The sequence below is a fragment of the Peromyscus leucopus genome, chromosome 15 (genome assembly GCF_004664715.2).
Source record: "Peromyscus leucopus breed LL Stock chromosome 15, UCI_PerLeu_2.1, whole genome shotgun sequence".
NCBI lineage: Eukaryota > Metazoa > Chordata > Mammalia > Rodentia > Cricetidae > Peromyscus > Peromyscus leucopus.
The window spans coordinates 6,290,344-6,432,762 of NC_051076.1; the positions used below are offsets into that span (position 1 = coordinate 6,290,344).

The 142,419-nt window shown below is 47.3% G+C and overlaps 4 protein-coding genes across 8 annotated transcripts; 2 read left to right on the forward strand and 2 right to left on the reverse strand.

Annotated features, from left to right (window-relative positions):
- The first annotated feature begins 15,779 nt into the window (after positions 1-15,779).
- Rcor3 (REST corepressor 3) lies at positions 15,780-56,977 on the forward strand. 5 transcript variants are annotated; one of them, XM_028882843.2, is made up of 12 exons: positions 15,781-16,096; positions 16,348-16,404; positions 24,489-24,566; positions 27,172-27,224; positions 28,819-28,980; positions 30,736-30,860; positions 31,498-31,576; positions 35,696-35,914; positions 39,696-39,773; positions 47,188-47,245; positions 53,874-54,115; positions 54,612-56,977. In XM_028882843.2, exons 1-12 carry the CDS (start codon positions 15,931-15,933, stop codon positions 54,954-54,956), a joined length of 1,662 nt encoding a protein of 553 aa, XP_028738676.1. In that variant the 5' UTR covers positions 15,781-15,930; the 3' UTR covers positions 54,957-56,977. The 5 variants fall into 5 exon arrangements, with proteins under 5 accessions (XP_028738680.1, XP_028738676.1, XP_028738679.1 ...); XM_028882846.2 differs by lacking the exon at positions 53,874-54,115 and having other exon boundaries at positions 54,612-54,946; XM_028882847.2 differs by lacking the exons at positions 47,188-47,245; positions 54,612-56,977 and having other exon boundaries at positions 15,780-16,096; positions 53,874-54,360.
- A 7,249-nt stretch (positions 56,978-64,226) lies between these two features.
- Positions 64,227-106,701, forward strand: Traf5 (TNF receptor associated factor 5). The gene is made up of 11 exons (XM_028882848.2): positions 64,227-64,559; positions 83,750-83,968; positions 85,656-85,713; positions 90,652-90,753; positions 94,034-94,198; positions 95,158-95,235; positions 95,513-95,587; positions 98,244-98,336; positions 101,951-102,091; positions 104,326-104,494; positions 105,911-106,701. The coding sequence occupies exons 2-11, from the start codon at positions 83,751-83,753 to the stop codon at positions 106,486-106,488; spliced, it is 1,677 nt and encodes a 558-aa protein (XP_028738681.1). The 5' UTR covers positions 64,227-64,559; position 83,750; the 3' UTR covers positions 106,489-106,701.
- On the reverse strand, positions 70,482-72,282 carry LOC114702420 (keratin-associated protein 4-3-like). The gene is made up of 2 exons (XM_028882856.2): positions 72,244-72,282; positions 70,482-71,834 (listed from the first exon to the last, which is right to left on the reverse strand). Exons 1-2 carry the CDS (start codon positions 72,280-72,282, stop codon positions 70,749-70,751), a joined length of 1,125 nt encoding a protein of 374 aa, XP_028738689.1. The 3' UTR covers positions 70,482-70,748.
- Positions 106,702-121,820: 15,119 nt separating the features above from the next.
- Rd3 (retinal degeneration 3, GUCY2D regulator) lies at positions 121,821-125,422 on the reverse strand. Its single transcript, XM_028882801.2, has 2 exons — positions 124,868-125,422; positions 121,821-123,264 (listed from the first exon to the last, which is right to left on the reverse strand). Exons 1-2 carry the CDS (start codon positions 125,161-125,163, stop codon positions 122,973-122,975), a joined length of 588 nt encoding a protein of 195 aa, XP_028738634.1. The 5' UTR covers positions 125,164-125,422; the 3' UTR covers positions 121,821-122,972.
- Positions 125,423-142,419: the final 16,997 nt, after the last annotated feature.

Sequence of the window (142,419 nt, forward strand, 5' to 3'; positions counted from 1 at the left end):
TGCACCATCATGTTCACCCCTGGCTGGGTTACAGACATGCACCATCATGCTCACCCCAGGCTGGGTTACAGACATGCACCATCATGCTCACCCCTGGCTGGGTTACAGATGCACCATCATGCTCACCCCAGGCTGGGTTACAGACATGCACCATCATGCTCACCCCAGGCTGGGTTACAGATGCACCATCATGCTCACCCCTGGCTGGGTTACAGATGCACCATCATGCTCACCCTTGGCTGGGTTACACACTTGCACCATCATGCTCTACTCTTCACTTGGGTGCTGGAAATCTGAACTCAAGTCCTCATGCTTTTGAGGCAAGCACTTCATCAACTGAGCCTTCTTCCCAGCCTCATTAAATTTCTCATCTTTATGTTTAATAACAACCGTTGACATCTGAGTGCTTACCATGCACATACTTCTGTCACTAGAGGCTTTATAGCAAACCCATACTGTCGTTATCCTTTGTATTATGGGTTTGGGTTATTGCTTCCTGTCACCAATAAAGTATTTTTAGAGCTCTGTAGATGTAACCAACCGTCTTATAAATAAGAAACACAGAACCAATGTAAAAGAGAAAGCCGAGAGGTCAGAACTCAGAGCTAAAATCTTACCCTTCCTCCTGCACGCTCCTAGCTTCCCGAAAGAGAGCTACTTCCTGTGTGTAAGTCTTTTCATAGTCTTTCTGTTCTGCCTTCTCATTGGTTGTAAACCCAAACACGTGACTGCCTCATCACTGCCTGTATGTACAGCCCTCTAGGTCTTAAAGGCATATGTCTCCAATGCTGGCTGTATCCCTGAACACACAGAGATCTATGGGATTAAAGGCGTGAGCCACCACTGCCATGCTCTTTCTATGGCTCTAATAGCTCTGACCCCCGGGCAACTTTATGTATTAACATACAATTAAAATCACATTTCAGTACAAATAGAATACCACCATAGAGCTCTCTAGTATAGTTTCATGAGTAGTAAAGTTTCTGGAACATGTTATTTCTACGATTATTTTCATAAACCAACTTAATGTTACTTTGTTTCCTTTTCAGGGCTCCACACATCTCATTTTATCCCCAACTCCTCAGATTGTTTCATAATCTAGATCCCAAGGTTCCCTAAACACTGACTCTTAAATGAATGCACATTTGTTTTTTGTTTGTTTGGTTTTGGTTTTTTGATATGGTGCCTGTCCTGGATCTTGCCCTGTAGACCAGGCTAGCCTCAAATTCACAGAGATCTGCCTGGCTCTGCCTCTTGAATGCTGGGATTAAAGGCCTGTGCCACTGCCACCTGGCTGCACATTTGTTTTTATAAGCAGAGCACTTCCCCCCATTTCCTTCTATTTTCATTGTTTTATTTCTTTGTTTTGAGACATTGTCTCATTATGTAAATCAGACTGGCCAAGAACTGACAAAGAACTACCTACCTGTGCCTCCCAAATGCTGAGATTAAAGGTATACATCACCATACTCAGCCCCCATTTATTTTAGATTTATTTATGTGTCTGCCATTCACGTGTGGGTGCCTATGGATACCAGAAGAAGGCATCCAATCCCCTTGGAGCTGGAGTTATAAGCAGCTGGTTATCTGCACAATATGGGTCCTGGGAATAGATCCTGGGTCCTCTGGAAGAGCAGCAAGCACTCTTAACTGCTGAACCATCTCTCTAGCCCCCAAATACATGTTTTAAAGTCTTCAACAGAAAAAAAAAAGACATGTAATTCTCAAAACTGAGGAAGAGAATAAGTAAAGTTACAGTGTATCAGGAGTAAGCTAAGATGTAAACTCTGAACTTTAACTGTCTAGTAATTTTAGCCAAATACATTGTTACAAAACAGGAAGAATGCCAGGCGGTGTTGGCCCATGCCTTTAATCCCAGCACTCGGGAGGCAAAGGCAGGTGATCTCTGTGAGGCCAGCCTGATCTATAGAGTTTGTTCCAGGACAGGTTCCAAAGCTACACAGAGAATCAAAAAAAAAAAAAAAAAACAAGAAACAAAAAAAGAAAGCAAGAAAAAAGAAAAAGAAAGGAAGAAGTGTAGCAAAGTCACAAACCATGTTTAGAAGGCTGTGTAAACATTCAAATGTAACTATCTCAGACAAATGTATTGTTTTTAAATATATGGAAATTTCACAATTTCTACACAAATAATTTGAGAATTTAAAAACTATTCTTGGGCCAGTGTTGTGGGATATTTGCACACTGTGTGAAGATATATTGCTGTGATTGGTTTAATAAAGAGCAGACTAGCCAATAGCTAGGCAGGAGGTATAGGTGAAACTTCTAGGCAGAAAGAGGAAGTAGAAGATAATCAAGGAGCAGGGAGACGCCAATGAGACATGGAGGAAGTTGGACATACAGAATGAAAGAAAGATAAAAAGCCACAAGGTAAAATGCAGATTAATAAAAGCAGGTATTTAAGTTATAAGAGCTAGTGAGACAAGCCTAAGCAAAGGCTGAGTTTTCATAATCGATAAGTCTCTGTGTCATTATTTGTGAGCTGGTGGTGGTGTGCCCATGTTGCAAGATCCCCAAGCAAGACAACCACAGAGCCAATATCCAATGCAAGTACAAAGGGGTTTATTGATAACAAGCAAGCCTGGGATTGGTCTGCATCCAACACACTGGCTATGCAGGTGAAGGAGGATGGCTCTGAGCTCTCAGAGTGAAGGGTTTTTAAAGGGAAAAACCACAAGCTAGGGGGTACAAGCCTTTGTATTTCAGGGTCATACTTCAGTTAACAGGAACATTTAGCCAAAAGAAGAACTACAGAAGACAAAATACATTTGGAGACTGTCCCAGTACTATTGGAGACTTTGATGGATTAAGCCTTTGTTTTAGCTTCATAACCATTTTTTGGCCAGCAGCCTACCCACCCTGCGGGATGGAGGGTGTCACCTTGACCAAAGTCTTAGCTGGGTGTCTGTGTCTCTAGAACTTGGTTCAGCTTTTATCTTGGTATTGCTAGAAATGAAGTTTTCTTTAAAATGGAGTTTGTCTTGCTCTCTCAGTGGCCCAAAGGAAAGTCCAGCTACAGGTCAGTTAGATAGCTCAGCAGGTATGCTGGTTTGAATAGGTATGGCTCCCATAGACTCATGTGTTTGAATGCTTGGCCCATAGGAAGCAGCATTATTAGGAGGTGTGGCCTTATTGGAGGAAGTGTGTCACTGTGGAGGTGGGCTTTGAGGTCTCATATATGCTCAAGCCATGCTCAGCACAGTTTCTCCTTCTGCTGCCTGTGGATCAAGATGTACAACTCTCAGCTCCTTCTCCAGCACCATGTCGGACTGCATGCCACCATTTCCCCCATAATGACACTGGACAAAACCTCTGAAACTGTAAGTCAGCCCCAATTAAATGGTTTCCTTTATAAGAGTTGCCTTGGTCATGGTGTCTCTTCAAAGAGACCCAATAAAAACCCAAACTAAGACCGCAGGTAAATCCTGGCAACCTGAGTTCGATCCCTGGAGCCAGTGTAAAGGTGAAGGGAGAAAACCTGTTCCGCAAAGTTGTGCCTGACCTCCACATACATGCTATGGTACACTCCTACTTCCCTGTAAACAGAGGCTTTTCTTTGTCCTGCCCCATCCCACAGCTGCTTCCAAATAATCACTCAGAGACTTGTATTAATTATAAATGCTTGGCCGGTAGTTCAGGCTTATTACCAACTAGCTCTTACATTTAAATTAACCCATTTCTAATAATCTATTTATTGCCATGTGATCTGTGGCCTACTGATTCTCTGGCATCTTGTTCCTTGGGCAGCTGGCTGGCTTCTCTCTACTCCACCCTTCCTCATCTCCATCTTCAGTTTGAATGTACCACCTAAACTTATTCTGCCATGTTATTGGCCAAAACAGCTTTATTTCTCAACCTATGAGAGCAACACATATTCACAGTGTACAGAAAGAACATCCCACAGCACTTCCCCCATAACACACAAATATTGAATAAAAATGATCTCTAACTGTAATATTCACTCATCAAACAAAAACTAGGAATAAACTATGCATTAGACATTGCAGATAAAGGTGTTTGCTAGTTAGTCTGATGACCTGAATTCAATTGGTGGGACCTACATGTTGGAAGGAGAGAACCAACTCCTGAAAGTTGTCCTTTCATGGATCCCCTACCCAAACACACATACACAATATATAAATACACATACACAATATATATATATATATATAAGTGTAATAGTTTTTAAAGGAATTCATTTTCTTCAGGTGCAAATGTCCACAGCTGAGACACAATATATTGAGCAATAAAGTTTGAATTCAAGAAGTTTACACAACTTTAGAGACAATAAAATGAGCCAGCTAAAATTAAATAGCAAAACATTTATGCTCAGAGGTGTCAGGAAAGGCCTGGTGGATCTAAGTGAGGAAAGGTGCTGGCTATAAGACAGGTAAGACCCAATGGATTTCATTCACATCTAGGAACTAGGTGTGGTTGCTGCTAAGGAAGCTAATTTTAGGATGGGTTAGTATAAATATACAAAGAAAAGGGATTCAACGTATTTTCAATAGATTTTTATACCAACTAGATCTTGGAGTTTGTTTGTAGTTTAAGATATATTAGAATATATTCATAGGACAATTAAAAAAAAAGGTGTGGGATGTGAAACACTCCCAGTGAAGATTTGTCAAAGGCAATGTTTAGTCTGTAAAGGCAGTGTAAGTAGGAAGTGATTGTTTTCAAGTACTGAGCTAGTATAACAGATTGTCGGCGTCTTTCAGGACTCATTCCCTCCTTTGTCGTGGTGGTCTGATCCTGTTTGTTGGTTTTCTATTTTCTTTTCAATTATATATGCATGTTGGGGGTAATATATGCAGATGAAGTTCAACAGGGTATTAGATCCACTGAAGCTGGAGTTACAGGAGTGTCCTATGTTGTAGAATATTATAAGACATTATATTTGTTTGTGCTGTGAAATATTTAATAATGCAAAGACATGTTACAATTGTTTGATTAAATAAAATTAACCTTTGGTCAAGAGGCTGAGTCAGCAACTAACTGACAGGAAGTGGTAGGGAGGAACCATGTGTGGCTAGGGTTCTTAAGTGAGAGCAGGGCAAGGTGCTGCATTTTGGGGAGACACAGGCTAGGAGAAAAGGTTAGCTACTTGCTACTCAGTCTCTTTGAGCAAGCAGAATTTCACCTCAGCCTTCAAATCCTGAGTTCTATAGAAGGGTGGAGATCTAGATGAAGTTTTCCTTAGTGGCCTTGAGAGAGCCGGTGCCTGAGGGAACAGAATTCCTGCAGGCTGCGGCCCTTGCAGCCTAACAGCTGCTGGTGGCCGAGGAGTTGCAGTTGCTAATTAGGACAGCAGTTGCTTATGACGCAACCATTGCAATTGATGAAAAACACCCCTGTGCTGCCTCCTCTGGCATCGAAACATCAGCCTCAATGAAAGGCTTCCCTCAGAGGCCTTTTCTTACCTCTTTTTAGCACTTGGGCTGGTAACAAGAAGAAGGTAGCAGCAAAAAAAGTGGAGCAATGGCGACAGCAGCCGGTGGAGCGGCAGAGGCAGCCAGGGAGGAGCAGGCAGCTGCTAAGTAAGGTGGTTATGGTGGCCAGCTGCTTGACAGCTGGATGGGAGCTCATAAAGAGCCAGAAAGAGAAACCAGGTCTGCTGCCATGAGCTGAAGGATCAAGACTCCTGCAGAGCTATTTAATGGTCCTGTTACCTGGGGCTGCAGGAGAGCTATAACACCCACTAGCCTGCAGAAGCTTGCTGTTGTTAAATGCCAAAGGAGACAAAAGGTACCAAAGACCAGCACCTGAGCTCTTTTGGCCTAGGCACAATACGCCGGAGTAAAAGGACCTCAGCTGACCAGCTGGTTAGCACAGTGCACAGAACACACCCCAGGAACTGACCAGGGGTTAGCACAGTGTACAGAACACACCTCAGGAACTGACCAGGGGTTAGCACAGTGCACAGAACACACCTCAGGAACTGACCAGGGGTTAGCACAGTGCACAGAACACACCCCAGGAACTGACCAGCTGGTTAGCACAGTGCACAGAACACACCCTAGGAACTGACCAGGGGTTAGCACAGTGCACAGAACACACCCCAGGAACTGACCAGCTGGTTAGCACAGTGCACAGAACACACCCCAGGGACTGACCAGGGGTTAGCAGTGCACAGAACACACCCCAGGAACTGACCAGGGGTTAGCACAGTACACGGAACACACCCCAGGAACTGACCAGGGGTTAGCACAGTGCACAGAACACACCCCAGGAACTGACCAGGGGTTAGCACAGTGCACAGAACACACCCCAGGAACTGACCAGGGGTTAGCACAGTGCACAGAACACACTCCAGGAACTGACCAGGGGTTAGCACAGTGCACAGAACACACCTCAGGAACTGACCAGGGGTTAGCACAGTGCACAGAACACACCCCAGGAACTGACCAGGGGTTAGCACAGTACACAGAACACACCCCAGGAACTGACCAGGGGTTAGCACAGTGCACGGAACACACCCCAGGAACTGACCAGGGGTTAGCACAGTGCACAGAACACACCCCAGGAACTGACCAGCTGGTTAGCACAGTGCACAGAACACACTCCAGGAACTGACCAGGGGTTAGCACAGTACACGGAACACACCCCAGGAACTGACCAGGGGTTAGCACAGTGCACAGAACACACCCCAGGAACTGACCAGGGGTTAACACAGTGCACTGAACACACCCCAGGAACTGACCAGGGGTTAGCTGGAGGATGCCTGGGTCACCCTGACAAGCCATTTGCAGCTGTCACTCTGGAACTTTCCCATGAAGGCACTGCTATCCCGGTTTCTTCTTTAGGTGACTTAAGTTTGAATAACAACAAAAGACTTAGCCATCTTAAAAGGTGGCCTGCGCTGGGACAGGTATCCATCTGTATAACTGTGTAAATGGGGACAGACTTGCCTGAGAAATACTGTTCCAAGAAAAGGAGTCACAAGACTGGTGACTGGGAAGAAAAGGTGTGGCCTTGTTGGAGGAAGTGTGTCACCGTGTGGGTGGGCTTTGAGGTCTCTTCTGCTCAAGCTTCCCTCAATGTGTCTGTCAGTCAACTTCCTGCTGCCTTCTGGTCAAGATGTAGCCTACAGGCTGCCATGCTCCCCATCATCATGACAATGGACTGAACCTAAGAAACTGTAAAGCCAGCCCCAATGAAATGTTTTATAGGTGTTGCTGTGGTCATGGTGTCTTTTCACAGCAATAAAAACCGTAACTAATCTGGGTGGTGGTGGCACATGCCTTTAATCCCAGCACTTGGGAGGCAGAGGCTGGCAGATCTCTGAGTTCGAGGCCAGCCCGGCTAAAGTGAGTTCCAGGAAAGAAACAAAGCTACACAGAGAAACCCTGTCTCAAAAAAAAAAAAAAAAACAAAAACAAAAACAAAAAAAAACAAAAACAAAAAAACTGTAACTAAGACAAAGACCTTTGTCGGTTTCTTTTAGCTATTAAGATTGTATGGGTGAGCTGGCATGATGGTACTTACTAACAACTGGGAGACAGAGGCAGGCAGATCAAGAGCCCAGGGCCATATCTGGATATACAGTGAGTTCAAAGCCAGTCGTGGGTAATAAAAAATCCTATCTCAAAAAACAAGCAAACTAAAAAAAAAAAAAAAAAAAAAAGCAAGCTAAAGGTTATTTGCTTGCCACCATCTTGTAAGTAAACAAATAAATAAATGGAGGGGCAAGGCAGATTGAACCCAACATGAGCTGGCTCAGCCTTAGGCCATACTTCACAACACTGTTTGACTGTTTCATAATTAAACTTATACCAAGATAAACACTTCTGAATAAGGCAAGAGAATTAATAAGTTCTTTGGCAAAATTTGAAACAGAAAGGAAATCATTTGAAAACTGGGTAAAATGAATACACAGGACTTCTTCTATTCTTTCTATAAACCTCCAGGAGCTGGCGGTGCGAGGTGCAGCCCATGATCGCTGTGGTGCTGTGTTAGTTTGTAAAATAAGCACGCAGACACCACTCTCCTCTTCCACTCTACTTTTGAAGTTCTGTTATGGTTCTTTTAAATTGGTTGTTATTTTATTTACACTCTAACAATTTGTTTTATCTGTTAGTTGACTCTTTAAACATGTATTCCCTAAACAGTAACATATACCCATGGTAAAGAGTCCAGCCATAAAGAGTACACAAGAAAGACCCCCTTTCATCCCAGACCCTGGCACATCCTCCTGAGGTAACCAGTTCTTACGTACTCTTGAAATATTCTGAGCATATGTGGTTAGCTATACATACATGTTTAGTGATACTTTATGAAGGACACACACATGTAGGAATGCTATATTACTATTTGCACACTGACCTTGTGCGTGCACCCTCATGTGACAGCAGGTGGAGGCCACAAGACAACCTCAGGCATTATGTGTTTTTATTATTTTAAATTATGTGTTTATATTTGCGAAGGCAGTGGCCAAAAGTGTCTGGAGCTGGAGTCACACGTGGTTTTGAGCTCTCTGATTTGAGTGCTGGTGACTGAATTCTGGTGCTCTGGAAGAGCATTACATGCTCTTAGCCCCTGACCCACGTCTCGAAACCACTACAGATTTTTTGAGACAGGGTCTCTCACTTGTCTGCAGTTCCAGTCCACCAGGCTGGCTGACCGCTCTTTATGTGGGTTGTGGGGCTGATCTAAGGTCAATAGAACTATTTACTGGCCGAGCTATCATCCTAGCCCTGCACACTGATTTTCCACTTAAAATATTTTCAAGATTTGTCTACATTTGATATAAGCAGGTATGCTTCACTGTTTTTGAAAAGATCTTACATTCCATATGTGTGTTGTTTTTAAAAAGCTAAAAGCCTTGCAGACAGGCATGGTGGTGCATGCCTTTAATCTCAGGACTCAGGAGGAAAGGTAGCTGGATCTGTGTTCAAGGCCAACTTAGCTTGGTCTACATAGTGAGTTCTAAGGCGGTCAGGGATACAAAGAGAAATCCTGTCTCATAAATAAAATTAAAAGCTAAAAGCCAGCAGCATCACTAATAAAAATAATTATATAAAGTTCTTGTGATAGGTGTGCAAATGTCCAAATGTGCACAAGTATGCATGTATATGTATGTGGAAGCTAGAGGTTGCTCTATTTTTGTTTTGTTTTGTTGTGAGACAGGGCCTCTCTATGTAGCCCCACCTGTCCTGGAACTTTCTATTGGACCAGGCTGTCCTGGAACTCACAGAGCTGTCTCTGCCTCCCGAGTGCTGGTTAAAGGCGCACCACCACACTCACCTGTTATGAGACAGTGTCTGTCTCAGCTGCTGTTAGGTTTAGAAAGCGATGTGTTTACTCTGGCTCCCAGTTCAGGATTATAGCCCGTCACTGGGGGGAAGTCAGTGGGTGCCACGGGTAGCAGTTAGTCACACTTCACATCACCTTTTCAACTTGAGGGGACCCAGAATCACCTAGGAAACAAATCTCTTGGAACGAGCTTGTGTGGGATTATGTACAGATTAACTAGGATAGAAAGGCCTACCCTAAATGATGGCATCATTCCAAAGACCGGGATCTCAAACTCAAAAGGCGTAATGGAGCTGAGCATCAGCATTCATCTCTGTCTGCTTCCTGACTGTAGATGCATGTGACCAGCCAGCTCACGCTCCTGCCACGGTGATGATGTCCCTGCTGTGGTGGACTACAGCCCTCGAACTGCGAGCCAAAACAGACCCTCACCCTTCAGCTGCTTTAGTCAGGAATTTTATCATAGCTAGGAAAAAAATAACACCTCAACTTTTACACACACACACACACACACACACACACACACACACACACACACACACGGGGTGGGGGCGGGGCCTCAAACTGTTTCAAAAGTGTAGTCATTTATTTTCTGGAGCTTTTTGTTTCCACGAAAACGTTTCTGGAGTAGACTCGCTTTTACTGCATTTCTTCCTATTTCCTTCTCGGTCCACTGCAGTGGAACTGCCTTATCCAGACAACTCGTGACCTCTTTTCTGTGCAAGCACTTGAGGCCTATCTCCTGGACTTCTGGTCATTACGGGTCTCTTCAGACCTCTCTGTACGGTTTGAATAAATGATGTCCAACCATCTTCAGATTCCCCTATGTCCTCAGGCCTTTGGGGATTCCTTTGCCTTTCGATCTTTCAATGTTGGTGCTCTTGGTTTTTGCTTTCTACTTGCCCTTCCTGGGATCTGTTAAGTCTTGCTGTGATTTAAATGTGCTTCTTTGAGATCCATTATGCTGGAAACCCAGTGCAATAAGTAGTATTGAGAGGGCTGGCCCCTCAATGAGGTGATTAAGTCATAGGCTCTGCTTTTATTGGCAGAATTAGTGTTCCTATGAAGCAGAAAGCCCTCACTGGACATCACACATACTAGCACCTTGATCTTGAACTGTTTCCTAACTGTAAAAAACAGTTTATACTGTTTGCAAATTACCCAGGCTAACTGTTATAGTAGTGCAAATAGAGTAAGATTGATCTCAAGACTGATTAGCTACAATCAACCCCTAAGAAATCCCTCTCCTGCTCTGATCTCAATTACACATCCAGCTGCATGCTGGCTATCTCATTAAGCACCCAATACACCCCAAAATAAACTCACCTTGTCTCTCCTGAAATTGTTTACCATCTCAGTGGCTGACACAGTCACCCACAAACCCAGCACCAGCTTACCTTCATTCCATTTTACCCCAGCTCAAGTTCCCAGACTGTTCTCATTCCACCTACTGAGTGTGTCTGTCTGGCCTTCCTCTTGTCTTGCTTCTATTGCTACAACTCCAGCCTCATTTATTGACCACTTTAATAGTCAGATCTGTCAAATTCCCATTTTCCCTCTAAAATACTGATTGGATCCAATGGCTCTTCTGCTGAGACCTTTCTGATGGTTCTTTATCTGTAGGGTAATTTGCCTAACCCTCTGTCTATTATTGTAAGAGGCTTAATGTGGCTCAGGATTGTCTGCTCTGAGTTCTCTTCCATTCCAGGAATACCCAACTATTTTTAGTTCTCTGGTATAGTATCTGAACTCAGGTTCGCTCTTTCCTATATTATTTTCTGTACCTAGAATGTTTTCTTTACAAATTATGTTGACATACTTTGGGTACTGTCTTTTATAACAAGGTCCACAATCAAATTGATTTTTTTTTTTTTTTGTTAAATGCACTTATGTGGGCCGTGTGTGTGCCTGGTGCCCTCAGAATCAGAAGAGGGTGTTGGCCCCCCTGGAACTGGAGTTATGGATGGTGGTGAGCCACCATGCAGGGTGAACCATCTCTCCAGCCCTTTAAGTGAGGAAGTAACAAGCATTTTTTTTTAACACATGGGTATTCAGTTGCCCCAGAACTATTTATTACAACCATCATTTTTTCCTACTTGTCACTGGTTTACTCTCTGTCCTCATCCCAGTTCTGTGGCCCAAGTTACACTTTAGGTGCCACCATCTTGCTTTCTAAGACATGGTCCCTAGAACTCGCCAATTAGGCTAGGCTGGCCAGCTAAGGAGTCCCAGAAATTCACCTGTCTGCACCTTGCCCAAGACACCACAACAGGCTGGGTTTCTTCACATGAGTTCTGAGGACTGAATTCAGGTCCTGTTTGCATGACAATGACTTTATTAACTGGGATTCCTTCCAAGGCCTATACTTTTTTTTTTTTCGAGGACAGGACTTCTCTGTGTAGTTTTGGTGCCTGTCCTGGGTCTTGCAATGTAGACCAGGCTGGTCTCAAGCTCACAGAGATCCACCTGGCTCTGCCTCCAGAGTGCTGGGATTAAAGGCAAGGGCCGCCACTGCCTGGCCCCAAGGCCTATACTTTTTAAAATTATTAATAGCTGATAGGATAAATCTTCCAGCTTTACTGTCTTCTAGATCTGTGGTTCTCAACCTTTTTATGTAGTTCCTCATGCTGTGGTGACCAGAACATTTTTGTTGCTACTATATAACTGTAATTTTGCTTTGGTTATGAATCGTAAATATCTGTTTCCTGATGGTCTTAGGAGACTCCCATGAAAGTGTTGTTCGACCCGCCAAAGAAGTTTTGACCCACAAGTTGAGAACCACTATTCTAGATTGTCTTGGCTGTCTTTAACCTTTACATTATTCCATTTAAATTTTAGAATGAGTTAGCCAATTTACACACATATACACACAACCTGCTGGGATTCATTAAGATGAGATTAGACACATAGATCCCTATGGGGGATCTGATCACTGTAAGCATTCAGTTGGTATTCTTTCTCAATAGCATTATTTTCAGCAGAGTTCTTGGGTGTCTTTCCCAAGACTCATTCCTAGATGTAACATGACAAGTCATCCCAAAAGCTAGTGGATCTTAATCCCTTGGCCTTCTAAATGTTGTATTATTTGAAATGAAGGTCTGTCTATGTCCTGGCTTCTTCTGAAACCAACATAAGCACCATGCAAGTTAACCTGCTGCAGGATGTCTTTCTGTATGCTGTGAATATGTTGCTCTGATTGGTTGATAAATAAAGCTGCACTGGCCTATGGCAAGGCAGCTTAGAGGCAGGCGAGAAATCCAAGAAAGAGGAGAGGAGGAGACGCCAGCGCCACCAAAGGAGCAGCAAGATGCCAGCAGACTGGTAATGCCACAGCCACGTAGCAACTTATAGATTAATAGAAATAGGTTAAGTTATAAGAGCTAGCTAGTGGGCTAGAGAGATGGCTCAGCAGTTAAGAGCACTGGCTGCAATTCCAGAGGACCCAGGTACAATTCCCAGCACCCACATGGCCACTCACAACTGTCCAGTTCCAGGGGGATCTGATACCTTTATACCAATGCACATAAAATGAATTTAAATAAATCATTTTTAAAAATGGAGAGAAAATTTGTGCAACATTAAAACAGAAGAGCTAGCCAGCAAGAAGCCTGCCATAGGCAATACAATTGGTAATTAATCTAAGCCTCTGAGTGATTATTTTATAAGTGTCTGCAGGACCACAGGGGCTGGGGGAATGGAGAAACTTACAGCTAAATTAGCCAATCCTCAACCTTTACCTTATCTTTGTGACTCTGAGAAAATGTTAAAATAGGAAGAAAAAAAAAAAAACTTAAATACTGCCAACAAACCAGTACCTTCCACCCATCTCGCTGGATATCACTAACTCTCAAAGCTCTCTTCTCCACCCGGGGGCTCACTTTCCTAATCACTTAGAAGAGGCATTCTCAGGTGAGACAGTCAATTGGCTTGATCAGTTTGGGAGGCAACTAGGCAGTGGGACCAAGCCCTGTGCTCATTGCATGAGTTGGCTGTTTGAAACCTGGAGCTTATGCAGGGACACTTGGCTCAGTCTGGGAGGAAGGGACTGGACCTGCCTGGACTGAGTCTACCAGGTTGATCGCAGTCCTCGGGGGAGGACTTGCCCTGAAGGAGGTGGGAATGGGGGGTAGGCTGGGGGTAAAGGGAGGGGGTGGGAGGGGGGAGAATAGGGGAACCCATGGCTGATATGTAAAACTGAATGGTATTGTAAAATAAAATAAAATTAAATTAAATTTTAAAAAAAAAGAGGCATTCTCCAGGTTTTTCTCCCTAGGGCTCTCTCTTCTGTAATGTCCTTATTAGCTGTTGAGAAACCATTTTAAGGTCCATTATTATCATCCTTCGGAGTCAGACAAGCTTAAGATTTCCTTTTCTTGAGTAGCAAAACAGGAATTTGCTTTCCATGCGCACGCACGCACGCATACATACATACATACACACACACACACACACACACACACACACACACCCCCCTTCACCCCAAGTTCTTTCCCCAAAGGTGAATGTAGCCACCTTTGCTCTGTCCTTTTCTATATTCCAATAGAACCATTTTACTTCAAATTGAAATGAAATTGTCACAAAGGTCCTTGATTCTTCAAATGTTTTGATTCTTAGTCTATATGCAGATTTCTTTCCACAGAAAATGCATGGACAGTGTTGCAGAGTCGGGGTGTCAGAAAGCTTGCCTATTAAGAGGCCTCGGGTGTTTCCTCTACATCGGGTCTGGCTTGTGTTCCAGGAGCAAAGGAGCTGATGCTACAGGAGTGAGATGTGTCACATTCATTAGAAGCCAGAACATAAAAACCAAAATGTCAATGTACAATTCGCAGTGAAAAATGTAGCTGTCCAAGGCAATTGCTATTCATTTGTCCATGATGTTTCTCCTTGCAGAAAATAAAAATCATGGAATTAAAATATTCTTCAGGAAAGTATTTGTTTAAAAAGTGGTTAATTGTGATTTAAATAAGTAATGGACACATAAGGCTTCCAAAGAGAAATTCAACTATTTCCATTACCAGAACCAGTTTCTGCACCTGGGCAAAATTCTCCCTCCTTTAGACATGTAGCCTGCCTAATATTTGTATCCCAGAGTTCTCTTAGCTGAATTCTTCAGTAGATACATTATTTCTCGGTTACGGAATTCTCAAGAACAGTTTTTGACCTTCAAAAACTATTTTACTGTTGTTCCCAAATTCTGCAGGACACACACCTACAGACAGAAAGGCTGACACAAATAACCCTCCAAGGCCAGGCAGCATGTCATAAAACAGATATCCTTAAATCTGGTGAAGAAATGCAGTTCAGCAGAGTCTACCCAGCGAATCTTCTTCCAACTGAATGGCAGCTGGCCTCACCTGTCTGCAACAGGACTCTACTCTCAAGAACCGCTCCAGGCCACTACTTCAGGCCAGCGTCGACCCAGAAAGCACTCACTGGGGAGGGCAGGGTTCGGTCCTCATTTTATTTCTCCACTCACGGCATTCACTTCTTAAACAGCAAAAGAGAAAAAGCAAAGTGGAAAGTCTGTCCCCTCAGTCCCTCTTGACCTCATTACAGAGATGAGCTGCCTTGCCAGGTCGTTAGGGCCAGGTCTCCTCGCATCAGGTGGGACCCGGGTTCCGGGGTCGCCGTGCAAGGGCCACTAGGAGACCAGAGGGAGTGAACGCGGCCCGCCACCAACCCGAGGCCGCCATCTCCTCCTCACCCGAGTAGCCGCCAACCTGAGGCCATCGTCGGCCGCTCGTCCGGGAGCAGCCGCCACCCCCGGCGGTTCGTCCCGGGAGCAGCCGCCACCCCCGGCGGTTCGTCCCGGGAGCAGCCGCCACCCCCGACCGCTGGTTCGGGAGCAGCCGCCACCCCCGACCGCTGGTTCGGGGAGCAGCCGCCACCCCCGACCGCTGGTTCGGGGAGCAGCCGCCACCCCCGACCGCTCGCTTGGGAGCAGCCGCCACCCCCCCCACCCCCCGACCGCTCGTCCAGGGAGCAGCCGCCACCCCCGGCGGTTCGTCCGGGGAGCAGCCGCCACCCCGGCCGCTCGCCCCGGGAGCAGCCGCCACCCCCGGCCGCTCGTCCCGGGAGCAGCCGCCACCCCCAGCGGTTCGTCCGGGAGCAGCCGCCACCCCGACCGCTCGCTTGGGAGCAGCCGCCACCCCCGGCCGCTCGTCACCCGGGCAGTGCCCGTCTGGGGCGGCGGACGCCACCCAGGCCGCGCCGGCCTCAGCTGGCCAACGTCCTTCCGCTCGGACAGGGCACAGAGTAGGGCTCGCTGCCCTCCGTGCGTCCTAGCCGCGAGGCCAGAGCCCCGGCGTCGCCTCTCGGCCGCGAGCGGTCGTGCGCTCGCGGAACCGGCCGGGGACGCGCAGGGTCTCGGGTCTCCAGCCGGAACCTCCCAAGGGCGGGGAGATCGGGGCCGCCCCCGCGAGGAGCGCGCGGCCGCGAGGGGCGCTCGGCCGGCCGGGTGGCGCGGGGCGGCGGCGGCGGGGGAGGGGACAGAGGCGGGGCCGGGGCGGGTTGTTGTGGGGCGACTGCGCTACGGCCCGACCGGGGCGGTGATGGCGGCTCCATATTAACACCTCCTCCTCCTCCTCCTCCGCGCTCCCGCCCGCGCCCGTCAGCCGTCTCCCCCTTCCCTGACGCCACCTCTCCCCCTCCTCTACCATGCCCGGCATGATGGAGAAAGGGCCCGAATTACTGGGGAAGAACCGATCGGCCAACGGCGGCGCCAAGAGCCCGGCGGGCGGCGGCGGCGGCGGCTCCTCGGCCAACGGCGGGCTGCACTTCTCGGAGCCCGAGAGCGGCTGCAGCAGCGACGACGAGCACGGGGGTACCTCGCCGCGCTCCCCGCCCCGCCCGCCCGCCCGCCCGGCCCCCTCCCCGCGCCCTCCTCCCCTCGGAGCCGAGCCGCGGCCGCCGGAACTCCCGGTGCCGCCGCAGCCCCGCGACCCGCGCCTCCCCGCCCCCACCCGGCCGCGGCCTCGCCCGCGCTCCCGCGGCTTGAGAGCCTCCGCCTCGCCTTTCCCCGCGCCTCTCCGAATTTATTATCATTTTACCATATTTCTTGGCATTGCTTTGCAGATGTTGGGATGAGAGTCGGAGCTGAATACCAAGCTCGGATCCCTGAATTCGATCCAGGTAGATATATTTGCTCACAGGAAAACCCCGTCTCTCTCCCTCCTTTTCCCCATGCTTGCTCTGGGGTGGCCGGCATCGGAATGGGGCAGTTACGGATGCGGGTGTGGGGAGCACCAAGAGAGGGCTGGGCCGGGCAGGGCAGGGCAGGGCAGGGCATGGCGGGGCATCGCGGGCTGGGAAGCAGAAAGGCTCGCTGGGCTGTGACACAGGGCGTGAGGGTGGATGTGTGCATGGCAAGGTGAACATGGTTCCCTCCCGCGGCACTTGCACGCTGCTGGCATCTCACCGAGGTCGCGGGTCCAAGGCCCGGGGCGCGGGGGCTGCAGAGCCGAGGGCTGCAGAAGAGGGCTGCGTACGGGGTGTGTGTGCACGAACCTACCCCAGGTCAGATGCCACACCGACCCACCCGGGGAACCAGGGGCTCAGCCGCGCTCCGGAGGCCCATGCTCCGCAGCCCCGGGCTGCTGTCATCCGCCCCGGCCAAGGGCGAGCCCTGCGACCCCCCGGGCACGCGGGATCCTTGCTTTTCTTTCCTTCGCGGCGGTGTGGACCTGGGCGGGGAAACGCCCGCGCCCGACACCGCCCCTCTGCTCTCCCTCCCCCCCAGCGCCGACCCGGCCCGGGGGAGCCAGACCGCAGGATAGCGGCCGCGGCTGCCAAGGAGACATTTTCTCCGGAGCAGCCGGGTTCCAGCGCCCTCCGCCAGCGCAGCTTGCGGGCTCCCTCTCTACTTTTCTCCAAACAGGCTCCCCGGCGGTCACGGGATGTGAGGCTGCTCGGGGATTGGGCGAGAGTTCCGCATATGGAGGCGCCCTTGCCGGAGCCTCTGGGCCTGGAGTGCTCGGCTGCTCTAACCCAGCCAGATTCGCCGCCCCGCCGGCTCTGCCCCGCCTGGACCGCCCTCTCACTTTTCCTGCAGTCAGTTTTTGTCCAGAGAGCATTCTAGCAGCGTTGCGAGAGTCAGCCGTTTGAGTTGAAGTTAGCCATGCACAGGGCTTACTTGTAATTTCACAGGGAAAACAGTCGTTGTCTGTCTAGTTGTAAGGGTATTCTAGAGAGCTTAGGTCCTTCTCCCCATTAGGACAATGCAATATGTGATATTCACCAGCTAGGCAGCAGCCCCTCTCGGGAGGGAGAAGGATGAAGTAACGAGTTAAAAGCATGACTAGGAAGCTTCCTTCAGCTGGTGATTGACTTCAGAGTGCTCACCAGATTTGGGTTAGCTTCAAAGGGACACAGCTGTTGGAATGTTTTGTTGGAAGACTATCAGTGCCCTCAGTGGTGGGCTTCTGATAGTATTATATATTTTTGTGAAAAGTTATTCTTTTTGTTGGCATAGCTAGCTAGTGAGTGGGTCCCTTCACATTACGAAGATGCTCTGGGGCTTAGATGTTGGAAAGAACACACCTTCGGCTAAGCACAGACCGAATTTAATTCTCAACTCTTGTTTTTGTTCTCTGAGCAAGTCACTGGCCTTCTCTGGGCTTCAGTTTTCCTAGCTGTAAAAAGCGATTGCATGGAGTTCTTGCCAGGATTAAATGACTAGGCATATGGCAGTTACTCAGTGAAGATTAGATTTCATAATTAGGAAGAACGGTTTGGAGCTTTTACTTTTTTTTTTTTTTTAATATTGGTGAAGTCATTTCCAGATGGCACTAAGCAGCTGAATTATGTCATAAACACACCTATCTTTCTGTCCAGTTAGGTCGATTTCAGTCAATGTGTGTTTCCCTGGTTGTGTGCGGTGATGAGGGGCTTGCTTGTGTGTATGTTAGCACCAAAGAATTTGTCATTTTAAATGTAAATTGTGCAACAGATTTTAAACTGGGAGGAATAGTTCATCTGTTTAGGTGGTCTTACATGCCACTATTTGGATTTACTAACTGATCATTTACTTGTTCCACCTACATAGAGCATTTGTGAAAGGTGACAAAATGTTTCTAGATTAGAATATCCGATGTATTTACTCTGACTTGTAATTGGCATTCCTAATAGAATAAGGATACACCTCATATTACTTAAATTCAGTGCAGTCCACGGATGCAGTTAAAAGCACGTACTTTGTGTGAATCACTAAGATGCTTTTCTCAAAGATACCTCTCTTGCCGGGCGTTGGTGGTGCACGCCTTTAATCCCAGCACTCGGGAGGCAGAGCCAGGTGGATCTCTGTGAGTTCGAGGCCAGCCTGGGCTACCAAGTGAGCTCCAGGAAAGGTGCAAAGCTACACAGAGAAACCCTGTCTCGAAAAACAAAAATAAAAAACAAAAAAACAAACAAACAAAAAAATGCCTCTCACTGCTGTTTTCCTGTAAGTGCCATACTATTTTGCAAAGGTTTTATTTCGTGTTTGCTTAGTATAATTAGGTGAAAATTTAAGCATTTCTGTGGAAAAGATAATAGAAGAAAAAAATTATTAGTTAATGATAGAAATTGAGAAATAGTAAGCTCTCTTTTTCTCCTTCATTACCCCCTTTTGTTTGCTTGTCTTTTGTTTTTTCAAGACAGGGTCTTTCTACATAACCCTGGCTGTCCTGGAACTCAGGGTTAGAGCCAGGGGCCTTGAACTCAGAGATCCACCTGCCTCTGCCTCTCCAGTACTGGGATTAAAGGTGTGCATCCCACCCCTTCCCCCATAAACCACTATTTCTATGGAAATTATTCACTATAGCCACAGATATAAGTCCCTTGGAAGAAAAATTCCTTAGGTGCTGGGACTGTTCTGATGCAAATGTAGGAAAGTGAGTGTGTTAGAAGAGATGATAATGGTGGTGTAGAAATCGCACCGTAGATATAGAGACGAATTACTGTTAGGTGTCAGAAACCTGGACAGAGCCAGAGCTGCCAAGCAGAGTGGAGGTTTGGTTGGAGTTCCCGAAGCTGGGCCGTTAGGGGCAGTTTACCTTAAGTGGTCATGCTGATGTCTTCATGATTTACTAACTAGACTCCTGATTGTTATCTTCCGGTTGTAAATCAGTTTATGGGTTGAGGCAGTTTACCTTAAGTGGTCATGCTGATGTCTTCATGATTTACTAACTAGACTCCTGATTGTTATCTTCCAGTTGTAAATCAATCGTTAACTAGTTCTGAAGGTTATCAGTTGTAAATCAGTTGTTTTACTAGTTCTTATATGCTGTGCTGCCCCTGGGGAGTAGCTTTGCCTGGTGACCATATGCCTTATAGTCTGGGGGGTACAGTTAGTTACCTGAGATGAACTACCCGACTTCTCCAGGCTTGTTTTCTTGTTCATGAAAGGGAGATTGTTAAGTACATCACCAGATTAAGTGAAAATATGTATGAAGCAGTAATATGCTGACCCATAAAAGAAGTTTGAAGAGACAAAGAGTAACATATTTTAAAGTTGACATCTCATATTTGTTGCTGAGTTAAATAACTGATGAAGTATGTAATCTTTGGTGTATTAAAATATTAGTACTTTGAAACAATTATACTCTTTATTTTTAAATTCATCTATTTATAAACATTAATGTGATAGTATCCATTTTATAAAATACATGGATTTTTTTTTGTCTTTGAAGTCATTTTTGTGCATCTTCCCCACAGAATCTCCCATAATATATTTGCGTACTTAAAAGCGTATTACTGGGGACTGGAGAGATAGCTCAGTTGATAAGAGCTGTGCTGGCAAGGAGACTTGAATCTGAATCGCCAGCATCTACATAGAAGCCAGAACTAACTGCACATGCCTGTAACCCCAGCCTTGGGAACTGGAGACAGGCAGATAGATCCAGGGAGCGCCCTGGCCAGCCAGTCTAACCATAATGGCAAGCTTTGAGTTCAGTGAGAGATTCTGTCTCTTGGCGATGAGGCAGAAGGGGGTAGAGGGAGAAAGACATGGATATCCTGTTGATGTCTTCCTCTGGCTTTCACAGGGGCTCAGGTACACTGAGACAGACACACAAGTGCTTGATTGATTGCCTGTCCAACTTTCCATAGCATACATCCTAGTGAACATAAAGTTCCAAGTGTTAAGTCTCTTCTGGCTCAAATTAGTGCATATTAGTTTTAATTGATTTAAAACTGCAGTGTTGTGGTTTCCTCAGTAAAGGAGAGCTTTAATAAGAAGCTTGGAACCCTGGGAGTTTTACATTTTTAGGAAATGTTCTCTCTGTAAGATAAGAAACATGTTTGTTTAACGTGAGAGGACATTTACTGCTAGAATGTCAGCTCGATACAGTCCTCCTTGCATGCAGGGTCACGGTTTCCTGGGTTGCACTGAGTGGAGCTGTGAAAGTTCATGACACTCCTCAGATTGCTTCAGAGTGTAAACTTAGGTGCTCTTTATCTGGGTTTGACCATTTAGTGTCTTTCAAACTACAGTTGATGATAGGAGGCAAAACCTCAGATATGGGGAGACCACAGTGTAGCTTAGATTTCAGGTGAATTTGCAGGCAGATTATGTTGAGAAAGAACAGGAAACTTACAAGTCTGAAAGTTGAATTCCTTAAAACTTGTGGTGCTGTTAAGATAGTGCAGTAGACAAAGTGTGTACCCCACAAAGCGTGAGGACCTCAGCTCAGGTTCTTGGCACCACAGAAAGGCCAGGGATGGTGGTGCATACCAACTTCTGGGAAGGTGAAACAATTCTTAGAACTCATTGACTAGCCAGCCTGGCTGGAGCAGTGAGTTCTAGGTTTAGTGAGAAATCTTGTCTAAAAAAAAAAAAAAAAAAAAAAAAATGAGTATAGTCAGGTGTGGTAGTGAATGCCTTTGATTCTAGCAGAGGCAGGGGATTGCTGGTGAGTTTGAGGTCAACCTGGTCTACAGAGTGGTAGTAAGTTCCAGAACACCTAGGGCTACATAGACAGACCCTGTCTTAGGAAACATAAAAATACAGGAGCCTGACAGAAGACACTCTCTGTTGACCTCTGACCACTACATGATTTGTGTATACACGCACACAGACACATGCATGTGCACACACACATACCACAAAATTTTTTCATGTTTCTATGTCATGAGGAAAGTCTTTAATCCTCCCCCATTTGAAGATATACACCCAGAATATAATATAGAACCTTGTTTATAAACAGTTTTTAAGTGTTGAGAGTATCTTAGTCTCACAATCTAAATTCTCAGCTTAGTATATTTGTTCACCAAAGTCCTTTAATTTCTCGAAGGTAGTCTTGGAAAGTTAGATTGTTGTTTTTGCATTTTGCACTTGGCTAGAAATCCTACCTTATTCCTTACACTTTGTATCTTAGTAGTAGTTGATTGTCCCATATGTGTACATTACCAAACTTACCAATTTTATCTTTGAGCAGCTCTGAAGTAGATACTTATACTCTGGGTTTTTGTTTTGTTTTGTTTTTCGAGACAGGGTTTTTCTGTGAAGTTTTGGTTCCTGTCATGGATCTCACTCTGTAGACCAGGCTGGCCTGGAACTCACAGAGATCCGCCTGGCTCTGCCTCCTGAGTGCTGGGATTAAAGGTGTGCGCCTCTGCCACCCAACTATTTCCTGTTATTATAGATGGGGGAAACTGAGGCACGAGAAGATATCTCCAAGGTGGCACACTTGCTGTGACTGGAAGTCTGAAATCTGTAATCTATACTCTTTCCTGTAAAGGTCTTTATTTCTTGGGCCTAGTTGATAGGTGGTATATAATTGAAAAAGGTGGGGTCCATAACTGGGGAAAGAACACTGAAATGCTGACTTGGGCATTCTTGGTTGTCAGGCCACTTACATAAACACCTTTATCATCCCACATTAGAAGAACAGTTAGTGTCCTCAAGGAGGATACTGGTTTCTGTCATATTAGACCCTTAATTGCAATATGGAAAATTTGGGGGAGAATCATAACTGGTATTTTTTTGTTTTTTTCGAGACAGGGTTTCTCTGTGTAGCTTTGCGCCTTTCCTGGATCTTGCTCTGTAGACCAGGCTGGCCTCGAACTCACAAAGATCCGCCTGGCTCTGCCTCCCGAGTGCTGGGATTAAAGGTGTGCACCACCACCACCACCACCACCACCACCACCCGGCATAACTGGTATGTTAAGTGGAGAAAAAACAATATTCGTTTAAGAGGAGCTATTTAATGAGACACATCACTTTCTGTAATTCAAGAATGAGTTCCATGGGCTGGAGCTATGGCTCAGTGGAGATGGATGCTGGCCACCAAGCATGGGTTCTGTCTCTGCCACACATGGTCCATGGCATGAATACAGTCATAGTACACATGCTAATGTGAAAAAGTGTTTTTAAAGAAGGGGTTCAAGAAAATACATTTATTTATCATGGAGTGCTATTAAGACTTGAGACTTAATAGAAGCTTTTATATGCTGTGTCATGTTCTATTAGGAAAGATTTTTTAATGGTCTTATTGTCACAACTTCACACAATGTGTAAAAAGAATCTGTTCCGTGGTAAAGAATTGAAGTTAGGCTATTCACTGGAAACATTTGATTTTCTAAGGTAAAGGCTTGGACGGCATTTGTTTCCTTTCCATTGAGTTACTTGACTTTTGCATTTATAAGCTTTTGTTGTTTTGTTTTTTTGTTTTGTTTTAACCTGTCAGGCCCATGACTCAGAATTAAAACTCTTAATGCTGAAAGTGTTTTGGTTTTGGTGTGTTTGGTTTTCTTTTTAACCTTATTGTTTGGCCTTTTGTTCGCTTGCTTGGTTGGTTGGAAGATTTTTTTACAGAAGCCTACTTCAAACTCCAGATCTTCCCACCTAATCCCCCACCCGGTTGTGTCTCACACCCTGCTGGTACTGGAGTGGATTTGTTTTGAGATAACCCAAACTGGCCTTGAACTCCCAATCTTCTGCCTCTGCCTCTCAAACAGTGGGATTACAGATATGCACCAGTTTTTAAAGAATGGCTCCAAAGTTTGTTTTCATTGACTAGGCATCTTAATAAGCTTCTGACGCAGATTTTTTTGTGAAGATTTTAAGTTCCTCTTTTTGTCACTTTTTTCTTAAAGACACAACATCATAGAAAGGTTTTGCTTTTAACTATATTTGTGTAGTTGAGCTTTTTCTAATACTTAGATAACCCGTTCACCATCCTTAATTTTTCAGCTCATAGGTTTAAAATTATATTTTATTAGTATGATTTTTTTCGACTAAAAATTCTTAACAAACATTTAGTAGTAGTGTATGATAATTATCCAAAAGTGAAGTAAATAACATGACTGATAACTAACTTCTGTGTGTAGAAAATATAGTAAGGAATGTCTCTATTCCAAATACCTTATAATAATCACAGTTTAACCTCAGAATTCTATTATTACTTTATGTGGTTAATTTGAAATTCTGACTGTTAGTGGTAAATAGATATCTGCCTTATGAAAAGCTGTGATCTTAAAACATGGCAGCCGTGCTTAATGTGTTCATAGTTTTAACTAACCTAGGGACTGGGTAGAAGCCAGAAAAAGACTCCTGTTTAATTAAAAGTCTCTACAGGCATGAAGTAGCCCTGGTTAGCTGTGTAGGTTCCATTCATCCGATTCATTTCAACCTACAGAAATAAGACTTGATGTTTTGGACTTTATAGATTATACCATGAGAAATAATACATAGGAAAGGACAGTGTACTTCTAGACTTACCCAGATCATGTGAAGAAGAAATTGTAACTTTCATGCCTTTGACTTGGAGCACATGTCTTTATAAATATGAAGTGTAATAAAATTAAGTTTGAAAAGGTAAGCTGGCAGACTTGGGAATAAGATAAAATACAAGCCATGAAAGGAGGCGCTAGTGTTTTTAAGTCAGAGCAGCGGTGGCCGTCTAGACACAAGCAGAACACTGTTGAGGCAGGTGTTCTGGGGGGAAGGGCAGGTTTTGAGTGAATATCCCTACTTCGCATACAGAAGCCAGATGAGTTAGCCACCTCTCTCAGGTGACCAGGTGTGGTTGCTCCAGGAAGTCTTCACAGTGGGAGCAGAGCTATACAACAGCTTCCTTCCTTCTAAAACTAAGTGATTTCCTGTCCCGTGTAAGTCTTTCCTTTCTGTCTTTGTCCTTCATTGCAGGTATGATTCTAAAACAAATAAAATTTTGCTTGTGTTTACTTGGAATATAAGGAAAAAACTATCATATTCAAAATAATTAATTTTTCCTCAGGTGCTACCAAGTACACAGATAAAGACAATGGAGGGATGCTTGTGTGGTCGCCTTACCACAGTGTCCCAGATGCCAAATGTAAGTTTTTTTCTGAGATTGAGTGTTAAGATGCGTAGGGAAGCAGCCTGTTCAAAATATAATTTGCCTTTGTTTTTTTAGTCTTTTAGGTTCTCTTAAGAACTGAATTGCCTTTGTTTTCTTTTCTTTTTTCTTTTTTTTAATGGAAACCTCCATGATATTAGAATGCTTTTCCTTTTGAAAGATAGTAAATTTGATCATTTCAGTTTGTGTCAGGCCCATGAAGAATGCAAAAACCTAGGCTCTGATGGCTTTGCTGCTTAAATCCTCAAGCAGGGGAGGGAGTTACTATGTAGCCCACTGCCCAGGCTTCTCCTGTCTATGGAGCAGTAAAGACATGCCTTCAGACTTCAGAGAGCCCACTTTTACCATTTTAAAGAGGGAAGGTGAGGACTGACTTCAGCAGCCATCAGGTCATCTTGTGCTCTCCATTTCTGGACTGAGACCTTCTGGATCCTTGACCATGCACTTCTTGAATCATGTGTGGCTTTAGACTTCAGTGTGATGTAGCGGACCTGAATCCTTTGCGGCACATCAGATATAGGAAACATACAGGTAACAACACTAAGATCCCCACCCCTCCATTCAGATATCAAATTTATGAAATAACAACAGCAGCTACACTAAGCAGCCATTCTAGCAGACATAAAATACGCTTGTGTTTAAAAGTATTTCCTAGCATCATTTGAACATATGTCTCGTTGTGATTTACTTAGTCTTGAGAGAAATGGCCATGTCCTATCTATCCTGTGCATAGAGTCTAATCATGCTAATCGATGCAATTAAGAGAAAAAAAATGGAAAGTGAGTATGTGTCTGCATACTTAGTAATCTCCCTAACTTAAAAGCTTTAGAATACTAGGTCAAGCTTCGCCCACTGTTAAGCTAGGGATCCTGTACCCTGGAGGCTTTCAATAAAAAACATGTATAGAGAACTTGAAAGTAGTTTGCTCATCATCACATGCAGAGGTTTTCATTCATAAAACGGGCATCAGGGTGTCATGGATTTCGCTATTTGGTACGATAGTGCATTTGTAACAGTGAAAAATGAAATTCAGAAAGGTGACATGACCATTAGGGTGGTGTCCATAGGGATGTCCAGAGCAAGTCTAAGGCAGTGATCAACCCTGGGTATATTGTGTGATAGAATCTCTTAAAAAGTATTGGTGTCTGACTAGCCCACATCTTCGGAGGCAAAGCCTGAACAAACTTTTAAAGCTCTGTCATGGTTCTAATGCCCAGCCAGGCCTGAGACCACTTCTGGACAGGTGACATAACTTGCTATAGAAAGGACTGTAAAATGCTTTTGTTATATTTATCCAGCATCTATCTAGGTCTGTAGTGTACTTAAGTTAATTCTAAGCAAAATATAATACTTGGATTTTCTGTATTAGATTATACTTGGGGGAGGGTATAATATGGAATCCATTTAAAAATAACTATTCTAGCATATTTATAATAGCATATTAATATATTAAATTGTAATGTTCAATAATAATAGCAGATCCTTAGAAGTACTTAGGAAGTACCAAGTACTCCTGAGCATCTTCTGAGTGTTAACTCATTCAATCTTGAGAGACTGTATTGTTTTATCCTGAATTTAGAGCAGGAAACTAAGATACAAACGTTCAAATTACCCCACCAAAGTTAAAAGTACTAGAAATGAATAGAAAAGCAAGTTCAGGTAGACAGTAGCTATTGCAGGGTCAGAATTCTTAAGATTTCTGCCTCTTAGAAACATGTTTAAAGAACTAATTACATAGCCAGGCGGTGGTGGCGCACGCCTTTAATCCCAGCACTCGGGAGGCAGAGGCAGGCGGATCTCTATGAGTTTGAGGCCAGCCTGGACTACCAAGTGAGCTCCAGGAAAGGCACAAAGCTACACAGAGAAACCCTGTCTCGAAAAACCAAAAAAAAAAAAAGAACTAATTACATGTACATATGTGTAAAAAATAATTTTAAAAGGTAAAGGAGTGACCATGGACACCACATAAAAGAGAATCTTGAACGTAACAGATTCCTTGATAATGAGGCCTTGAGATAGCAAGCACATTACTATTAAAATTGCTCATCTGAATTACTCCATCCACTGAATTACATGTGGCAGATGAGTGAAAACAGAATCCCCGAGCGCTTGGAAAGAAGCAGAAAAGCCAAGAGGAGCATTTAAGGATATCTGTGCACATCGGCACACCGTTCTGTGTAGCTTGTAGGATTAACTGTCAATGAGTCGTCCACATCTATAAATATGAGAAAGGGTCTTACATAGCCAAGTATCTCAAGGAGTATCTTAGGATTTTACAGTGTAATTACTTCCACACGGGTGATTGTCACATACAAAAATAATTATAGTAATGTCACTTAATTTAGTAATAATTATATCATATATAGCCATAGGGTTATCAGGTTAAATGAAATTTTAAACCAGGTGAGGGGCCACTGATTCTGTGTGTAAGTCTCCTTTAGTAACATTTCATGGATGCTAGCTTTGGCTTTTTTTTTTTTTTAACTCAGAATAATAAATTATTTTGCCATGTTTAAAAAAAAAACTAGATCTGAGAAACTGAAGTTTATGAGAGTAATGACGTAGCATTGTTCCATTACAGTGGATGAATACATCGCCATTGCAAAAGAGAGGCATGGTTACAATGTGGAACAGGTATGTAGAGAAGTGTGTGTGTGTATGTTTATGTGTGCACATGTGCGTGTTGGGGCCTGCACCCATGTGTAAGCCTGTGGAGGCCGGAGGTCAGCGTCAGGCTGCCTTCTTGATCACATCCACTTTTTCGACCAGGTCTCGTTCCATTCCTCAAGTTGGCAGTTCACGCTGCCTCAGCTGGGACTGCAGGTGTATGGCCCCAGCCCCTGCTTTGAAGTAGAGACCCACCCTTGGCCAGAACCATCCATGGGCTTTGTTTTTAGAGAGAAAGGTCAAGTCTGTGTGAGTGGATTGCTGGGTGCTCACATCACAGCGCTACATTAAAAATAAAGGTTTTGAAATTGACATGCTTACCTATAGAGCTAAACATAAATTGACCTTTTGAAGCTTTTGTGAAGCTTTTGGTGGACTATTTTATGGTTTTAGTTTTTTTGTTTGTTTGTTTGGAGAGTGGTTTTTGTTTGATTTTGAGACAGTGTCTTGTATAACCTTGACTGGCCTGGAATTTGCAGTGATCCTCCTGCCTCTGACTCCCCAGTGCTGAGATTGTAGCCATGCCTATTGCCCATCTTGTTTGGATTACCTTTGTTTGTTTGTTTGTTTGTTTGTTTGTTTGTTTGTTTGAGGCGGGGTCTCAATGTATTCCCGGCTGTCCTAGAGCTCAGTATATAGACCAGCCTGCCTCAAACTCAGAGTTCTCCTGTCTCTGACTCCCCAGTGTTGAGATTAGGGGCCTGCCTTCTTTGTTAATCTTTAAGAAAGTTAATCTTCCAAAATATGAGTATATATATATATATATTGGTTTATTTTCATGTTTATGTTACAATTCCATTATTAAAATATAGAAACTTACTTTTAAACTCAACACTAAAATTCTGTCTCTTTTTTAACAGAGTGAAAGCTTATTCATTAAATAATACTTAATACCTTAGAGTAAAATAGAGCCTTGCTACTAAAATAGAGGGAAGAATAATGCATTTTTAGAAATGACTTGCCAGTGAAGTCATTGAAGTTATTTAGATAACTTCTAATAATTGTATGTATATATTATGGTGACAGCAAAGTAAATATGCAACTATTTTATTAAATATGTGATAAAATAATTAAACTGGAGTAGTTGCAGTGAAAGTACCCTTAATCTTAGAACTGTTTAATGTACAACATAATTATAAAAGGTTAAAGCTTGATATCCATCTGCTAACTGAATATTTCTGGTTCCTGTGTTATAATTGATAATTTTATTCAGTTAATGATCGCAGTCACTTCCTGGGTAGCTTTCTTTTAGACTATTTTCCCCACATATTGACAAATGACATATTGATAAAACGTGAGCAAAAGTCTTGTAGTGCGCTTTAGAGTCATTCCACTTTAAGTCACTCTTTTCTTACTTCTACAACACGTATGACACATAGAAACACTTGTTCTGAGGCCCAACTTAAAATAAATAAACAGGTTGCTACCCTGTTAGAGGCCCCAAACTAAATTTATCTTAAGTTGAAATCCTAGGCTCAAAATTTTAATCTGATTTATGTGTAACTCTTAAGAGTGGTGGAAGAAAGTCTTTTAAAATAAAGGGGATGGTTTCTCTTCCAAGGCACTTGGCATGTTGTTCTGGCACAAACATAACATTGAGAAGTCCCTTGCGGATCTCCCGAATTTCACTCCCTTTCCGGATGAGTGGACAGTGGAAGACAAAGTCCTATTTGAACAAGCCTTTAGTTTTCACGGGAAGAGCTTCCACAGGATTCAACAAATGGTATGGTGATTTTGGTCTTACTTGAATTATCATTATGGTAATTATCTTTTGATACTATTGAACACTGCCCACCTATTAAATATAAAATGTTTTCTATTTTAATATTAAAAGGTATTTGAAATAGGTATATTTGCATACAATATTCCCTACAATCATCCGTGCATAGCAGGTGTGTGCTTTTTCATTAGTAAATTGGTTTTTATCTGGTCTCAAGTGAGTAATAGCTACTAAGTTTGGTGGTGGACTATTTTATGGTTTTAATAAAATGGGGAAATATGGGGAAATAATAATTTAACTTTATTTTTTAATGTTTCAGTTTTTAACTTCAGGATTTTCTTTCATTTTGTATGTGAAAATCCATATTTTTAATCTAATTTTTGAGAGACTGCGTGAGCACTGTAACTACATCACTTCTCCTCTAGACTCTTCCATGTTCCCCACCTCCCTTTCAAGTTTATGACCACTTTAATCACTGTTGTTACATACATGTGTGTATATATTCCCACATACATGTACATACAACCCACTGAAGCCATTTAGTGTTACTCATATGTCTGTGTGTCCAGGGCTGACCACTTGGAATTAGACAGACTAATTAAAAGGCGGTACCTGGACAATACTGAAGTAACACAGAAATTTAAAGACTGGCATAATTCCAACATGGAAGTCCATTTAAGTCTGTGTGTTATGTCAGCATTGTCTGGGAACTCTTGGAGGTTGTTGGTGCTATTTTGACTTTCGTTTTTTTCAAGGGAAAATATCTATATTGCTAATGGTATGGTCTGTGTTGCTAGCTCTTAAATTTTTAGTGTTGCATCAAAATAATGTACATCTGAGCAGTTGGCACTTTGTACATTTTAAGCAATGTTTCTGCACCTGCATGACTTCTGTAATTGAAGGGAACATTTTGGTAGGTAGTTCACATCCTACTTGCCCGTGTGATAGACCTGAACATATGATCGTCAGCCACTGTAATAGTCAAAGGCTGTTCAGTGGTTAAGATCTGTCTGCATTATTTACTAAGATCCAGATTTAAAACTAAAGTGATTTTAAAGTTCATTGTGAAGTACATGAAAGAGGCCAGACTCCAAAGGCCACACTGTATGAGTCTATGGTATGAAACGTATGTTGATTTCAGTCATATACCAAAGCTCTGAAGGAGAGAAAAGAGAGTTGAGTAACCCTAAGGAAACAAATGCTGTAAGGAAGCAATTGCTGAATGCCAGCATGGCTGTGCTGGGGACCTTGGGGGACATTCTCATTAAGTTAGTTTGTGACACCCCCCCCAACCCACACCCCCAGAAAAGACAGTAACATTGGCTCAGCAGTGTAATGGACACTGGTGTAATGGAGTTAGTTCTGTGACGATCACAGTGCTTTTTAGTTCTTGTCATTCATGACTCACAAGCTTATTCCTTAAATCTCTCCTGCTGCTCAGAAGTCTTTTTGGTTTTTTTCAAGACAGGGTTTCTCTGTGTAATAATAACCTTGGCTGTCCTGGAACTCGCTCAGTAGACCAGGTTGGCCTTGAACTCACAGAGATCCACCTGTCTCTGCCTACTGAGTGCTGGGATTAAAGATGTACACCAACACCGCCCAGCCACTCAGAAGTCTAGGTTCTTATCATTCATAAAGGTACCCATGACATAGTTTTTACTTATGCCTTGATTATCAAAGAATATGATATTGATATCCATTTGTTGATCAGAGTTTGTGAATTAAGCTTTCCAATAATAACGGGGATTTTTTTTTAAGCTTCCAGATAAGACAATTGCAAGTCTTGTAAAGTATTATTATTCTTGGAAAAAAACTCGTTCAAGGACAAGTTTGATGGATCGCCAGGCCCGTAAACTAGCCAATAGACACAATCAGGGTGACAGGTAGGTTGAATGCTTCCCTTGTTGGGGACTTGTCACTGGGTTGTGTATTTTTCATGAGACAGAAAGCTGCTACAGAACTGTTTGTCCTGAGGAAGAGTCACGTGGCCAGCACTGTCTGTGCTATTAGGAAGAATCACATGGTCAGGAGTCTTGATTGTCAACTTCTCTACTCTATGGCTTCTTTAGTGTTGACCATTCAGTGTGAATTAGAGACATCCTGTAGATGTAACTCAGTGGTAGAGCACTGGCATTTGTGAGGCCAGTCCTCCACACACAAATATATATTAAAGAATATGTTCTGTGCAAGAGGGCCTTTGTACGGTTACTGAAGTAACATTCCTGAGTAGTTAAGGTCCCCATTACTATGACTGCATTTTGTCTGTTTACACCAAGTACACAGAGCGGAAGTTACTAGCATTACATCAAACTGCATATGTTCTCTCCCCAAGTGGTACTTGTAAATTTCTTCCCCACTGAATCTCTTACTTTTTAGCTAACAGTGTTGCTTAAATGGTTCTGTAAGCCCCAAAGGATGAATGTTGCTTAGAAATCCAGGTTATAGCTGTTCTTCCCAGTGACAGTTGTTAGGAATGTGTAGTAAAGTTACTAGACGATCCACTAATCTTGTTTCTTTCAGTGATGATGATGTGGAAGAAACACATCCAATGGACGGGAATGACAGTGACTATGACCCAAAAAAAGAAGCCAAGAAAGAGGTGATGATCCTTAGAAGTCTTTGTGCTTATTACAGTAGCCTACTCATGAAGATTGACCTAACACTCTACATTAAGGATTTAGAAGTCCTTGTTCTTGTTACAGTAGTCTACTCATAAGATTGACCCTAACACTTTACATTAAAGATTTAGGAGTCCTTGTTCTTGTTACAGTAGCCTACTCATAAAGATAGACCTAACACTTTATATTAAGGGGGTAAAGAGGCCTAGAGCCAGGTGTGGTGGCGCACACCTTTAATCCCAGCACTTGGGAGGCAAAGGCAGGTAGATCTCTGTGCGTTTGGGGCCAGCGTAATCTACTTAGAGAGTTCCAGGCCATCGAGGACTACACAATGAGACCCTGTCTCAAAAATAAGATGAAAAGGGGGTTGGAGAGATGACTTGGTGGTTAAGAGCACTTATTGCCCTTTCAGGACTGGAATCTGGTTCTCAGCGCTCAGGTCCGTCCTGTAACTCCAGCTTCAGGAGATCTACCACCTCTGCCTCAGTGTGCATACACATAAACACACTCCTCCAGGAGATCCGCCACCTCTGGCCTCAGTGTGCATACACACAAACACACTCCTCCAGGAGATCCGCCTCCTCTGCCTCAGTGTGCATACACATAAACACACTTACATACAAATAATTAAAAATAAACCTTGGGGGAAATGAAGAAAGACTTTTCTGTAATGGTTTCAAAAGTGGCTTTCAAGTTTGGGAACTATATTAATTTTCAGAACCTCTACTAGCTGTGAAGTAGAAGTGTTGGGACATCTCCCTTAGTCACAGATGGAACGGCCCTGTCACAATCCTTAGTCCATAATCCATTAAAAAAAATTAAACTCACCTTTACATGGTAAAATTTGTTAGGTAAAATTTTAGGGTTTCTGGTTTTGTTACCCAATTTTTCTCAGAACTGTTTTTTCCATGTTATAGCAAATTAGAAGGTAGTGGCAGGTATATGGAGAGCAGTGAACACTGAATGCTGGCTCAGTGAGAGGTGAAGAACCCCTAGGACAGTGCTCAGCTGCCTCAGTGTGCTGATGATAAGGAGACTTACAGTCATTAAGAAAAGGCTAAATTGATACACATGCCATTGGATGAGGTAAGGAATTCCGATTTGTAAAGTGTTCCAAGTGTTGCCAGGTGAAGGCTGGTGAGGTGAGGCAGCTTTGGAGTCAGCAGTGAGCACTGGCGTGAAGGTGGCCGCCCCCTTTCCTCACAGCAGTCACTGTCAGAAGTTAGTCCTTCCCTTCCCTTCCCTTGAGTTTCTCCATGGACATTTTAAAATCCTAAATGACCTCAGCTTGATGCTTTCTAACTTCCCTAACTTTTAGATTTTAATAATTTCCGAACGCCAGCTGCTTTCAGCTCCCTCAATTTCTTCATCACTCCTGTCCACTTTACTCTTGCTTCCTTGAACGTAGACAGATTTAATCACGTGTGTGTATGGGTGGCTGTGTGTGAATGTGTGCATTGTGAGTACAGGTACTTGTGGAAGCCGAAAGAGGTGTTGGAGCTGGACCTGGAGTGTCAGGCGGTTGTGAGCCACCTGTTGTTGGTGCTGGAAACAGCAGGGTGTGCTTTTAACCACTGAGCGTCTCTTCAGCCCCAGGATTCACTTTTGAAATTGAGTTCTTCCTGTATTTTTTTAACTCCTCTTTACACTCTGCTTACTATAGCCTTAGAACCAAAGTGCTTATTCAGGTGTGTGTGTGTGTGTCTGTCTGTCTGTCTGTCTGTCTGTCTGTGTAGTCTGTCTGTCTGTGTGTCTGTGTGTGTAGTCTGTCTGTCTGTGTGTCTGTGTAGTCTGTCTGTCTGTGTGTCTGTGTGTGTAGTCTGTCTGTCTGTCTGTCTGTGTAGCCTTCTTAAAACCAAAGTGCTTATTCAGGTGTGTATGTGTGTGTCTGTCTGTCTCTGTCTGTGTAGCCTTCTTAGAACCAAAGTGCTTATTCAGGTGTGTGTGTGTGTGTGTGTGTGTGTGTGTGTGTGTGTGTGTCTGTCTGTCTGTGTGTCTGTCTCAAGTGCACTCATCCATACTTCCAGGTGTGGAGGCCATAGTTTCCATCTTCCTTCCTTCCTCCTCCTCCTCCTATTCCTCCTCCCCCTTTTCCTTCCTCTCTTCTTCTTTTAGAGGCAAGGTCTCTCACTGAGCTTGCTGTTCTAACTAGACAAGCTGGCCAATGGGCTGCCAGGATTCCTGTCTCTCTGCACCCCAGTGCTGGGGTTATGGGCATATGCTGCTGTGCCAAGCTTTCATGTGGGAACTGGGTTCCCAACCCATGCCCTCGAGGACAGCAGACTGTCCTTGCCGAGCCCACTCCCCAAGCCTGTCTTTGCCTTTCTGGCCTCTTTGCTTTGTGGCCTGTTTTAGAGAAGTATATATTCTGTTATTTTACTGTCCTCTATTCCTGTATTTCTATTCTTGTGTCCTCAGGAGATTCTGTCTTCTATATTTAGGTCAGATTCTAGAGCTGGTATTCCCATTGACTTTCCAATCAGCAGACACTTGGACTCCAAACCCTGCTGTTTGTGATTTGTGTAAAAACCCACAGTTTTAGTCACATCTTGGTTTTGTTTGTTTGTTTGTTTTTAACTTATTCAAACTTAAATTTGGCGTTTTCTTTTTTTAATGTATATATTTATTGATTATCTGGGTCACTATTCTTTATTGATTCAGTCTTTTCTTTGGTTTTTCATGAGGAATATCTTTTAGAAGTTCATACACATCTCTAAGACCTGAGATTAGACTATGTTCTTCCAAACAACTTCTGCATTTGCTTCTAAGTGTGTGTAGGCATTGCCATCCTAAGCCTCTAAAATGTTTTATTTGGAACTTCTCAGGCTACAAAGATCATGTAAGTTTAGGGCCTAAACCTGTCTGAGGCAGGACTCTGGTTGGGGATTCTCAGGGGAGACTTTTCAAGGTTTCTTTTCTTCAGCCAAGACTGCACAGGCCCGACTGCTTCTACCCTCTCCTGTGGCAGAGCAAGTGGGGGTATTTCCTGCTTTGCACATTGATAGGTGCACTTTCTAGCATTCTGCCTTGTCTTCTGTGCCCTGCATGCCCCCCACTGAAGCCTGGAGCTCTCTCTGAATGCTTCTCTCATGTTCCAGGCCACTGAGGAATGGCCTTACTTCACGGCCAGCTTGGAAGACCTTTGATCCAAAGATTTTAGGAGACATCTCTCAGAACATCAGATTTGCCTTAATTGCTTTGAGTTTCAAGCAGTAAGGTGAATTACCCTTGACTACACAGTTCTCTGGATTCAACTCCACTTCCTAAAGAACGAAGTTCCTCAATGTATCAGTAAGATATGTGTCAGGTCTTAATGGATTCCTCTCAGAAGCACAGAGGGACAGTGGTGTTTCCAGTTTAGGACATTAAGTATTAATGCTACTTAATGGTTCAGTGTCATCATTACTGGAACAACTTTTTTAACTCTTCTGAGGTGTGACGTGATACCTGATACTTGGGTTTGGAGTTTTATTGTCTACAAGCCACATACACACATTTGACTGTGTCCTTATCACTCTTTTTACCGGCTTCCTAATATACACATGTAATTCCTAAATTGTCTTTTTGTGTTGTTCTTTTTGTAGATCTTTATATACCTAATTTGTAGTTTGGGGCAAGGTTGTTGCTCTGTTCTTCATTGCATAAGCAAATGGGAAGGATTTACAGTGTAATTTATTTTTTCTGTGTAGTCCTCAGGATGTAGAAACTAAAACATTTTATTGAATTAATCAAAAATCTATTTGTCCGGGTGTCACCTGCACCCCAGTGTGTGTGTCATCTGGACTTGTAAATAACACCCCAGTGTGTGTGTGTCATCTGGACTTGTAAATAACACCCCAGTGTGTGTGTGTCATCTGGACTTGTAAATAACACCCCAGTGTGTGTGTGTCATCTGGACTTGTAAATAACACCCCAGTGTGTGTGTGCTATCTGGACTTGTAAATAACACCCCAGTGTGTGTGTGCTATCTGGACTTGTAAATAATAGAACTTGGTGGGAGGATTTTGCAGTGCAGAAGGTTTTGCTCTTTGTAGTAGACTGTTTACTCTGTGTACATCTATGAAAACCAAAGGCCTCACTCTTCTGCCTGTGTCCCCTAGGGTAGCACTGAACAGCCTATCCAAACCAGCAAGGTCGGCCTCGGGAGGAGAGAGTACCAGAGCTTGCAGCATCGCCATCACTCACAGCGAGCCAAGTGCCGCCCCCCCAAGGGCATGTACCTAACCCAGGAGGACGTGGTGGCTGTGTCCTGTAGTCCCAACGCAGCCAACACCATCCTGAGGCAACTGGACATGGAGCTGATCTCTCTAAAGCGTCAGGTATCGTATAAAAGTGGTGTCTTTTATGACTTTGTTCATCTGCTTTTGTTTAGATCGAACGCTGTAGTTTGCAGGTGTTCTTTTCTAGAAGTTACGTTTTTTGGTTTTTTGGGGGTGGTATTTGTTTTGGGATGCAGACTTGACCCCGAAGCCTCAACTATGGTACTGTACTACTGAGCTTGGTATAGCTTAGGAAATTTGGATGCAAATCCCAGCATAGCTACCTATCAGCATTGATTCTAACAAATTCTGTAGCTCCCAGGCCTTCAATTTTGCTGTAAAATAGGGAACAATACCCATCCTGTCTTTCAAGTTGTTGAAAGCTGTCTGCACTGATGTGTGGGTTGTTTGGTACACTGTGGCTCCTCGGGGAGGCATCACTGCTGCTGTCCTCACTGGGTGTTCTTGTAGTAACAGTGTTTTTAAAACGTCCACATGGCTTTTTAAAGATAAGACCCTAGTATGTAAACTTTGAGGATTACCCATAAGACCTTATAAAAATCAACTGATCGTTTCTATTAGTAAGGAAGAGTGTTACCATAATGAAGTGGCCACAATTATGAACAACCTCAGTCAGCTCATCTAACCAAACTACAGCTTGTCTTCCCTTAGGGGCTTTTTAACCTTCCTTCGGCATCTATGGCCTCTGGAAGCAAGTCAGCATACAGGGTTGGAAACAAGGTCACACACGATGAGAACTCAGAGCAGTGTCTGACACGGGACCTGTCCACTGGCTTTTAGGCATCTGGCCTTTCTTATCTTCTTAGCCTGTTTCTTGTTTGGTTTTGTATCAAAGACTCCCGTCTTCCAAACCATAGCACTTCTCCATGGGTGTCTTCTATGTCAGTGGTTCTCAGCCTTCCTAGTGCTGTGACCCTTTAATACAGTTCCTCATGTTGTGGTGGAAGACTAGTTAACCTCCCTCCAAAAGGGTCGCACCCCACAAGTTGAGAACCATTGTTCTAGCTACTTTGCCTATAATCTTTTGAGAATTTGTAGGAGGGAGGGAAGAGGCCCATTATCTTCATTTGCAATTCTACTTCTGTACTATGGCCTTTCCTCATCATTTATTTTAACATTTATCCATTCATTCATTTGTTTGTCTACTTATTTGTTTGTGTCTGTGCGTGTCCATATAGCACAGCACCCGTGTGGAAGTCAGAGGACAACCTGCCCGACTCAGTTGTCTCCTTACATCTTCATCAAACCCAGGTCATCAACCCTGGTGGCTCAAGCACTTGGCCACTGAGCCATCCTACCAGCCCCTTGTGGGCTGTTTTCGGTTTCTTTCCTTGGGTATTCGTGTGATATGTGACATATGTGAAGGCTTATATTAGTAGTGCCTCATCTTACACCATGCTTCCCTGGCATCTGTTTTTGTTGTTTTGTGTTTCCCATCTGTGAGCAGGACCACACACATTTACCTACTCAACTGACTGTCCTCCATGATTCCCTTAAGTTTCCACGGTCAGCTTGATGAAAGGGTCTCAATTTCGTTTCTGAGTTACTCTCATTTTTTATTTCTTGGTTTGTTGTTGTTTGTTTGGGGTTGGTTTTTGTTGTTTCTTGACAGTGTGGTTCTACATAGCTCTTGCTGTCATGGAATTTACTGTGTACACCAGGCTGACCTTGAACTCACAGAGATCTGCCTGCTTCTGCCTCCTGAGTGCTGGGATTAAAGGTCTGTGCCACCACCACCACTCCATCATTCCTGTTCTGAAGGAGAGGTTTCTTAATTTTGTAATTAATATTTCTTCCTTTTTTTTTTTCCCGGAGCTGAGGACCAAACCCAGGGTCTTGTACCACTGAGCTAAATCCCCAACCCCTGTAATTAGTATTTCTGACTTGAGCTGTGTTAATCTAAACTCTCATCTCAGCCTGTCTTCTGCATTGCTATTTGAAAGGTCTTTCTGAAAGGCAAGTGTGATCATGTGCTCTTGACTAAAATCTTCAGTTTCCTTCAGTCTTTAGGCGAATTGGAAATTCTTTGGCATACAACATGGTCCTTTGGTTCTTTGCCCGGGTCTTACATTTTTCTTTTTTTCCTAAATGCTATTTGCCTAGAATTCATTTTGTCTCCCCAACCTTAGCTGCCAGCTGAATGCTTTAAAACTTGGTTTAGGTTTTATCTCTTCTGAAACATTCCTCCCCACCACCCACCCAGTACACTTTATTTTCTTATCCTCTCTTCCTCTCCCTTTTCCTCTGTGTGTCTTTCTAACATGGCCAACTAATTTACTCTAAATCATCCCTTGATTTATTCCAGATACTCTGGCTGAAAAAAAGTGATGAATAACCTAATGATATTTGGCTGCCCATACTGGTGAAAAACAGACCAAGCAGGGGGTAGTTCTCACGTGTGTACTCTAAACCATAGAGCAGTACTTTGAAACGTGGTTTCCGTTTAGAGTGTACTTCTTACATGTATTACCCTGGAAGGTTTTTCACCTCCGCATGCCTTATGTTCTATCTTCTGTGAATGGGTCCAGGGGAAGCAGCCAGTTCTGCTCCAGCTCTTGTTCTGAAAACGTGAGTTTGTTCCAGGACTTTGATAGACTGGGAAACAGTTTGAGCGTAGAATGAATTTTGTGTTGGCCAAATATGGTTTTTGTCAGTAACCGACCACTGTCACACGCCTCCGTTGTGTGTATTGGGAACCGCACACCTGCCAGCTGGGGGAGAATTACAAGGAACTCAGAAGCTGCAGCCAGTTTGACATCCATCCCCATCTCCACACTCAGCCTGGATATCTTTATAAGGTCCAGTGCCATCTTGATTGTAGCAGTTATACATTTTTTAACCATTTAGAGTAATCAAATTCCCATTTTTGCTAGATTCCTGTCTTTTCATGTTTCTCATTGAAGGTTTTGAATGTTCAGTCCAATAAGTATCCTTTCCCCATAAGGTGTAGTTTTTTTTTTTTAATTGAATATTTTACATAATATAATAACTTTTAAGAACATGTTTGTTGTGTTATAGCAGAACTAATTGTATTGACCACACAGAATGGCTGTAAGAATTTAGCGATTTTTAATGTATCAAGAATGATGTTTTATACCTAGCAAATATTAAACATGATCATCATCATTATTACAGGAACATTTGCCATTTTGTCAGGACATTATAGTAATGAGAAGTGGTGATAGAGTTTAATCTTTGTGTGCCAGCTGCCTTTGGTTATAAAAGTATTAAATGACGTTTAAAGATGGATTTAGACTCTGAGTGCTTAAAGAACGACAGAACTAGCCGGGCAGTGGTTGCTCACACTTTTAATCCCAGCACTCAGGAGGCAGAGGCAGGAGGATCTTTGAGTTCAAGGCCAGCCTGGTCAATAGAGGGAGTTCCAGGCCAGCCAGGACTACACAGAAAAACCCTGCTTTGAAAAATAAAACAAACAAAAAGAACGACAGGACTTTTCATTTGAAGCATATCTGGATTTTTAAATAAAATTTTTATTTCTTAAAGAAAAAAAAGTATGTGATTTAATTTGAGAGTGGCTCAGTGGTAAACTGCTTGCCTACCAGGAGTGAAGCCCCAGCCAGTACTCAGCACTGCCCCCGCCCCTCCAAAAAAACCTGTTATTGTCTTGTTCAAGGTCTTACCAATCCATCAAGCATATGCTACTTGAATGGCAGCAGCAAGGCAAACTTTGGTGTGATAATTATGTCCTTCTCCTGAACTAAAACCTAAGATGGTTTTGATATATGTCCTGTTCACTATGGAATACTCATAAAAATGTACTGAGAACATGGTCTGACTCACATTTTGTTATTTTGTGAAGGTTCAGAATGCTAAGCAAGTAAACAGTGCCCTTAAGCAGAAAATGGAAGGTGGAATTGAAGAGTTCAAACCTCCTGAGGTATGATGCTGAAAATCCATGTGTGAGCACCTTGTTCTTTTGAGTTCTGGTCCTTTTTGAAGTTTTCACAATATGAACAATTTATTGTGCCTAATTTTTCATTTACATAGTTATCTTTTGAGTCTTGAGTGACTTGAGTCTTTTCATATTTAAGTTAATTCACTTCCTCCTGCCCTCAGCAAGTACTTTGAAAAACATTGATGAGCTGGAAGGTCTGTGGGAAGGCGGTACTTGTCTGGGGACAAGCAGTGTTTGTTCAGAGCACTTTCCCGCCATGTGACTTGGTAACAAGAATAAATCACAAGGGATTTTTCTTAAACAAAATCTTATTTTAAAACACTTGTTTTGGGCTCAAATTTCAATGAGGATTTTACTTTGTGTATTTATTTTTTTTACACTCTGCCTGAAAATATAAAATCTCATATATAAAGATTATATATATTACCCATTTTTTCAGCCTTATTTGTGATTTGTTTCTGTGTTCATGGTAATTATAGTAGAACTTGAATGCCCCCGAAATCCAAACAAGTCTTTTTACAAAATTTCCGGCTGTAAAATTTTTGATTTTTTTTTTTAAAGATTCCCAAGTTACAATTCATATTCTGAATTGGCCTTTCTATGTATATAATGACCAAATCATTGTATATGTTCCTGTGGGTCCTTTCCATGCTTTCTACATTTGACTGAAATATCTACAGATAAAATGGAGGGGGACAGTAGAGCAGTGCTCTGCACATCGAGGTTAGGTTATGGGAAGCAAAGAAAAACACAGAGATCAGGATCTCATTTCCAGCCCCATAAGTAAACTCAATACATTCCGGTGACATGAAATTAAGGGAGGAATAATACAAAATATTTTATTTTCCTTTATTATTGCAAGATGAAACTTTAACATTTGAATTAGTTATTTTAATGTTGTACTTAATCATACACTAAATACATATAAAGTAAAATTTCATATTCTAACAGATTCTTAATTTAAAAATTATATGAGTACAGCAGGTATTAAACACAGGGCAGGGTCCAGGTGTGGTGGTGCACACCTTTAATATCAGTGCTCAGGAGGCAGAGACCAGAGGGACAGCCAGCACTTCATAGAGAGAGCTTATCTCAAAAAAAAAAAAAACAAAAACAAAAAACCACCAAACTTGGCAGGTGGGGGAGGGTGTGGTAACGGCATGGCGCAGTGAGTAAGGGCACTTGCTGCCGATTCTGGCAACTTCAGTTTGATTCCCAGGGTCCACATGATGGAAACAACTGAGTCCTGGAAGTTGTCCTCTGACTTCTGTATATATACCATGGTACATGCATACTCCCCCACTAAATAAATAAGTGAATAAATGTTATATATAAAAAAACAAAACTATGAGACTACTACTAAGAACTTACATGCAAAAGTTTGAAAATTTAGAGGCTAGAGAGATGGCTCATTAGTTAAGAGAACTGACTGTTCTTCCAGAGGACCTGGGTTCAATTCCCAGCACCTACATGATGGCTCACAACTCTCTGTAACTCCAGTTCCAGGGAGTCTGAAGCTGTCTTCTGGTCTCCACAGGCATCAGGCATGTACATGGTATATAGACATACATGCAGGCAAAAACACCCACACAAATAAAATTTAAAAACAAAAAAAAAGTTAAGAATTTGAATAAAATAGAGAATTTCTAGATGTTCTACTAAAGTTCCCAAAAGGTATGGGGAAAGGCTAAATAACTTATAATCAACATTTTTCTCTCACAAGAAAACAGGCCCAGATAATTTACAGAAGAAGTAGAAATCTCAAGGAAAAGTGAATTCTTTTTCCATAGTATTGCAGGGTAGTTTCACTCACTACCATGGTATAAGACGGGGGAGTGCCGGAAGCAGCCTGTCTTGACTGTGTACTCCCTCTTTGGTCTCTACATGGGCAACTGAAGCAGGTACAGCTGCTGCATGTGAGGAGATGGCACCTCAGGGGTTGCTGACTTACTCAAGATCACCAAGTACTACAGAGTAGCATCTCCTGTAGCCAGGGTTAGACCCGATTGGTCAGTGTGCATGGTGCTGCCAGAAACTTGTAGAAAGTGTCATAGAATAGCAGAACCGTCAGCTACTGGGAGAGAAGTTATCAAACATTTATTATATCTTTTGATATAAGAACAATGAGCAAAATGAAATCATCAAAATCTTAGCCTCGTATATGGGTTCCCCGAAGTCTGGATGCATTTGGCTGATTTAATGATCTCATCTGACTTGAAGTACATAAAGCACCATCATCCAGAAAGCCTCCACAGTGTATTTGTTTGTCATAGTCTGTTGCTTTCGGGACCAGGCAACATGAATGGATATATTCTGAAATACCAGTTATATCACATCAAAGACACTGAAAGACAACCTTTCACTCTTGGATTAGACTTCACCCAATCAAAACTGTTAATAACCTTTGAGTAATTATGTCATTAAGTGCAGTGCTCATTGTTATTAAGGAGCTTTACTTATGAATTTGGCTTTAGATTTTTTATTTTATCTAGAATAAAAATCAATGAAGAAAGTACTTTCACTTCTACGGCTATTTATTACATACCTGTTTGTGTGAGGCAGTATTTAGGTGCCGTGGGAAATGTGGGAGGAGGGGAGAACACATAGAGATAGGGTAATCACCCCCCCTTGCATAAAAAAAATTTGTAATCCAGATATTATCTGATAAACTGATGGAAGTTAGACTTAGAAACATGCTGTAGGGAAGCAACTGGACATTACTCGTTCTGGCTGGACCATCAGGAAAGACCTGATGAGGACAGGGATAATGGGGTTTGTGCACATGTGCACAGTTCAGAGGCCTTCCAGGCAGAGAGAGGGTAACAGTGATGGAGGCTAGCTGGTGACCTGGTACTATGTCGAGAATCTTCTCTGTCTAGAAAGGCGATCGTAGATGCAGAGAAGAATGAACACATGGAATGGGAAATATAAACAAGGGTGTTTGTTATAGAGAGTGTTAGGCAGGGGCCAGGGTGTCAATGCTTTTGGGAGAGCTAGGAGAAGTATACCTTTAAATCAGGTACAGGGGAGAGCCCTGCAGATGGCAAAATGATGTCATTATAGGAAAATTGTTTTGGCAGTGTCCAGGCGAGGTAAACTAGAATAGGCAAGCATGCTTGCTGCTGAAGTGTCAAGCATGTGAGGTGTGAAGTAAGAAGTGAGTTTAGCCGTAGGAGAACAAGAGACACCTCCACTTCAAAGTTAGAGATGCATGGGTCTCCTTGAAAATCTGTGTTGGGTGGAGGAGGTGTGTTTGGCTATGACTGTGGCAGATAGGTGGCAGCAGTGACATCCGTGGGCCTGGGAAGGAAGAGCTGTAACCGAAAGGGATGGCACTGGGATTCCCATCCCGTGTGTTCGCTTCCGACCGTTATGGTGGGTGCTCAAGTTTCCAGCTTTGAGCAGGAAGTTTAACCTGGTAACTTTTTCCAGCTCTTCTGAGATAATATGACGTGCCAGTGACAAAATGGAGAAGCAGATAAGACAAGCTGATGTGACAGGGAGGGTCAGTGCAAGTGTCTGGTGTTTGGTTGGCCTGCCCTTTGTGACCTTCTACATTGTTACTGTTACTGTCTGATTTTGTATAGTTACTTTTAAAACAGGCATTTCAGACTAGGGGTTGCTACGACAGCTACAGAGTTTAGTTTTCGTCATGGGTCAAATTCTAGTTATCCTTTCTTTAAATTAAAGTTTCTGGGGTCAATAACGTAAAGACCTCCTGTATGTTTAAAATACACTGTCCTGTTTCCCTCAGTCTCCCCTGCTCCCGTCTCCATTCTATCAAACACTCAGTCCTAACCAGTTTCAGCATCTCCTTCCTGCAGTTTGCCACCAGAGCTACGGTTTAAAGGCTAACTGACTTGTCGTCGCTGAAGGCCAGACCCAACAACGTGAACTGGGTTCCCGGGCCCTTTCCTAAGCTGTTTTAGGTGGTTAGCCATCCTTTTCCTCCTCTTTCAGCCATTGAGATGGTGCATTCTCTTGTTAGTACTGTCTTCCCTCAACAGTAGTTTTCACACACGTGTATGCAGGCGTGGTCTAAGTTCTTATGCTCAGGATTCTTGTTTTTCTTTTTCTCCTGGAGATATATGATCTCATCCCTTCACAGTGTTAAAGTTACATTACAAATACATTAAAATGAATTTGTTCAGCCGGCTAAGGAAGGGAGGGACCAGCAGGCATGTGTGGTAGTAGCCACAGCAGTGCCGCCGCGGCAACACCGGCAGTTCCCCTGGACTGCGTCACGGGGCATGCGCCACGGGCATGCGCCACGGGCATGCGCCAGACCGCACAGTCACGACTGCAAACTGAGTGCCATTCCTTCAGTTCTTCTTCGTTTTCACACAGCCCGGTGTATCCCTTTGGAGAGCGAGCAATTCCTAGTGTATGATGCATGTCTTTATGCAACACTGGCCCAAATCAGTTTAGCAGTCATATTGGGGTTCAGCTAAAAACCTAGTGCTCTGTCCCAGTGCTGGTAGATGTGTTAGGACAGTGTGTGTCCTCGGCTGCCTTTGGGAGAACGTTCAGGAGCCGTTAGGAGGGGACACAGCATAAGTTTTTTTACAACTTGTAGCCTAGTGTAAGAACTTCACATTTAAGCAATGTGTGAATGACTCCCTTGTTATAAAATTTTCTCAAACCTTCAAAAATGGTTTGGATACATGAATATTGTGTTTTCATCCATGTGAAACCTGAATTCCACCTGAATATCCCAGTACCTCACATTCAGTGTGTCCCAGATGAAACTCATCTTGGCTTCACCTTTCCCCATCATCTCCCCGATGAGCACTTCCCGGCTGCACCGCCTTCTGCTGGCTCTCCAGCTTAAGAGTCTGGTTCTGGTAAAGTCATGCCCCACTGCACACCCTCTCCCTCCCCTCCCCCGCACAGCTGTGGCTTGGCTGTGGCTTGTCAGGCCTAGTGCAGCCCCCCAGCCCTGTTCTTGTTGCCTTCCTGTGGTGAGTGGCAGTAAATAAAGTTCTGCTTTAAACCCTGCAGAACTGCTGAGAGAACTTGGCCCTTCTTCCCGCACAGACCTCAGGACTCTGCACATGGACCATGCCTTTCCGACACTTCTGAAGTTTACATGAAAATGCATTTTTATAGTGTACATATTTCTGTTTCATTTTTGTTCCCTTTTCGTGATATTTTTCCCACAAGCTTCAGCAGATTTCAGTCACCAATCAGCCTTCACTGACTCAGGCACTATCTCTGTATCATCCTCAGCAATTTCTGAAGTAAGTGTCGCTGTTTGTGCAGGAGAGACCCAGTATCAAACCTGGACCAGAGAAGCTAGCCAACAAGGATGTGCTCACTCTCCCCATTAACTTCAGTTGCTGTCTGTCTGTCCTGACCATCACAGCACTGTGCATGTCCATTACCGTAGTTAATAAAATGCAAATACGGTACAAACCAAATGAAACTCTAGACTTTGCCCAGATGAAAACCTGATGATGTCTATGTAAGAGAACCGATTCTGTTGTCTACAAGACTGTTGACAGATGACTCCCTCAGAAGCAACAGTTAAAAAAATAATAACCAAGCACTTCTGAAAGAATGATTAGGTCAACAAAGAGTTAAAGAAAGGGCTTGAGAAAAACAGTGAAGCCTTCAAAGAACAAAGCCCCATGTGGTTTTCAAAACCAAAGGATAAGGTCCTTTGTAGTCCAAGAAGCAGTGTCAAAAATGAAGAGAAAGCATGGTGACCAAGTCATTAACTGCCTCAAAGGATGAACCAGGCCTCCAGAGGTCCCATCTGGAAAGGAACCTGCCACACAGGCCTGGAGCCCTGAGTTTCATCCCTGGAACTCACATAAAGGTAGAAGGAGAGAGCCAGCTCTCCAAGGTTGTTCTCAGACCTCCACCTAGCCGCTTGTGTGCACAGCACAGACATGCATCATACACACAACAGTAATAAATAAGAGCCTAATTTTATAACAGGATGAGCCAGTCTGTAATGCTTTTGTTTCTAGGTCAGATTAAGTTGCAGTAAGCCCTGTATTTTGTCACCATTCACTCTGAAATGTTTGGACCCATTTTAAATGGTTCCAGAACCAATCTTGAGGAGATGACAGTGAGTTCCTTTGGTTTTGACTTAACAGCTTCAGAGCACTCATACCAGCCAGCTTCTGCCCTTCCTCCATGCTGCTCTCTTTCTGTGAACCTGCTTGAGTTCCCGGGTTTGTTTTATTGATTCCTTTTCACTGAGGGAGGGTCCTGGCGTCCCTAGACCTCTTTGTGTGTTTCATTTTGAGATAGGTCTGTCCTATCTTGTCTAGGTATCCTTGTACACTGTAGCCATCCTGATCTGGAACTCAAGCTCCTCCTGCCTCAGCCTCCCGCGTCCCTGGAATTCCAGTCCTGTGACCCCAGGCCCAGCTGGCCAACTCTGTGTGTCTCAGAACCTGTGCTCCTCTGCCTCCATCGGTGTCCTCAAGCTTGTTATCTGGTTGCTGCCCGGGCTGTCTGCTGCCCCCTTTATCTCTCCTGAAATTCAGTCATTGCTGGTTTTTGGTTTTGTTCCTTCCTTGCTCTGTATCTTTTTCCTTTTGTCCTCTCAAATTTTGTTTCTGGCTTTGAAGTTGTTTCTTTCTTCGGAGTACTTGTTTATAAGGAGGTGTAAACCTCATCTCATTGGTGCCCACGGAGGTGAGAGCTGATGTGCCGTCTCAAAGGACGCGCGCTGCCCGCTCACTCGCCCTAAGCCCAGGCCCTGTGCCAGCGGACTTCACCCTGGCAGTCTCCCCGGTGGTCATCTGTGAGCTGCTGTACTGTTTCTCTCCTTCTAACTAAAGGTCCTTGACTTACTCACCAGCGGACTGAGCTCCTGAAATCTGGCTAGGTGGTGATTGCTGTGGGGTTTTTAACCGTGACTTTGAGAGCAACATTAGGAAGTCCTGGGATTTAAAAAAAATAAAAGGTCTTATCAATACATCATTTTCTGCTTCAGAAATTTAAAGGAATATTTTAGGGCTTGGGCTTATCCTCCATCCTTAGTCTGGTTTGTACAACTGTTACAGGAGAAAGCATAGGTTTTATTTCACATGAAGTGAAGAAACTTTAGAGCCATAGGCTCTCTCGAGATTAAACAGTCTCTTAAATGTTAAAAGCTGGCTAAACCAGTATCTGTGGTGTGTAATAGGAACACTGTAATAGGAAAAATGAATGAAATATCCGTGTTGTTCAGTCTCCCAAATGAGTGCATTTTTCCTTTGTTATCTTTCTGTGTGGATAAAAGGTAACTCAAGATGTATTTAATCCTTCTGAAAATGAAACCTCCAAGAGTCAGCATATTAGTCTCATGTCTATGATTTGGTGAAAAGTTTTTAAAAAGCAAGTTGGAAAAATGTCTGTCTTCATATCCTCATTAGGAAACTTCTTTTTAATTTTGTAGTCAAATCAGAAAATTAATGCCCGTTGGACCACAGAGGAGCAGCTTCTAGCAGTGCAAGGTATACTAAAGATAAGCAGTTATTGTTGTTTATTCTTGACTGTCCTGAAAGGTGACAAGAAAGGGCTGCGTCCACCACACCGTCCTGGCGACCAGGGGTCCTGTGCTGTGTTTCTGGTGTGGCATACTGAATCTGTTGATTGAGGGTGCTGAGGAGCACAACCAATCCCATGACGCTCTGCGGCTCAGCTTGAGGGTGTGCCGCTTCTCACTGTCACACTGATGACGCCTGTGAACATAAACTATAAGTTCTGACTTGTCTGATTGCTCTTTGTTCTCTACTTCATAAGTGCGAGGTTGTGAAAATGTCAACGATGTGCTTTCTGTGTCATCCCTTCAAAGAGAGGCCACGGAGTGCCTGTAAGGGGCTGTCCACCCTGGGAGGTGCGCTAGCGTACCGGCTGTGCGTGCGAACACTCAATGGCACGCACCCCTGGGCAAATGGGGAACATTGTAAACTTGGGTTTTCTTCTGTTTGAGCTGCTTAAGGGCAAATTGTATAGTTTTTGTGTCTAGCATGGATTTATTTCTCTTTATGATGAACTATCTGCAGAATTTGTTGTGTGAATTAAATGTGGTCTGCTTATTGTTTGGTGAGCCCTCATTGTGTTGAGTACTAAGAGCTTTCTACCGAGGTTAACTGCTGTGAGGGGGGCTTCTGTGAAGTGTGGGCACAGAGTTGATAATCTTTCCAAACACTCATCCTTCTTTGTGGAGAGGTGGCAGTATGTGCATTTAGAACTGGGGCTTAGAACTCTGCCAAGAGTTTGAGCAGGCCTTCTTTTTATTCATGCAAAGCCCATTCTCCTCCCCTGCAGTGTGGCCTGATGAGAACCGAACCCTGATTTCTAGTGTTTGGCTAGTATGTTAATTCTGTACCACAATAGAAATTATTCCAGCAAAGGATTTTCTGAAGAGGATCTCCAAGGGAAATTTGGGGTAATCATTCTCCACATAGCACTTGAGATTGATAGCTTTCAGGGGTAGAGTCCACCGAATCAGACAGCTTGGTTGGACTATACAGAGCTGCATCAAGGGAAGGGAGAGTAAGGCTCCTGTGTGTGGCCTGGGCTGTTTATGTGCACATAGCTCAGAAGTACCGAAACAAGAGAGTGCTGATGCCCAGAGCCCAGCAGTTCCTTCCTGCTGAGGCCTGTGCAGGGTTCTGTGATACACATTTAGAAAGTGACCTTCAAATAAGTTACTCTAACAGCAGTTTTCATGGAAATATGCTTGCTCTTAGGATGTTGAAGGTCTTTCTAAAACAATATGACAATATGTTAATACTTCATTTTTAGTTCTTTAGACTAAAATTATTTGGAATTTTTGTTTTCATTTTGTTTGAACTTTTTATTTCTATTGTTAGTTCATAAAATAAAACAATATTTATCTATTTGTGTCTAAAGTAGTTGTTCTAGAAAGGACTAAAAGGTCTGTTTTGTCCTATATGCCCACACATTTACGTAAATAACCTAGAAGTGTATCTTATAAACAGCGTACTGGAGCAGTGCCCTGAGTCTCACTGGTTGAGGTGTGCATCTAACTACAGTGTCGGTTTATCACGTAGACTTTGCTAGTAAGATGCTACTTAGCAAGAATTTTTTTCTTTAGTATTTATGATAAACTTTTACGTGGTAAATCCTTTAACAGCCGCTTCAGTATTGCAAAGCAATAATAAATTGTTTTGACATGTTTTAATTTGTGTGGCACTTTATATTCGGGATATTTAATACATGTATGTTGCTATGACACCTTATGTAAAATGCTTTGTCTTGCTCATAGTGGACTGTTATAGTGACCTAGAGAAAAGAGCAATGCCATTGTTGAGATCAGTAACTCAATCTGAGTAGGCGTCTTTGGTAACTCTTTTAAAACCGAAAAGCATAACAAGATCATTTTCATTCCTAGCTTTTTTGTTTATTTGTTTTTCGAGACAGGGTTTCTCTGTGTAGCTTTGCCCCTTTCCTGGAACTCACTTGGTAGCCCAGGCTGGCCTCAAACTCACAGAGATCCGCCTGGCTCTGCCTCCCGAGTGCTGGGATTAAAGGTGTGCGCCACCACCGCCCGCCTCATTCCTAGGTTTTAAATAGTATATCCCACCTTTCCTGTTGTTACCAACTGATTACTGACAGGTGAAGCATTTTCCCTTCCTTTCTCCCCTAGTGGAAAGTGGAACCAGGGATCAGTGGGCTCTGGCAGGACTCTGTGTCCTTTTGTATCTTCCTTGTGTGCATTCTAGCCCTGCTGTGATCTCAGTGGTGTTCTTTAGGAGTCCAAGGGGACATCAGTAGTGCGCCAGTAAGAAGCTCTCACCCCATTTCCCCCTGTGCATGGCCTTTTTCATGGGATGAAGCGACTATTGGCAATTGGCTCTTCTCAGAAAAACATGCATTTATGTGACTGCACAGGAGGAGTGTGGTGTGAATGTTCACCCTTGTTATTTCAGTCCACCTCGGGAGGATAATCATTTCCTAGTGCTTAAAAGATTCAGCTCTCTGATCTTTATGCTATTTCAGGAAAAACAAAATTTTATCAAGATACCAGCCTTAGTTTTTAGTTTTCCTTTTCCCTGCCGCGGCTTCCAAGTCGGGGACTGGAAGGAAGCACCGTGTCGAGGGCTGCGCCTGCGCAGAAGCCACTGTCTCCTCTGCAGCCCACAGTGGCGAACCTTCCAAGAGAAGTGAGGCTGCAGATCTAGAAACGGCCTTTTCAGATTTATCTCATAGTTAAACCCAAGACTGGAGTGGTTCATAAAGTAGAAGGCAGTCAGTCGGTTTGACCTTTGATTAAAAATGCAAAGATTAGTAAATCTAGTGTGTGAGTAATCAAAAGGAGATGGAGATAGGAAACTTACTTTTCTGTCTTAAAGACTCGCTTTTGATTTTGAGTAGCCTTTGCATTATAACAGAGGCCGTAAGAGTGGGCATCTTTGAGTCCGACAGCCTCTGGCATGCTTACTTCAGGTAACCATTCAAATTTCCCGTTGCTTTTGGAGTGGGATTAAATTGACAGCATGGAAGGTGTGAGTCCAGGACCCAGAGGGCAGCAGGAGACAATGGAAGGAGAAGCCATGATCTGGACTTCACTGTCCAAATGTATCTCTTGGTTATTGACAAGAGCCACATTCTCAGAGGTTCTAGATGCCATACTCTATTTCAAAAATAGACTTTTGATAAATTTGTATTCCCCAAGTATATTAAGTATATTAAATCTCTCTTCTAAGAAATTTTGATGTGAGAAGCAGGAGAAAGTAAGTGCCCTGAAGTTCTGCTGCCTTCAAGTCCCTCGGCGCTGTGGGTGCTCAGCGTTCTGTTGTCTCCAGACACCAGAAGCGGGTCACACCGTGCTGTCGTCCGGCTCTCAGAGTCCACGACTGTCACTGGAAATCACTGTCTACGTGCTCCTAGAGTGTGAGCGGACACGGCCCCCCAACTCAGAGTCTGCCTGTGTGTGTCACTTTACTAGAAAGAAAATTACCCTTAACAAAAGAGAAACAGGAAATGTTAAAAGGTTATGTGTAGTGGTGTATTTATATTGAGTAATGTAGAATAGTGATGGGGAAATGGGACCTTCATAAAATGTGATAGTGACAATTCCACTTTTTTCTGAACTCCCAGACAAAATTTTTAAAATTTTATCAAGGGTTGAAAGTAATTATTTGCAAGAACAAGGAGTTTAGAAAGTTGACTAGAAACAGTCTTTTCCTCTCAGGATTTACAGCTGTGGTTCTGAAGGGGTCTGCAGATGTTTGCCCCCTGACCTTAGCAGAGGGACTTGCCATTCAGATGTGCCTTAAACCATTTGATGGACTTAACGATTCTATTTAAGTCCCTTGCTGACCACATGAAGAGGGAGGGCCACTCGGTGGCTCTGGTGCCACGTCTTTAGTCTAGTTGTTCCTGGCCACTGCCTGCACCAGGTTGTCCTCTGGCTGGCTGATGGAGACCCTTCTGAAGAAGCAGTCCCAGGACACCAGCTGGCTGTCACCACGATATAGACCTTAAGAGTTTCATCTTCCAGATGGTGTGCTGAAGGCTGTTACTTTGTGTAGATTTTTAAAGGATTCCATCTTCAGATAAAACAAATTGTGGAGTCGTCAGGGAGCGCAAAGACGATGAAGCAGCCCTCCATTGGCCAGAGAAGTGCAAGGCACAAGGGCCGTGGTTCAATCCCTGGAACCAAGGTTAAAAAAAACAAACCAGGTGTGGGAGTGCGCACCTGCAGTCCCCGTGCCGGGAGGAGCGACTGGCCGATCCCGGGGATTCTGGCCTGCCAACCTAGCATGCTTGGTGAGCTCCAGGGCACAGGGAGACCCTGGCTCAGAAAACTAGGTGGATAGTACTTGAGGAACAACATTTAAACTAGTCCTCTGGTTTCCATATGATCGTGCGCACACGTGCGTGTGTACACACACACACACACACACACACACACACACACACACACACACCTACACACCAAGCCACCAGAGTTTGAGGAAGAACAAGAGAAGAAAGCCTTATGATAAAGAAAATCCCTTTTCCTGGGCACACTACACAGACTTAGTATTTCAGTAATACCTGTGCTGCTCTGCATTTTCTCTGGACTTTTCCACCTCGTGGTGAGAAACTCTGGAGTTTGTCAGAACATAGAAGCAGGCAGGACGGCTACAGTCTCAAGGCAACCACAAGGAGCTTCAGCTAGTTCAAAGCCTGCCCTGCAGGCCGAGGAGATTGGTATCTGGGTGCATTTGTCCTTGGGACACCAGTTGGGGTCATCCACACAACCAGAGGGTCTGCAGGGTAGTGAGAGCCTCGCTTGGGTTCACCATAAGCCTGCCTAGGTGAGCAGAGTCTTCAGAAGCACTGCGCTCTCATGGGAAGAGTTTTCAGCTTAGAGGCTGGAATTTGTTTGCACGTGTGACAGTGCTGATGCCACAATCAGGCTTGTTAACAAGAGAGAATTGAGGAGGAAGGAACAGTCAAAAGTAATCAAGTTCCGGGAGGAGTGCGTGTGTAAATTAAGTAGCCCTTGTGAAGATGAGTGCCGAGAGAGCATCCTGTCTGGCTGCTCATCAGTTCTCTTCTGTGTAGCTTTCTCAAGGTTGTGTGTAGATGGCACAGAGCCCTTTACAGCTGCTGCTTCCTGAAGAACACTGGGTGGGGGGACACTTGAGTGTTAACAGTAACTATTATGGGTAACCTGGGATTTCTGTTGCATACAAACCCTCAGTGTAACTAGGCCACTGTTAGAATTCATCTTGAACCATGAAAATCAGTTTGGGTTTAAAGAAAGTATACACTTGTTTATGTTGATTAAACATTGTAACTGATGTCTGTGTTGGCATGGGCTTTCCTTTAGAACAGAATGTGAGCATAGCTTATAAACCCTCTTCTGTTTACAGTGGGATGTAGTTAGTGGTGATGTCAGACTTCTCATCCAAAAAGCTCTGAAGTCATGAGACTGACTCCCCATCGGCCAAGCCCAGCTGGGTGAATTTATTTGGAGATATTTGTTCCCAAATTCTCAGTTCTAAATAAGAGTAGAATTTTCGAGCAGAGTCACTCCCCATTGTATTGGTATTTTGGGTATTTCATGTCAGTCAGCGTCAGTAAGAACATGGTATTTCTGGAGAGTTTGACAGGCTTTATCTTACGCTCTCATATTTGACTAAGTGGTGTTTATTACGCCTCCTTTTTGTCATCTTTCTCATCTCTTTCATGAATGATTATTTTCTGATATCAATACCCAAGTGTAAATAAAAAACTTTTGACTTGTATTTTGAGTCAGGTACATCTATTTCTAAATATGAATCCTTGTATCTCTTGGAATTCACCTCAACAGATTATCTCCCATTTTAAGATCTGAAGCACAATTGTTGATCTCAACCCATAAGCCAACTACTGCCTTTCCTTATTCCTAAGATGTTCTAGTAGCAGTGTGTGCCCTTCTTAAGCTCAAGGTGATGAGCACAGACCTGAGTCTCCCAGAAGAGAGTACTAGCAGTTCTCACACACAAGGTCTTAGAGCTATTGGATGGGCTAAAAGTGATGGAAGACCCTTTCCTTAGCCCATTGGATTGTGGTAATTCTGATTTTATAATTTAATTACTTCTATTTGTTAGTAACTTGGTGGGCTAGGCAAGCAGTCATGGTGAAGTTACTATTAAGCCCCAAATTAAATTGCTTTTCATTATGGGGGAACCATACGGCACACTTGGTCCATTGAGGGGATAAAGAGATGGCGCCTTCCCATCCAGTTTGTTCACCAACAGTGTTGCTCAAATTTAGGTGGCTGGCTACTAGGGAAATAAATGAATGTGGATTGAGGATGGAGCAAAGAACTCAGTGCTTTACAATAAATGGACTGTGTCAGAGTTCAAGAGAGGATGGGAGAAAATAACTGAGTATGTAAAAATGGTAAGTTTCTGATTGTTCAGTTGAGGCAAGTGGCCGGCTCCATGAAATGACGTAACTGACGGTTTTCATCTGTGACCTTGAGTAGTAGCTTAGCCTCTGTCTCAGAGCTGAGACGTGAGCAGAGTTATCAGGAAGGTTGGTGGTTGCTGGTATGTGCGTGTGCATGATGTGTAGTACACACAGCTCTCCTCACCGACCCTTCACAGGTGTGTTGTCTACTTTGCCTTCCAGGTGTCCGCAGATATGGTAAAGATTTTCAAGCTATTGCAGATGTAATTGGCAACAAGACTGTTGGCCAAGTGAAGAACTTCTTTGTAAACTACAGGCGTCGGTTTAACTTAGAGGAGGTATTGCAGGAGTGGGAAGCAGAACAAGGAATCCAGGCTTCTAATGGTGATGCCTCCGCTTTAGGGGAGGAGACAAAAAGTGCTTCTAATGTGCCGTCAGGAAAGAGCACTGACGAAGAAGAGGAGGTGTGTTTGTGTCTGGAGTCTGAGCTACTCTGAGCTGAGGAGTCACCTTGTGTGTGGTGTTCCGTGAGGGTGATCTGTGAGGACTAGTACATGAGCACGAGGCTGACAATACACTTCCTCAGTGACGCTTCTCTTGTGGCTGCTAAGTCACAATGACTTGCCGATTTCTGGTCCTAGCAGAGCGGAAAGTGTATTATTTCTACTGTTAAGCTGTTTACTAATAAAGATGTCCGTTTGGTAGCTTTGTCGGGTTTTTGTTTGTTTTGTTTTGGGTTTTTTGTTTTTTGGGTTTTTTTGGTGGGGAAGGAAGGGTTTATTTTTTGTTTTGTTAAAAATAAAAGAAAGAAGCTTGGGCTTCCAATAAACACTGGTGTTATGGTTTTGTTTTGTTTTTATTTGTTTTGGTTTTTTTTTTCCTGTTACAGCCCGAACTATAGTGTATCAAGTTTGTTAGGACTTAAACCTCATACATGTATTTTTGTTTCCTCACCTCTAGGCACAGACCCCACAGGCTCCTCGGACTCTGGGTCCATCACCTCCTGCCCCATCACCCACTCCAACACCAACAGCCCCCACTGCCACTCTGAACCAGCCTCCACCACTTCTTCGTCCCGCACTGCCTGCTGCCCCTGCTCTTCACCGGCAACCTCCTCCACTCCAGCAGCAGGCTCGGTTCATCCAGCCCCGGCCAACTCTCAACCAGCCTCCACCACCTCTCATTCGCCCTGCTAACTCTATGCCACCCCGCCTAAACCCAAGACCAGTGCTGACCACGGTTGGTGGTCAGCAGCCACCTTCACTCATTGGAATCCAGACAGATTCACAGTCCTCACTGCACTAAAAATCAAACTGGACAAAGTGGCCGTTCTTTTTCAGCCATCATTATCCCAGTGCTCATCTGCTCCAAAAGAGGAAAGCATCCTTCCTAGATACTGAGGCTGCAGACTAGTTCTGTGGCCGTGGACTAGAGTGAGTGGGAGCGACACCCAGGGAGCCTCCTTTCCAGTGTTCACCAGTGGGATCTCATGGGAGGAAAAGGATTCTATATACCAAGGGGGTTTTGTTTATTTTCACTCTATTTATTTTGTTGAGGTTTCTTATTTTCCTGCCTCTTCTTACTCAAAGCTGTTAGTACAAAAATATTGACTTAAGAATTGTAAAAACTCCTTAAGTTCCTTAAGGATTTTTAGCTTTTTGCTTTTTTCTTTAATTTAAATTTTTTAAAAAAACACTTTCCTATGTTAGGAGTGCAAGAATAAATAGCCTGCATTTCAGATTTTGATATGTTCATATTCATATTTAAGAAATTATAGCTTCATAACCCTTTTTTCAAAATATGTTGCTTTTTTTCTAAAGGAATTCTAATATATTCCTTTAAAAGAAAGCAATTAAATCAATTGCAAAGCAATTATATGAAACCACAAAGAATGTATTGAACCTGCTAATCCTTTAACATAGTTTGGGGTCCTAGCTCAAAGTCCTTGTTTAAAGGTCATTGACCCTGTTGTCTATCAGTAATAGAGGTTTGGAATCATTTACTTGCAGAAAAAGGACTTAAAATTTGGTGAGATATGTTTTTTAAGTTCTTTGAAAATGTTAATTTTGAAAAAAAAAATGTTTCTAAATGCTATTCGCTTCTAGCTAGTATCTGCCTGTGTTGGAAATTTAGGACAGAATATATTTTGTCAGTTATGTAGAGACGGTGGCTACAGCAGCATTTATTTACAGTCTATCTTCTGAACTTCAAGTTGCCCTCACACTCATTAGTAAGGTCTTCATTTAATACGAAGGGTGTTTTTCCTTTTTTTGATGAATCTCTACTGTGCATTTGTGCGATTCTTGCAGCCAGCCTGTGCTTGTGGTTTGATTTACGGTTAAATCATCAGCACCCTTCACAAGATGAACTTGAGAGTCTGTTGTGTTATTGCAATAATTGTGCCGTTAACTAAAGTACTGAGACCCAGGTTTTTGTTTTGAAGAAACAGACTGAAAGTCTTTTTATTCCAACATGAAATCATTAGCACCACAAAGAATACTTTACAATGGTAGCATTTCGACAGTGTGTCCTGATAGTTTTGATAGAATGATTTCAGATTGGAACCATGGCTTTGTTGCAGAGGGACAGATTGCTAGTGTGGCAGGCTGCCCACCTCAAAGGGGTCATGCATTCCCTAAGTGTTGAGAAAATAGTCCCTTTATGTAAAGGCTCCCCAGCCTTAAGGAGCCCTAGATTTAAAGTCATTGGTCAGTTTTAACTTTCAGGTTTCCCTTCATAAGGTCCCTCCATTCCGACATAACTGAAAGCAGCCTGCAGGAGAGGCCCCTTTTTCTCATTGGATCACCTTAATCGTTTATGCCCCATATAAAATGTAACTGATTTGAAAGTAATATTAAAGAGTTTATACTTACTTTTCCTTTAAAAGCCATGGAAGACGGTTATGTATCGTGAACTGTCTAGAGTGTTCTCTTTGAAGCTCTTGTCTTGTGTGTGTGTACATATTCCACCTGGACAGCTCTCATTGTCTTGTCTCCTGTCGGGAAACGTCAGTAAGTCCGTCAGCACCCTCTGCCCAGATGTTCAGTATCTTGTGATTCATTTGAAATCTGCTCTGTCGCAGACATGGGCCTCGGTGCTGTACTTGAGGGATGTGTTGCAGTTTTACTCACAAACACTAGAGCCCACGGCAGGAAAGCCGTAGACTCGTTCGTGATATGACACATGTATATAGTGAGATGTCTTTATTGTGTGCTTTGCATACTTTGTAAATAATTTGCACGTCATTATTTTCCTTTCTGTTGGAGCAGTGTTTGGCCTGGAAGAGAAATATGCTTGCCGCTTAAAGGATTAAAGATTTAAAGGTGTCCATGTCTTCTATTTTTATATGACCTTGTGTTGTGTGAGAATTTAGGACCTCTTCACTGTGAAATTCTAAATACAGGTTTTTATATATGTAAAAAGCAAAGCCTAGAAATCTCTTAATGACCATTTTCGTTCATTCTGAAGTTACCTTTTTTGAGAGATCTACACCAAAGTGTTTTTATAGCATAACTAAAAATAAATCACACTGTTGCTACATCTGTTAAAACTAATGAAAAAAGTATTTAATTCCAGTATGGAAATAATGGTAATATGGATAGAAACAAAGGTAAGTTATGGTCAAGAATAAACTTACAATTGAGTCAAACAGAACATACAAGAAAGTGAAAGAATGCAATGTCTTAATGTGGACCTCCTTTAGTCAGTAATAGATATAGGGGGTAAGCCAGGGATAACAGTTGTTATTTCTAAAAATATGAAGTACTTTGGCTAAAAGTACAAAGTTCAGTTATTAGGTAGGTATGTTATATTAACGTTCCCTCTTGCCCCTTAAATATTCTTAGTCCTGGATAACATGGGGACACCAGGACCCTCAAAAAGAAGGCAGCTTAGGACTCAAGAAGATCTTGCCTTCTCTGTGTGACTCCCCAAAATAAGTGACAGCCACACTCTGACTGCAGGAAATAGATGAGCAAGAAACCAAAATGTGTTGAATGTTTTAACTTAGCCCCTCACAGTCACCTAATTTGTAGGGTGGTGGCATCTGAGCCCAGAGGGAACCCAAGTCGAGCTTAGGAGCCTTGCTGTATGAGTTCAACAGTCTGTTCCATGGCCACTAGCCTGTGGGAGTACATAGGATATATAACCACGTTTTCATATAGATAAAGGGTTATTAGAGTGGTGGCTGTCTCCTGACAGAAAGGCCAAGGGTCCAGGACTTGAGTCACAACACAGCATGTCTCCACAGCCCTGACCTGGTGCTGGAGTCCAGGGGGTCTCCTAGAGAGCTGCTGGTCTTCCGTCTATATTGGAATCCTAAAGAAGTAGGTTCTGATACCACTGAAGGAACGCCTCAGCAGCAGGAGAGCTGAGCTTGCCAGCGAGAGTGGGGTCAAGCAGGAAAAAGCAAAGGAAAGCTTCACCCATGCCCATGTAGGTGGCTTGCCCTCAGAAGGCATGGACCATATTGAGATGGCTCTTCCCGATCAAGAAAATCTGTCACAGGTGTGGTTGACAATGAAGAGGAGCCATTACACATACAGTTCACCCTCACTTCATCTTTATCAGTCCCTTAGTGAAGGAACATGGCTCCCGGGGTTTTGTATTTGTGTTTTTTATTTATCACACAAAGTCCTGGGTGTCATGGCATCACCAGCCCCCTGTCTTTGGTTCCCTTCCCCTTTCCTCAGCATCTCTTACCCCTGAACACTTCATTAGAAAACAATGAAGGGAGATGGTCATTGCATTGAGGTTTTTGCAAGTTGTCATTAACAAATTAGAGGCTTACTGATAGGGGGCAGGTCTTCCTGATGTGACTTCTTGGGACTCTGGCAGGAGTTTGTGTGAGCATGCTTGTAAGCGTCTGCACTGGTGAAGGCAGTGCTGGCAGCAGCCAGATGAGGGCCGCTGGACACTTGTGAGCTGCTGTGTCGGGGCTGGGAACTGAACCCCGGTCCTCTGGAAGAGCAGCCATTGCTCTTCACCACTGAGCCATCTCTCCAGCTCCAAAGAGAGTATCTTACAAAACAAATCACATCAGTCTGGGGAGAAGATCTGCCTGCTGCCTGTCTTTTGTAGGCGTCAACCCACCGACAGGCAGAGCTGAGGGCGGTCATTTGATGGAATAGAAAGGATCATCTGCCACTGATCAGGAAGAAAACCCACAGATGTCTGTGCAGCACACTGGGTAAGCCAGCGAGTGTTTACGTGCGCCACACGCAGGCTTGCTTTCCACCGGGAAAGCTTTCCGATGGCTTGCTGCTGTCCACGCTTTCCAGGCTTTTCCACGCGCTGTAGCCCATAATGGATTTTAAAGTGCGATTGCAAGCCCAAGGAAAAGATGTTTTCTCCTTGTCTGGTCACATCTGTCACTAGGTGATTGAAAGTGTGTCTTTTGTCCTTAACTAACACCTCACCAGTCCTGCGGTGTAGGGTGAGGGAATAATGCATTTGACCAGCAGGTGGCAGCCTTCCTCTTCAGCCTGCCCTCAGCTGGCGCCCAGGCTGCAGTCACTCCAGTCAATTAAACCACCGGTTGTAGGCAACTGTAGAGTATCCAGAAGAATCAGATGTTTGCCCTTTCCTTCTGCAGAAAGAGTTTGTGGATAGTTATCAGCCCTTCTCTTTGTAGGTGAATCTAGTTTAAGGACTGCTAAATTAGTTTACTGTTAAATATGATATGGAAATTAATACTGAATATTTTTAAAATAATAAAACTGCTCAAATTTGCCTCTGTCTTAAGGCTGTTTTGCTTGAATTCCCACTCACGACTGCTTGAAGAGAGGGTACTGCAGCAGCTAGGAGGCCCAAACCTGACTTCCTAGGTTCATCTTCCACCTCTCTCGGGGTTCTGTGGTTTGAAGAAAATTGTTCAATTGATGACTTTTCCAGTCTGTAAAATTATGATAATTAAGTGGATGTGTAGTTTGAATAAGAATGGCCCCCATAGGCTCATATATTTGAATGCTTAGTCATCAGGGAGTGGCACTACTTGAGAAGGGTTAGGAGGTGTGGCCTTGTTGGAACAGGGGTGGGCTTGTTGGAGGAAGTGTGTCACTGGGGGTGGACTCAGGTTTCAAAAGCCCCAGCCAGGCCCTGTGGCTTGTTCTTCCTGCTGCCTGCAGATCCAGATGTAGAACTTGCTGTGGGATATCCTTCTGTACACAGTGAATAAGTGTTTTTCTCATTGGTTGATAATAAAGTTGTTTTGGCCAGTAGCCAGGCAGAATAAGGCTGGGTGGGAAGGCCAAACGGAGATACAGGGAGAAGAAGAGTGGGTCAAAGCAATCACCAACCAGACGCAGAGAAAGCAAGATGAGAATGCTGCACTGAGAAAAGGTACCAAGCCACGTGGTTAAACATAGATAAGAATTATGGGTTAATTTAAGTGTAAGAACTAGCTAGTAATAACCTAAGCTAACGCCAAGCATTTATAAGTAATATTAAGCCTCTGAGTGGTTATTTGGGAATTGGTGAATGGGACAGAATCATCCAATCACAAGAACTCTCAGTACCTCTCCAGCACCACGTCTGCCTGTGTGCCACCATGCTTCCCACCATGATGATAATGGACTGAACCTCTGAAACTGTAAACAAGTGCCAATTAAATCCTTCTTTTATTAGAGTTGCCGTGGTCACAGTGTCTCAACAGAACACTGACCAAGACTGTGGATTAACATGGAGCAAGTGCTGGACGCACTATACACACTTAGCCTCAGGAAATGTAGTTTTAAGCTGCACGTGCACATGTTTCTCCCCCCCCACCATTTTTTTGTTTCTTTTCTGACACAAGGGCTCTCTACATAATCCTGGATATCCTGAGACTTGCTGTGTTGCCAGGCTGGCCTTGAACTCACGGAGAACTTCCTGTTTCCTCACTGCAAAGATTAAAGGCACCTGGCTTTTTGTTTTGTTTTTTGTTTGTTTTGTTGAGACCATCTCTTGCAGATCAGGCTGGTTCACACTTGCTTTGTATCTGAGGCTGACTTGTATGGTAATATTTTATTTGTACTGAAATGTGATTTTATTTGTATGTTAATAAATAAAGTTGCCTGGGGGGTCAGAGATAATAGCAAGCCATAGCAGAAGCCAGGCAGTGGTGGCACACACCTTTAATCCAGATCACATGACAAACAGATCTCTGTGTGTTCAAGGATACAGCTAGCATGGAGACACACGCCTTTAATCTCAATACCAACCATAGAAGACCTGGAGGTCTATATAGACAGGCAGTTGGGTTTACAACCAATGAGAAGGCAGAACAGAAAGTCAATAAAAAGACAGGTGCACAAGAAGTAGGCCTCTTGCTGAGGGGAAGGACAGCAGTGGCAGAAAGGGAAAGAAGGCTCTTTTAAGTCTCAGCTCTCAGCTACTGCTCTGACCTCTTGGGCTCTTAACTCTGCATTTGGCTCTGTTTTGCTGTGGGATGGTCTGTATGTCAAATGTGTTGCTCTGATTGGTCAATAAATAAAACACTGATTGGCCAGTAGCCAGTCAGGAAGTATAGGCGGGACTAACAGAGAGGAGAATTGAGAGAAAAGGAAGGCAGAGGGAGTCACTGCCAGCCGCTGCCATGACAAGCAGCATGTAAAGATGCTGGTAAGTCACAAGCCACATGGCAAGGTATAGATTTATAGAAATGGATTAATTTAAGATGTAAGAACTAGATAGCTAGAAGCCTGAGCCATTAGGCCAAACAGTTTAAATAATATAAGCATCTGTGTGTTTATTTTATAAGTGGGCTGTCAGACTGCCGGGGCTTGGCAGGACCAGAGAGAAAACTCTCCAGCTACACTGTGTTTCTTAATTAATAAGACTGTTCATCTACAGACTTGAACTCCTGATTCTCTTCCCTCTGCCTCCTGAACACTGTGATTACAGGCTTAAACCACCACATCCAGCTTTATTTCTTGTCTATGTACATTTATGTTTTGTCCTTCCCATATACCTTCATGAATGTTTATGTTTGGTTTTGCTTTGTTTTGAAACAAGTGAAGGTGTCTCTACAGGTGTTAAGGCAGGTGATGGAGCCATCTGTGAGGAGAATGAAAACTTGGTTCAGATTGACTTCACCAATGTGGATCAAACCTCAGAGAATCTGATGCCGGGCAGTTTAAGGTAGGCATATTTAAACACAACAGAATTTGGATAATGGTTTGCATGCAACAATCATCCCATTCCAGGTATACAATAAAACTTAAGGTGAGACTACACAAAAACTCATTTACAAAGTACACGTGACTATAAGATGGGTTCTATAGCTAAAAGGCATAGAATCTGGTGTGGTCTCTGGCTGAGATAGCAGAGAAGCTAGTAGACTATAAAGTACCTGTGATACCTCCCCTAGGGATGTCTATCAACTGGGAAATAAAGGTGGGTGAGGTCTGCCTCTACAGATAGCAAAAAGATCACCAGTTCATTAACAATAGCTACACCTGCCTTCTGGGCAGAAAACAAGTCATTCCTCCTTTGAGGAGAGGCCCCTACATGTCTAACATCCCTGTTTGTTTTCCCTAGTGCTCTGGGCACAAGGACTTTTGTGCCCCCAACTGACAAGGTCTTGGTGTAGCCCAGGCTGCCCTTGAACTCAGCAATCCTGCCTTAGTCTTCCAAGCAGTGAAATTCCAGGCATGAGCGCCCCTGCCCAGCCACCATCAGAATTTTTAAGAAAGGCTACATGACCTTCTTCTGTCTGGGCTGCACCACAGGGTGTGTGTCTGATCTCTTAGTCATCCTGCCCATGACTCTGAGATCAACAACGGGAGCTTCTGACTACTACCATGTCAGCATTACCAACACTGGCTGCTCTTCCAGAGGGCCTGGGTTCAATCAGAACACCTACATGGCGGTTCACAGCTGTCTGTAACTCCACTTCACTCTCTGGTCTCCTTGAGCACCAGTAACACACAAGGTTACAGACATCCATGCAGGCAAAAAAAAATTTAAGTGTGTGCCCTCCCAAGCCCACCAAAAAGTCCTACTATGTATCTGTGGAGTCCGGTAGTCACCATTTGATAAAGATTTACTCTGTTCCAGCTTGGGATTTCATCATATCAAAGCCTTGGGTCTCATTTTTGGAACAGGTTACTTTATTCAGTTGGTTAAGAGAGACCAGGGAATCACAGCTGAGCGTATTGCCAGTAACCAAACATAGATGCATTGTTCATACCACACAAGGATCTTTCCAGTCTATACCATCTATGTTTCCTATGGTGTCTGTGGTGGTTTGAAGGAAAATAGTCACCAAAGGGAGTAGCACTGTTAAGAGGTGTGGCCTTGTTGGAGTGGGTGTGGTCTTGTTAGGGGAAGTGTGTCACCTTGGAGGCAGGCTTTGAGGTCTCATATATGCTCAAGCTACACTCAGTGATACAGTTCACTTCCTGCTGCCTTTGAATCAAGGTGTAAGCACTCTCATGTCCTTCTCCAGCACCATATCTGTCTGCATGCTGCCTTGCTTCCTGCCATGACAATAATGAACAGTAAGCCAGCTCCAGTTAAATGTTTTCCTTTATAAGAGTTGCTGTGGTCATGGCGTCTCTTCATAGCACTAGAACCCTAAGACAGGGTCTAAATATATAGATAGGGTTGTATATCACCTTGCAGTAATGTAAGGAGAGGCGGGAAGTAGGGCAAATAGATGTACTGTGTGGAGGGACAGAGGGGAGGACTTCAGCTCAGGACAGGAATGCAGCTCTTTCAGCTCTCACAAGAGTACGCTGATCCAGAGTGCCAAAGCGAGCCCACAAGCCATCTTCCCCAATGATGTTTAATCTTACTAACCAAAGGTTAGCATCTGGAGTTCCAGCTCCTGTTGGCTGCTCCACCAGACTCCACATCTGCTCCTTAAAGTTGCTGCCCAGCTCCAATGCACACCTGTGTCCACTCCAAAGTCCCTAGTACCCCCTTCTCTTCATGATGGGCAGTGGACACTCAGGACAGCTAAGTACTGCCACGGTTGTCTGACTTGGGATGCTAGCCCATTTCGTTCATACAGGCTGAAATTATTGTGAACGTGTGGAGAGAATGAATTGTAACAGTCCTGTGTTTGGGAGTTGGGAGGCCAGGATTCAAGTTCTAGCCTCGGGTCACCTCTAGATAGCTCTCGTAGTTCATTCAGGCACCAGGTGGCTCTGAAGACCAGTGGAGCTGTCTGGGGAGCTTTTGACAGATGAACTAACTCTAAGTACGACTCTGAGAGACAGCTAATGTTAGGCTAACAGCAAGATGAGGGCTGGCGGTGGATTTGTACTGCTCTGCAGGAAGCTCCGGGAAGAATGTTTTGAGACAGACCTCTGATCTTGAGCAAACGCGCGTCTGCTCCAGAACGGACAGGTTTGGGAGGCCGGCGAGAGGCTGATTGAAGAGCGAAATGCATACGGTTCAAAGGCACATGAGGTACTGATGGGCCTAGAGAGAGAAGGCTAGGCTTCTAGCCTGTGGGTGACTCTCAACCTCCGAGGGAATACTTCGCCCAGCTCGCGGGAGTTCCGGCCCGCCCCCAGGGCCTCACGCCCCGCCTCTTGAGCGTCATGACCACGCCCTCCGCCCCTCGCCCTGACCACGCCTCCATTCTCGGCCCCGCCCCTCCAGAAGCCCGCCGCTAGGGCTGGACGGCGTCTGCAGCTGCGGCGAAGCAGCCCTGTGCCTGCCGCCGTAGGGCGCCAGCCGTGCCCCTTGAGCCCCACTGGTGGCGAAGGCCGGGTGAGCGGACCGTCCCAGCTACTCTGAAACCGAAAGCGGCTCAGGACGGCAGGCCGAAGGCGACCTGGGACACCCGCGCTCGGTCCCGGCCCCTATGAAAGACTTTGCAAGCAGAATTCGTTAACGTGAGCTTAATGCCAGGGACGCGAACTTGCACCGGTGCTATAGTGCGTGCTTGTTTGGAGACAGCACCCGACTTTCCAGAAGGTGAGTTCTAGATTTCAACCCACCCGCGCCTAGAGGTGAGCACCCAGCAAGGTGGGCGGAGACAGTTTTCACACCATTAAGGGCTTGACTTCCCTGCCAGCCCGCTGTGGGGTCTGACAGTTCTGAGGACTCTTGTTGCAGGTCCCTCTGGGCCACCCTGGTTGGCTTCTTTCTTCCTCAGCCTCTCCACTCCGTCCTGCTGACTTTCCATATTTGGCTGTTTCAGATTTACTTTCTTGAGAACTCGGTATCGCTCCGCGGCAGGCCCTGGGCTGGTCGGAGTTCGGTTGTGGGCTAAGGTCGGTGAAATGCGGAGAGGCTCCCTTCTCCCCAACCCTCCCCAGCCTGTGAGAAAAGCATCCAGCCACCAGCTTAGTGTAGTAAATATTGGGCATAGGTGCAGTGTGAAAACTGGATTGGGGCCAAAGAGGATGGTTCCTTTTTCTAGGAATATATGCATTTTTAAAGTGTTGGGGAAGACTTAAAATGCGAAGAAATTGGTTAAAGCATTCTGAGAATAGAACTGTCTGATGTGCTTCGTATGGCCCAAAGCCAGGAGTGTTAACACGACTGAGGTTCTGAGTGAAAACCTGCCACCTTGGACAACTGAACATAAAAGGCAAAAAGGCGGCAGGAAAGATGAATGGAAGGTGATGGTCGGAAAAGCCTAGGTTCTGTTCATGTGGTGAGTTCAGGAAATGGGTCAGCCCCAGGTCCTGGACTGTAGTTTCCCTGGGTCTCTTGAAGGGCCAGCTTGTGGAAAGGGGCTGTGAGAGAGAAGGGTGACTTTCTCAGGGTCCCTGGCTGAGGCCTGTGGTGTGGGAGAAGCATGGCCAACGTCAGCAGAGAACCTGGATGTGGGTGGATGACATGGGGGCCTAGCCACTGGGAGTAGGAGTTTTCGTGTCCTGGGTGTCTTGGGGGTGACTTACAAGGTCGGGGAGCCGAGGCCTTTGAGTCAGTCCCGTTAGACTAGTGGGAGAAACACGCCTTACTGAGGGGGACCTTGAAGAAAAGGAGAGCTGCCTGGGAGAAAAACTGTCCCTTTCCGAACTGATTTGCTCATCACCCCTGTCCCTCATCCTCCTTGGTCCCCCACAACACCCTATGAGTCAGGGCAGCTTTCCACATCCCCCAGATGGTGAGGGGAAGCACCGTGTGTCAACAACCCCTGAGCTCTGCCGCTGGGCCAGGCGTGGGACTTGGAGGTTTCTGCTTCAGCTTTCTCAGAGAGCCACATCTGCCTACCTCCTCTTTAGTCTGAGGGGTCAGCAAGAGGGCCTAGATTCCCATAAGCACCTGGAGCATCTGTTCCCAGCAATGTGGGCAACATTCTGCTGGACACTGCTCCTGCTGTGTGAACAAACCTACTCCATCCACTCAGGCAGCCAAGTGCCTGGGGCAGGACCTGGGTCTGATTTTGTCTAGCCTGGAATCTGGCATTGGTTAGCCTAAAAGACGCTGGCTGAGTTGCACCCAGTTTATTTGGGGTGTGTCTCCCAGCTACTGAGGACAGGTGTTAGTGAGACCTTGATTAGACCCCGGGAATCAGACTAAGATTTCGGGTTATTAATAGTCTTTCACGTCAGACTAGCTTCTCTCTCCCAGAGAGAAGGGAAAGCAGGTGCTTTTCCTCCCATTCCACCTGATTGCAAGCTGGAACTCAGAAGTGATAAGGAAATCTCACAGCAATAGGAGTGGGCAGGACCCAACTCAACTCCATTATAGTTCTTGCCATTATATGTCAACTAGAAGAAGCCAAGATTCTCTAGACAGGTGGATGGGAGCACCAGCCAGATGTTAGCCCCACAACTGCAGTTTTAAAGACTTAACAAACAGATGACCGGGATGCAGGGACAGATACAGTCTCTAAGTGCTTTCTTGCCCTGGTTGTAGCTTTTCTGATTCTTCTGGGCAGGAGCTGGTGCCCCTGCAGAGCTGTGGGAGGGGTGGCGGGGGGATGTCTACAGCACCGTTAGGACAGGGAGAGGTGAGTCATTCTTGGACAGACAAGGAATCCCAAGGGCTGGGGCACCTGCTGCCTGCACCGCCACTGCCAGGCCTGGGCCAGCACTTCTCTGGTGCTTTGCTAAGAAAACAGCGCTTGAGGAATTCCTATGCATGGCCTCTGGCAAGCCCTGTCTCAGGAAGAGGTGGGATGGCAGACCTCGAAATAAAAGTGAAAACGCTCGCTGGCTCGCTCGCTCGCTTGCTCGTTAGTCCTGACAGGGACTCTAGTCCCAGGCACATTTGCATGTTAGTGTCGCAGGCAGCTGGCTGTGATGTGCACCTGTGCCTCTGTGCCCTCTGCAGCACACTCAGATGTGTGCATGTCAGGCCCTCTGCATCCATGACAGCCCAGAGGGCAACGCTCATTTCGGCAGCCTGTGCCAAGTCAGTTTCCCTCCTCACCGAATCAAAACACCTCTGGAATCTCCCCACAGCCTTCTCTTCCCTCAAGGCCAAGCGGCACTCCTCCATGAAGAACCATGTCTGTCTTCTTCCTGAGGCAGGCTCCCTCTGCTGCTCCCTTCCCTCTGCCCCTGCCCTGGTCCAAGCCTTCTACACTCTGCTGTTGACCTGAAGGCTGTGTTTCCAGTTTCTCTTCTCTCAAGTTCACTGGAAGCCCATGGAATGAGACGTCTGCACTTTTGTCTTCAGCCTCCCGGGATTCCCTGCACCTGCTGTGCAGCCCAGAGGCGTCCTGAAGGCTCCTGAGGTCTGCTAATCCTCTGTCGCCAGCAGGCGCCTTGCAGCTGTCTTCAGCCATCTCCCTGGAGCCGGCTGTGTCCCCACTGGGGTTCCCTAATTTGGCCCTTACTCCTCCCACCCCCCTCCTGCTTTGGAAGTGCCAATGTGGCTATATCTAGAAATCAGTTTTCTGTCCCTAGGCTCCTCTCTTGGAGTTCTTCCTCACTCTGAGGCTTAAACCTCCAGGCTTAAGGAAAGACACTTGATTTCTGTAGTATTAGTCACCTTGATTCAATGTGGTGTTTCCAGAGCTCCCTAGACACTCATCTCAAGCTGCTTCTTCCTCCCAGTTCTCCAACTGTTTCAAGGTCCACTGCTGTCTCCCTGTTCTAGTCGGGTCCCTGACCAGGCTCGGAACCGCTTTCCTGGGTGGCCTGAAGTATACATTTAATCTCTTCAGTCCCCAGGTTTGTCTGTATTCTGTTTTTCTTTCCACCACACTGCAGATTGTCTCTGTAAGCCTTACTGGTTTACACACATTGCTTTCGGTATGTCAGAGTGGAAGAGTGTGGATTGCATAATCTGGCAGGCTGGGATTCAAATCTGGATTGCTTTCTTTTATTTTTGAGATAAAATGTCACTATAGCTCAGGCTTCCCTTGAACTCACTGTGTAGCCCAGACTGGCCTGGAACTTCGCAGCAGCCTTCCTGCCTCAGCCTCCCAAATGCTAGGATTGTGGGTATTTGGTGTCTCAGCACAAGAAGCAGTCAAATCTGGAGTTTTGACCTTCTGGGTATGGTCATGTGATCAAGGCAAGTTGCCCAAGTCTCATAAGGATCTTAGTCCCACTGGCTTGAAGAGGTGGTGATGTCTCCCACCTGGGGCTCTGGACGGGAAAAATGAGACCAATATCTATACCAAGCCCAGAGTATGAGAGCTCAGGAAGGCTGTGTGTTAACAGCACTAGAGTTGTGAGATCTCTGGATCTGGGGAAGGCATGCCTGACCTAAAGCAGACAGGCTAGCAGATGAACTTCCATGTGCCAGCATAGGCCAGAAATTTATGTCATCCTATGCTGTTTCTTCTTAGTCTAGACCAGAGACCTCATGGGACAAGACACAGTGGGGATTAGGTAGAATGAGTCCCAGGCAGCTTCAGAGGCAGAGGCTTGGGGGCTAGGATTTAGGTCCTTGGAAAGATCCAAGGCGGACTGCCATTTTAAAGAAGAATAGCATTTGGTAGAAGGTCAACACAGGGACCTAGCAGAGGGAAATAAAGCAGACCAGAGAAGCGAACCAGAGACTCCAGGTCACCAGGAGCAGGCAGTGGTGGGGCTGACTTGTAGTCACCAGCCAGGGCTTCCCCCTGGGTGGCTTAGAACTGGAGGAGGAGGGTTGGTGAATGGGACCAGGCCAAGCAGATACTGCAGAGGTTCTTCTGCCTCCTGAGGAAGGCGCTGGGAACACAGCTTGGGTACAGCCTAGGAACATTTGTCCTCTCTCCCAGGTCAGCATAAATCAAAGAAAAAAGAAACAGAGCCGTGCTGTGCTGGGGAGGTGGCAGCTAAGAGCACTTGTAGTTGAAGTTTTCTCCAGTCCTGCCCAGCCCCATGGACTCCGCAGCCACGTATAAAATCATCACTCAGAAGCTTATATTAAGTATAACTGCATGGTCATGGCTCAAGCCTTTTGCTAGCTAGCTCTTATATCTTAAATTAGCCCATAACTATTAATCTATGTGTCACCACATGTTCCATGGCTTTACCTGCATCCCATTACATGTTGCTCCTTGGGCAGCTCGCTGGCATCTCCCTCGGCCTTCTTCCTGTCTCTCCCTTTGAATTTCCTGTCTGCCTCTAAGCTGCCTTGCCATAGGCCAAACTGCTTTATTTATCAACCAATCAGAGCAACACATATTCGCAGCGTACAGAAAGACATTCCCCCATCAAGCACTGGCTGCTCTTGTAGAGGAGCTGGGTTCAGTTCCCAGCACCCACATGGCAGCTCACAATGGTCTATAACTCTGGTTCCAAAGGATCTGATGCCCTCTTCTGGACTCCGAAGGCATTGTGTGTATGTGGTGCACACACATGCACGCAGGCAAAACACTCACACACATGAGAGTAAGTGTTTTGTAAAAGAAACAGAACAAAATGGCATGGCTATAAAACCAGATAGGGCTTGAGGGACATGGGCAGAATCCACAGGTGACGTGTGTTGCGCTGGCTTCATTGCTGGAGAAGGGGATGAATATCTTCCTAGAAGTAACTCTGGAGAAAGCAGCCCAGGGCGGGCCGTCTGCTCCTTTTTGGATGCACTGACTTCGGAGTGTCTGAGGTCTACAGTCGTGCAGGTGGGTCTCTCGGGGAGGATGTCTGGGTTGAGAGGAGAGGCGTGGACCTCACATCGTGGTACACCATCTTCCATGCCAGCTCAGTTGGTTTCAAGGAAGCTCCTCAGTATTTTAAAGTACCTGTGTTAAGTCTGAATAGTTGGGGGTTTAACTGTGTCACAAGCTGCCTCAAGGACAGATAAGGGAAGACCAGATGACCAGTGGCACTAGTGAAGTCAGTCACAAGAGGCCTGAAAAGAGAAGTTTGGGGGTGGTAAGAGTGTATGTCCTTCTTGGGAAGCTGAGGTTGTGTGGAATGAGATGTGGGCTAGTGGGGACAAGGCACAGGGATTCCAGGGACGTCTGAGAGTCCGGAGCTTTGGCTCTGCTCAGTCCCGTGAAACTGAAGGATGGAGCTGGCTGATGTGGAGAGTTAACGTAGAGCAGGTGAGCATGCATGAGAAGCAACCATAGACGCTGCCCAGGAGTCCAGGGCAGGCATTTGCCAGCTGGGGAGCTTGGCTGAATTCCGAGGTTACCTCTGCAGCCACTATGAGAGAGCCAGGGCAGATCGTGGCCCCCGTGCAGGGAGGCACAGGTGTGGTGGCAGGAAGTAGAGGCTGTTCTGGTCTGATGACTTCTGTGTTTTCTGTGCAGTAGGAAGTGAAGTTTCCCGGGGAGGCTGGAGGGAGTGGTCAAGGTTTGTAGAGAAAAGTTTGAAATAGATACTTGAAAACACGAAGGGCTGAAATCAAAAGGCTGGCCTCATACTATTGTCACAGTGAAATTTCATGAAGGGACCCTGGTCTGTGGGACTTTAGACCTAGCACTTTGTGTAGTGGGTCCCTCAGGTTGCGGGACCCAGATGCCCCATGGACATCAGGTGACCTGGACTGTTGCCTGTCTGTGTACATCCTTCTCAGCCCTTTACCCAGGCACCTAGTGCTCTGAGGCTGGAGCCTCCTCTAGGGCTCTTCCCTGTGAGTGGGGAACATTGTTCAGACTTCAGTCTCCACCTGCAGCCCACCCCAGGCCAGCCTTGCTCTACCCAGAGGATTTCAAAGCTTTCAGATAGCTGGCATAAAAGTTAGTCCCTGAGCGGTGTGCTCAGTGGCGCGGAGGCTCCTGCTCGCTGTGAATTGTTCGTCTCAGTCAGTACTGAGCACCTATGGTGTGCAAGGCTCCAAGGCCCGGAGCTCAGTAAGCAGAAGAAACACCCCGCCCGCCCCCATGGTGCTGTGGAGAAAATGGGTGCAGCAGGACGGGGTGCAGCAGGTTGGGGTGCAGCAGGTTGGGGTGCAGCAGGATGACGGGGTGCAGCAGGATGACGGGGTGCAGGATGACGGGGTACAGCAGGTTGGGGTGCAGCAGGATGACGGGGTGCAGCAGGATGACGGGGTGCAGCAGGATGATGGGGTGCAGCAGGTTGGGGTGCAGCAGGATGACGGGGTGCAGCAGGACGGGGTGCAGCAGGATGACGGGGTGCAGCAGGACGGGGTGCAGCAGGATGACGGGGTGCAGCAGGACGGGGTGCAGCAGGATGACGGGGTGCAGCAGGACGGGGTGCAGCAGGATGATGGGGTGCAGCAGGTTGGGGTGCAGCAGGATGACGGGGTGCAGCAGGATGACGGGGTGCAGCAGGTTGGGGTGCAGCAGGACGGGGTGCAGCAGGATGACGGGGTGCAGCAGGTTGGGGTGCAGCAGGATGACGGGGTGCAGCAGGACGGGGTGCAGCAGGATGATGGGATACAGCAGGTTGGGGTGCAGCAGGACGGGGTGCAGCAGGATGACAGGGTGCAGCAGGTTGGGGTGCAGCAGAATGATAGGGTGCAACAGGAGGGCGGGGTGCAGCAGGATGACGGGGTGCAGCAGGATGGGGTGCAGCAGGATGACGGGGTGCAGCAGGTTGGGGTGCAGCAGGATGACGGGGTGCAGCAGGATGATGGGGTGCAGCAGGATGAGGGTGCAGCAGGATGGGGTGCAGCAGGATGACGGGGTGCAGGATGACGGGGTGCAGCAGGATGACGGGGTGCAGCAGGATGACAGGGTGCAGCAGGACGGGGTGCAGCAGGATGACGGGGTGCAGCAGGAGAATGAGGTGCATCAGGATGACGGGGTGCAGCAGGTTGGGGTACAGCAGGAGGACGGAGTGCAGCAGGTTGGGGTGCAGCAGGATGACAGGGTGCAGCAGGACGGGGTGCTGGGCTTCTGTGTGGGCTGCTGAGGTAGGCTTGAAGCAGAAGGCTGTTCTGCTGTCAAAGCACACAGAAGGCTGTTGTGGCTGGAGGGGGTGGGGGAGGGGGAGGAAATAAGAACACGGAGTGAGGCAGGGCAGCCCGGACTGCTAAGGACAGCGGCTCCCACCCTGAGTGTCTTTTTTTAAGATTATAATACTTCATTTCTCACTTCCCTTTTATCCCTCCAAACCCTCCCATATATCCCTCCTTGCTCTCTTTCTAATTCTTGGCCTCTTTTTTCATTAATTGTGTTACATGTATATACGTATATGTATAGATATGTATATTCCTAAATGTAACCTGCCCAGCTCCCACTCACAGCAATCAAGAGTTTCCTATAGTTTCCTCTGTGGAGGACTGAGTCCTCATGGACGTCCCCCGTCCACTGTGGCATGTCCATAGTTGTTATCTTTGTTCCACTCACATCTGGGTAGTCATGCTTTGTGGGCGTGGTTTCTGACATTACGAGGGAATACAATCTCCCAGCAAACTCGCTGACCTCTGGCTCTTACAGCCTTCCTGTCTGCTCTTCCGCAGTGGTGTTCCCTGAGCCTTAGCTGCGGAGTGTTTCATATCCACTGGGACTGGGCTTCACCGACTTCCAGTCTTTAAAAGGGCCGTTATGACTACAGGGCTGTAAAGGAGTAAAGCCGCTTCAGAGGCCAGCCTTGAGACCAATTTCACCCGTGGAGAGCTGGCTGCGGCATGGGTGAGGGTGGGTCCACTGAAAGTGGTTCTGTGGGGGCCGGCTAGGGACAGGAGAGCAACAGGATTCGGTGTTGCGAGGCAGCGAGGAGCCAAGGATAAGGCCCAAGTTTGGAGGCCAAGCCACAGGGTGGGGGTGGGGGTGGCAGCGTTTGACTAGGATGGGGTCACAGGAGCAGGTTGGAGTGGGCCCTGGGGGTCGGGTGTGGCACTTGCCAATGGGAAGGAGTGCACTGGGGAACTGAAGTGAGGCTGGGGTTCGAGGGAGGGGCCCAAGCTGCCGACAGGATCAGAACAAGTAGAGGCTGGGACAGGAAGATGGCAAATTCAAGTGTGCCTGAGCTCCAGAGTATGTTCAAGGCTAACCTGGGCAACTTAGTGAGACCCCATCTCAAAATGTAAAAAAAAAAAAAAACAAAGGGGGGAGGTCAGGACTCAGTGATAGAGCACTTACTTAGCATATGTAAGGTCTTAGGTTCAGTCACATGCAAGTGTGCACACACATTCTTTCACTTAGCTCCAGGCTATATGTATAAGGTGTAATAAAACCTAAATGAGTTTTTACATTTAAACTTGGATCCCATTTCCAAGTTATTTTGTTATGTATATACAAATGTTTCAAAACTTCAAAATTTTAAAAATAAATTAAAACTCAAAATCCAAAAGCACTATCATCCCCACCTTTTGGATCAAGGATGAGCGATCTGTGTTTAAATCTCTACTTCGGGGCCTGGAGAGATGGCTCAGTGGTAGACACACTTGCTGCTCTTGCAGAGGACTTGGGTTCACTTCCCAGCACCCACTTGGAGAGATATAGCTGCCCATAATTCTAGTCCAGGGTGCCCAGCACCCTCTTCTGGACTCTGCGGGCACTGCACACACAGTGTATTTACACACATGCAGACAAAACACTCATACACATAAAAACAAATCTCTTAAAAAAATAAATAAACCTTGCCTGCTTACAGCTGTATGATTCGAGGCTGGTTATTTTGTTACATGGTAGAAGCCCTAAATATGGTGGTATTTTATTTGTACTGAAATGTGATTTTAATTGCACGTTAATAAATAAAGTTCCCCGGGGGTCAGAGCTATTAGAGCCATAGCAAGAGTGTGGCGGTGGTGACACACGCCTTTAATCCCAGCACTTGGTAGACAGAGCTAGGTAGATCTCTGTGTGTTCAGGGATACAGCCAACATTGGAGACACACGCCTTTAATCTCAATACCATAGAAGACATGGAAGTCTCTACAGACAGGCAGTGACGAGGCAGTCATGTGGTTGGGTTTACAACCAATGAGAAGGCAGAACAGAAAGACTATATAAAGACAACCACACAGGAATTAGGTCTCTTTCAGAGAGGTAGGACCACCACAGGAGGAAGGGTAAGGTTTTAGCTCTGATTCTGATCTCTTGGCTTTCTCTTTTACATTGGTTCTGTGTTTCTTATTTAATAAGACGGTTGGTGACATCTACACCTAAGTAGGAGACTACATGTGAAAGCACAAGCTGTAGCAGATGAAGAATCAGGCTATAGGGCGTGGGAAGCTGGCTCGGTAGTTAAAGGATCACTGGCTGCTCTTCCAGAGGACCCCAGTGTGTATCCTGCCACCCACATGAAGGCTAATCACTGGCTGTAATTCCAATTCCAGTGGACTGGACGCCCTCTCCTGGCCTCTATGGGCATTGCATGCCTGTTGAGCACAGACATACATGCAGGCAAGACACTATTCACATAAAATAAAAATAAATAATTTTTAAAAAATAATCAAGCTATAGGTCCCATAGAATTACCTTCACAGGTACTGCTTCAGTCAGGACAGTCCCTCTGGATACAGTTTCTGTCTCTTTTTCTTTATCGCATTATTTAATATATAGCCCAGTTGACCTCAGTCTCCAAGGTGCTGGTATGTGCATCACCCTTGGCCACTCTATTGATACTTTTGCCTGATATTTATTTGTGAAGTCAGTGGCTAGCTCATCTCATGAATCTTTCCAGAGATGACTGGTTCCACTGAGGGAGGAAAAAGTTACCCCAAATTCATTCTGCCTGCTTTTCTTACATTGCCTCACCGGCTCCCTGTTGTTCCCCTCTCCTGTGGTATCCATCCTGATAGTGGTCAATACTGAGTATCTAAGGGAAACGGTGCTGGAGCTGACCCTGGAATGCCCACCATATGGGTTAGGTATCTGGGGTGTGCCTGGGTAGTAGACCTCACAAGCCTCTGCCCTGCTCTGTGAGATTGGGCTGGGAGTACCACCTTTGGTCCATCTGTTTTCTCCATGGGCCTTAGTCACTGTTGGCCTCCCTGCCAGTTAGAAGGGGTCTCCCTATCTGCATCTCATAAAATATGAACCCATGTTTCAGCTCATGTCTGTGGCCAGTTTCTAGCCTTGAGATGGAGATGTATTACTGAGCTTGGACTGAGGCATCAGTGAAAGGTGGAACATGACCTTTGGCAGCTAAAAGCCACCAGTGGTCAAACCAAGGCTTCTAAGTATCAAAGGACTCCTTCCAAAATACCCAGTGGCTACCTCATACCTTGGATAATACTGGACCTATGTTTACTATGTTTTTCCTACTCATATAACTGAGTTTAATTTATAAATTAATTACAGTAAGAGATGAGCAACTAATAATAAACAAAATAAAACTATATGCTATAATAAACTGCCAGTATCATTACTTATTCATGTGTGATAATGAATAATGAAGCTCTGAGAAATCATAGAAGTTGATCTGATAAAAAGACAACTTCCAGATGACTAATGGGTGGGTAGTGAATACAGCCTAGATACTCTGGAGAAAGAGAAGGTCCACCTGGCAGTGGTGGCGCACACCTTTAGTCCCAGCACTTGGGAGGCAGAGGCAGGCAGATCTCTATGAGTTCGAGGCCAGCCTGGTCTACAGAGCAAGTTCTAGGACATCCAGGGAAACCCTGTCTTGGAAACCCATCCCCCCCAAAAAGATAAGGTCCATATCACAAGCAAGATAGGGTAGGAAGGCATAAGATTTCAACATGCCACCAAGAAATGGTGTGTGCAGCTTAAAACTCATGAATTATTTATTTCTGGAACTTTTCCCCTTAATAGTTTGAGACATTGATCTCAGGTAACAGAAGCCACAGCCACTGTACTCACTGCCGTGCATGTTCTGGAGCCTGACTAGGGTGATTTCAGTCTCTGTTTCCTTCAGAACACCTCCAGACCATGGAAGGTGGACCAGGGGCTCAATTCTCACTTGAAAATGCTTCAGATTTCTAAGCTAAATCTAGCATGTTTGTTGTTGAGTGTGTATAGTTCTGTGTCCACATGATCACTGGAATGTCACATTCCATGTGTGTGTGCCCCATGTATCTGTCTGTGTGAACAACTGGGATGGCCAGAAAGGGAGAGAGGAAAAAGAACTGTGAATCTGTGCTGTAAGCCGCCTGCTTGATGGAGCAGGGCGCTTACCTGCCTTCAGAAGCAGTCTGGCTTCAGAGGAGGGAGTCTTTCTAATGAGAACTGGGAGTTGTGGCTGAGACCAAGGGTAGAGAAGCAGCTCTGTCTGGGGAGCCCTGCAGGAAGTGGGGTGTTGAGCAGGAGGAGGAACCTCTAAAGATGTGGTCAGCCTTGGAGGAGAACCTAAGAGTTCAGTGTCCCCCAGGCCAGGAGGATTGAAGAGGGATGGATATGCCACAGACCACTGGTTCAAAAGGCAGGAGGGCTATGACAGACTCAGCCCTCACCCCCAGGTGACTCAGCCCCACACCCCAGTTTATTCAAGTAATCAGAGCAGAATACTGATGCACTCAGGAGGGTAGGGAAGATCTCAGAAAGATGCTGGGGTATTTGGTAAGGGACACAGATCTGCTGGGAAGGCGTGGTTCTGTCAGAACTCAGCAGTGCTTTTTGTTCCCCAGTCTGTCTGTAGAGATGGGGTGTTTTGCACATGGCAGCTGCCTGACCGACTGCATGGTGGGATGGCCCAATATCACTGAATTCTGAACAGCGCACTGAGTAAGGAGGCAGGAAAGTGTTCCCAGAAGATAAAACAGAAATGAAAACTGGCAACAACTGGGTGGGAAGACGGACGGCTCAGCTCGTGACGTGCTTGCTGGCCTCGTTCGTGAAGTCAAGACCAATGAGAGACCCTGTCTCAGAGAGCAAGGGACAGCTCCTGAGAATGACACCTGAGGGTGACTTCTGGACTGCACATGCATGCACACATGTGGGTACAGCTGTGCCTGGAGCTGGGGAGTAGAGAAGGGTGGGCTGTGTGGCTGTGGTGGGGGGTAGGGGGAGGACAGCCTGAGGGCCGGGCACGCCTGCACACCTCCCCCCTGCCACACACACACACACACACACACACACACACACACACACACACACACACAGAGCTCTGGGTAGGAGAACAACTTACTGAAAGAGGCCAGATGTGGAGAGCAGCCCTTGGGCTCGTCTGGGGAAGCAGCAGGTACCTGATGAAAAGCTCACACATACGTCAGGACCTAGAAAAACCCTAGAATTGCACATGTACCGCTCTCAAGTGTGCGCTAGCCAGCAGGGAACTATGCCCCCCAGAAGCTACTGCTGTGGCCCCAGCCCTGGCCGCCCTCACATTCTCTCCGAGTGCAAGGGGAGAAAACACAGCAAGACAACATGCTCTGGGCAGACAGATGGTGAGGAAGTGAGGCCTGAGGGGGTGGGAGGCGCGGCACATTGTGCTGAGACCAGAGCCGTGTCTTCGGGAAAGGAGCTGGGCCATCTTCCTAGGGCCCCAGACAGCTCCTGACATCTCTCCTTTCACCCTACCTTTCCCCGTTTCCTTGGATGCCAGCACCTCTGCCCAGGTGTGGGGACTTAAATCCCCAAAGCCAGCCTTGGTTTCTCTGGGGACCCACAAGCCCCACATCACAGGGGCCTGCCCTGTCTCCCTCCCCCCTGGGTGGAGTCAGCCTCCTGTCTTTGACACTGCTGACCCTCAGCCACCCTCTGTTCGGCATCTGGAAAGGTCTTTTTAGAACCAGAGCAGCCCATGCAGGGTCTCTGCACTCTGCTGGCAGAACAGGCCAGAGCGCCTCCCTGGTCCACTGACTCAGCAACTCTGGCTCCTGCCCCCTCCCGCCACCCTCCTCCACCATGGCACTCGGGCAGCATGGCCTCCTTCTGTTTCTCTGACAGGGTGTACCCTGCCCCTCTAGCACTGGCTCTCACAGCTCCTCCTTATTTTCTTCAAAGAGCTTATCGTATTCTGTAATTGCCAACTTCCTTTACTCCTGTATCCCCACCCACCCCACCACAGCTGGACCGTATATCCTGTTCTGTTTTTTTTTTTATTTTTTTTTTTTTCATTTTTTAAAGATTTATTTATTTAATGTGTATGAGTGTTTTGCTCAAATGTATGTCTGTGCCTGCAGAGGTCAGAAGAGAGCATTGGATCCCCTGGAACTGGAGTTATGGATGGTTGTGAGCCACCACATGGGTGCTGGGATTCAAACCTGGCCCTTCAGCCGGACCTGGCCTGGACTGTCTTCAGGGCCCCGAATCTAGTAGCCCTTCTGCATGTGACCTTATGTTGGGCTCCTGTGTCCTTATTTACCAACTGTTGACTGAGCGCTGCTGGTTCCTCAGGAGAGTAATGAGGAGTGGCTGTCCCCGGGGACGTTTGTACAAAGTGGGGACCACACAGAGTGGCAGCTGTGGAGGAGGTCCAGAGCTTTGGAGCCAAGCAGGCCTTTGAGGGAAACTGCAGTGGCTTTCCCTGGAGACTTAAAAATATCCCTGGTTGGCACTAGCTGACTGGCGGGGAGACTGTGTTCCCCAGAGGCTTCCCTCCCGACTAGGGGCAGCAGTACCTCGGGACATGCGTGGGTCCGTGGCTCCAGAGATGCCGTTCAGCCCTGCACCCACATCCTTTGCTGTCTGCTAAGCTGCTGGAAATGAGGAAGTAGACTTGGCAGTCAGAGAGAGAGCACACTTCTCTGAGGAGCTGAAGCCCCGCCCTCCTGGCTCTTCCTCTTCTTCCTCCCCAACACTGGCCTGTCCCAGTCCCATCTGTAACCTAGAAATGCTTCCCAAGTGAAGGAGGGCTCTGCCTTCTTCCTCCCCAACACTGGCCTGTCCCGTCCCATCCGTAACCTCAGAAATGCTTCCCAAGTGAGGGAGGGCTCTGCTTTGGCTCAGCAGGGCAGCTCCGCCCTGCTGTGTGCACTGCAGCAGCGTCTTCCCATAATCCCCAGCTGTCCATCCTCCACATACATAAGCCTACACCAGAGAGACAAGCTGTAGAGTCCTGGTTGAGCTGTTTCTGAAAGTGAGTTCGGTTATGTAGGCATCGGGTACACAGGTGACAGAAAACCAAGAAGCCAAATAGAAGACCCAGAGAGACTGCTGGGAAATGAGGCGGTTGACAGCAGGAGCCACGCCCTCTAGGGCTGAAGGCACAAGGGGCGGTGGTGGGTGGTTCTGCCGATCATCATCTGGGACTGTGCTGAACGAGGCTGGTGAGAACTGGCTGAGGAGAAGGGCCATCTGGCATTGGTGAGAGCCACACAGATGAGGTCATGTCGAGGTGCTGCCCCATCGTGTTCTCACTTCATTCTCCTTCGAGAGTCTGCTGTGCCAACCCTCACCCCACCTTCTGGTTCAGACCCTAACCTAGCAAGAGTAGAGATGGACCCCCCCAGCTCAGTACAGACCCCAGCATAGTGGGTACAGGATGGACCACCCCAGCTCAGACCCCCAGTACAGAGGACCCAGCTCAGTACAGACCCCAGTACAGGACCCCAGCACAGTGAGCACAGGATGGACCACCCCAGCTCAGTACAGACTCCAGCATAGTGAGCACAGGATGGACCACCCCAGCTCAGTACAGACTCCAGCATAGTGAGTACAGGATGGACCACCCCAGCTCAGTACAGACCCCAGCACAGTGAGCACAGGATGGACCACCCCAGCTCAGGGTGCAGACCCCAGCATAGTGGGTACAGGATGGACCCCCCCCCGCCCCCCGCAGCCACCCCAGCTCAGTACAGACTCCAGCGTAGCGAGTACAGGATGGACCCCCCCCCCGCCCCCCCCCCCCCCAGCCCCCCCCCCCCCCCCCCCCCCCCCCCCCCCCCCCCCCCCCCCCCCCCCCCCAGCTCAGTACAGACTTCAGCGAAGCGATGTACCGGACGGCTCTCAGCAGGCAGTAAACAACTGGCCATCGCTTTCATGTCACACTGGATATAGTTTATTATTAACCAATCTAGAACTTGTTCGATACCCTCTGGGAAATTCCTTTATGTTTTTCATCCATAAAATGCTCCTTCAGTCCAGCTGTGAGCTGCTTTCTTTGTGAGCTCAACAGAGGCGGTCGGTTCAGCAGACTTTTCCTAGGCCTCTTCCAGACTCCAGAAATCCCTCATCAAAGTCTCCTTTGGTGGCACTTGCCACTGCGATATTGTAATATCATTTTCTGTCAGAATCCTGCCCTTGTAGGGCCTCAAGGACAGTTGACTATCACAGGCCTGTGCCGGCTCCAGACCTGTGCCTGTGTGGCAGTCAGTGGATGGGCAGTCTGCCATGGTGGGAGATGGGCAGGTCTTACTCAGGGCTTCATAGCTGGTGGGATGTGGGGCAGATAGTGTCCAGTTGCTGGTCTTGAGCATGCTTCTGAGTTTTGCTGAAGGTCCTGAATCTCCCCCAGCAACCAGAGCTTGGAACCCACTTGGGCTTCTTAGAAACTGTAACACAGTGTCTGAAAACATTCCCAAATTTTCCAAATACTTATGAATCCAAACAGGGTATTGGGACACTGGAGGTGGGTGGACAGACAAGCAAGGACTACCTTACTTTGCTAAACCTGAGACTAAGACAAGTAACATTTTTGCAGAAAGCTAAATGTTCACAGCTTCCACATTTGAGAGTATTTATGTGCTCCTAAAATGAGTTAATAAACAATAACATAAGGTGAGTCAAGAACTTAAATTGTTGGGAGCTAGAGAGATGGCTGAGAGGATACGGAGAGGATGCCACTCCTGGACTGGAGCTCAGTTCCCATTCCCCACATCTGGCAGCTCATAGCCTCCCATGGCCCCAGCTCCAGGGGATCCTGACGTGCATGCACACACACATAGACACTCTGAAGTCTTTTAAGTACTTAAAATGTGATACTCATTGCTGTCCTTTGGAATTCTTGAATTCTAGAAAAGATACATTTGTTTATGAAACAGAAAAATGAGGTTTAAAAATGAGTTTTAGAAAGCAGATGGATGCAATTTCTCTTCTTTCTTGGCTTGAACTGGTAACTCTCCGGCGATCTGTGCATTCCATTGCTTGCAGAATAGCCTCTGTCAGGAGTACGCAGGCTCTCATACTCCATGGTGATTGCTGGTTTCTCCCTTTTTGCTGGTTCTGTCACATGGCTCTTGTAACTCTGAGGGGAAGGTTTTAACATGCGTATGTATCCCCCATTACCAACTGGAAGCATCTGGTTAATTAGTATGTTAGGTGAAAAGATATCAGCCTATTGTGGTTCTGTTGGGCTTTCCTGTGGATGAGCCGAGTGGGTGGAGGCTTGAGGAAGCGTGGGAGGAAGGAGCAGTACCCCACCTTAGGACACACCCCATTTCCTTTCCTTTCCTGCACAGGAACTCTGTCCTGAAGATCAGAAGTCCCTACCTGACAGCTGACCATACGAGCTGAATTTTAAACATGTGATGAGATCAAAGTCACGGTTGGACCCCGGTCGGCTCGGGAGTGTTCAGTGCTCACAGGCACAGGCATTGGAACGGGTCTAGGAAGTACAAAAGCAAATGACAGAAGGAAAGATGTTCAGTCCTGATGCCCTGCTCTCTGCTCACCAGGAGCAAGAGAGTGTCCGTGACAGTAAGAACCACTAGCCCAGCAGCCCCAGGCCCAGCAGCCCCAGGCCCAGCAGCCCCAGGCCCAGCAGCCAGACCAAACGTGTTTCCCAAAATGAGCTTCAGGGACCTGTGTGCCTAAGCAGCTTCTACTGGCAAAGCATTGCTGGTACTTGCCAGCTTCTGGCAAACTAGGTAAGGAGAGTCCTGTGGCTTCTGGCTTTGGCCAGTGGCAATGGCCACAGTGAGAGAATATTGGTGTGGCGCTGTCTTGGGCTGTCTGATTCCTGGTTAGAGGATCTGCACCTGCAAACAAACCACACCGTTGGCCGCTTCTGCTCCCCCTTCACAAACAAACGCACAGGCGTGTTTTCCAGAAGTTTCCAGAGGCGGGATGCTGTAGTGCCCAGGTGAGGATTCAGCTGTGGCCTGTTGAGCAGGATTTGAAGACGGACAAAAAATGGTGAAACAATGTGACTTTTTGTTGATTTTTTTCATTAAAAAATTACTAATGCTAACATATAATTGGCTTATATTAAAATAAATGAATGAGGGGCTGGAGGGATGGCTCAGCAGTTAAGAGCACTGGTTGCTCTTCTAGAGGACCCAGGTTCAATTCCCAGCACCCTCATGGCAGCTCACAAATGTCTGTAACTCCAGTTCTAGAGGATCCAACACTCTCACACAGACATGCATGCAGGCAAAACACCAGTGCACATAAAATAAATAAAAATTTTTCATTAATGAAATGTTTTTAAATTCTTCTATTTTAATCTCAAATATAGCAGAAATCAAAAGAGAGAGAACCTCACAGACAGGAAGTCAGATCAGCCTCCTACACCTAGAGAGCCCTCCTAGAATTGAGGGAGTGTCAGTGACCCCAGTCTTGGGACAGTCTCTTGTAGCCAATGGCTGTTGCTTTGATGTGAGATAGCAGTAGCGATGGGGTTCCTAGAGGGCAATACTCATGCACTCAGGGACACACCCCAGGCACAGGGAGCAGCTCTGCACGGGCCCTGTGGTGGAGGCAAGCTTGTGGGTTTGAAGAACTCGACGAATTCTGTGTGGCTGAAGTGTAGACAAAGGAAAGAGAGGTCCTGGGTAGTTGCTGGGGGTGGCAGGTGGGTTGTCCTGTAGACTGTTTAACATTACAGACCTTTTCTCTCCTCCTCCTCCTCCTTCTTATTTTTTTATTTTTATTTTTATTTATTTATTTATTTTTTTGAGACAGGGTTTCTTTGTGTAGTCCTGGCTGTCCTGGATCTCCCTTTGTAGACCAGGCTGGCCTCGAACTCACAGAGAACCACCTGCCTCTGCCTCCAGCATGCTGGGATTAAAGGCATGCACCACCACCGCCCAGCTTTCATTGTAGGCTTTTTATCACAGCTAGGAGAAGTCACAACCGAATCACAGTAGCTGAATCATAGTAGCACTGAAAATACCATCCTGGTGTACACCTTGGAGAATGGAGTGGAGGAGAAAGCAGTTAACGGAATCTTAGTTTGGGTGGGACATGGTTTGGCTTGGTCCTGTCCTGGGGCTGTGAATAACAGGTGACTGTTATGCAACATCTGTTTCCCAGCAGTCTGGGGACTGGGCTTCTGGACAGAGTGCCAGCACTGTCCAGCTTGCTCAGACTCTGGTGAGGCTCCCCTTGTACTGCTGCAGGAAGAAAGAGGGAGGGTATTGGTGAAATTATTAAGGCCTTGTTGAGGAAGTGTGTCACCGTGGGGGCGGGATTTGAGGTCTCTTGGTCAAGCTTCCCTCAGTGTGACAGTCAGTCAGCTTCCTGTTGTCTGCAAGATGTAGTAGCACTCTCAGCTCCAGCGCCGTGTCTGTCTGCACGTTGCCACGCTCCCCTCATGATCATAATGGACTGGGCCTCTGAAACTGTGAGCAAGCCACCCTCAAGTCAATGTTTCCTTTATAAGAGTTGGCGTGGTCATGGTGTCTCTTTACAGCAATAAAAAAAAAGCCTAACTAAGAGAGGGATTGAGGCCCAGCCGAGGAAAGGCATGGCTATGGTGGTGAGAGCCTGAGGCTGTTTCCTCACATCTCCAAGGATTTGGAAGCAGAGAAAGGGGAAATCCATGCTCAGCTGGCTTTCTCCTTTTTATTTGGCCCAGGACCCCAGTCTATGTGATGGTGCTGCCCACATTCAGGGTGAGTCCTCTCTCAGTTAATCCCCTTGGAAATGCCTTCAAGGGGATTATAAATCCAGCCAGGAGGGACCATCACACAGCCTTGCTGGAAGCCATCTGCACCCTCGCAGGTGCCTCCCTGTGGCAAGAAGTTGTTCGAATCCTGACGTAACTGCTAATTATGACCCACACATGGTGGTTGCTGCTGTTTGGGTATTTTCCAGTGAAGTGTTCCATCTCTTTGACTCCCCAGAATGGCACAATCAGAGGAAAAAGGGGGTGTCCCCTGTGCCTTCAACCGACAGAATTCCGGCAACTCCATTTCCTTGGACTTTGAGCCTGACACAGAGTACCAATTCGTGGAGCAGCTGGAAGACCGCTACAGATGTGCCTTCTGCCACTCGGTGCTTCACAACCCCCACCAGACGGGCTGTGGGCACCGTTTCTGCCAGCACTGCATCCTGTCTCTGAGGTGAGTCTGCAGGACCTGCAGCTCTGACCGCAGCTGACCACACAGCTGGAGGTGCTATTCTGGAGTCTGAGCCTGCTGTGGCCATGGGGCTGTAACCGAGGTTAGGGGGGGTTGTCGTGGCTTGGGAGACGCTGTCCCAGCTCCTGGCTGAGGTGTAATCCTCTTTGCCTGTGACTCCTTCACATAGTCACACTGCCTTAAAAATCACACTACACAGTCTGTCACCATAGCTGTCTATTGGCGAGGGCTCGTGGGGTCTGTATTGTGGCTGCCCTGGTGATCACATGTTTGAGGTAGCAGGCTGTCGTGGCTTTAAGGGACCTGACTGCCATGGGACTGTCCATGCAGTAACATCACTCCATCAAAAGGTTCAAGGTCATTAGCTCAGGAAGGGTACACTTGGGCTCATAGTTTTGGGGGTGCCAGTTCATGATTGACAGGTCCATTGCTTTGGAACTGTAACAAAGCAGCCACGCCAGGGTGGGACGACATTCTGGAGCCAAACAGTACTCCATCATCCAGGAAGGAAAGGGAGGAGAGGAAGGGGCCTGGTCCCTCGTCCCCTTCATGGGCACAGCCTTATGAGGCTCCACCTCTCCAGGGCTCCGCCACACGTTAGGTTCTCTAGGGAACAGAACCCGTAGAATGAATGTACACTGAAGGGGGTTACTGGAGTGGTTTTCACGATGCAGTCTGGGCAAGCCAACAGTGTCTGCTTGCATGTGGAAAGGCTGAGAACCTGGCAGTTGCTTAGTCCACCAGGCTGGATGCCACAGCAGCCCCCAGACAGGCTCTGAAGGCCTGGGGGATTCTTGGAGAGCCACTGGTCTCCAGTATACATCTGAAGGTTGAAGAAGCTGGGCGCTGAAGCAGGTGAAAGGCAGAGTAGATGCACTAACAGGAGGAAGTGACAGCAGGCAGGCAGCGCAGCTTTTCCCTGGGAATGCTTTATATCAGGCAGGAAGGTGCTGCCCTTTCCAAGAGAAGCACCCCCCTCCACCGGCCCCAGGGAATCCTTCCTGGAAAGAATCCGCCCAGATGCAGGTCTTAGTTGATTCCAGAGCTAAGGCATCCCACCAGCACCACCCTGGGGACCATGCCTGTATTTAACAGATGGGACTGGGGAGATACTTTACATCAAAATCATAGCAATCTGGGTCATGCCACTTGTGGGAGACGCGGAGAGACATGGAAGCAGGCTTTGGGGGTTTCTGTGGATGTGGCTGCCAGGCTTTGAAAGGGGCTACAAAGCCCATCCTCACTCACTCCACACGTCTGCACTTTCAACACCTCTGTGTTCGGGCTGGTTTGCTCCACTAAGCTCCGGGTCCTGAAGGTGAAGAACCACAGGTGATGTGGGTCTGATGTCTGCTCTCTGGCATGCCCCCATCTCAGGAGGCAGCCTGTAGTACGGCATGTTGGACAGGGGTGGGACCATCAACACCATCCGGGGGAACTTGTGTTTGATGGCATGCTGGTGGGTAGGTAGACATTTTCCAGGAAGGCTGTAAGACTATGAAGTTTGCTGAAGCTGGCTCAAGGCTGCTGCCTGGGTAGCACACACAGCTTGTGCCAATGCAGAGACTGGGCACTCAGGGCTAATGTGTGGCTGGGTGCCTGGATGCTCTTGGAAGGAATGTTAAGACTAAATGCTTGACTTCAACCTCATCTCTACTTTCCTCTCCAGAGAACTGAGCGCAGTGCCGATCTGCCCCGTAGACAAGGAGGTCATCAAGCCCCAGGAGGTGAGTCACTGATTTGACTTGGGTGTTGGAGAAAGCGCCAACATTCAGAGCTGACATCCAGGACAGTGTCTGGGGCCCGTAGTCCTCTCCTGTGGGTCAGATCAGACCCTTCTCCTGTCTGATTGGAGCATGTGTGGGTTTTACCGACCACACCGCACCCAGGTCTCACCACTTACCTATGCTAGCTCCTGACACATCAAGCTCCTGGGAAAGGTAGAACACCCGTTTCTTGGGGTTCACCTTCCCCTCTGTCTAATCCCTAAGACATATTGTTCTGTTTAGTAACAACTTTATTGCTATGGTTCATAAAGTTTCCCTTTCAAATGTCTGGTTCTACGGGGCTGTTTTCAGAATCATGTGGCCATTGTGATGTGTAGTGACACCCAAGAAGAAATCCCTTGCCCATTGGCTCTCACCTTCTCACACATCTCTAGCCCAGGAAAACCACAGTCTAGTTTCTGCCTTGATTTAGCTGCAATGTTGGATGTTTCACATAAATGGAATCATGCCTTTTTCCTCCACTCAACAGGTTTTCAAGGTTCATCCATGGGGTTGGGTTGACTGTGTTAGTACTCCAACTCTTTTTTATTGCTGTATACTATTCTGTTGTATAGATATACCACATTTGGTTTCTCAATCAGCAGTTAGTAGACATTTGTGTTGTGTCTACTTTTTAGACTACTATGAATAATGCTGTTGTGAATACTCACATACAAAGCTTAAATTTTTGAAATATGGGGCTGGGGAGATGGGTGGCTCAATGGTTAGAGCGCTGGCTGCTCTTCCAGAGCAGTGAGTTCAGTCCCAGCATCCACATGGTGGCTCACAACCAACTGTAACTTCAGCCCCAGGGGATCCAGTGCTCTCTTCTGGCCTCCACAGGCACTGCATGCACATGGTACACAGACATACGTGCAGGCATGCACACACACACACACACACACACACACACACACACACACACACATGAGATGTATACATGTAGATATATCTACCCCAGCACTCCAAGAAAAGTTGGTATCTCATATTAGGAGCTGAGGGTGTGGTTTATGTGGATCCTTATTCATCAAGCTGGGGCTCAATTCCCAGCCCTTGGAAAGATATAGTTCATATAGATGATTATATCCATGACCCTAAAGTCTACTTTAAGAAGCTAACATTGCTCTTACGTGCTGGCTTCAGAACGTATGCAACCCAGATGATCAGTTCTACATGTACCTGAGGGTGGAACTCTCGAGTAATGTGGCAGCACTGGGTTTAACATTTCTTTTTTATAATTAATTGATTTTGGGGGGAAGGTTTTTTCTTTTCTTTTCTTTTCTGGTTTTTTGAGACAGAGTTTCTCTGTGTAGCCCTGACTGTCCTGGAACTCACTGTGTAGACTAGGTTGGCCTTGAACTCAATAATCTGGCTGCCTCTGCCTCCTGAGTGTTGGGATTAAAGGCGTGCGCCACCACTGCCCATCTGGGTTAACATTTCAACAACTGCTAGTCAGTTTTGTAAAACAGTGGCCCCTTTTGTACCATCCTACCACAGCGCATGCTGGTTCTAGGTAGCAAATCCTCATCCAAATGAGTTCTCAGCCTTTCTGATACACCTTCCTAAGGTGTGAAGCCTGATTTATCCGGGTTTGAGTCACTTTTGTTGATGGCTGGTGACACTGTCAGCTTAGCTGCCCCACTGTGTGTCTTCTCTGTTGGAATGCCTCGTAAGATTCTGTCTGTCTGTCTGTCTGACTCTGTGGTGTGTGTGTGTCTGTCTCTCTCTGTCTCTCTCTCTGTCTGTCTCTCTGTCTTTCTCTCTCTCTCTCTCTGTGTGTGTGTGTGTGTGTGTGTGTGTGTGTGTGTGTATGTGCTTGTGTGTCTGTCTGTCTGTCTGATGTCAGTGCAGTACCCATGGAAGCAAGAAGAAGGCATCAGATCCCCTGAAGCTGGAGTTAAAGGTGGTTGTGAGCTGCCAGATGTCAGTGCTGGAACTGAACTTGGTTCCTCTGCGAGAGCAACTCGTGTTCTTAACCACTGAGCCATCTCTCCAGCCCCACCTTTGCCCATTTTAACTGGATTTTTGTCTCTAATTGCTGAATTATTACAAGTCCTTTGTTATATTCTAGACACTAGGTTTTTTATTATCAGATTTGCCAGTATTTTCTCTTATTACATGATTTATTCTCATTTTGTGGGTGGTGTCTTTTGAAGCAGATAGTTTTCAATTTGCTGAAATTTAGTTTATCTGTTTTTCTTTATTTGTGGGTTTTGCTGTTGTCTTAGTTTCTTCTCCGTTGCTGTGATAAACGTCATGATCGAAACCAACTTGAGGAACATGTTTACTTCACCTCACACTTCCAGGCTACAAACCATCACCTAGAGAAGTCAGGGCAGGAGCTCAAGGCGGGAGCTGAGCAGAGGCCAGAGAGCAGGGCTGCTTTCTGGCTGGCTCCCCTGGCTTGCTTAGAATGCTTTCCTGTACAGCTCAGAGTCACTGCCCAGGGCTGGCAGCCCACAGTGAGCTGGGCCATCCCACATCAATCATCAGTCGAGAAAATGACCCCCACACTTGCCCACAGACAAATCTGATGGAAGCAGCTCTTTAGTTGAGGCTCCTTCTTCTAGATGACCCCAGTTCATGTCAAGTTGACAGAAAAAACCCTAACCAGTCCAACTGACCCCTTGTCAGTTTGACACACAGATACATCACTATTGAACCATAACAGTTCCCTTCTTTTTTGTCCCCAAGATTATGTTAATACTAATATCAAACAAATTAAAACTTTACAAGTCCCACCATCTTTAAAACACTCAAACACTTAATAAGTTCAACATCTCTTTAAAAATACCCAGTCTCTTAACTGTGGGTGCCTCCTCAGACAGTGGTGGCACACACCTTTAATCCCAGCACTTGGGAGGCAGAGGCAGGCCAATCTCTGAGTTCAAGGCCAGCCTGGCCTACAGAGTAAGGGCTACACAGAGAAACCCTGTCTTGAAAGACAAAACAAAACAAAAACAAATAAACCTGTGGGCTCCTGTTTTAAAAAAAAAAAAAAAAAAAAAAAAAAAAAAAAAAACACTTAAATATTTCTTATTCCAAGAGGGAAGAACCAGGAAACAGTTATAGCTGGATCAAAGCATAACCAAATTTCAACAGTAAAAAAGTTCTGGGACTCACTATGTTCTGGATGGCTTGGGCAGGCACCTTTCTTTGGCTCTGCCAGCCACAACATACAGCTGTCCAATAGGCTCAGGAACCTGCCATTGTCTTTGGTAGTCTTCCCAGGGCCCTGACATCTCCAATGTGCTGGCGTCTCCCCTGCACCGAGGCTGCACATTTGACAATGACTTCCTGGCCTCTCTCCAAGGGCTTCAGTTCTGCCACACCGAGCCAAGCCACAACTGCCCTCAACCCCATCAATTCTGCAGTTCCCAGGCCACAAAAACCACGGACCCGCTTACTGGCTGCTTCTGGCTTGCTCAGCTACCTTTCTTAGACAGCCAGGCCCTGCTGGGTAGGGATAGCACCGCCCACAGTGGGCTGGGCCTTCCCTCATCAACTGGCAGATAAGAGAATGCAGTGACCACAGGCCTTTCTGACCCCAGCAATTCTCCAGTTAAGATCCCTTCTTTCTGGGTGACGCTACTTTGTGTCAAGTAGAGAAAACTACCTGATACAGTTGTTGTTTATTGTTCTTTTGGTTTTGTTTGTTTCTTGTCCTTTTGTTGTTACCTAAGAAACCGCTGTCTAACTCAGGGTCATGGAGATTTTTCTCCCTGAAAATGTCTCTTCAGTTCAGTTTTCTTTTTCTCCTTGTGTTTCAGGAGCTCAATCTCTACCTCCTCCTGAAGCTTTCCCTGAGCAGCTGATCTGACTCACCAGCCCCTTCCCAGTAGTTGCCTTCCAGAGGGCCAAGTGGTTCTCAGTGTGTTTGTCAGGGACAGGCATGCTACAGCCTTGGGCAAGTTCTATCAGTTTTGTCTCTAAACTAAGAGAATGGCTTTCACATTCATAAACATTCATGAAAAAAGAGTCACAAAAAATATGCTATTTTTGCAACCTCTTGTGAGTCTTAAACTACTTGAAAATAATTTATTTTAAAAGGCCAAGGGGGCTGGAGTGACAGCTCAGCTGTTAAGAACACTTTCTGCTCTTGCAGATGACCTGGGTTCAGTTCCCAGCACCCGCAGGGCAGGTCACAACTGTCTGTAACTCCAGTTCCAGGGGCTCTAACACCCTCTTCTGGCCTCTAGAGGTAACCTCATGCGCATGGTGCTTGTAAACTCATGCAGGCACATACACTTGTACAAATAAATAAGTCATCTAAACATTCAAAATCAAAGAATAATGTTTTGTGTCACATGAAAATTTTACACTATTCGACTTCCCGTGTCCATACGTGTTTTACTGGAGCACAGCTGTGCCTACTTGTGTAGGTCTTTTTGATGTCAGAGTTGAGGCAAAGGCAGGTGAATCTGTGAGTTCCAGGCCAGCCTGATTTACAGAGTGAGTTCAGGGATGGTTGCCTCGTGACCTGCCGAGCTAACAGTATTTACCCTCTGACTCTCTATGGAGGAGCAAACCAATACACAATTTGTGCTGGAATAACCAACCAGCACCTTCCAGGGGCACCGACACTTACACCCGAGTGGGAAACAACCCTCGACCTTGGCCAGGCCTCCTCTTGACTTTTGACTGTCTGGGGTCAAGCTCACCCTGTGCTTCCCCCAGCTGCAGCCTGCTGGCTTGAGCGTTGAGTTGATGTCACTTCCTAGAAGTGTGTGTCTGAGGCAGCCTTTACTTTCAACGTGGTCTTGTGACATTTCCGTTTCAGCCACTGCCTGGAAGTTTCCAGCCGCTGAGATAGACTTGAAGACCAATCTCTCACCGTGGCTTCCTTTGCACCCCCGCGGTGCACTGGAGGGTGTGTGACTGATCGTGTCCGTATTTTAGGTGTTCAAAGACAACTGCTGCAAAAGAGAGGTCCTCAATTTATACGTCTACTGCAAGAACGCCCCCGGATGCAATGCCAGGGTCATTCTGGGACGATTCCAGGTTGGTGTCACTTAGGCCAGTGTTGCCCATGCCATCCCTCTGGTGGCACCCACTTAGCTGTCCTGTGACGGGCCCTGGTTGAGCCACATAAAGGGTTCCCTGGGTTTCTCTCAGACTGTCCCCAATCGGGCAGTACCATGAGCACCAAGGGCGGAGGGTAACCAAAGGGCTTGTTCTGTAGGAGAAAGCACCATCTGCATGCTAGGCTGTAATTATGGGATATTGAGTCAAGAAGAGGGTGCAGGACTTAGCGGGCAAAAAGGACACTCCCAGTACCCCAGCATTCGGGAGGCAGAGGCAGGCAGAACTCTGAGTTTGAGACCAGTCTGGTCTACAGAGTGAGTTCCAGGACAGGCAGGGTTACACAGAGAGACCCTGTCTCAAAAAAAAAGAAAAAAAAACATCCAGCAGGGGTGCACAATTGCGGGACCCCAGGGTGGGAGGCAGGCTGACTGGCACAGGGCACAGCGGGAGGGCCAGGCCTTCCCTCCAAACCTTTGTCTCTTGGTGCGTTCTGGTCTATGTTGTGACCCGTGACAGAGACTGAGCCAGGCCACCCAGGATGTGCTCTGTGAGACTGGTGGAGACGTAACGGGGGTGTCAGGGAAGTGCAGGTGAGGGAGGTGGAGTCCTGTGGGAGACAGCTCATCCCGTTGGGCTGAGGAAGGCACAGCCCTATCAGGCTCAATCTCACGCTAGTGACTCAGCCACCTCTAGCTTCCAGGGAATTGCTTGGCAGCTGCTGAGATTTTCCCCTCACACCCACACTGTTTGGAACATGCACGGCAGATGACTCAGCCCTTCATCAAGCCTCCAGGAAACTCACACACACACACACACACACACACACACACACACACACACACCCCACACACACCCTGGGCACTGGGATGATAAATGTGTAGATGATTTCCTTGTCACCCTGGGGGAGCTCACAGGACTCCATTGTTTTCTGTGCAACAGTCTGTTGCCGCTCATTTGAGTGACAGATTCTAGGCGAGGCTTCTTGTCCAGCTGTGTTGTCACCAAGCCAGAAAAAGATGGGCTTGGAACGCCACGGAAAGCTGTGGGAGCACACACGGGCTGTGGGGAGCACCACGGAAAGCTGTGGGAGCACACACTCACACGGGCTGTGGGGAGCACACACGGGCTGTGGGAGCACACACGGGCTGCGGGGAACGCCACGGAAAGCTGTGGGAGCACACACGGGCTGTGGGGATCACACACGGGCTGTGGGAGCACGCACGGGCTGTGGGGATCACACACGGGCTGCGGGGGAGCACACACGGGCTGCGGGGGGAGCACCACGGGCTGTGGGAGCACACACGGGCTGCGGGGGGAGCACACACGGGCTGTGGGAGCACACACGGGCTGCGGGGCGGGAGCACAGCACGGGCTGTGGGGAGCAGCACACACGGGCTGTGGGGAGCACGCACGGGCTGTGGGGACGCAGAACACGGACTGACACGGCGAGGAGCACACACGGGCTGTGGGGAGCAGGACCTGCTTTCTGCAGCTGTTTGCCAAGCGCTCTCACTCCTGTCTCCAGCGGCTTGTGTGGTGAGGTGGGGATGCTCACAGGTCTGAGTGAATGTCAGCAGTTCAGGTGAGTCAAGGAGACTATCAGGAAGTTAGTCTGGGTTTTCAAGAGGCAAAAGGAAATAACTTTAACCTCATGCTGAGAAAGAAAACCTACTCCTCGGTTGCTTTCCCTTGAGAACAGGCAGCACACTGTTTCTGTTCAGAGCTAATAGTGGGGCTGGAGAGGTGGCTCAGCATTAAGAGCATCCGCTCTTCCAGAGGACCCTCGTTCCAGTTCCCAGCACCCACATGGTGGCTCACAGCCATCTCTAACTCCTGTTGTCTCCCTGGCACCAGGCACCCATGTGGTACACAGACAAAATACCCAGACACATTAAATAAATGAAATTTTAGAAAGAGTCGGTAGTAAAATGACTTGGGCTTTGCATCTCCCCCAGCCTCAGCCCGCCCCTCCATGAAGAGCCTGACTGTAGGGTAGGTGAAATGGCCCATCAAGAAAAAGTGCCCGCTTCCAAGCCGAATGACCCGAGTTTGACTCCTGGAACCTACACGACAGAAGGAAACTAAACTTCTACAAGTTGCCTTCTGACCTCCACAAACAAACACACCACCATGCCACCTGCACCCCGCTCTTCACAAATACATGTAACACAATTTTTATTTACTTTTTAAAATATATGTGGGGTCTCACTATGTACCTCTGACTGACCCGGAACTCACTATAGAAACCAGGCTCCTTGGACTCAGAGGTCCATCTGCCTTTGCCCACGTAGTGCTAAGGTTCAGGGTGTGCACACCCCCCCCCCCCCCCACCCCCGGTACTTAGACAGACAGTACGCAGGCTCTGCACGGCTCCCATCCCCCCCGCCCCCAGAGCAAACCAGCCCCAGCAGGACGTGAGTGAAACGGCTCAGAAAGAGAGGTGGTCATGGAGGTAAATGAGCGTGGGCCACATCTGGGCTGTGGCTTCAGTGGGCCAGCTGTGCGAAGGTGTCCTGTGGGGAGACGGGTTCTGGTGCCTCAGCAGGGTCGTAGTAACTTGGAGTCGTGAGGTGTTTTCAGTGTCTGGTGTGACAAGCCCTGAGTAAATACCTTCAATTCACTGCTGCCCTGCTGAAGAGCATTCCAGGTTATCTACCTGAACAAAGCCTGACCGTCCCCCTCCTGCCCGGGAACCTGCCCTCTCTCCTTGTGTCTCCCCCATCGAGAGTCTGTACCCCACTTCTGTGGAGTCAGCTGCTCCCTTCCTTCCTTCTGATTGTCCCACCTCTGCCGTGCAGAGGTTAATAGAAGGTGCTGGGATGAGGATGGGAAAAAACACAAACAGAAATCCCACAGAGACCAGCCACACTCACTGGAAAGGCTGGAGAGAACGTGCATGACCTGGCACTTCATACAGGAGCCGGCACTGGATTCTCTAAACAAACTGCATGTTACTGCCCCCAAACCCTCCCAGACCCTACCCCACACAATCTCCTAATTCCTGACAAGCCGGACCAGCTCTCTCTCCCAGTGCCAGCCCCAGCGGCCTCTCTGGTAGTTCTCCCAGTGCCAGCCCCAGCGGCCTCTCTGGTAGCTCTCCCAGTGCCAGCCCCAGCGGCCTCTCTGCCCCTGTCCTCAGAAGAGGCAGTGGGCCTCCATGACAGCTGCAGAGAGGCCGGCCAGGCTGGCCCTTGGCTCTCTGCCCCGCTGTGCCCCACACTGGCCCCGCCCCTGGGGCTGCTGTCACCTGATGCAGGACCATCTTCAGCACTGCTCCTTCCAAACCATGCCCTGCCCTAACGAGAGCTGCCGGGAAGCCATGCTCCGGAAAGACGTGAAGGAGCATCTGAGCGCGTACTGCCAGTTCCGAGAGGAGAAGTGTTTCTACTGCAAAAGGGACGTGGTGGTCACCAACTTGCAGGTGAGAGCAGGCACCCGTGGGCGGCCATGCATGCAGCTCAGATGGGGCTCAGAGGTGCAGTCTTTTCTTATTTGGACTGAATTTGGACTAAGGAGAGGATTTACCTGGCTGGGGATGTCGCTCGGTTGACAGGGTGTTTTGATCTCTAGCATGGCATAAACCAGGCATGGTGGCTCACAGCTCTCATCCCAGCACTTGGAGCCAGGAGGATGAGCAGTTCATGGCTTCTTCGCATTAGGCCAGTCTGGGCTGCACAAGACCCTGTCTCTAAACAGATGTGGTTTTGTATCATCTGAGGCTGGCGTTGGAGCTCAGCTGGTAGCATGCTCACCTAACATTCACAAGGCTATCGGTTTAACCCCCACCACACAAACCAGGTGATACATGCCTGCACTCTCAGACACTGAAGAGTGGAGGCAGGAGATCTGAAGTTCAAGGACGGCTCATCCTTGGCTGTATAAATAGGTAGTTCTCAAATGGGAGGGGGGGAGAGGAGAAGTTTGAGATTCTGCAAAGAACTCTAAGCCTTTTCCTTGGTGGGACTCTACATTTACTGTTGATGACAATAGCATTGGGCCCCTGCTGCAAATATGGGAGATGAGATGCAAGGCCTGGGTCATGTGGAGGCGATGATGGCTGCTGTCTGGATTCTGTTATCTGGCTGGAGGCGCAGGATATCAACATGGAGCCCACGGGCGCTCTTACATGTGTGGGGCCTCGCTAGTCCATCCCCAAGCTGACTTTTTTGTGCCCCAAGCCTTCTGATCTTTCACTCAGAAATTTTAATTTTTTAGTTGAATTAATTTACATCAAGAAAGCAGGCATCTCTAGTCTTTTTTTGAAACTGGGCTATAATTGCCTATGGAGAGCAAGCCACATGATGTGTCTCTCCAGAGACATGTGTATGAACACCTTGAGGCAAGAGATCTTGGCTTTGTTTCCCACACACTCTGTTTCAGGATCATGAGGAAAACGTGTGTCCTGCGTACCCAGTGTCTTGTCCTAACAAGTGTCTGAGGACTATTCCGAGAACCGAGGTGAGTAAACAGGCCTCCTTGGAGAGTATAGGGGAAACATTTAGCAATCCTTGCGGTGTGGGTTTGATGAGAACTGTAGACAAAGGCCTGGGGATTCCATAACCCTGTGATGACTCCGCCTATCTTCTGGGGCCGGCCCTTGCACACCCTTCTGTTTTCATCAGAGTTTCTCCTGCTGTCCCTCACTTCCTCTCAAGTGGCCCTTGGTGTTCCCTGATTATAGCAAACAGTTGAAGAATCTGTGTGTTCCCACAGCATAGGCTGTCCCATTTTGTAGGTGAACGAACACCTCACTGTGTGTCCTGAGGCCGAACAAGACTGTCCCTTTAAGCACTACGGCTGTACTGTCAAGGTAAGGTTTGGGTCATCTTCATCTCCACCTCTGTAATTCACTGGTGAGTTCATTTTATTTTTTAACTCTATTCAGGATACAGAAGGGCAGAAGGACACTAGAACTTTAGGACTACAATGGAGTTAGGGCTTTCCAGAGAAACAGGACTCCTACATGCATACATATTTGCACATGTATATGTTATATTCATGTATCTGTTCATACAGATGTGTAGGGAGACTCATTCTGCTGCTGTGGGATTCATGTGCCCCACATCTGCAGATCAGCAGACTGAACTCTCAGACTGGAGTTTCTGTGTTGAGGTCATGAGAAGTCTGCACCTAGGCCTTCAGCTGACTGGACAAGGCCCACCCACATTATAGTTGGGTCATCTTTACCTAAGGTTGACCAGTTGTACTCATGTCCACACCTAGACTAGTTGTCATTGAACATAGCCTAACCAGGTTGTCACATAAATCCAACCATGGCAGTGATTCTTTCTGATTCTGCTCTGTTGTGTCTACCAGGGTTAGGAACTCTTCAGAGTCATCCTTCCCGTGATTCCTGGGTTTATGGTATATCACTAAAGGTTTTGAAACAAAGAGATCTGAGGCTGTGGGCATAGCTCCATAGTAGAATACCTGCCTGGCAGATGTGAGGGAGGCATTGAGTTGAATTCCTAGCACTGGGGAAAGAAATTGCTGAAATAAAGTGATTTGAAATCATGCTTTAAAATAAGTTTCAATATATTTAAACAGCTTTAAAATAATTACTCAGTAAGTTGTATAAAATAAAATAGAGAGAACAAAGTTTGACCTCTACTTCAGGCCTTTTGGCAGATTCCATTTGTTCAGAATAGAAGCTGAAACATCATGCTGAATATAACCTGTATATTCTATGAGTCTAATTACCCCAATTATATTCTTAACATAAGTACATTTTTTAGTTTAAAAAATAAATTAAAATTTGACTAGTCAGTGGTAGAGACATTAGGAGCTTGCTGGTTAATCCCTAGCACCATCCCACCATGTCTATCAGTAGGAGCCTTGAAATAGATTGGGAGAACCCGTGGTTATGTTAGCTGCAGAAGGGTCAGGGTTTACCTCTTAGGGTGGTGTGGCAGCATTGCATCTAGTGCTGAAAAGACTTTACAGTCAGGCTCCGCCTCCAGCTGAGCTGTGTTCTAGTGCTAACCTCAGTGTCAAGAGCTAAGGGTTGGTAGGGGAGTTGTTCTCTGGAACCTTCCTTGGAGCAAGGTTCCAGCCCTCCACTGAAGGGAAGCTGAGGATGTATGTTCGCCTAGAAACATAGGAGAATATGGATCTTTGCTTTTATTAGCAGTAGACTGTCAGCCAATAGCAGTGTAACTGTCAGGGGAGATGTAACCGCTCCTTCTCTCAAATGTGTGACTCTGAGTGCAACAAATTTGCACAGGCCAAAATTAAAAGCAGGCTGCAGGCTCTCTGCCCCCTGCAGCAGGGCATATAGAAATGTGCTCTGGGGAACTGGCCCAGGCTTAAAACCAGTCTGCAGAGACTATGCATGGGGATAGCTGAGTGGTGGAGAGACCATGCATGGGGATGGCTGAGTGGTAGAGAGACCATGCATGGGCATAGCTGAGTGGTGGATTCCATGTATGGGCATGGCTAAGTGGTGGAGACCATGCATGGGGATGGCTGAGTGGTAGATTCCATGTATGGGCATGGCTAAGTGGTGGAGACCATGCATGGGAAGCTGATGGTGGAGACATGAGGCATAGCTGAGTGGTGGATTTCATGTATGGGCATGGCTAAGTGGTGGAGACCATGCATGGGTATGACTGAGTGGTGGAGACAATGCATGGGGATGGCTGAGTGGTGGATTCCATGTATGGGCATGGCTAAGTGGTGGAGACCATGCATGGGGATGGCTGAGTGGTGGAGACCATGCATGGGCATAGCTGAGTGGTGGAGACTATGCATGGGGATGGCTGAATGGTGGAGACCATGCATGGGGATGGCTGAGTGGTGGAGACCATGCATGGGCATAGCTGAGTGGTGGAGACCATGCATGGGCATGGCTGAGTGGTGGAGACCATGCATGGGGATGGCTGGTGGGGTTCCATGTATGGGATGGCTAAGTGGTGGAGCATGCAGGGTATGACTGAATGGTGGAGACCATGCATGGGCATTGCTGAGTGGTGGATACTATGTATGGGCATGGCTAAGTGGTGGAGACCATGCATGGGGATGGCTGAGTGGTGGAGACCATGCATGGGCATAGCTGAGTGGTGGAGACTATGCATGGGGATGGCTGAATGGTGGAGACCATGCATGGGGATGGCTGAGTGGTGGAGACCATGCATGGGCATGGCTGAGTGTGGAGACATGCATGGGCATGGTGAGTGGTGGAGACTGCATGCAGCTATGCAGCCAAAGGCAGGAAGAAAGTCAGCAGTGGAGTTTTGATAGCAGCCTGGTTCATTGTCCTGTAAGCTTGTTTGGTCCTGGCTGCTGGAGAATTCTAAAGCTGAGAAAGGACCCAGTGGAGTCATTTTTCCTGCATCTCTCTAGAAAAAAGTGCACAGGGAAACTAAGTTGGCCAAGTTGCTGAGGTTCTGTGTTAAGCATGTACCTGTCACCTGCCTCGTTTGGGGAGCTTCTCAATAACTGGACTTCACTTTTGCTTTGTATTGAAGGGCAAGAGGGGGAACTTGCAGGAGCATGAGCAGGCAGCCCTGCGGGACCACATGCTTCTGGTTTTAGAGAAGAACTTCCGACTAGAACAGCAGGTGAGTCGTGGGGCCACGTGGGAAGGGGCAGGGCAGTCACTGATACTTAGCTACTGTGTTTTTTCATGCTCTCTCTGGTTCTGTGTAAGCTGATTAAAGGCACATGCTTTTCTACTAGTGGCCAGTTACGCCCTTGATGTTATAGAACCTTTGAGCTGGAAGGTGCCTTTGAGTTCTTTGGGTTTATCACCTCCTGCAGATGAACTAAGATCAAAGAAGCCTGAAGTCTGTAGCCTGTAAGTGGCAAACGATCTGGATCTCAAGCCAGTGCTCTCGGTGGCTTCCCGTCCACTCCTCCACAGCCTTTGCACATCTCCTTCATCCTTACCGAGCACCTACCAACTGTTTGATATTTTAAAATTAGATCAGTCAGAGCATTACAGTAGTCGAAGGTCTGTTCTAAGTACTATGGGCTTCATGAACTTTGATGTAGAGCTAAGCTGCCCTGGAGAAGCTTTGTAACCCAATAAACACATACTAACTTCATACACACTCACTGACCCTGGCTGTCAAGCCTGTCATGGCTCCTGAAGCGCTCACAGCATCCATAAAGGCTGGCGCTAAGGAGCAGTTATTATGGAAGTTAATTATGTTGCAGGACCATTCTGGAAGACTTTTCAGGCCTGCTGTCAGAGAAGAAGTTTACCACTGCAGATTATTTTGTGATGTCCAATTCCACGTCACAGTGGGTGTGTGCTTTTCGGGGTCACAGCCAGGAGAAAATTAGAAATCCTGACTCAGCAGTAACTGGTCACAGGCCCTGCTGCCTGGGAACTGCGGGTTCTGTATGTTCTCCCTATGCATACATCCACTGACTGAACAGACATGCAAGGTATAGGTTCATTGTTAGGGACACTGAGTCACAGAAGACATAGCCTCTCCGTGAAGAATCATGGAAATACGAATAGATGAGTGGCTGTGCCTTCTGGAACACAATAATGCTGTGTGGGATACGGAGACTGCAGCAAGGCACTCTGGGAAAACTGTGGAAGGCTTCTCAGGGTAGAACACCCAAGCTGTACCTTTGTTTGCCTTATTTTTAATTATGTGTATGGGGAGTGTGTGCATGAGTGCAGGTGTGTGGGGAGGCTGGAAGAGGGTGTCAGGTCTGGAGTAGAGGCAGCTGGGAGCTGCCCAACATGGGTTCTAGAAACTGAACTCAGCTCCTCTGCAAGAGCAGTACTTGTTCTTAACTACTGAGCCGTCTCTCCAGCTCCCCAGGCTGACACTGAAGGGAAACACAGTGTGCAGGAGCAGGGCATGTGCCCAGACAGGCTGGCATAAAGGGTGCTGTAGTTTAAGGAAATGGAGTAGTCGAGTGCCTGAACTCCCGAGTGTGACACAGGATCAAGACAGCAGTGACTTTCTGTGTAAAGCTGACACTGTGTGTTCAGGTATTGTTTTACTTATGCATACTCTGCCTTGTTTCAAAAGGGATTTAAGGATCAAAAGTTAGAACTAATATGTTTCAGTGTTTGGCTTGTTAAACATGTAATAGAGTGGATTTCCTTTAAAATAGGTACAATTACCTATTATCTTTACGGAAAGGGAATAGTGTGTTTGAGGCTGATAGTGAGGGTGCTGGAGCCGGAAGGCCTGAGCCTGCAGGCTACACACCCACCTGCTTCACTTCTCTGCCCCTCCCCCACCGGTTCCCATTTGTAAATGGGATGTGGTAGAGGGGAGCGGGGAATGCGTTCACATTCTGGCACACAAGAAGCACTTCAGTATTGAGGGGAATGCAGATCCTGGAAATGGTGTTGGTGGGAGCCACCCCTGCACCAGTGGACTGCAGATAGTATGGAGGCATTCTGAGGCTGAAGTGGATGCTTAGGAGGCAGAGAACCTGGATGGTATCAACTGAGATGGGCACCACGAGAACAGGAGCCGGTCAGAAGCAGGGGTGGGGGGGGACTGCCAGGTGTTCCTCCTGGCCATTTGTCCGTCATTTGTCAAACACGCATCCAGTGTCTTCCCTCTGAGGGATCGCGCTGGGCTCAGAGAATAAAGGAGTGAGTCTCGGCAAGCACTCTAGTGGAGGAAAAGGACAAAAACAACACTAAGAGCAAGTTGTGGAGGCGATGAAGGAGCTACGGGTGGGTATCGATGGGACTGGGAGGGCCTGGGTGGGTGATGGGGGTGAAGGCGATATTCCCAGAGGCGGAGCCTTCGAGCGGCTGCACTGAAAAGGTAATTCTGGATGAGGGAAGTCCCCTGGTAGAAGCAGGCACTGAACAGTCTTGCCGGATGCACATGGTTAACTAGGTGCTGTGCCGTCTTGTTGGACAGGATGCACATGGGTGAGAAATGAGTGTGAAGCCGCAAGGGTATTAGAAGATACAGAGCCTCCAGTTTCCTTAAAAAAAAAAAAAAGCCACTGGAGACGTTGAAACAGGAGAAATAGAAGATCAGATTTGTCTCTTGGTGTTGCTGGTTGTGATATGGAGTATGAACTGGAGATATTTTTCCAGCATCAACTGGTACCAGGCTCCATACAGCTGCTGTGAGATCCAGGATGATCCCAGGTTCCATGGAGGGAACACTCCTGTGTGAGGGGAGAAGGTCTCAGGGTGGGATCAGGTGTGAAGCGTCACAGCCTAGGAAAGAATTGATAAAAACTGTGATTGCTGAACAGATAGGACTTGTGTGATGAGTGTGAGTGAGTCTGTGTGTGTGTGTGTGTGTGTGTGTGTGTGTGTGTGTGTGTGTGTGTATCATCTGTGTGTGTGTGCGTGTGTGTCTGTCTGTATATGTGTATGTGTGTGGTACACCTGAAATTCCAGCACTTGGAGAGTGGAGGCAAGAAGGCTCAGTCACCCGAGCTATGTAGCAAGTTCCAGGTCAGCCTGGGCCACAGACTCTCAAAAACCAGAAACCAAACAAACACACAAATGAGACGAAGTGAGAACTGGCTGTAAAAGCTTTTCTGTGTGTAATGTTGTGAGTGGAAGTTGGCCCGCATTCAGACTGAATGGGATCATTCTTAGGTTTCTGGTTGTCTCCCTCACATAGATTACAAATTCTGGGCTGGCAGGGTGACTGAGTGAGTAAGAAGAGCACTTGCTGCGCAAGCATGAGAACCTGAGTGGAGGGCGGGCAGCCCAAGCCCAGGCTCGGTGAGAGATCGTCTCAAGGGGGAGGTCCAGAGCAGCAGAGGAAGCTGCAGACATGCGTGTGTGCACACACAGATTGATTGTGGTGTCTAAGTTTAGCAGTGCTCACCTAGTTTGGCTACACTTGCTTGTGAGCTGACAGTTACCCGAGGGGGCTCTTTGGGGACGAAGGGCAGAGACAGAGCTGGCAGGAATTCGGTGAGGTGCTGACAGGTGTCTGTCTGACAGCGAGCAATGAAAGAGTGCACCAAGGCAGTGTATCGAGTCCAGCCACGTGACACCCTGACTGGCTGGCCATCACCGCGGGTCAGGGATGGCACAGTCTATGGGTCTGATTTTAAAGACTACCTGCAAATACTTTCTTGAATTACGTGGGACTCTGCCCATCAACACTGCCCTGGAAATGCACATGTACCATTTCCCTCTAGAAAATGTTACCCCATGAGCCTGTGTGAATGCAATTAATGACTCGTCTCTCCTTGTTCACTTGCCTGTTACTAGATCTCTGAATTATATCAGAGTCTCGAACAGAAAGAAAGCAAGATCCAGCAGCTGGCGGACACCGTGAAGAAGTTTGAAAAGGAGTTTAAGCAGTTTACACAGATGTTTGGTAGAAATGGAAGTTTCCTCTCAAACGTCCAGGTAAGGGCTGGACAGACAGACAGGGGTTGAAAGTGCTGACTCAGCGGCTCACAGCCACCTGTAACTCCAATTTAGAGGAAACGATTCTCTCTTCTGGTCTCCACAGGCTCCTGCATACACGCGGTGCATACAGATATACTCAGGCGCGCACGCGCAGCGCACACACACACACACACACACACACACACACACGCATAAAATAAATATTTTTTTAAAAGAAAGAAGGGCTAGAGACGTGGCTCAGCAGGTAAGAGCTGCTCTTGCAGTGGACCTGGGTTCAATTCCCAGCACCCACATGGTGGTAGTTCACAACCATCCATGATTCCAGTTCTAGGGCATCCAATACCCAATTCTGACCTCTGCAGGCACCAAGCGCATGCAGTATGCACAGACATACATGCAGGCAAAACACTCACACATAAAATAAACTAATATAAATCCTTTAAAGCAAGAAAACATCCAGGTGAGACCTGGCTTTTCCATTCAAAGCTGTGACCTGCTTTCAGTCAGCGCTGCTGGCTGAAGCCCCTCACTGGGGTTTTCCTCTTCATGTTTTAAATGGAAAACATTTCAAATGCATAGGAGAGCTGCTAGAGTCAGGGGTGCCAGAGTCAGGGGGCCAGAGTCAGGGGCACCAGAGTCAGGGGCGCCAGAGTCAGGGGCGCCAGAGTCAGGGGCGCCAGAGTCAGGGGCACCAGAGTCAGGGTGCGCCAGAGTCAGGGGCGCCAGAGTCAGGGGCGCCAGAGTCAGGGGCGCCAGAGTCAGGGGCGCCAGAGTCAGGGGTGCCAGAGTCAGGGGACGCCAGAGTCACTGGATACCAGAGTCAGGGGGGCGCCAGAGTCAGGGGTGCCAGAGTCAGGGGCACCAGAGTCAGGGGCGCCAGAGTCAGGGGGGCGCCAGAGTCAGGGGCGCCAGAGTCAGGGGCACCAGAGTCAGGGATGCCAGAGTCAGGGGCGCCAGAGTCAGGGGCGCCAGAGTCAGGGGCGCCAGAGTCAGGGGCGCCAGAGTCAGGGGCGCCAGAGTCAGGGGCGCCAGAGTCAGGGGGCGCCAGAGTCAGGGGCGCCAGAGTCAGGGGCACCAGAGTCAGGGGCGCCAGCAGCACCCGCACAGCCCCCGTCCCAGGAACTCCTTGTCCCAGTCGCTGTTTCTGGCACTCTGCGCTCCTCTGGCTGTGCGGCATGCACCACCAGAAAGAATACTGCATGTGCTGCGGCCGGCCTCTGATAGTAACAACACTGCTTTCATGACCCAGTGTATTGACCAATGTTGGTACATGTAACATTTATACCATACTTTCATAGTATGTATGAAAATCAGGGTTTTGATTCATGTTGGGTTAATTTCCCTGATTGAGACTCATCGAGAACATAGTTCTGCATTTTGAAGACAAGAAAGCAAAATCATTAATTACCCTTGGAAGAGCATGTGTTAAACCTCACTAAAATAAAATATAAAAAAAAAAAATCACTTGGTGGATCACAAATGTTAGATAATCACAAGCAGATTTCTAATAGATAAAAGTTCTCATTATGAGATTTGCAGTAGAAAATTTTAAGATTATATAATGTGGGCAATGTATTTGAAATTTGTTTTGTTCCAGAAAATCTGGGCCACATAAACTCTACTTATCCAGTACATCATATATGTATACATATATGCATATATTCTACATGTGCTGTGCATGTTCAGATGTGTGTGCATATATGCATGTGTGAACATGTCCAGAAAAAAACCTATCATGCTATTAGTCCTGGCATGTTTCTAAACAGAGATGAGCAGGGTGGAATTAAGACTGTATGGGCAAGGCAGACAGATTAATGCCCTCCATCTGAGAGAGCCATGGAGCATGTAGGCCTCTTCCAGACCATGTCCTGCTCTGCCTGGGCCAGAACAGGGGCCTGGTCCGTCTCAGCTTCCTTACAGAGGGGAGCTGGGAGAATGGCTTCTCAGGGAAGGACGTGCTAAGGCCAGAGGAGTGACAGCCAAAGAACACGTATGTAAGTGGAAGGGGACTTCAGACACATTAAGAAAAGCTCCAAGATTCACCAGAAGCGTTCAGATGGGAGAGGGCGAGGGGGAAAGGCAGGGCTGGTGAATTTTCTCTCTGGACTGTGTTGCTTTCTTTTCATTGGTGGATAATATGTGAAATATTTGCATTAAAATTCAATCTTAACAAATTATGGATTTATTGTCTAATTTCCAAATCTGATTTCCAAATCTTTTTGCACTGCCAGACTCTGACCAGTCACATCGACAAGTCGGCGTGGCTGGAGGCCCAGGTGCGGCAGCTGCTACAAACAGTCAACCAGCAGCAAAACAGGTCTGACCTGCGGGCTCTGGTGGAAGCCATCGACAGCGTGAAGCAGAAGATTAGCCTGCTGGAAGCCAGTGACCAGAGATTAGGTGTGTGGCAGTCCACTTCTCTCCTGACTTCCCTGCATGATGTGAGAGCAGCTAACACCTCCAACATGTCACAGCCCAGCTCTCAGGGATAAACTGGCTGAATCCTGTTTGTGAAGCTGCCGAGGCCAAAACGAGGGTCGCCCTGATGTGGGGGAGTCAGACAAGGCCCTGAGACAGCTCAGGCAGTCCCAAGAGCAGGGAGCCGTGACTGTCAAGAGCAGGGGGAGATAATAATAAGTTAAGGGGGAGGTAATGGATGCCTGGCTGTCTTGGGTGTAGACAGGAGAGGACTTGGCACTAAAAGGCACACCAGGGCCAGCAAGATGGCACCGCGGGTGATCTGCTGTGCAGTCAAGATGACCTGTGTGTTAATTACTTTTCTGTCACTGATGACAGTGGCTGAGGCAGCTTACAGACGGTTAAGAGTCCATCACCAGCACACAGGGAGCGTGGCAGCAGGCAGGCAGGCAGGCATGCGCTGGAGCGGCAGCTGAGAGCCCACATTTCTATCCACAAACAGCAAGCAGAGAGCGCTAACCTCAAGCCCAGGGACACACCTCCTCCAACAAGGCCACCCCTTCTAATCTTCCCCACACAGCCACCAACTGGAGACCAAGGGCACAACTCATTCAAACCACAAGACCCAGAGTTTGGCTTCTGGAGCCCACATAGTGGAGGGTAAGAGCCAACCACTGAAAGTTATCCTGTGACCTCCACAGGTATGCTGTGGCACAAACGTGCCTGCACACACACACACACACACACACACACACACACACACACAAATAATAATAATAATAAAGCTTTTCAGTATAAAATGCATTATAGGGGCAGGGGAGATCACTCAGTGGATAAAGCATTTCTTCCTGCATAAACATGGCCTGGAGTTTGAATCCCTAGAGCCTTGTGAATGCCGAGTAAGCTTGAGAGCTCCTGTAATCCTAGCGCCCTGGAGTCTGAGACAGGATCCCCAGGACAAGCTCGCTGAAACAGCAGGGACTGGTTCAGTGAGAGACCTGCCCAAAGGCTAAAGGACAGTTAAGGAAGGCACTCAGCATCAACTCTGGCCTCTATATGCACACACATGCACACACACATGCACGAATGCATAGACACTTTCATCACACCCATGCACACACTAGTTAAGCATAAGGCTGAGCATGAGAATTCACTTGAGGTGAATGCCCAGTGTGTCTTACACTTAGGCAAGCTTTGGGGTCAGAGGACACATCCCTGTGTGCTTGGTGTCAGCTTACCAAGGCGTGGCATCCACTGAGTTAGTGTTAGTAATGTGTGCGGTACCCGTGCGTGCGGCACCCGTGTGGATGCTGTGCTTAGCTCGACTGTGCCAGCGTTTCACTGGCACTGTTTGGCTAGCAACCCTGGGCTGCAGCTTCCTGTTCTGTTTCCTTTCAGTTGTTCTGGAGGGGGAGACCAGCAAGCATGATGCACACATTAATATCCACAAGGCACAGCTGAATAAGAACGAAGAGCGATTTAAGCTGCTGGAGGGCGCCTGCTACAGTGGCAAGCTCATCTGGAAGGTGACAGATTACAAGGTGAAGAAGAGGGAGGCCATGGAGGGACACACAGTGTCGGTCTTCAGCCAGCCCTTCTACACCAGCCGCTGCGGCTACCGGCTCTGTGCCAGAGCGTACCTGAACGGCGATGGGTCTGGGAAGGGGACTCACCTGTCCCTGTACTTTGTGGTGATGAGGGGTGAGTTTGACTCGCTGTTACAGTGGCCGTTCAGGCAGAGGGTCACCCTGATGCTTTTGGACCAGAGTGGCAAGAAGAACCACATTGTGGAGACCTTCAGAGCTGACCCCAACAGCAGCAGCTTCCGAAGGCCTGATGGCGAGATGAACATTGCCTCGGGCTGTCCCCGCTTTGTGTCACACTCCACTCTGGAGAATTCCAAGAACACCTACATCAAAGACGACACCCTGTTCTTGAAAGTGGCCGTGGATTTAACCGACTTGGAGGATCTGTAATGGTAACCGAAAAGAAGCACAGGGGGCAGACGACATCGTTGAAGCCCAGACCTCTAGACTGAACGTGCTTTTGGTGTTGGCCTTTTGCCTTTAAGATCTGAGTGTTATCTTTTTCTCCTGGATCCCGCCCCAGTCTGAAACTTAAAACTCTTAGACTATTGCTGTTATTTATATTTTTATATTTTGTGAAAATTATAACGATCTTGACAGTAAGGCCTGGGGCTCCTCTCTCTCTCACTGATGTTAGGAAAGTGTCATGGGGTGTCTAGTACTGAATGTGACTGAGTGCTCAGAGGCAGAATTCCCAGTTGACAAACTGGCAGTGGCGGTACACACACACACACACACACACACACACACACACACACACACTTTCTATCCCAGCACTCAGAAGGCAGAGGCAGGTGGATCTCTGAGGTTGAGGCCAGCCTGGTCTACAGAGCAAGTTCCAGGACAGCCAAGGCTGCACAGAGAAACCCTGTCTCAAAAAACCAAAAAAAAATAAAAATAAAAATAAAAAAAAGGAAAGAGCCAGGTGATGGTGGCGCACACCTTTAATCCCAACACTTGGGAGGCAGAGCCAGGCAGATGTCTGTGAGTTCAAGGCCAGCCTGGTCTCCAGAACAGACACCAAAACTACACAGAGAAAAACCCTGCCTCGAAACACACACACACACACACACACACACACACACACACACACAAGGAAAGAAAAAAAAAAGAATTCCCAGTTGAAATGCCTTGGTTTTTCTGTTGACTTATTGCTTCCACACCTGACCCTAGGCCTGTGGTGGCCATCTTTTTGGAGGCAGGCAGGCTGTCCTAGTGAAGTATGGGTGATGTAACTATAGGCAGTATGCTGCATTTGGAGCACAGTTCCTCAGGGAAGTACCACATCCTTGAAAACTGCATCATTTCTCTGTTTTCTGTGATTCACTAGCAGACTGTAAGCACAGTTTTCAGAGTTGTGTACAGCTGGTAAATGGGGTTAGCATTTCACCTTCTCTACCAACACAGAGCAGAAGGTGCAGACAGTGTATATTTAGTGAACCAAAGTACAGATCTCATTAGGGTTAACCAGATGAAAACCATCTGCTTTGGTCAACTATACCAGTTTCATGAAACTCAACCAAGTGTAACAGTTAGTGTGAAGACGAGCGAAGTCTTTATTATGAAAGAGAAGATGTGAAAATTGGAGAAAGGGGATCCCATCTGCTATGGGTAGCAGCTGTCCAAACATTGGCAACTCTTGTTCTTTCGGAAGAACTTTTAAATTCATATATTGACAAAAAAAGGGGGGGGGGTGTTTGTAGAAACCTGTGGAGTTTCCTGTCAGAGTTCTGAGTACTCTGTGACCAGAAATGACCAGGTTTTGTGTATCTGTCTACTGCGGTGGTTCTCAACCTGTGAGTTGTGACTCCTTTGGGGGTGGGTCAACCGACCCTTCCACAAGAGTCACCTAAGACCACTGGAAAACACAGATGTTTACATTACAATTTATAACAGAAGCAAAATTACAGTTATGAGGTAGCAATGAAAATAATTTTATGGTTGAGGGTCACCACAACATGAGGAACTGTGTTAAAGGGTCACAGTGTTAGGAAGGTTGAGAACCACTGGTCTGTTGTGTGTAAATACAAGCCATGATCTGCCTTTCAACTCAGTAAGCCCGAGACTGACATCTGCCAACCTGCTCTGACTGGAAAAGCATGCTATGCCGTCTCCATTGCTCGTATACAGTTGGCTCTTCTCACAGAAGGACAAGTGTCATGGCCCAAGGGCCATTCAGAGCTCACTCGGGTGACGGCCATGCACCTTGCAATTGGCACTCAACCTGTATAAGAAACAGAACTTGGGGCTGCAGAGATGGCTCAATGGTTAAGAGTACTTGTTCCTCTTCCAGAGAACCTGAATTCAGTTCCCAGTGCCCATGTCAAGTGGCTCACAAACACCTGTAACTCCAGCTCAGGGGATCTGATGCCCTCTCTCTGGCCTCTGTAGACACCTGCATTCACATCTGCACACACCTTCACACAGGTGCTCACAGATACACATAACTAAAAATGAATCTTAAAAACAAAACACGGGCCAGGCAGTAGTGGCACATGTCTTTAGTTCCCGCACTCGGGAAGTAGAGGCAGGTGGATCTCTATGAACTGGAGGCCAACCTGGTCTACAGAGAGTTCCAGGACAGCCAGGGCTATACAGATAAACCCTTTCTCAGGAAAAAAAAATGGGGATGGAGAGATGGCTCAGCAGTTAAGACCACTAGCTGCTCTTCCAGAGAACAGTTTCAATTTCTAGCACCTACATGGTGGCTCACAACCACCTATAACTCAGGTCCCAAGGATCCAACACCCTCTCCTGGCCTCTAGGCACTGCGTTCATGCAGGCAAAGCACCCATACACATAAAATAAAATAAAATACTGGTTTTAAGTAGAAACAACTTACCTGACTGACTTCTGGGAGTCCAGGAACCCTCTCAGTCTCTTCTGTGAGGACACTAGAGTCACACCACAGGACAGAACAGGTGCATCTTAGAAATACACCGTACCTGGCTGCTGGCGAGCTCTGGTACAGCGATGGCTACCTGTGACCTCAGAATAATCCAGAAGCCCAATCCCTAGTCCACAAGGCCAGACTGGGGGCATGCTGTGGGTTTGTTCACTATTTCATCTATGTATTAGTCAGGGTTCTCTAGAGTAGCAACTTACAGAATGAATCTTTGTCTCTGTCTCAGGTGTGTGTGTGTGTTGTATTTATTCAAATAACTTACAGGCTGCAGTACAATTAATCCAACAATGGCTAGCTGTGAGCAGTAAGTCCAAGAGGCCAGTAGTTGCTCAGTCCATGAGGCTGGATGTCTCCATTGGTCTTCAGTAGACGTTGAAATCCTGAAGAAGCAGGTTCCACTGCCAGTGAAGGAATGGACGTGCTAGCAAGGCAAGAACAAGCAGGCAAAGAACAAAAGCTTCCTTCTTCCTTGTCCTTACAAAAGCTTCCAGCAGAAGGTGTGGTCCAGATTAAAGTTGTCTTCCTGCCTCTGATCCAGATCAAAGCTGTGTGTCTTCCTACCTCAGAGGTCCAGACAAGTGGCTTCACCCAAACAAAAACAATCTCACAAGTGTGCTGTCCATTTCTGGATTGTAGTTCATTCCAGATGTAGTCAAGCTGACAACCAAGAATAGCCATCCCAATCTCCAAGGTCTTTCTCTGTGTCTTCTAAAGTAGAGGATCATATTGTGAGTTGAGCTTTGAAAAACAAACAGTTACCAGGACAGTGGAGGTCAGAGGACAACTTTTAGGAGTAGGTTCTCTCCTGCCTTTCAGATCAGGGATCAAACGCAGGTTGTCAGGGTTGGTACAAGCCCCTCTACCTACCCTCTGAGCCATCTGACCAGCCCATACTGTAAGGAGTTTTAAGTAGTTGATACAGAAAACATTTTAAAGTGAACCTATCAAAGTATTGGCCTTGAATTTTAACCAGCCCCCTTGCATATAAATGTTGGGATGTAGTTTGCTTAGAGTCCAGAGTCCCTCCGTCACTAAAGTAGTGACCACAGAACAGAAAAGTAAACAGTGGGCTTTTTCGACAAAATAAAAGTTGTAGGTTTTGTTCTGAAAAAGGTAGATCCATGTACAGATATTTTCCTCTTGTGTGTTGAATAGTTATTTTCACTAAATAACAAAGTTCTTACTTTCATTTTCATATAATCTTGATTCCTCATGAAGAGAAAATACAGTTGGCAAAAGGGAGTTAGTATCCTCAAGGAGGGTATGTAAGGGTTACAGTAGAGTGTGATATTGATGGCTCTGAATTCTGACCCCTGACTGTTTTCAGGGAGCCGAGATAATCACAACCAGGTTCTAGTTACAGTACCAGCGGAGAAATGATGACTCAGCAGTTAAGAGCACACGAGAGAGAGAGAGAGAGAGAGAGAGAGAGAGAGAGAGAGAGAGAGAGAGAGAGAGAGAGAGAGAGAGAGAGAACACACACACACACACAAAACTGTTGCAGAGGACCCAATACCCACTTCAGGGAGCTCACAATTGCCTGTACCTCTACCACAGCCACCTGTACTCAGATGCACAGGCACACACATACACATAAGTAAAAACAAATCTTAAACAAACATGGAGATGGAAGGCACCTCTGTGAAGAGCACTGGTTGCTCTTCCAGAGAACCTGGGTTCAATTCCCAGCACCTGCATAGTGGCTCACAACCATGCACAACTCCAGTTCCAGGGGATACAGTTGTATACAGGGGATATTAATATTTTCTGGCCTCTGTGGGTCTGGCATACATGTGGTGGTACAGAGACACACAAGTAGACAAAACACCCACACATAAATAACTTTTTTTAAAATTTTTATTTATTATGTATACAGTGTTCTGCCTGCATGTCAGATCTCATTACAGATGGTTGTGAGCCACCATGTGGTTGCTGGGAATTGAACTCAGGACCTCTGGAAGAATAGCTGGTGCTCTTAACTACTGAGCCATCTCTCCAGCCCCCATAAATAACTTTTTTAATCTTAAAAAAAAAATAGAATAAGCTTTTTGTTTTGGTTAGATCTTTTTTGTTTTGCTTTTTGTTTCAGGACTGTTTCTCTCAGTAGCCCTGGCTATCCTGGAACTTGATCTGTAGACCAGGCTGGCCTCGAGCTCAAAGATCTACCTGTCTCTGCCTCCCAAATGCTGGAATTAAAGGTGTACACCACCACAGCTGGCATAATAAATCTAAAAAACAAACAAACTACTGAACTGGGGAAAGTTTTAGCATTTCTCAGCTGACCTGTTGCTTCCACACCCGACCTTAGGCCTGCGGTAGCCATCTTCTCAGAGGCAGGTGGACTGTCCCAGTGAAGTATGGGTGATGTAGCTACAGAGAGTATGCTGCATTTGGAGCACAGTTCTTCAGGGAAGTACCAAATCCTCGGAAATTTCTTCACCTCTGTGAATGGAAGCCCGGGAGGTGCCCCAGTGGTGAAGTCACCCAAGAATAGTGTCATGGGTAGGGGAGAGGAGCCTGCCTAGCATCTGGGGAGGGATGGCTCAGAGGTAAGAGATGAGGGTCACTGAACCCGAGGCCAGTGTGAGGCAGTGTGGAGGGTGGGAGGTGCTGGGTATTGCTTTGTGACTTTGTGTTTATAATGTTTCATACCAAATTTCTCTGCTTGTTCTGAGACAGACCTCCTGTAGCAAAGGACTTCAACTAGCCAACAAGCTCATGCTGATCTTGAACTCTGGATCTTCCTGCTCTCACTTCCCAAGTGCTAAGATTGCAGGTGTGTACTGGCATACCTGGCCTCATAGCAAACATTTTAAGGAAATTTTCAAGAAATCTATCAATTCAAGATTCTATAAAAATAACAAACCCCAAGAAATAACAAGCAACTACCTAAGGCATTTACTATTGAAAGAGAAATAGCATTTAAGATAGTTTATCAATAAGAGTCAAAAGCTGGCTTAGTGAGTATGATTTAAAAATACATAAAAATGGATGAGGAGTATAATATTAAAAAATATTAAGAACACTGGACAATAGTGTAACATTTGCAGCAGTTTTTTGTCTGCCTTACATAGTTTAACAATGAGTAACATAAAATTTAACAGCCTACATGGTGATCTAAAGTTCATATTTATAAGTAATCAACTTCAATGCATGATTTTCAACAGTTGAGGGTATTTACTTTCAAATGTTACAGGTGTACATGGTGTGGGAGGGCAGAGTAAGCGAAAAGCAAGAAGAGAAATCCCAGGGCAATGCCTGTTTAAAATCATCCCAGCAAGGGGCTGGAGAGATGACTCCTGGGCACCCACAGGGTGTACAGACATTCAACCGAAACACTCATACACATAAAAATAAATAAAAATGTTTAAAGAAATCATTCCAGCAGAATTGTTTCTTATCCTCTTTATTCCTTTGTTAAATGTAAAAGTAATGAAAACTTTTTTGAAGGAACAGAAATCACAACATATAATAATGCACCAACTTGGCAGTTGCCTTGTATATTTTGAAAAGGTGTTTTTGGTTTTTTTCTTTCTCTGCATGTACAAACTATCTTTGTCCTGGCTACTTTTTATGTCAACTTGATACAAGCAAGTGTCATCTGGGAGGAAGGAATCTTAATCGAGGAAATGCCCCCATATGATCTGCCTGTAGGCTAGCTGGTAGGGCATGTTCTTTATTAATGACTATATGGGAGAACCCAGCTCACTGTGGATGGTGCCACGCCTGGGCACCATGTCTGGTCCCGGGTTCTAGGAGAAAGCAGGCTGAGCAAGCCAAGAGGAGCAAGCCAGTAAGCAGCGCCCTCCATAGCTTCTGCTTCAGTTCCTGCCTCCATGTTCTTGCCTTGAATCCGGGCCCTGACTTTCCTCAGTGATGGATGTGACCTGAGAGTTGTAAGTAAAAACATCCCCCACCATGCTTTTGGTCATGGTGTTTTATCACAGCAACAGAAACCCTAATTAAGATGGTCTTTATACTTGAAATTTTATGATCAGATTTATGGAGTAGAAATTTTCAGGAGCACGAAAGTCTTGGGCAGAGAAAAGAGGGATGGGTTATTTTTAAAAGGATGAACATCTTTGTACTTAGAGCAAGGGAAATGGCTATATACATAATTTAAATTTTTAATTTATTTATTATGTATACAATGTTCTGTCTGCATGTTTGCCTGCACTCCAGAAGAGGGCACCAGATCTCATTGTAGATGGTTGTGAGCCACCGTGTGGTTGCTGAGAATTGAACTCAGGACCTCTGGACAAGCTGCCAGTGCTCTTAACCACTGAGCCATCTCTCCAGCCCCACATAATTTTAAACATTAATCTGTAGCCAGAAGTTTCTCTGGTCCCACCCGGCCCTATGGTCCTGCGGCCAATTATAAAATAAACACTCAAAGGCTTATATTAATTACCAGCTGTATGGCCTGTGGCAGACCTCTTGCTAGCTAGCTCTTTCATCTTAAATTAACCCATTTCTATTCATCTGTGTATCACCACGTGTCTCGTGCCTTTACCTGCGTCCCATTACATGCTGCTCCCTGGACAGCTGGATGGCGTCTCCCACCTCTCCTCTTTCTCTTGGATTTTCCCCACCTGACTCTAAGCTGCCTTGCCATAGGCCAATGCAGCTTTATTTATCAACCAATCAGAGCAACGTATATTCACAGTGTACAGAAAGACAGTCCACAGCATTAATCTCTTGTCCTATGGCTTTAGTTTTTGTTGTTGTTATTGTTTCTCTCTTTCTTTCTTTCGTTCTTTCTTTCTTTCTTTCTTTCTTTCTTTTTTTTTTTTTTTTTTTTTTTTTTTTTTTGAGAGGGTTTCTCTGTGTAGCCCTGGCTGTCCTGGAACTCACTCTGTAGACCAGGCTGGCTTCAAACTCAGATTTGTCTACTTCTGCCTCCCAAGTGTTGGAATTTAAGGCATGTACCACCACAGCCCAGCATGGCTTTAGATTTTTTTTTAATTCTTCCATAAATGAGGAAAATAGAGAAAAGTCTCAACCATTTGTACCAGTAAATAGCAGCTATTAATATTATATAGTTTCATTATTTTGAAATAATAAAAACCTATTGGCAGGGCAGGGCAGGAGCACATGTTTGGCTTCATACCTCAGGGGCCTCCCGGTGTACACTTGAATCACACACAAGGAGGAAAAAAGGTTGCAGATAACCAACCATTAAAAAAAAAAACCACATTCTTTGTAGTCCGTTCTCTCTCAGGCTCAGCTGCAAGTTTACCTTAAGCCACAGCTACTGCACAGTTCTTACATGTTCCATAGAAAGTTGTCTTTTAGGCTAAGAAATGTTCAAAAGTTGTTTACAAAGTCTTGTTTTTTGTTTTTCGAGGCAGGGTCTTTCTGTGTAGCCCTGGCTGTCCTGGAACTCACTCTGTAGACCAGGCTGGCCTCACACAGAAATCCACCTGGCTCTGCCTCCTGAGTGCTGGGATTAAAGATGTGTGCTACCACCACCCAGCTTGTTTACAAAGTCTTAAGAGAGAAAAAAATTTTTTTTTGCTCCCAAAATACTATAAGGTTTCTAGCACACTCTGGGAGGTCTGAGCTCATCTTTATTGGTACAGTTCCATGCACTGCACTGTGGAGGTCTGAACTCATCTTTATTGGTACAGTTCCATGCACTGCACTGTGGAGGTCTGAGCTCATCTTTATTGGTACAGTTCCATGCACTGCACTGTGGAGGTCTGAGCTCATCTTTATTGGTACAGTTCCATGCACTGCACTGTGGAGGTGTGAGCTCATCTTTATTGGTACAGTTCCATGCACTGCACTGTGGAGGTCTGCCATGCCTGCACTGCAGAAAACTGAGAAACACCGAATTCTGGGCTGGGCCCCCAAAATGCCTTGTTTCATGGGGTTGTTGTTTGGGCAATGAGCAGTCCAGTATGTTAAGAACTGGTCTGTAGGGGAACACGGTGTGAATATTTGAGTCTCCATCTTCAGGGAGGGTGGAGTGAGAACTGCAAGGGCAGACTGTGGAAAACACACTTGATTGGAGAAAGAATTAGGGGTGTGCTCCCCTTGTGGGTGTTGGGGGTGGGCCTGATTTGGGAGCACATGCTGTTGGGGGCTCATAGGATTAGGATAGGGAGGTCTGAGGAGAGCCCCATCTGTTATTAAAGAAGTCGCTGGTGATAGGCCACAGGCTCCCGCCTCTACTCGGAGGCCTAGCAGAGCTGGCCCGGGTGTCCCGCCGCATCTGTTGCCACTTCCGCATCACCTGCTTCTGCACGTTTCTGGGAACTCCATGCGCATGGTGCTATGATGCATATTCATTTACTGAGCCTGGGGGCTCACTGCTGGAAACCTACTATTTTAAACAATGGAGAAAACAGATAATGATCACCTCCAAGACTGGTACCGAAAGTATTTGGGAGACCTTAGTCATTTCTAATTAAAAACAAATATTAAAAATGACTCACAGATGAGAAAATGAATATTGTAATTTTTAAAAAGCCGCCTACCAGAAATCTGGAGAAACAGAAGATGCCACCTTGAAATAGGTGCCCTTGGGGGTACTATCCAGTGAGATACTAGTCTCCTGGGAAAAGTCAATTTGTTACCTATAAATAGATCCTTACCTATAAAATTCAAAGAAACTATCTGTCAAACCATCAAATTACAAAGAAAAAAATACAAAGATCAACCACCAAACACCACACTGTGGTAAAGTATGACAACAAAAGCTGCCAGAGCCAAACTTAAGAAATACTCCAAAAAGAGAAAAATCAAGTAAAGACGAGAGCTACCATGCTAGCCGGAAGTGGTCATCAAACCTGGGGAAATTAACCTGCAAACACATAGAGTCTCAAATCTTGGTCACGATCGATTACAAATTCTGTTCCTAAGGCCTGACGCTGTTCACCACGCGTGGAAAGGCTCTCCAAGCGGGGGAAGCAGCTGAAACCGAACCCGAAACTCATAACCGGAAGTCGCCCAGAGCATTGCCGCGGGGCGGGCTCCTGCCGCGGGGCGGGCGCAGGCGCTCCCGGAAGTCCCGCCCAGCCCCGCCCGGTCGGCCGTGGGACCCTGGTCCGCGGACCTCCTGCTTCCTCCACCTCTGCTGGCTGCCGTGGGTTTCCAGGAAGTGGCGGCCACCGGCAGGGCTGCGGGCGACACAAGTCTCTGCCGACCACGTGCGCCTGGTGTAGAGCAGAACTACTGAAGAGAGGAGAAGAGTTTGAGATGAATGCCTGTGGAAACCAATCTCTCCGAAAACGCGGAATATTTTGAGAACAGAACTGCATTCTGAGACGTTCCCAGACGTTCACCTCCCAGACATGTTGAAATTTCTTTCAAAAGGCTTATTTTTATTTTCTGTGTATGGGGGTTTTGCCTGTATAATGTACTGTATATGCACCGTATGCACTCGTAGTGCCCACAGGGGCCACGGGGCATTAGATCTCCTGGAATTGGAGTTCTAGGTGGTTGTGAGCCACCATGAAGGTTCGGGGAAATTGAACTCAAGTCCGCTAGAAGAGGAGCCAGGACTCTTAACCACTGAGCCATCTTTCCAGCTCCCAAAATATTTCTTTATAACATCTTCAACAAGCTTTTTTGCATTTAATTTTTTTTTAACTTTCATTGAAAACTAAGACATAAACATACACATTGGCCTGACTCGGTCCTTTAGAGAGTGTCAACTACCAGTCTGAGTCAAAATTATAACCGCTATGGCCGCCTCCACATCCTGCCCCACTGAAAGGGCTTCAGGGGTGAGAGTACACACAGGGCTGCTAAGCTAACCAGGCTCTCCTCTGGGGTTCTTGCTGGGGGCCTACCTGCAGCTGTTAGCTTTTTGTAATAATAGTGTTTTCTGAAGTCACAACAGAAGCACAGCACAGCACACACGCAGTCCGCCGGTCACTTTGCCAAAGCACTGCCGCATCTCTGCACTTCACAGGGGAGGTTTGACGTTTTGGAGTGTGATGAAATACAGCCCTAGGAATGTTTCCCCTGCGGTGTACACAGTCAATGGTTGACGGATCGCTACCATGCAGAACTGTAGTGCAGGTGCCTCTGCCTTTCTCCAAAGGGCCGCGTGTCAAGTAGATGCATCCATCTCAAGTGCAAGGCAAGGCCTGCCAAAATGAGGGGTGGAGCAGCCAGACTCACACACACACACTCACACACACCCACCTCCCTCCTTGTCATTTTGTTCTCAGGAAATCCCGCCTCCTCCCAGAGCAATTCAGACAATCAAACACTTACCTCATCTGGCAGAATGACTCAGGGAGTCCCACCACTGACCCAGTTCCCAGGTGGACACTGTAGACAGAAGTGCTCAATAAATGTTTGGTGAGCGTCTCGGTTTGGGTTACTGTTGCTATGACAAAGTCAACTTGGTGAGGAAAAGGATTTCTTTCGATTTCCACATTCACATCGCTGTTCCTCATCAAAGGAAGTCAAAACAGGAACTCAAACAAGGCAGGAACCTGGAGGCAGGAGCTGATGCAGAGGCCATGGAGGGTGCTGCTTACTGGCTTGCTCCCCCTGGCTTGTTCAGCCTGCTTTCTTATTGAACTCAGGGCAACCATCCCTTGATGACCCCACCCACAGTGGACTGGGACCTCCCCCATCTATTACTAAGAAAATGTGCTACAGCCCGATCTTATGAGGCATTTTCTCAATTGAGGTTCCCTCCTCTCAGATGACTCCAGCTTGTGTCAAGTTGACACAAAACTAGCCAGGACAGTAAGTGAAATAAAGGTGTGTTGACCACCAACTGTGTGCCAGCCATAACTTGGGAGATGTAAACTGAAATCAGACATGGAACCTTGCCTCAGAGAACTAACACTCTAACGAGCAGTACATCAAAAATGCCTCATGCTCCTTCCTCTGCCTCTGTGAAAACCCCATGTTGAGATCCATATGCTCATCCTGTATCGGCAAAGTGTTTGCTCTGTGTCTGAAAGAAACACGAGCATGAAAAGTTCCTGCACCTAGGACTCTCACACACACTGGAGGCAGAGGGTGGTGAGAGCAGGCGAGGTAAGTGCATTTACATCCCTGCCTTGGGCTATTCTGAGGGAGCATACTGCAGACCGGGGTGCAGCAGATGGAGGAATCTGGCCCGGGTGCTGATCCCCAAACCCAGGCCTGCTGACCTGTAACCTGAGATGAAGCACAGCACCTGACAGCTTCTGTGATGACACTGAGGTGCTGTGTGACCTGTAAGGACCAGTCAGAACTTCTTACGGGAACTTCTCTACAACAGACAACTCTCTGCCCTTGGCAGGGTCACAGCTGGCTTCCTTGGAGAAATGAATTTCCCCAGCTCCTTTTGCAGCTCTATTGGCCAGGTCTGTTTCCCTTCTGCTTGTGATGGCTTTGGTCCTAATCTGAAGCCTGGACATTTGGTGACAGTCCAGCAGATGTGCCTGGCCCCAGCAGGCAGAGGTCTCAGCTCAGAACTAGAGAAAGAGCTGGCTCCTGGAATGTCTTTCTCCTTCCAGTCCACCGTGTCCAGACCCTCACCTCCCCAGCCAAATCCCACCCAGGACGGGAAAGCAGACTTAGAGAGTTCAGATGTTTCAGCAGCAGAACCATGACTGGGCTTGAGCTGGACACCATGATGGAGAACATGCTAGAAAATGCAGCCTCGGGCTGGAGAGATGACTCAGAGGTTAAGAGCACTGACTGTTCTTCCAGAGGTCCTGAGTTCAATTCCCAGCAACCACATGGTGGCTCACAACCATCTATAACGAGATCTGGTGCCCTCTTCTGGCCTGCAGTCATACATGCTGTATACACAATAAATAAATAAATCTTTTTAAAAAAAGAAAAGAAAATGCAGCCTCTGTGGGCTTGTGAACACTTTTCTCAGGAACAGGAAAACTCAGGAATATTCAGAAACCTATAAAAAGTTTGGTATTTTTTTTTTAAGATTTATTTATTTATTATGTATACAATGTTCTGCCTGCATGTGTCCTTGCACTCCAGAAGAGGGCACCAGGTCTTACTATAGATGGTTGTGAACCCCCATGTGGTTGCTGGGAATTGAACTCAGGTCCTCTGGAAGAGCAGCCAGTGTTCTTAACCTCTGAGCCTTCTCTCTAGCCCCTGTTCATTTTCTTTTAACTGTGGTGAAGAAAACTTTCAGCAAGTGCTTCTATTTTTAGGTAAGCACTTTTAGATCTCACAACATTGATTTAATAAAATACACATTACTATCCAGAAATGCCAGGAGCTGATTTCCAGACACATGTGCACTTGTACCTGGAAACATGTACACATACACACAGATACACACAAATGATGTCTCAAAGTTGGTTTGTTGAATAAACTTTGAAGTAGCATGCTTTGCTGGGTACTGGATGAACACTAGCTAATGTGGTGGAATTTAGAATGAGGGCGTCTGACATAGCCCCCGGCCAGAGTGAAGATCAGCAGTGGAATGCTTGCCTACCGTGGGGGAGGCCTTGGGTTTTCTCCCACGTTAAAATAAAATACTTTTTTTCATTGCCTGCCTTTATGGTTATGGCTATTTTCCCTGAATTACTCTGGTGGATTTTAGTGTCCTGTCTAAATGAGAAGGAAGAAGAAACGTGTTTTAGGTTGTTGTTTGCACGCACATCTCAGAAACACACAACAAATGGGTGTGGCAAGAAGCTGCATTGGACGGAAAGTGAATTAGGTGTGGTGCTCGCTCTTCCAGGACGCATTACCCCAGAAACGTTAGAGGAGGAAGGACTGGTCAGCCCACGGCTTCAGAGGCTTCACGCCGACTCTGCCTCACTGACTTGAGCATGATTGTGGAAGGGCAGAGTGGATCTGGAAGGTGGAGGGAGGGCCAGCTGAAGGGGCCAGGGACAAGATATGCCCTTAACGGCACAGCCCAGGGACCCACTTCCCCAGCCAGGCCTTCTCACCTCCCATAAAGCCATTAGTGAATCACTACTGATGAAGGGAGGTGCCTTAGGGGTGTTATTCCCGGTCACACCACTAGCTGCCGACCATGCCCTCAATCAGACCCTTACAAAAGCTCCCACATCCAAACCGCTGCATGTTTCAGTACCATTGTGGACATAACTTTCAGAGAATTGGAGAGACTCTTGGTTGTGTTGAGGAATTTTTACCAAATGGTTACAATGAGAATCTGGGCAGAAACCATCTTTGGCTGACTCCGAGGGTCACTATCCTTTATTAACTGCCTATCACCATGGTACTCCATAAACAGTATTCCATCGTAGGATTTAAGAACGCTGACTGAGTATAGGTAAATCATAATTTTCTTGTCGATGTGAAGGATTTGACGAGACCCTCATTCTCAGAAACAAACTGCAAAAGTCATATGTGGGAGAAAGTTGAGGTGATTTCAGTATGGACTAGTTATTAAATAATAGAACAGCAACGCTTTATATAGATATGTTTTTCAAGAGAGGGTTTCCCTGAGCAGTCCTGACAGTCCTGAAACTCACTCTGTAGCCCAGGCTGGCCTGGAACTCAGACATCCGCCTGCCTCTGCCTCCTGAGTGCTGGGACTAAAGGTGTGTGCCACCATGCCCAGCCGTTCTTTTTTCACTCCAACTTCTGGGTTGTTCTCTTTTGCAGAGCACACTGAAGTGTTCAGGAGTGAAGAATCATATCTGAGATTCTTATTAAAGTATATGCCCAAATTTCAGATTGAGTTATTAAAACGTGAAATATTAGCTGTTAATCTTATTAAATAAATATTAATAATTAGTCAAGCTCCCTTTACTTTCTAGTACTTGAAAGTTTTCATAACAAATAAATAGCACCACAAATCAATGCAGTCATCAGTGACGCGGCTCCAGCCCAGGTTAGCAGGCAGAGGCTCTGAGCTACACGCAGAGGGACTCCATCTTTGTCCTGGGCATCCAGCCCTCCCACTCCCGCCACACTAGCCACTCATCAGACACTTCTGTTTGCTATTCCTGAGTGTTTTTAAGTAGGAATGACAGCAAGTGCCATTAGTCCCTTTAACAGCCTGGGTGCAGAGGCCCACTCTGGGGCCCTTGCAGGCTTTAGTGTCATAGATGAGATGGGACAAAGCAGGACAGTACTGAGGAGGCTGGCAGGGACGTCGGCCTCAGCTGCCTGTCGTCCAAGAGCAAGTTCACTACCTCCAGCTTTCCTTTCCTTTGATGAGACCTGGAAGGAGACATCAGTAGTCCTCTGAGGACTCTTCTGAACCTCCCGCTGGTCACACTGTGGCCAGTGAGGGCCTCAGCCAGGGTGCCTGGCGCACTCCAGCTCCCTCAACATTCCTCCCCACTGTAGACTTGTTTGTTTAGAAGTCTTCTCAGTTCTTAGTGTCACAGCTGAAGCATCCACAAACCCGGCGAATCGATGGAATCCCATCACACAACACAGGTCACTTTGGACCTCCATTCAAAGTTTGGCAACTGAGTGAACTTTTCAATATCTTCCAGGAAAAGACATGCTTAAGGTGTTTTTATTTAGAAGTGATTATATTAAAGAGCCAATCAGATCCTTCTTCCTGACAATGGTGGACAAGAGGTGTGTGCCATCCTGTCATTCTCTATCCAGATTCCAGTGAAGCAACCCCAAACCAGATCACTTAGAAAGAGTATCTATCTATTCTGTAGCTTCAGCACTCAAGAGGCTGAAGCAGGAGAATCACATGACCAGCTGGCCAGAGTAGTCAGACCCTGTCTTGAAGGAAAAGGAAGAAGAGGGAGGAGGAGGGAAGGGGGGAGGAGAGAGGAGGGAAGAGAGAGGAGAGGGGAGGGGAGGGGAGGGAGAAGGGAGGGAAGGGGAAAGGAGAGGGAAGAGGCGAAAGAGGAGGGGAGGGGAAGGGAGAGGAGAGGAGAGGGAAGGGGAGGACACACACACACACACACACACACACACACACACACACACACACACAGACTTCCCACTGAGCCAGGGACTACATGCATTACCCAGTAATTTCTCTCCCCTATTTGAACTATTATAAGGTTCACTTGTGTTTTCTGGGCATGCACTGGGAACTAGAGAAAGACACTTTGCTCACCTACTACCCTGAACCCCACTTCCGCCCCGGAGTGTGGTGGCACCTGGCCTTCCAGATTTTTCCCAGGTGACCCACACATGCACCATCAGTTAGAGCATGAAGCTATAGGACGCTGCTTGGGACTGGTTTTCTCAGGCACCAGAGGTGACCTAGGAAAGCTAGAGAGCTGGCATGAACAGAAGCCTGGACTTTAGATGCCTTGGCTCCAGCAGCGGGTCTGAAGGCTTCCAAGCCCTGACTCTGGACTGGCCGCACTCCACGGATGACATCCTGGGGAATATGGTCATCCTAACTATCCCTAGCTGCTTTTCTTGGAGAGCAGCCTTGGCCCCACCCCGCCCCATGTGGTAGTAAGGGATAGGTAAGACTACAATGGGTGGACAAGCGGCCATGGTCCTGTCCCATCATAGCCCAAGGACTCAAAGGCAGGAACAATTCCACATTGGAGGGATCAGAGTTAAGGCAAAAGCAGTGAGATCCTTGGGAGACTCCATTTTTCACTCACTAGCTGAAGAGTGAGTTGAACGTCTCTGTGGTCCCTACCAGCTGTCCTGGGCCCGAGGCTGTGGCTCCCCTGCAGTGAGTGCCATCTGGTCACCAGAAAAGGTGCCCCAAATGGGTAGGGTGAATGGGGCATCCTGGAGATTGGGATGAGAACGCAGGCCTTGCCAAAGAGGCGGACACTTGTTCCTTGTTCCAGACAGTGGTAGGAGATGGGAAGGCGCCTGCTCCAACACCAGGCCTTGTGTATGCATCAGGCTGGGAAGTGGAGACTTGCTGGGGAGGAACAGGGCTCCAGTCCTGACTCCTCCCTGTAGCCAAGCAGGTGTGTGCACTTGGGTAGGTGGCTCAGGTGGTTCAGCTGTGCTGTTTGGTGGGTCTCCTGTTCCGGGTAGGTGGGGAGGTTCCAGCACCGGCAACCCGGAAACCGGCCTGTCATTCCCTCCTGCAGGTGACCGCCCAGGGAGGTCAGTCGGCCTGGGGTGCCCTGAACTCTGGCATGCTCCAGGTGCGTGGTGGCGGTGGCGCATCGCGCTCCACGTCCTCCGAGATGGTCCGGATGTCACTGGCGAAAGGCGCGATGCGCGCTCGGCTCTTGAAGGAGGACAGGCTGCCGCGGGGCCTCAAGCTCCACTGGCGCGTCAGCTTGTGGGCTTCCTCCTCCTGCTTCGTCTTCTCCAGGGCCTCCTGCAGCACGGAGCGGAAGAGCCGCGCCACCTCCTGCACCTCGGGCTCCCGCTCGGCTAGCAGCTGTCGGAACCTGCGGCGACATGACGTGACTGGCTGAGCATCCCACCTGTCGGCAACTCGCTGCCTTACTCTTGTCCCAGTCAATCATAAACTCAATCCCAGCACTGTTCACCTCTGAGCCTCAATTTCCCCATCTGTAAAAGGCAACACCTGCCTTTTCTCAAGGTTCATGCTCATATGCAAGGAGCCTGCCGCCAGCCTAAGGCTTAAGAGGCAGAGAACTCAGAGAAACGCACCGAGACCACAGCATGGCTGTGTGAGGCTTTCCATGCCCCACCTGCCCTGGTGATTGCTCTGAAATGCATGTCTGGTTATGTCACTGTGTGTAATCACAGAATCCCATCTCCCCCAACTCCATGTCCCTTTCTTCAGTGTGACAGACACACTGTGCTTTCACATTGGCCCTTCTCCTTCCCAGGAAGCCCAGGAAGAACATTTGTATCTCCTTGGTCCTTGTCTCCGAAGCTGTTTCCTCTGCCTGGAAGATTTCTCCCTGGAGCTCAAGGATCATCCATCTGATCCATGCCTTCCTCCTCCCTACAGAGAGCCAGCACTTGGCAGGGGCAAACGGGAAGGCCTGGAGGCAGCGTGGGAGTCCCCTCACTGTGGGTTTGGCCGGCCAGAGCACATTCCCTCTGTGGCTCTCTACCTCAGCCCCATAGTCTCTTCTGAAGTAAACACTTTCAGGGGCTCCCATCAAGTAGAGTCAGGAAAACGGGAGATGGCAGTCTGAAAGGTAGGCAGCCAGCGAGAAGACCACAAAACCAAAGAGGGAGAATAAGGGCAAAGCCCTCCTTTCAAGGGAATTTCAAAGAGAGAGCAGAGAACGGGCGAGCGTTGGCGGGGGCAGCTGCAGGAGTCGGGTTCGAGTGTTTAGTTGGAGATTTGTCCTTGACAACGAGAAATGCTGACAGAAACTTCTGTTCTTTTGGACTCATTCCTGGTTTGGGACTGACTTCTCCCATTCGGTGGGGACAGAGCTAGGGGAGCCACAGCTTCGGGGAGATGGTTTAAGTTCTGGATAGAGCTGCCCCAAGCTTTACACACTTGGTGCCCTGTGCTCTCACACATTTGCTAGCCATGCATGTTCCCTCTCCCCCACAGACACACTCCCACCTCAGGCTGACCCGTGTCAAAGCTGACTGAAACGGAATAATGAAGACACCAGTTTGGAGACATTGCCTGGGAAAGGTCCTAAGGAAAGAATACTGGTGCTGAGATGCCAGGATTGCTGTGAATGTGAGGCCAGCCTAGGCTACCTAGTGAGTTCTAGGCTAGCCTGGGCTAAAGGAGGAGGAAGAGGAGGAAATGCAGTAGGAGACACTGAAGATAAACAGACCAACAAAGGAGCCCATGGTGACATGCAGGTTCCCAGCCACCCAGGCAGAACGAGAACTTATGGGCTTTGAGGCTCACCCATCACAGCCTGAGGGCCGCCAGATCTGCCTCCCGCCCCACATGAAGCCTCCCCCGGGTCTGATATGCCTTTCGAGTATCTGGGCCACTCGTGCCCTCTGGCTCTGACCCCCGTGGCCTCGGGCTACTGTAAGTGCAGTCACCCTCTCTGGAGGCAGTGAGGTCACAGCTGGTTCCCAGCCCAATGCCAGGCTTACCTGAGGATGGCAGGCCCACAGTAGGATGGGTGGATCTTGGCACATACATCCTCCAGCTGCAGCCGCTCCCCAGGGCTGAGGTCATAGGCAGGCCTGGGCGTGCTGGCCAGCCAGCTGTAGTCCACGCCAGTGCAGACCTTCCTGGCCGCACTGCGACGTTCCCTCTGCTGCCTCTCCACCTCCCGCATCTGCCCAGCCAGCTCCATCATCAGCGTCTCCAGCACCATCTCCGCCGGGCTCCGGGCTGACAGCCGGGGTGGGGTGTCGTTCCACCGGAGCCACGGGATGAGGGACATGGTCCTCCAGGCCCTGCTGAGACAGAGAAGAAGTGGGTCTTCCCTGTGCCCCTTGTCAGCTAGGGGAGAACCCAGGGGACCAAGAGAGAGAGTTGGGCCCTGGCTGAAAACATCTGCTCCCACCCCCACCCCTTACAGCTGTGTGGCCTCATGTAGGTCACAACCCCTTTGAGCAACATTCTCAGTTATGAAAAAGAAGACAGGGCCATTTAAGAAGCAGTTGTGAATGAGCTTGGTTCACAGTAAACATTAAAAGAAATAATGCATGCAGCCATGGTGATAAGAATCCTGAAAGCGCCGGGCGGTGGTGGCGCACGCCTTTAATCCCCAGCACTCGGGAGGCAGAGCCAGGCGGATCTCTGTGAGTTCGAGGCCAGCCTGGGCTACCAAGTGAGCTCCAGGAAAGGCGCAAAGCTACACAGGGAAACCCTGTCTCAAAAAAACCAAAAAAAAAAAAAAGAATCCTGAAAGCATTCTGATGACTGAACCCAGAGAAAGTGGTCCCCAAGCCTCACTATCCCTAAAGAAAGCAGGAAACAGTCCATATATAGCACAATCATATCCCCATGATCTATGGGGGAAAGCACACACAGCACACACACACACACACACACACAACATATGTAACACACATACACATATAGACACATACAACACAGAGTACACACATATACAACACATGCACATACATACACACACATACCCTTAGACACTTACATCCTGTGCCAGTCCAACAAGAAAACACTGTTTCAGATGCCCCCAGTAAGGATGGTCCACCTAGAAATGTGTGGGCTGACATTACCCTGATAAAACTCAACTCACCCACCATCTGTTCACAGTTCATTAATCCAGTGAGCATCAGCCATTCAGTGGATGGACACAGACAGGAAAGTGTGCGGGGACCCTGCTCTCCATGAGACACAAGACTTACATCTCATGACTGGGGGACAGCACGCTCAGTCTCTGTGGGGAGGGTGAACACTAGATGATGAGGGGGTCAGAGAAGGCGTTGTGGATGAGCAGGGTCAGAGTAAGGGCAGAGGGCAGATGTGAGGGCTGATAGAGATGGTGGCCTGGGTAGAAGACCTAGCCTTGGTGCAAGGTGTACACAGGGATGCCTGAGCCGGACATCAGTGAAAACCAACTCCACATTGATCAGACTTGAATGTAAGACCAGAAATTCTGTGACTGCTAGAGAAAAAAGTAGGGAAACACTTCAGACACAAATATAAGAAGGGCTTTCTCAGCCGGACTCTAGCTATCTAGGAAATAAGGCCAACAACTGACGGACAGGACCTGGTGACATTTCAAAGAGATGTTAACTGAGTGGAGAAGCCTACAGAACAGGAGAAAACCTCTGACTTGATGGATACACACATGACATAGAATTAATATCTAAAATGTACAAAGAATTAAAAAAAAAAAAAACATGATACCAAAGGGCAGAGTTAATAATTGGGCTGATGAAATGAATGGACAATTCTCAAAAGATGAACTACCAGCTGGGCGGTGGTGGTGCACACCTTTAATCCTAGCACTCAGGAGGCAGAGGTAGGTGGATCTCTGTGAGTCTGAGGCCAGCCTGGTCTAGAGCTGTTACACAGAGAAACCCTGTCTTAAACAAACAAACAAACAAAAAATAAAAAATAAAAAAAAACCCCACAAATGGCTGGTAAACACAGGGAAGTGTTCAACCTCACTAGCCAGAGCTGGTCCCAAGTGTGGCCTCCTCTCAAGTGTGGCCTCCTCTGCCCCTCTTTCCTGGAGACCTTAGTTGGCCTGTAGAGGCAAATGTTTTTCAGGGGCTAAGGCTGACTGGGCCTCCTGAGCCTTGTGCTCAGTGAACCCTAAACTTCTGGGGCCCAGCATGGGAGTCTCACTGGAAAGGGGGGGGTATTCTCAAGTTTCCTCTCACCACTCCTGTGCTCTTCCACACCGCCCCGATCCAGCAGCAGCAAGGTTTCTATTGCTGCTATTTCTGTCCCGGGTGCCAGCTGCTCCCCCAGGAGGCTCTACGGGCAAGCCCGATTAAGTTCTTAAGGCCACAGGATGGTGAGGGAGGGAGGGGGACGGTCTCTAGACAGCTGCCAGCCAGGCAGACTCCTGGACCAGCCAGGCCGTGTGACCTGCCCTGGGAGATTGTAGTTTTGGCTCCTCACCGCCCTCTGGAGGCACTGCTCCCCTCAGGAACAGAGCTCCCGGGAAAGCTTCCAAGGCCCCTCCCACTCTAGCTCACCTAGTCTGTGACAGGGCCTGGGTGACCTCGGAGCCTGTCATGGAGGCCTGCTCGCTTGCTCAGCCTCATTGACAGTCTCAGATACCAGCCTGGATGTGAGGAGCGACTGCTGTTTCCTTGGGTGTGAAGCAGCTCTGGGGTCTAGGGCAGTGTTAGGAGACAGTGCTGGAGTGTTTGAGGATGTGGGCAGTCTTACATTCCCACCACTCAGACAAGCAGTATGCATGTGCATTTGCACACATAAACATGTGACTCCAGCAAAATGATTGTTTTATTGGAGTTTTTGTTTTTGTTTTGAGGTGTTTGTTGTACTTTTCTTCCAACTCGCCTGCATGTCAGCACATGGGGCTGTGGAATTCTCCACCAGTGGGCACAGGAAGTGTGCTGGGCTGGCCTGAGGTCAGCAGACCCCGGACCTGTGTCATGCCTCCCACTGCACTAGATGTGAGGCTCCCTCGAGGAGTGTGTGTTCAGGAATAAGTGTGGTGGGGTAAGCTTGTAATCCAAGCACTTTGGAGTCTGAGGTGGGGGTCTCTAGAGAGAGCCATAATTCTACAGAGTCAGCACTCCTGGATGGAAGGCACCTCTGTCATCAGTGTGTGACCATCTGAGAGGACATCCAGATAACTAACCCCCACTGAGAAGACACTGTCTCATTCTCCCTGACCAGCCGGGCCTTACAGTCCTCATCTACGCATGGGGTTGACACACCATGCAGCACACTCCCCAGACTTCTGTGACTCTCAAAAGCAGGTGTGTGAAGTCCTGTGCAATACCTGGGTCTGCCATCCCAGAACCTGGTACGCAGTCTGGAAGTGAGTGCGGCCTCTGTGCCTGCTATTTGTGAAATATTGTGTGCTCATCATTACTCTGAAACGCAAAATTATGTCACTAGATCTTATAATCTTACCTATTTCTAGAAAAGCACAGCTGTCACCATGTCATAAGTTGTTTTTATGCATATTTCAGTGGTTGCATTTCTACACAGCTAGTTTTTCTCTAATTCAGCTTTGGTGATGTTTCATTTAGAAACACTTTAGAGAATGTTTTCTCAGTGACCCCCAGCAGTCTGTAGAACAGAAAAGAAAGCCTATCCTGCCCCTCCCCTCCCCACCCCACGACTTGGTGCAAGTTTCACCCCAACCTGGATCCTAGCCTTCCTTGGCTCTGTGATCTGGTGTCTGTATAGGGGAGTTGAGTCACTACCTTCTATGAGAAACTGATTCTAAGTGCCTGGGGCCGGGTCACTGTTCCTGTTCCTGTTCCTACCGCTGCCCCCAGGGGTCACTCACCTGCCTCTTCCCTTCCCGGCCACCTCTGATCATGCTCTGATCATACTCTCCTCCCTCCATTTCTGGACATCCCCCCCCGAGGACAGTGGCTTTTCATCTTAGAAACGCCCCAAGCCTGCCCTGAATCCCGAGGGAAGAGGAGTCTGGTCCTAGACAGTTAGAGGGACCACTATGCTCACGGGTGCCACACAGTGAAGGGGATGCTGGCCTTGATCCAAGAACCCTGATTTATTGGTCCAGAGGGAGCCACACCCAGGGCCGCAGCTGTGGCTCCCTCCTTGTGTAGCTGGACTCCCACAGCTTGGATGAGTATCTGCAGGCTAGGGAGGGCTCTGTTCCCGGTGACCCTAAGGTCTAAGGGCACCTGACCCAGGCTATCCCAGAGCATGAGTTACCTCTTAGAGCAGCTGTGTCAGCTGAGGCCAGACCCCGGGTCCTGGCAGAGGTACAGAGAGCATATGTAACTGCCCTCCCTCACCAGTTCTCTCCCTGGCCCAAGGTCAACTTCACCAGCTGCAAATTAGCCTTGTTTCTTTTCGGCATTAGAAAAATTACTGCCGTCAAGCCAGGTGTGAGCGGGCCTGACCTGTGGGCCTTTCACCTACCCAGCGAAGACCTGTTCATCCCTCAAACCCTCTTCTAAGGGTCAACTCTTCCTGTAGCCTGCCCTCACTGCTCCCCACTGAGATAGCATGGGTCTCAGTGGCCATAGGACCCATCATTCCAGCGTCTGTAATGATGGATGGATGTGTGCACGGGCAGCTGGGTATGTGAATGGATGGGTAGATGAGTGAGTGAGTGAGTGAGTGAGTGAGTGAGTGAGTGAGTGAGTGAGTGGATGGATCAGTGGGTGGGTGGGTGGATGGGTGGATGCATGCATGTGTGGATAGATGGTCCATAGATGGATAGAGGGCAGATGGATTAATGGATAGATGAGTCTCAGTCAGTTCTCTTAATACTGAGGCAGAGATGCAAGTACTTAGGTCTGAATATGACGGGCAATCTCCAAAAAAATTCTCCCTTCATCCCAATGTCACAACCCATTGAGTCCTCCCTACCTCCACCCAGGTTCCCTCCTGCAGCCTTACTGAACCCTCATAGGCTGCTCCATTGTAGAGGGGACCACACGTCCCCTGGACCCTGCTGTATGCCTAGACTTGACTCTACCCTTTGGGCGTGCTAAGTTGCATTTCTCAGATGGATTTGCTTCCTTCCTGTGGCTGTGTCTTCTGAGTACCACACAAGGGAGCTCTGAGGCTGCTTCTCTCTGAGGCTTGCTCAGCCCAGAGCAGACAACAGTTGTGGCTCCCCACAAGTTCATGAAGAAAGAACCAGGCTAGGTAACCCCCTCCCCCAGGATCCTGCCTGAGTCCTCTCATCTTTGACCAGTGAGGACCGAGGGGGCCTCCCATGGCTACCTGGGATCCAGTCTATTTTCTGGTTCCCAGATGGCCAGGGAGCCTCCCCTCCATGCTCATAGCCAAGTGTGCCTGACTCCTCCTGAAGGCATAGCTGCCACTTCTGGGGACACACACACACACACACACACACACACACACACACACACACACACACACACACACACACACTCTTACCTGAGATCCACCTCCTTCCGGGGCAGTGACACCGTAGGAGCCCTGCTTCCTGGTCTAGGGAAGGTGGAAAGCTGAGCGGTTGCACAGGGGCAGAGGTAGAGGGGTGCACAGCATCCTCACAGCCTCTCTCTGCCTCTTCCGCTGCCGGCGGCCTCCGGTGCTCTCTGCTTCTCCTGTCTGAGAAGTTTTACCGGAGGCACCAACTGGAGGAAGGCCCCAGCTGGGCTGGTGTTTGTGGAGTGCGCGTAGGTCCCCAGAGCCGAGCCACAACTCCCTGCAGAACCCAAGGCAGGCCAGCTGCGGTTGCCATGGAGACCCACCTAAGCCTCTTGGCCTGCAGCGGTATTAGCAGATGAGGGAGGGCTGACCTGACACACAGATGCCAAGAGGATCAGGCCGGGAGAGAGCTCTATTCCCAGAAGGCACCTGGACCCCTCCTTTCCCAGCACCACCCAGTTAGATGCCGCCGACCTCACCAGACTCCTGGCACACCTACTCGTGGCAGATGTTTCCAGCTGCCTGGTGGATGGTTCCTGAATGCAGATGCACTCTTCCCTCCAGGAGGACATTTCTCTGGGCATCAGGGGCCCAGGATGACTTGTCTCCACCTTTCTGAGTCCCCTTACCTGTCGTCCTCTGTCTCTCCTTCTCTCTCAGGAGCACAGGGACAGAAGGCACAGGTAGGTCCAGGGAGAAGAGAGAAAGTGGGTCCTGGGGAGTCAAGGTTCCGTCAGAGTTGACATGGGCTTCCTGCTGCTTCACCCCAGTCACCATGAGTTCCCTGCCTTTCTGCTCCCTGTACCACATGGAGGCTGTTCTGGCTACAGGCCATGAGAAGTCCTGGCTGTGCCTTGCAGATGTGAAGAGGCTCTGAGAAAGGAACGCTGCCCTGTAAGGGACCAGTGAACCACAACAGCCTGCACTGTGTGAATCCTAGGGGATGCCGAGCCAGCAGCAGGAAGGGAGCGGCTTTGGACACATCGTGTTCAGTTGTGTTGAAAGTGAAGCAGAAAGCACAGCCAAGAAGACTAAGGCAAGCCAGCTACTCAGCCTGGAGCTGGCCTCCCGCCTGCACAGTGGACGTTTGCCGTTGGGAGGGGAGACAGTGTGCAGAGTCTTCCGCCTTCCTCCCTGAGGCAGAGGCAGCAGGGTCTGCCATCAGGAGCTGGGTCTTAAGGTCAAACATTTCTCTTGGCAAGTTCACATCATGACAGTCCTAACAAGTAAAGGGACGGGTCAGGGACCTCCTTCACGGTGCCCAAGTGGCCTCCATCCAAGGCCAGCTAAGGCCAGAGCAACTGAGACAAGCACCAGGACAAGAGTGGCCGACTGATGATAGCACCTTCCGTGGGGCAGAGTGGGTGCCTTGCTCTGGCCAGGAGCAGGGCTGGGGACAGTTCTCTCTGGGAGCCTTTCCTTGTCCTTTCACAGACTAGAGAGTAGCCGGAACTCCCACCCCAGACACACTAGGTGTCTCTGCCCGCCCAGCCCCTTCCAGATTCCCTCAACCAAAGTCCTGCTTGTGTGCTCTGCACCAGCCCCAGAGCCTGGGCCAAGGATGAAGACAGAGAAAGCAGGCCACCAGCTTACAGGCCCAGGGCTCCCAGCTGGGGTGACTGGTGGGCAGGTACCTGTAGAGATCCGGAGACACCTTGGAGAAGAGCCCCACGCAGTGGGTCCCACCTCCTCTTCCTATTCCCTTGTCCCCATGCTGCAGTCCTGAGAGTCCCCGAGCCCAGAGCAGCAAAGGTCCTTTACTCCCACACCTCCTGAAGTCAGTTGTCAGAGGGGACCGGGACTTCCTCAAACAGCAAGCAAGACCCACACTCCAGTCCACTGCACCTCTGTGGTCTCAGCAAATCCCAGGACTCCTGGGCCTAGCACAACACCCAGCGTCAGGGAGAGCACTAAACATACCCCCTGTTCTATGGAGGAAAGAAGCAGGCTGTGTCCCCATGTCTGTGTGCAGTGCAGAAATCCGTGTTACGTTTCCCTCTGTGTCCTAAAAGGTGCGTGAGAGAAGCAGTATGTCCACAGACCTCAAAGTATTGGAAGATCTTGCTGGGCTGAATGAGGAGGATGAGACTTGTGCCCTAGGGCTACGGGTAGAATGGAGATGTGTGGTGCCACTGTGTGCTGAGATTAGGACTTGCCTTCTGTGAAATCTGCTGGTTGCTAGAACTTTCCAGAGAGCATCAGAGTCTCCAGAACTGGTTTGTTTTGTACCAGTGCACTTGGCCCTTTCCCAGAAGGTAAACCAAAAACACCATAACTTCCTCAATCTCACCCACCACACGCAGAAAAAAGAGCAGAGTTGCCCCAGCAACCACAGGGAAAGCAGAGGGCTGCAGACTGGCGTCCAGGCACCAGTGGACATCTGGGGCCAGAGGTAGAAACCAAAGTGGCTTGAGAAAGCATCCAGGCATAGGGACTCGTGAGTAAGGACTGGAAACAGAAATTACAAGACAAAGCTCAGTGCTGTGCTCTGACGCAAATCAGAGGCAAACTGTCCGGTGATGGAGGAGCCGCTTCACAATTACAGATGTGCCAACATCTCCATCTGTGCAGTCAAAGAACAATTACGACAAAGTACATCGCTAGCTGGGCTTTGGGAAAAGCAGCAGCATCCCACCAGCCCAGGAGTGAGACTCAAGGCAGGTCTCAGTGTCTGGGGTGGCAGAGAGGGACCTGAGCCACGACCTGGTCCCTCTGCCACAAGACACTAAGACCTGATCTGAGTTTCACTTGTGCCTGAGGCACAACCAGGAGCCCAGGTCTTATTCCAGGCGAAGGGACGCTTGCACTCTGAAGGAATAGAGGGTCTAGCTCAGGTGTCCTCAACCTGTGGGTCACAACCCCTTTGGCAAACCTCTATCTCCAAAATTATTTACAATTCATAATAGTAGCAAAATTACTATTATGAAGTAGCAACAAAAATAATTTTATGTTTGGGGGGATCGCCACAACATGAGGAACTGTATTAAAAGGTCTTAGTATTAGGAAGGTTGAGGACCACTGATCTACCTGATGTCAAGCTTGCTCATTTCTTGGGAAATACCTTAGTGAGTGTGGTGACAAGTTATTTGGTCTCTATAAAAGGACATAAAAGAAAGTTTGGACAAGAAAATTTTGCACAAAACCAAAATGAAGGAACTTGGCCTTCCTACTTTATAATGTCACCAAAGCAGCATTAATTGGGGGGGGGGTGTGGACCAAACCCCAAATTCCTCAGGGCAGTCTGCATCCTAACAATCCTGGGGATTTTGCATGGGATTTGCATAAATTTACATATAATTTGCAGAACATTAAGCAATTCTCAAAGCGCTGGGAATGTGGGTGGATCTGTGTATTCCCAGGCTGTCAAGGACAAATTTTTGGAACTCTATTTCCAGTGCTCTGCTAACTTTCCCTCACAGTTCAAGGTCTTCTGTTTGCTCTTCATGTCTTGGAGGCATTGCTGAAGCTCCCCTCCTTGTAGGACCCTAGCACAGAGACAGAGGCCTTGAGAACAAAGAGCTGAGGGGTGGATCCTCCTCAAAGGCCCACCTCTCAGGATCCATATCTGGACTGGACACCTGTCTGCTGGGTGACCCTGTAGAGATACTCTAGAGGGACTCTTGTGTAACCTGACTCCTGAAACAATGGACCCAATAAAATGTGGTAATTTTCCCCAGGACTCTCACCAGGGAGAAGGAAGAGGCGCCAGCCAGATCTCTGCTGGAAGAGATTCTAACTTGTCAGTCTGCCTTCCAGGATGAGACTGAAACTGGAACAACCAATGATGGGTTAGGGTGGGCAGGGCCACACCTCGACCAGGACTGCCTAGACACAATATCCTTGGCCTTTATTTAAACTCTGGTTTCACTGCAGGACCCCGAAGACTGGCTTTGGGGGTCTTGGATCCCTTTGTCCCTCTCCCCAGCGCGGCCACATTAAATAAATCTCCTTTTTCTGCTTTTCCCTTTTAACTTGGCTCTTGTAACTGACTTACTGAGGATGGATGGCTGGACCTCACTTAGGGCACAAGTGGTGACCCCCAAGTGGATAACATTATGGTGCTTGAACCTTTTTTCGTCTTTTGAGAAATGGGCATATCGTGACATGCACCTGCCCCCTATCACCCTCATACATCCTGGCCCTGAGCCTTGAGGCCCAGAGCATCAACCAGAACTAGACTCCAAAGAAGCGCCAGGGCTCCACGTTGCTTCACCCTCATCTCCACAGCTCCCCATCAGTCCTGGTGTGAGGGAGAAACCCAGGCTCGGCCCACAGCGCCCTTGTCTGGGTGGCTGGGAGCAGGCTGGCTGTGACAGGCTCAGAATTCCCTGTTGACCAGAGCTCCTACCTGTTTGTGCTTGGTTGGCGCCAGAGAGGCGTGCCCCAGGTGTCCAGGGCTGAAGCATCAATGCTCAGCTCTGCTCCTCCTGGATACCACGATCCCCAGAGCCACCCAAGCTGGTAAACATGGCAACAGTTACCTGGCTTCTGTTGCCACTCTGATTTGGAGTTCTGCTGTTGGTGAAACCATAAACAAGGATCAACTCAGTTTCTCCCACAGCCCTTGGTGGGGTTCCCCCTTTCCCCTCCCTTGCAGACTCCTCCTGTCCAAGTCTCTTTCTCAGCAGACATCTGCCTCTAGATAGCTAAGGAATCCTCTGTGGTTTTGAATCACACAGCTCCACCTTCTAGGACAGTGGTTCTCAACCTTCCTAATGCTGAGACTCTTTAATACAGTTACTCATGTTGTGGTGACTCCCCAACCATAAAATTATTTTTGTTGCTACTTCATAACTGTAATCTTCAAAACTCTGAATTGTTATGTAAATATCTGTGTTTTCCAATGGTCTTAGGCGACTCCTGTAAAAGGGTCATTTGACCCTCAAAGGGATCGCACCCCACAGGTTGAGAACCACTGGTCTAGAGTATCTCTAATGATGTTGCCACAGGGCCACATTTCTGCACAAGGACAGGCTGAGTCACTAGAGAGAGATATCAATCCAACCCCCACATCAAGTCTGAATCCTTCTGTGGATGCCTGCAAAACTTGTCTCATGATTTGTCTTTGGTTTATGCAGCTAACCTCATATTGCTCATGCACGTGTAAAACCTTAAAATTATCATGTGTTGTGTGTACCAACCTGCTCAATGGGTGTAACTGCCATCTCTGTCTTAGACATGGAAGAACACAGCCATGACCTAAGCAACCAGCCCAGGGCTCACATGAAACGAGTGGTAATCTAAGACATGATCCAGAGCTAGGCAGCCTGGGGCTGGGTTGGCCCTGTGGATGGTTACAGGGTTCGACCCTTGCTTCCCTCTTTGGATTGATCCAAGTCCGTTAACCCTGTCAGCTGCCACCAGAGCAACAGGCACAGATGCGTAAGGAATAAGGAGCGGCTCTCCAGACGCTGCCACCTGAGGCTACAGAAAACAATTGAACACATCGCAAGCTCACACAAGATACATAAACATGCTGATTTTTTTACTATTTCTTTTCTTTTTTCCTTTTTTGTTCTTGTTGTTAAAAACAGTGTCTTGGGGCTGTAGAGATGGCTCAGTAGTTCACAGCCCTGGCTGCTCTTAAAGAAGACCGGGGTTAGTTACCAGCCCCACATGGTGGCTCACAGCCATCTGTAACCACAGTTCCAGGGAATCTGACACCTTCTTCTGATGTCTGCAGCCCCGGGCACACACGTGATGCACAGACACAGATGTTCACTGTGTAACATGTTGGAACCACACAGAGGTAAAATGTCAGTGGCAGCAGGAGATCTTGGAAGCTGTGATCTTTGTTCTCTGAGGGATGCAGTGGGATCAGATGGGAGTCATTTGACCACAAATCTGCCCTCTGAAGAGGGACCCACCAGTCTGCAATCACCCATCTCCTGTGAAAACCTCTGTGAAGCCATCTTGGAATGAAGGACACCAGCACCTTACAAACCCCTTACCCGCTCCCCCAGTTGTTAGAGACCAAAGGCACTCCTCCCTGTGACCTTCTTGGTCTGCAACCAGAGAAAAGAGCAGGGGCAAGTGTCCCTTGCTCTAACTCTGGACTGACCTATACATGAAACCCACACCAATTCTGGGTATGGTGGTGCATGCCTGTAATCCCAGTGCTAGGGAGGCAGAGTCAGGAGAATCGGAAGTTTAAGGCCAATCTGAGCTACGTGAGACTCTCTCTAAGAACAAAACAAAATTATCTAACACCCCACCCAGGGCCTGGGGCTGTGGCTTGTGAGGGACATGAAGGGTTCCTGAAAAAATAAAAGTCTGCATGATTCAGCCTCTTAGGAAGAGATTGTCCCACTGCCTGACTTTGGCGCTGGCTTCTGTCCTGCGGCAGGCAGGATGACAGTCACACTAGTTTACAGCCCTATCCATGGACCTGTTTCAGGCCCTTCACATCATAGCCTGCATTGCTATAGACGGTCTTTTTAATTGCAATTGTTGTAACCCTTGCATGGTGGTCTCAAAGTGTGGCTTTCAGGGGTTCTCTAGGACTGTGTCTTCCTGTGCTTACCCACCCCCACCCCCACCCCATCCATTTGCCTTTGGTAAATAGTGCTTCTGATATTTGCTCCCACCTGGGTTGGTTGTTTGAACAGCACTGAGAACATGCATGTAGTTCCACATGTCCTGAAACCCCCGACACACTCTGCTCAGATCGCACTCATAAGTCTGTGCCAAATGCAACAGCCTCATGGATCTTCATTTTCTCCTAGATGGTTGTCAGAACTCATGTAGATATCTATGATCCTTTTATAAGACTTGTCCCAAGCCAGAGCCAGCCATCGGCCCTCAATAAACCAATTACAAGAGCTGAACTAAAAGCAGACAGCAGATAAAGGAGATTTATTCAATGTGGCCACCTGGAGAAAGGGACAAAGAAATCCATTCAATGAACCTCTCAGGTCCTCAGGGTACTGAGGCTGAACTTTAAATGGAGGCCAAGAATATGCACATCTAAGCAATTCTGGCCCAGGTGTGGCCCCGCCCACCACGGACCCATCATTGTCTGGGCTTCATCTTATCCTGTAAGGTGGGCTGACAAGCTAGAACTCTGTGGAGTCTCTCTCTGGGAGACAAGATTGCCCTCTGGCTGGCATCTGTTCTTTCCCCAGTATCAGATTCCTGGGGAAAGTCCTGGTTTGGGTGGAGGGTCCATTGTTTCAGTAGTCTGATAGAGTGAGAGACACAAGCATCCCTTTAGATTATCTGCATTTCTTCCGGGTCTATAACGTTTCTAACCAACTTTTGCTGATAGTCATGTGTATTAGCAAAGTTCTTTTGGGAAGACAGGAGTTGCCAATAGTCTGGCACATTTGCTAAGTGTATCCTTTTGTGAATGGAGTTCTTTCTGCATCATCCACTTTAATGTTAAAGAACAGATCCCAGGAGCCTGTCTTCCTTCATGCCAACATCACATTATCCAAATGATCTCTTTCTGAAACCTTAAAATAAAGTAGTCTTGACTGTTTGAAGTTGTATTGTCTGTTCTAGGTCTGTGGTGGGTTGAATGAGAATGGTCCCATAGGCTCATATATTTTGAATCCTCAGTCCTGGTTAGTGGAATTGTTTGGGAAGGACAGGGGGTGTGGCCTTGTTGGGGGTGTGTCACTGGGGAGTTCCTCTCTACTCCTGACTTGTCGAGAGCTTGTGTTGTCAAAGGACATTTGACTTCATGAATGTTAGAATTTCTGCTTCTAATTTGTTCAACGGTGACTTACACTGTCAATTATGTTCTTAAAAAATTAAATGGTTACCCTCAAGTTTGCAACGTGATAACAGCTAATCTGTCTTCAGATAACAGGGTACCACTTTATGGGTGGTATGAGCAACATGTGTAGCGGTCTTACCAATTCCTCCCTCCGACCCTTAGGATGATGTTGCTGTTCATGTCATTTAGACATAGGGCGATAATCACGGAAGACTCTGGTACCATGATTATTTTAAACAAGCAGTTATCTTTTGGATCAGTTGAGAATAAGAACAATTGTCAACTTCTCTTTATCTTTTATATGAGTCCTTTCTGAGATCTGCGTTTTTGATGCATGTCAATGTGGATGCTACCCTCTGAGCATAACTTAGTTATTACCATCTTATCCAGAGAAGCAGTAATTGCTCCAAGGAGACCCTCCAGGAGGCCAAGGCTGCTGAGTTCCCTTATAAAAGGAGGGGTGTGGAGGGTCATGAGACCCTCACCTGGGAGTCCAGCTGCTCATTTCCTGTGACACCTGTCTCTCATCTCCATGTTATTTTGTCCCCGTGGTCTCGGGGGTGCTAAGGGGCAGAGAGTTAACTGAGGGAGGGGTCTCCCCTGTGCAGCTTTGGGGGACATCATCATCTATGCGGAGTCACCCACGCTTCTGAAATTCAATGAGCTCATTGGTTCACCAGGCTAGATGCTGTAGCCGTTGCTCTGGCCTGTCACTGTCACTCCAGCTGGCATTTGTTCACATCCCCAGGGAAAGCTGACTCACCAGTCATTTTCCTTCTTGCTGATAAACTTGTGTTACGCTATACCCAGTAGCTCTGATCAGCATGACATTCTCTCCTTTTTCGTGCTTATCTACAAAAATCTTCATTTAACTTTCGCGTCTGCAGAATAATGCCCGCTTATGGAAAACAGATTTCAGGGCTCCACCAAAAAACAAAAAATAAAACCAACCAACCAACAACAACCAAAACCGAAGTTTTTGTTTTGTTGGTCTTGCCCGGTGTCAGCTAATTGCAAACGACAGCGACATCTTGTGGTGATGACAGGAAGTGACCTTGCAGAGCGTGACAACTTCGCCACCACCCTGGCCAGGATGTTGCTGGACCACGGGCGCCCCTTGTAGTGCCAGCAGAGAAGCCCCTAGGCTCACTCGGTCCCCGCGGGTGTTAGGTCCTGAAAGCCATGTTTACTGTAGGGACGGGGAAGCCCAGTGTTGGAAAATTTCTGGTTTATTTCAGACTACTTACACTCATTTGTATGAGCGAGTTCCTCCGTGAACAACAGAGGGGCTGTCCCTTCAGCTTCGCACTCGGCGACGACTTTCAACCCAAAGCAGCATTGGACATAAACCCACGACGGCTCGGCATCCATCCTTGCCAAAACGGACGAAGACTGGGGATAGAGGTGGCTGCCTTGTGAGCTGTGGAGAGGGGAGCAGTGATCCCACGGCCCCGGCAACTGTGAAATCGGTAGTTCGGGATGACTCCCTGGACTTGGGAGACAACCTGAGCCTGGTCTGGGGCCTTAGTTTGAACCCTGGCTAGGCCTAAGCTTTCCAGCGTTTGTGAAGACGGCAAGAAATCAGCCACTTAGATGCAGAGAAGTTGAGCATAGTAAAAGGAGCCTCCAAGGAGAGGAAAGTTCTCGGCTGGGGTCCCTCTCTGCCACCAGACACCGAGACCTGGCTTGAGTCTCACTTGTGCCTGGGGCACGAGGAGCGGATGTGCCCCGAGGCTCCAGGGCAGCGGCTCCCTCTGGAATAAGACATTAATGATTAACAACTGGGTTAAGGAGGCCTGCGGAGGGAGGAGGTGAGCCCGAGGGAGGGGCGAGGGCAGCAGGCCCCTCCCCACCCCTAGCCCCTGCGGCTGGGCTGGGTGCTGAGTCACCTCGCCTGGCAGGGAACCTGCAGCAAAGGGTCCTGGAGTTCAACCCCAGAACAACCTCTGCCCTTTCCGGCAGTTCACAGGCAGCAGGGGGCGCCCTCTGGGCGATGGACCCGCCGGCCAGGAGGGAGGGTGCCTTTCCAAAGTCTAAACCTGAGATAGTAGGGCAGCTTAGACAGGCAGGCAGGCAGGCAGACAGGCAGACAGACAGTCAGACAGACAGTCAGGGAGAGGGAAAGGGGGGGGGAGGGTAGGAGGGAGGGAGAGAGAGAAAGCTTAGTTTTTAAAGGTTCTGTCGGGTTATTCAGGGAGTCTAGGCCAGGCAGGGAAGGCCAGCGTCTAGTACCGCCCTGTCTGTAAAAGGGGCACGGGACAGGCACAGCGTCAAGCCTCCAGATTGTCCAGGTTGAAGTCATCTGAGCCACCAGTCCTGCTTCCGAGCCGGTGGGCCCTGGCTGTGGCTGGGCCCTCCCCTAGTCTGACCCCAGGAGCAGCTTTGAGAAGCAGGGGATGAGACAGGAAGCCAGAAATGGCTCAGGGGCTGGGAGATATGGAGTAGAGGTCCCCACTGTGCTCGGCAACGTGGCTGTAAATGGTGCTAACATCAGCTGACTGGGCCGCCCAGAAGGGTGGGTAAATGTTTAAAACAGGAATCTCATTTGTGAAGTCACTGATTCATTCATTCATTCATTCAACAGGCATTAAGAACTCTCTCGGCACGTAAAGGCCTTCTCTCCTTGGTGGCAGCAGAAACATCAAGAAAAACCCAGTTAGACCCCTGCCCTGGGCACTCCCAGGTGCGCATACAACTTTCTTAAACTTGAACCCTGCTGCAGCAAGGAGGGAAGGAGGACAACCTGGGGGGCCAGAAAGACCGTGCCCCGAGGTGGAGGAAGAAGGAAGGAGGACCAGAGGCCCTGCGAATCAGCAAGCTGATGAGTCACCTGCCCTGAGCGTTGCCTCTCTCTCTGACCACACTTCTCTCCACACGCAGACACATTGGCTTAGAAATGGACGCACCTGGGGAAGTCGCCCGGAGGGAGGTCCAAGCAGAACGTTTCACTCCTGTTTCAGGCCCAGAACGGTGCACTCTGCTATCCCAGAGACACAGCCTAGGGTTAACTCCAGCCTGCCTGGAGGATGACTTCCAGGCAGAGAGGGTTAAGGAGAAAGGTCTCACTCCTGAGTGTCATGAAGTGGGTCAGGCTAGGAAGTTAACAGGCAAGACTGAAGAAGGCAGAGTCGGGAGAATGGTGAAGAGAAACAGGGATGTCTGGAAGCAAGGCCAGCCTTGGGTAGAGAGTGGTCACCATGCCACCCCCGACAGAAGCTGACATGTCGGCCTTATGCCCTCAAGAGAGACTGGACTTGTCCTGTTACAGTCTTCCTACCAGGCTGCCCCTAGGAACTTCCAAAGACACAAGCCACAGGTCTCTTCTCCACTTCCCACCAGCGTGCTGGGCACCTGCCAGCCATGGACCAGCCTGCCGGAAGGCGCATTCTGAATGAGGCCTCAGTTCTACCGAGCTTGGTCTCCTGGGTACACTGTGTTTGGAGACATTCAAGGACAGTTTCCCAGGTAGTTAGGCAAATGTCTTTGTCCTCTCCATCCCCTTACGGAACACAAGTGGACCCAGAATCTTTCCTTCTAGAAGTGAAGATGGCCTGGTGGTGTAGAAGGGTCTACACCCCATGCCCAGCTCTCCATGATGGAGAATAAATGTTGTTACCATGGCCACAAAAGGCTGTGAGCATTTTGGTCGGGGGACAGGCAGAGGTAAAAGTGCTGTGGCTGGAGAGAGCACAGGGCATCAGTCACTGCAAACACGCAAACCAGCCAGCGAAAGCACCTCAAGAGAGGGAGGAATCTTGGCTTGAAGGAAGGTAGTCACCGCGGGAGAAAGATGGGGAGTGAGAGTGTGTGTGGCTGACTGACCTGGGAGAGGGCTCACCTGGGTCATTCCTCAAAGCCCGCCCCAGGGGAGCCATCTCCTCTGTCTGCACCTGTTGTTGTTGTTGTTGTTTTTAAACTCTTGACTCTTTGGAAGGCCCGCCACCCAGCTCCCAAATAATCATACAGAGACTTATTCTTTCTTTCTTATGAATGACTGGCCTTAGCTTGGCTTGTGTCTGGTCAGCTTTCCCTAACTTAAATTATCCCATCTACTTTTTGCCTCCGGGGTTTTATCTTTCTCTATACCTTTCTTTACTTCTTACTGCATGGCTTGCTGTGTAGCTGGGTGGCTGGCCCCTGGAGTCCTTTCTCCTTCTTGCTCCCCAATCTTCTCTTTTTCTCCTGCTATTTATTCTCTCTACCTGCCGGCCCTGCCTACTTCTCTTTCCTGCCTTGCTATTGGCAGTTGAGCTCTTTATTAGACCATCAGGTGTTTTAGACAGGCACAGTAACACAGCTTCACAGAGTTAAACAAATGCAACATGAAAGAATGCAACGCACCTTTGTGTCATTAAACAGATGTTCCACAGCATAAACAAGTGTAACACATCTTCAACTGACATTCCACAACATGTA

Bases quoted from the DNA above. Each gene is read 5' to 3' on its own strand.
- Rcor3 (XM_028882843.2), top strand. From the start codon at position 15,931: ATGCCCGGCATGATGGAGAAAGGGCCCGAATTACTGGGGAAGAACCGA. The intron at 16,097-16,347 runs GTACCTCGCCGC...ATTGCTTTGCAG, and splicing joins CAGCGACGACGAGCACGGGG to ATGTTGGGATGAGAGTCGGA. The intron at 35,915-39,695 runs GTATCGTATAAA...TATTTTGTGAAG, and splicing joins TGATCTCTCTAAAGCGTCAG to GTTCAGAATGCTAAGCAAGT.
- LOC114702420 (XM_028882856.2), bottom strand. From the start codon at position 72,282: ATGTCAGAAACCACGCCCACAAAGCATGACTACCCAGAT. The intron at 71,835-72,243 runs GTGAGTGGAACA...GTGCTTTGACAG, and splicing joins CAAAGCATGACTACCCAGAT to CAGAACAGCCTTCTGCTTCA.
- Traf5 (XM_028882848.2), top strand. From the start codon at position 83,751: ATGGCACAATCAGAGGAAAAAGGGGGTGTCCCCTGTGCCTTCAACCGA. The intron at 90,754-94,033 runs GTTGGTGTCACT...CACCTGATGCAG, and splicing joins TCATTCTGGGACGATTCCAG to GACCATCTTCAGCACTGCTC. The intron at 95,588-98,243 runs GTAAGGTTTGGG...TTTGTATTGAAG, and splicing joins ACTACGGCTGTACTGTCAAG to GGCAAGAGGGGGAACTTGCA.
- Rd3 (XM_028882801.2), bottom strand. From the start codon at position 125,163: ATGTCCCTCATCCCGTGGCTCCGGTGGAACGACACCCCACCCCGGCTG. The intron at 123,265-124,867 runs GTAAGCCTGGCA...ATGTCGCCGCAG, and splicing joins TGTGGGCCTGCCATCCTCAG to GTTCCGACAGCTGCTAGCCG.